Genomic DNA, 123034 nt, shown 5'->3' with positions numbered 1-123034 from the left:
CATAGACAGAAAGACACCCCAGGCTCATGGAGCTTAGCCGCCAACTCAGGCTCCGTGCCTCCTCACACAGCCATGTAACATGCCATCGAAGGCACTGACACCTAAAACATAGAACCACAGAGGTCTGCCTAATACTCCCTTTGTACATGAGGATAAACTGAGCCTCAGAGAGTGACAGCATTTGGCCAGGGTTGCTCAGTGACATGTGAAAAACCACAACTAGAAGGCTGCCCATCGGACTCAGACCTTGGGCGCTTCCCACCTTCCCACATACAGGTGACCTCCACAGGTTCAGAGCTTCCGCCACCCCGGTACGGGCCCAGGTGCACAAGCACACAGATCTTCCACATCACAAGACCTGGGGCTCAGGTCAAGGTCTGCTCCCACTCCGACGCCTTGGACTGTCTGTGGGAGACGTGTAGCTCGGGGAATAAGACACCGTATCCGCCCGAATGAAGCCACTGACACTGTCCCTCTTCGTGACAGCTGCTCACCCCTCTTTTGACTGAAAGGAGTGAGGCACAGAGGGGCTCACCCAGGCCCCAGCAAACCTCATACCTCGAGAATTACCACCAGTTGGGATTGTATTGGAACCCCAGGACCTCTCCCTGGCAGCATTCCCACATCTGTGACATCCCTGTGCAGAGCCAGGAGCATGACTCTCTGAGTCTTCTTGCCTGCTTAGCTGTATTTCCTTGCTGCAGGAAGGCTTGGAGTCACGGTCCTTTCCCAACATCCTGGATTCCGTGACCTTAAGTAGCACACCCCCCCCATCCCCAACATCTTCTAGTCCTATTCTATAAGACAGCCATATACGGCTGTTTACATTAGACATAAAATTAAACTAAATGTCACGCTAGCCCCATTTCAGTCGCTGGACAATTACATGTGGCTGGTAGCCACAGCCCTGGACAAGACAGAAACAGAACACTCATCAGCCCAGAAGTTCTGCGGGGCAGAGCGGGATTCTGGGCAGCGATGAGGACAGGGGCCTTGCGGTTGGGAGGTTCCCGAAGAAGTGAAAGGGGCCACGTGGGGAAACAGGCACTTTCCTGGGTGGCGCCGCGAGCGCTCTCCCAAGCCGGCTGGTGACTGAGGTCCCCACGGGCACGGCCGCCCACAAAATGCATCTCCCCAGTCCCCTCGCCATCCCAAAAGGCCTACTCCAGCGGAGCCTCTTGCAGGAGTCCAGGGACTGGGGGCTCAGGTGGTGCCGCCCAAGCTGACCACCTGGGGGCGGCGGAACCTCCACACCTCCGGGCGGACTCGGGGCGCGGGGGGCGCTTTCCCCGGGCCCCGTCCCGGTTATCCGGGGGCGCGGCCTCCGGCGGGGCTGGAGGGAGGAGGCCTCTCGCGGCCTCGGAAATCGGGGAGCGAACCGGAGCTGCCCCATCCGCGCGCGGGCAGCCAAGGGTGCAGGAGGCGGTGCCGCCCCGGCCGGCGGCACGTGACGTCGCGGCCGCAGGCGCCCGGCCCCGCCCCCGCCGCACCCCGGCCCCGCCCCCGCCGCGCCCGCGCCCCGGCCCGCGCCGCGCTCCGGCCCCGCCCCCGCCGCACCCCGGCCCCGCCCCCGCCGCGCCCCCGTCCGCGCGGCGCTCCGGGGGCGGGGCTGCAGGGGCCGGCCGTGGCCCGGCTGCCCGGCCCGCCCTCCTACCTGAGGGCCGGGGCCACCCCCGCGGCGCGCATGGGGCATGGAGGCGGCGGCCGGCGCCGGCCGCGGGGCGCCCCCGGGACCCCCGAGAGCCGCCGCCGTCCCATGTTTCGGCATTTCGGTGGACCAGGACGACATCCTCCCGGGCGCCCTGCGCCTCATCCGGGAGCTGCGGCCGCGCTGGAAGCCCGAACGAGTCCGGACCAAGGTAAGCCGAGCAGGCGGGCCGCCGGGGACGCGGCCCCGCGGGGCTGCAGCTGGGCTGCCCGCGCGTCTGGCCAGGCATCCCTTCGGGTGTGGGTCTCAGGGGTGCGCGCCGCTGCTGCACGCGAGGGGGTGCGCCGGCGGCGTGCCTGGGTCCTTCTTTCTCTGTCTCGGTCCCTGAGCACAGCCAGGCTCCCCGCTCTCTCGGCCCTGCACACGCACCCCTCCTCTCGGGGCCCGGGCGCGCCAGAGGGCCACCTGCCCACTGTCAGCGCGCCGCGCGTGCGGGCCCCACCCCCGGGCGCTGTGCGCGCGTGTCCCCCCTGCCCAGAAGCCGGTGCCCACCCGGCTCTGAAAGCTGCGGAGGCAGGAACTTTTAAGGGCGCCCCCCACACTCTCACGTCTCACATCAGTGCCCCCGCTGCAGCCCAGAGTGGGAGCGAAGTCTGCGGGCTCTGAGCTGCTCCTGCTGGTCCCAGGAGCCACCCTGTGGAACTCGAGCTAGCCCCCAGCCCCGCGCCCGGTGGAAAGCCTCTCTACTGCCTTGAGCTCTGGCTCAGCACCCCCTACACAGGGCACCTCCCTGTTCCGCTGGGCACAGGCGTAGGGACACAAACGCGGGCAGTCTCTCCCTGAGCAGCCCCAGGCTGACTCCCCAGCAGACCTCGGGAGAGGGTCCTCAGCTGCCCCAGCCTGTCCGGGAGCTGCCTGTGGGGGCTGCTGCCTTGAGTGGGCACCTGCGGCTTGTACTAGAGCAGCAGGGGGCTCCGCGCTGCTGGGGCTGCCGGTGGGGAGAGGGAGGTTCAGGACCTGGGAAGGCTTACAGACCCTTTCGGGAGAGGGGGAGGGGTAACCTTTTCACAGTAAAAGACCACCTTGGTGTAAAATTGTCAGGCCATCAAGCAGGCCTGAGGTTAATTCTAGCACTGGCCTAACATGTTGCCTTCCAGTCCCTCCATTCTCTGCGCCTCAGCTTCCCCACCTTTTCTTGCTTCAGATGTCCCCTAAGGCCCCTTCCACCCCTCTCACTCTGTACCCCATAAACTCCGTGGTTCACTCCCCCTTGTCACCCTGCTCAGAGAACCTGCTCTCCCAGCCCAGGATCTTCTGTCTGTCTCTCCTGGCCATAAGGAGCTGTGACCACCTGGCCCTGGGGCGGGTGCCAATCTCAGTACCCTCCTGTACTGCTGCCGCTGGGTGGGGCAAGAGGGATGGCAAGGGGCCCTCGGTCTGGCAGGCAGAGAGATAAGAGGTGAGTCAGGTCAGGCTGCCCCCATCCTGGGCAACTCCTTGCCCCCTCTGTGGCACTCTGGCCCATGGAGGTTTCTTTTAGGGCCTGATGGGACCTGGGGGTAGGGAGTGATGGGGCAGGCTTCTGCCCACTAAGTGGTGTGAAAATTCTTCAGCAGCCAAATCCCATCCACCAGAGGCAGACCCAGGAGAAGTGTGTCTGGGGTGAGCCCAAGCTCCTGTTTCTTTCTTGAACTCTCTGGTCTGTCTCAAGCGTTGGGAAAGGGTGGAGGGTTAAGAGCAGTGCTGAGCTCTTCACTAAATGAGAGGGCTAAAGGATGTGGGTGCTGTGTGATTGCGCTCAGCATTCAAACCAGCAGCACCTGCTGGAGCTGGGGCAGCACGGGGTGCCTTGCCTGCCCCACACGCCCCTGCACTGCCCTCTCCCCTGTGCCAGCGCTTCACTGACGGCATCACCAACAAGCTGGTGGCCTGCTACGTGGAGGAGGACATGCGGGACTGTGTGCTGGTCCGAGTCTATGGGGAGCGGACGGAGCTGCTGGTGGACCGTGAGAGCGAGGTCCGGAACTTCCAGCTGCTACGGGCTCACGGCTGTGCACCGAAACTCTACTGCACCTTCCAGAATGGTCTGTGCTATGAGTACATGAGGGGCGTGGCCCTGGGGCCAGAGCACATCCGTGAGCCCCGACTCTTCAGGTAAGGAGGGCACCCGGGGTACTGTTCATCTCCAGGATTCCACAGGCCCTGGGCTTTGAAGTCGTTGGCCAGCTTCCCTGGTGGAGCCGAGTCCGTGAAAGAGTCTTAAGATCTATGAACTCCTTGAAATTGCATGAAACGTGTGTGTGTGCCTTGCTCTGTGGAGAGCAGCTGTCGTTTTGTCTCGATATTCAGTGAGGTCTGCTAAAAAGATGTGTTCTTGGGGAGGCAAGTGAGAATTTTGCTGAACGTGAAACCAAAGGGGATCTGCTTCCTGGCCCATGCCTCAGTCCTCTGCCCACCCCACATCTGACCGGGAAACATCGCGTAGCCTTGGAAGTGAAACCTGAGCCAAATCCCCAGAGCGCTCAAGGTTTCCTGCTTCCCTCCTCCTGCCAAGAGCCCAGGGACTCCTGGAGAACAGGCCTTACCCGGGCTGAGTGTGGCTGTCCCCTCCCAGAAGGTGCCAGCCCTCTCCCCATACGAGCTCTTTCTGTTCTTCCTGACAGGGTGGGAGCCCAGGTTCGGAGACTGCTGAGGCTTCCTTCCAGAGATTCCTAAGCACCTATACCCCTTAGGGATCACCTCCTATTCAATGCCTGGATGTGTAGGACCCAGGAACTAGACTTAACCTGTGGATGCTTCTGTTGGGGGTCTGGAAGGGGGAGAACAAAAGAAGAGCCCTCTGATGCTCTCCTCTTACCATGCTGGGCAGGGAGGTTGGGCAGGATTCTCCTTCTTGCCACGCCCACGGGCAGGGCGCTCAGACCGCAGGGAGGCTTGAGGCAGGCTGAAATTTACCCCAGACACCCCCGATAGCAGCACAGGGGTCTGCTTGAGATCCGTGGGATCTGTCCTGTCTCCCCTAAGGGGAAGAAGCTTTTCAGCTCTCGAGGGGAAACAGGAAAGCCCACTTAGGGAGTAGACCAAGAAGCATCTTTGCTCCGTCATCTTGAGGTTACCCAGCTAACCCCAAGTTAGTTAGTGCCCCTGCCCCATTTGCAGCTAAGCCCTAGCAGGCCCTCTGGGGACGTGGAAGAAGGGACTCTGAGAGCACTGCCTTTCGGGCTGGTTGGGCCCCAGGATATTCACGTGCAGTTGCGTGTGTGGGGTGGGTAAGGATGGAATGTGCACCCCCGTGAGAGGGTTTTCTCAGGCTGCAGGTCCATACGCACCCAGCTGGAGACATGAGGTCAGAGTGGGCTGCAGCGGGGCGGACCCCATCCTGACTCCTCCCATAGTCCCCCCCCAGCTCCCCCTCAGCCTTGTGCCAAGAAGTTCACAGATCCTCCCCACCCCCGTTCTCCCACGGATACTGCCCGGCATCCTCCCGTGGAAACAGTTACCACTGTCAGGAATATTGCAGATGGATTTAGGTTTGATAAGAAGAAGAACTTTACACTTAGGGGAGAGTCAGAACTTGGGATAGAGGCAGGAAGCAGACGCTTCCTCCATGATTCCCAGGATGGACCATTGTCCTTTTGGTGAAGGTGGATCTCTGGGGGAAAGGCAGAGGGGAGGCGCAGGAGCTACTTCCCTGGCTGTCCCTGAACCTCACCTCCCAACCTCCGCATGATGCTTTCATGCTCTGCAGCATAAAAATGCTGTGTTAAGGTTACTTTCTTTGCTATTCCAGACAACAACCCTGTTGATATTCAGGAAAACGCTCTGTTTAGGCTCTTTGCTTTGGAATCTTCCCTGGAGTAGGGGAGCCCCGGGTTTCAGGTCTGCATCCCCACCTTGCCCAGGCTCTGGTGGGCTCACTCCTGCCCTAGGGCCTCTCTCTCGCCCCTGAGAGGACAGGCTTCCTCTCTCACCCACTTGGCTGCTACCACGCCTCCTGCCCCTCCACCCTTTAATGGTGAGAGCCTTGGGGGCTTCTCGGGGAGCCCCTGGTCTGTCCAGCTCTCCTGGTGGGTGATGGCTGCTCCTTGCCAGGACCTGGCAAGTGGAGGGGTTGTCCCTAGAACAACTTAGTAACAAGGTTTCAAACAGCCAATGCTCTTGTTGTCTTTCCCAGCGATTATTATTTGAGCAGCAGGCAGGGGCGAAGGAAGCTTGAATGTTGGAGGCTCGCAGCTGGGTGGGGGTGGGGCTGCAGGAGGGGGAGCTGGCAGGGGGCGGGGGAGCCCACGGGGGTGAGGGCCTCAGACGCTGGGCTCCTTATCAGGGCCTTCCCTCTCTGAGCAACCCGTCCTCTGTCCACTCCCGCCCTCTCTCAGCAACCTCCCCAGCTCTGCTTTCTCCCCTCCCACCACCCCCTGCTTCCCTCCTGGGACCTTGGATAGTGTCCACGGGAGAACTTGAAAATAGAACGCTGGTTTGTTTTGCGTCCTTGGCACCCAGCCGCCAGCATCGCCTCCTTGCTGCAGAGGAAGGGGCTGCCCAGGGCCGGCCTGCCTCCCTCCCCACCTTGGCCAGGCTGATAAGAGATGTGCATTGCTCCTCTGCTTGGCATCACCACCCTGATTCCTTGGGGCCGGGCATCTACCTCATTCTGATGGCATGGGTCTGAGTCTAGATGGGCGGGGTGGGGCGGTGGGAGGGGTTCCGCCCCCATGCCCAGGTGACCCCTCTGTCCTCGGGGTTTGCCGTGGTTACTCAACCTTGTGGTGGGGCAAGGTCCTTGACCTGTGGCCACAGCTCACTGCTTTGCCCTTTCGCTCCCTGATGCTGTCCCAGCTGCTGGGCTGAAGGCCTTATGTTTTTCACGTCCTGAAGGTCCCGAGACTTTCCTTCTGCAGGACCCAGAGCTCCTGACTTGTGATAGTCCCACACTGGCCCCACTCTCAGACTCTGCCCTCCCTCTTTTCTGCTGCAGGCTAATCGCCTTAGAAATGGCCAAGATCCACACCATCCATGCCAACGGCAGCCTGCCTAAGCCCACCCTCTGGCACAAGATACACAATTACTTCGCCCTCGTGAAGAACGAGATCAACCCCAGGTACGAGTATCTCAGAGAGCCCGAGGCTTCCGCTGTCGCTGCAGCCTTAGCATGGCCCCTGGCCCAGCCTGCTCGACAGAAGGTTTAGCTTCAGTCCCGATTCCTGGGCCTCTCTCTCCACGCAGAGTGCGGCCAGTCCGTGAAATCTCAGGAACTTGTTCCCACAGTTTTGTCCTTATGAGCTTATTTCTCCTTCAGTTTTTGGTTATGGCAGGTACTAGGGTTGAGGACAACGTTTCCCCATTTCACTTGAAGGATACTGAGCTCAGAGACGAGGCTTTTCCTGGGGTCCCAGGGCTAGTCCGAGGCAGGGCTCTTGTTTCTGCAGGACCCTTTCTCCCTGAGCTGGCTCCGAGCCCCGGGAAGGGATGGCCTGGCCCTCTTGAGAGAACAGTATGGGGCTCAGCTCACCAGCTGACAAGCCCTTGAGACATCAAGATTCCTGCTACTTGCCCGGACACCTCTTGCCCCCACACGGCTCCAGGACCCCACTCCCCCACCTTGTTCAAACTGACAGCTGCTGCTACCTCACTGCTCTTCCCAGGGAGGGCGTGCTCTGCCCCTCCTGACACTGCCTTTTCCCGGGTGAGATGGAGTTCCCTGGACCTTTCCTTATGCTGTCTGGCCAGCAACCTGAGATCCTTCTAGCCTTCAGATCCTTGATTCCCCAGCCTACCCTTGAATAGGTAGACTGAAGTCATCCCTGCCCCTGGAAAAGGCAATGGCACCCCACTCCAGTACTCTTGCCTGGAAAATCCCATGGACGGAGAAGCCTGGTGGGCTGCAGTCCATGGGGTCACTAGGAGTCAGACACGACTGAGCAACTTCACTTTCACTTTTCACTTTGTGCATTGGAGAAGGAAATGGCAACCCACTCCAGTGTTCTTGCCTGGAGATTCCCAGTGACAGGGGAGCCTGGTGGGCTGCCGTCTATGGGGTTGCACAGGGTTGGACACAACTGAAGCTACTTAGCAGCAGCAGCGGCATCCCTGCCCCCTCAAAAGGCCATAGTGCGTCTCTGATCTCTCCATGTTCCCCACTGAGGTTGAGCATCACTCTTTTCCAAATGTTCATAGGGGCAGGGTACAGAAGAGGTCTGATGGAAGGGTGTCATGTCCCCTCTGAGATAAGACAATAATTATCCATCCCGAGGATGCATCTCTGTCACACGCACGCACTCATGACCGTATCGGGGTCTTCCCTCTCACTGATTATTAAGCACCACTTGGGGACTGTTTGTCTCGGATGGCCCGTGTTCACACCTTCCACGTCAGTGTCTCTGGGACAAGAACCGCCTTCCCTCTAGGAAGGGACTAGGACTTGTTCTAGGACTTGAGCAGCACACAGAGAGCAAGACCCTCTGATCAGCCAGCCTCCCACTTTCACTTGGCAGATGGAAAAACTGAAGCCCAGAGGAGAGATGGGCTTGCCCACCTGATCAATGGCCGTTCAAGGACTGGAGCCCAGGCTCGATGTTCAGGCACGACTCTTGTTCCTGCCGCTTCTTTTGACTGTACTGTCACTGTGTAATCTTAAGAGGGTGACCTTGTTGAGAGGGGCGTGCTCTTTGAAGAAGAGCTGGCCGAATTCCTTTTCTCTCATCACACCTTTGACCTTGGGCAAATCAAGCTGCTTAAGTTGAGCCTCTTTAGGGGATGGACCCTGCCCTAAGCTGTCTAACCTGCCACAAGCAGGACAGCGACGAACAATCACTTGGATGAGACTTGGAAGCACTTGAGTTCCCGTCGTTGCCTAATAACCCTGACTTAGGGTTCATCTCACAAACACTGATTGGACTTTAAAACAATAAAAATACCTGAGGGAGAAGTGGCCCTGCCCTCAAGGAGCTTAGAAGTCATCCATGTAAATAGGACCCGCCTGTGCAGGGTATGTGAGCATGAGAGGGAGCATCAGGGACCGTCTTCTTGGCAGAGGTAGATGGCAGCGATGAGAAGGGAGGCCTCCGGCTGGAGGAGAGGCTTGTTTATGGATGATGAGTGGATGAGGTGGCTGGAGCCAGTCTTAGGAGGGACTGGGGGCAGGTTGTGGGAGATGGGACCGCAGAGGGGAGTTGGAGCTAGATTGTGAGGGGCCTTCATGGTGGGTAAAGGAGCCCAGATTAATTTAGCAGGCAGTGGAGAATCACTGTGAAAGTGTTAGACACCTTCATCTTGTAAGGAGCTCATTGTAAAGGGCAGACTTGGGTGGGAGTTGGGGGCTTTGAGGCAGGGAGGCCAGTGGGGGGAGTGTTGTAATCTGATGGGCAACATCTAAGCCTCGGGTCCCTAAGCTGGAGCATGAGGTCCCCCTGGGTTCTTGCATGTGTAGATTCTGAGCCTAACCCTGGAGGTTGATTGGGAGGTCTTACATGAGACCCTGGGAATCTGCATGTTGACAGGCTCCCTGGGTGTTCTGGGCGGGGGATCAGGGAGCTGCCTTCCGAGGAACATTGCCATGGCAGCTTCCCGGGGAGACGGAGGACAGGGGGACGAGGCAGGCCCGGCGGGATGGGCATGGTGGTCTGGTGCTAGGTGGGGGCCTGGAGGGGCCCAGTGTGGTGGGGACAGGGGCTGATCACTGCTCAGGGGGCATCAGGAGGCGGTGTGCATGGCTTGATTGGTACATACGTGTGAACACTTAGAAAGCCCTTTCTCCAGGGAGACAGTACCCCACCCCCCACACCAGCGCACCTGGATCTGAGAGCTCGGTGGACATCCCCAGGTTTCCCTGAGGGGGCCCCCAGCCCTGTCACCCGCTCCCACTGCCTCTGAGGGACAGAGGAGTCGGAGGAGCTGTCTGCTTGGGGGGTGGGAGTTTCTGTGACGCGGCAGTGGTTACTGCTCTGCCATCCGCTCAGCCTTGAGAGACGTCAGGGCTGAAGGCAGCAAAGCTGGCGCTCTTTCCGGAGCTCAGCGGAGGGAAGCAGGGCAGCGCACGGAGGAGGCAGGTCTGGGCTGCTCCCGCAGTATAACGAGCAGCGTGGCCTTGGGGTGGCCAGTGGAGGGTCAGACAGGGGTCAGGGCCTGGGCGGCCGGCATCGTGGATGGCAGAGACAGGCTTCTCAGGCTAAGACCTGGGCAAGCCAAAGGAAGCTCCTAATGCTTATCTTGGGATGGTCAGTTCAAGGCGGGAGGCGGGAAGGAATCTGGGAAGAAAAGGGAGCCTCTAAGGAAAGCCAAGATTGAAATGCACTTTGTGCAGGCCTGTCGACACAGAGACATTGCTGCGAGAGTGAGGGGCGGCCTCCCCAGCCCGGCCCCTAACGGACCCGCAGACTCAGAGTGGGCAGTGCAGAGCCTGAGGGCGCTGACACCCTCTCAGGGCAGAGGCTCGGCTTGGGTTTGGATTCTTGCACACGCCAAGGACTGCTCTCCTTAGGTGAGGGAGTAGAGTGTCCAGGTGTGTAAGACTCTGGAGGTGGGAGGAAGCCTCTGCCCTGAGCCTCTGTTTCCCCCTGGAGCTGGACTGGAGGCCTCAGATGCTCTTTAGCTCTGACCCTCTTAAAGCCTGGGGGAAGCCTCCTGCTCGTCCTTTTACAGGGCTGTGTGAAGGTGCCTCAGCCACTTGAATACTCTACATTCTGGCTTCTGGGCTGGGTGAGGGCCAGTGGGGCATCCTATGGGAGAGTCAACGAGGACACGTCTCATTCTCAGCCTCCTGCATGTATCCCAGCTGCCCTGGACAAGAAAGCAAATAGGAGTCACATGAATGGAGATAAAACCCCAGAACCACCAGTGGGTGGAGGGGAGGAGGCTAGGTGTTTAAGGGCTCTGCTAACTATTTAGTTTTGCAGTGTACACAGACCTGAGTGCTTTGCAGGACCAAAGTTCAGGACACTGGTGCCAGAGCACCCGCATCAGCCTCCCCATGGCCTCTGAGAGCCTCGTTGACTGACCCGTTCATTCATTCATCAACGTGTGTCTTTAGCAGAAGTGCTTCCCGTGGGCCGCAGGGTGGGGTGGGCTGAGGGACAGGTGGGTCGCGCATCCACAGGTATACATCTTCACTCCTACTCTGGACTTGCCCTCACACACGCAGGGGGCCGGGGCAGGGTCACACACCCACAGTTCAAGCAGGAAGAGGTGAGTTACTCAGGCGCAAGAGAAGTGTCTTTCTACCGAGAGGCCCTCGTTTTCCCTTGGCCTTGTAGACGTGGGGCTAAGAAGCATTTTTTTTGGCTTTCTTATGTGGACCCGAGTGGTCTCTGTGCAGTGGGAAGCTAGTCAAAATGGTCTCGGGTCCTTTCTGACCATGTCAGCAGCTGCCAGGGCAGGAGGGAGACACACCCAGACGTCCCTCTGCCTGCTCAAGAGGGCCTCAGTGCTCCAGCCACTTCCAGGGCTCCGTCCCTCGCCCACGGGAGGAGTTCTGGGCTCTTCTTTAAGAGAGCTACATCTCGCCCTCGGAACTGTTCTGAGGAGGTCTGTTGCATCTCTCCCCTGCCGCCCTTCTCCTTTCTGGGATAACTGAGTTTGGATGTTTGTTCTCTCCTCCCTGACGCCTCCTGAGCCTCTCCTATCTCCTGCTGCCTTTGAAGAAGCAGGACACTGTTCACTCAGGGACTTGTATGCTTCGCAAAGTGCTCCCGTGCCCATGTGTTAGACAGCTTCTCAGAGTAACCACAGAAAGTCAGAAGGACAGGAAAGCCTTAGTGCCCTTTTACACACGACTGAAGTGAGGGCTCGAAAGGCCGACCGCCTGTCCAGGGTCCCCGTGCAGTGAGAGGCGGGGTGGGGGCCGGGCCCGCCCGCCCTCAGCCCCTCACCGGCCGCCTTTCTTGCCGCCGTGCAGCCTGTCCGCGGACGTCCCTGAGGTCGGCGTGCTGGAGCGGGAGCTGGTCTGGCTGAAGGAGCACCTGCCTCCGCTGGACTCCCCGGTGGTGTTCTGTCACAACGACCTGCTCTGCAAAAACATCATCTACGACAGCAGCAAAGGTACTGTGTCCCGCCCGGGGCGGCGGGCTGCCGCGGCCCCGTCAGCAGCTGCAGGGCGACCCTCCGCAGGCTGGCACTGGGCAAGCAGAGGGAGACCGTCTGCTGTGGGTCTCAAGGTGATTAGTAGGAGAGAAGTGAGAAAGAAACAAATTCCTGGTTAGAAAACTTCACCGCAGAAGAACTCAAAATTACGGTTTGTGGAGCCATCCTCCCTGACAGTGAGGACGCCCCGGCTGCCCTGAGCCTTCACGGAGAGCAGCCTCCCTGAGTTCCTGACCACAGCTTCGCCCCCACAGAGGCCTTAGCCTTGTTTTCTGGTCCTCAGCTGAGGGCCCAGCTGGGTGAGAGGGGGAGCTGGAGCTGGGCAAATGGACAGACGGAAGGAAGCAGCTTAGAAGGTGGCCACTGAGACGCTGGGTTAGGCTGGGTTGCTGCAGAGCCCGTGAGCGTCAGCGGGGGCACTCCTGAGTCTGGAACAGCCTGACTAAACCCTGTGTCCAGCTCTGGGGCCAACCCTCCCTGCCTTTCCTCTACCTCACAGGTCATGTACGGTTCATTGACTATGAATATGCTGGCTACAACTACCAAGCTTTTGACATTGGCAACCATTTCAATGAGTTTGCAGGTGAGAAGGGTGTTGCTCTTCAGCCTATGTCCAAGACGTCCTTGAGATGGGGGGCCAGGTCTGGGGGAACTGCGGGAGGGGGTTCGGTTTATGGGGAAGGGAGGCTGGACACGCCTGTCCTCAAGATATCACAACTCAGCGGAGGGGCGGGCACAGCCTGCTTGAGGAGGCCCCAGGTCTCAAGGTAGGGTGGGGAGTGGGCGGGTCCGTATACACAGCGAGCCCCTGCTAGCCCGTGTGGCACTTTGGTACACATTCGGAAAACATGCCCTCTGTGGGATCCCTGAGGACGCTCAGCTTGACGGGTAAGATAGAAAGAGATCCCTTCCTCTGGGCAGACATAGCCCACCCGCTGCTCCAGCGAAGCTTGATGTCAGCTGCCAGTCACCCCCGTCTGGGCTGCTTTGGGCCCAGTGCAGCCCATGTAAATGGGGGCCCTGCAGGCAGAGAAGGCAGAAGCAGCAAGTAGCTATTGGCCTGGTGGCCCGATGAGATTAACTGTGGTGGAACTGGTTCAAAGCGTGTACCCCAACATGACTCCCCCAGTTCACTTTTTGGCTTTGTTGCTGACTAGCTGTATGACCCTTAAGGCAAGTTCCTTACATTCTCTGTGCCTCTGTAAGATGGAGAAGATAGCGCCTGCTTCATGGTTTTGATGCGTGACACACACACCAGCGTGGCACACACTAAGCCCCAAGCCTGCTGGCATCAGTCAGGGGAGCGCTCAAGGGAGGCTGGAGCAGCTTGGAAGAGGTTAGATGAGGGGTATGCCCCGGTGTAGGCTGTCCTTCCATAAAGGCAGGTGTGTACAATGGAATCGTTTGTGTAGAAGAAGCAGGGCAGGTTTTTCCAGCTTGGGGGCTTAATTGTTAAACAATTTGATGGGGCTAAAGAGGTGACTGGTGGTTGAAGGTGGGCACTGGGGTGGGAGGGACATCCCCAGGCTGGCAGTGTGGGGTGCTGGGGTGATGTGACCAGTCCCCGTGGCTTCGGAGAGGGAAGGCACCCGCTCCAGCCAACCGGGCCAATTCTTCCCCTTCTGGAATCCCAGGTGACCAGGGCTGTCAAGCTCTGTACCTGAGGGTGTGACTCCCCGGGGTGCCACCAGCAGCACCCAGAAACCCACAGGGTGGTGGGGCCTCAGCTGGACAGAGCAGCTGAACTGTGGGGTGTGGCCTGGAGCAGAGGCTGGCACCGCTGAGCACTGGGCCTGTGATTGCTCGGTTGCCAAACCCACCAGCCTTTCCAAAGGGGTAACTGTCAAGCATCTTAAGTCCTTCTCACCCACCACACAGAGCAGAGTCCAGCTGGACTTTCTCCAAGGGGCCAAGATCGTATCCTGCTTCCAAGTTGAGAATGAAGGCCAGGAACCTAGGATGGGGGGATGGGGAGAGCAGTGGAGGAGAGGCACCTCCTGGGTTCTTAGGAGCAGGGAGTGTACTGGGAGACCCTGCTAGGAAGGGGAGCTAAGAACCAGACTCTAACTGGCTTTGTGACCTTGAACAACTGTCTTCCCTCTGGGCCTTCGAGTGTAGGTCCGTGCCAGCAGCTTCTTTTCCAGCTGTACTCTTGGGGGCCCAGAAGACTGTGTGTTTCTCCAGGAACACAAGGAAGCTTGGGAAAGATAGGGAGAAAAGAGAGGGAGGAGGAGACAAGGGAAAGTAGCCCAGTCCTGGTCCTGTCTTTAACAAACCGCTTCTTCCTGTGCCGGCTCTGCAGTCAGCCTCTCTGCCACCGTGCCCGGGATGTGGCTGGTGTGTATTGGGCTGGCAGCTTGAGGACTCAAGAAAGGGCAGAACTAGAAGGCATTGAGGCTGCTTAGCTCAGGGCTCCCAAGCATGGCTGTGTGTCCACATCATCTGGAGAGCGGGACAGGGGGGGTCCCTGGCAGTCTGTATCTTTGCCAAGCACTCCAGGTGATGTTTTTAGGCAACTGGTTCAACACTGGTTGCCTAAAAAGGAGGCGGGGCTTCAGATATTGATACATTGCATCCAGTTCCTCTGCTTTATAAATAAGATTCAGGCCGCTGAAAAGGAAGGGCTTGTTCAAAGTTAACTGGAGGTTAGCGTCAGATCTGGGAGAAGGCACTGGCACCCCACTCCAGGACTCTTGCCTGGAAAATCCCATGGATGGAGGAGCCTGGTAGGCTGCAGTCCATGGAGTCACGAAGAGTCGGATACGACTGAACGACTTCACTTTCACTTTTCTCTTTCATGCATTGGAGAAGGAAATGGCAGCCCACTCCAGTGTTCTTGCCTGGAGAATCCCAGGGACGGGGGAGCCTGGTGGGCTGCCATCTATGGGGTCTCACAGAGTCGGACACGACTGAATCGACTTAGCAGCAGCAGCAGCAGCAGCAGCAGCAGTGTCAGATCTAAGACAACTAGACTCCTGATTCGGGGCTTTGGCCCAGCGCCTCCTATGTGCTGTGGTTTTGTGTAGGGTTCAGGGATGCAGTGGTGCTGTCTTAGGGGGACCCCCGTCACTTGCAGGACAGTGCCTTGCCCCTCAACAAATCTGCCTCCCTCTGTCCTTTCCTCCGGCTCAGCTGAAAGCAGTGCCCTCAGCTGGGATGGGGGTTGGCTGTCCATACATTAGAGTTTTTTGGTGGTCAAAGCAGCAGGTTTCTTTGGCACAGCCCCCCAGGGCAAAGGAGATGGAGGTTTTGAGGGCAGCGGGGAACACCTGCTGAGCTGGAGGAGACCCCCAGTGGGCCCGTCTCCCAGCAGCTTCTGAGCGGCCGCGTCGCCCTCAGGTGTGAACGAGGTCGATTACTCTCGGTACCCGGCGCGCGAGACCCAGCTGCTGTGGCTGCGCTACTACCTGCAGGCCCAGAAAGGGACAGCTGTGACCCCCAGAGAGGTGGAGAGGCTCTACGTGCAAGTCAACAAGTTTGCTCTGGTGAGTGCTGGGGGCAGGGAGGGAGGAGCCGGGAGGAGGACTCACCCTCAGCTCCTTGCCCTCACAGCCCTGTGATCGGAGGAAGCAGAGCCCAGGGTCAGGGCTGAGGTCCAGAGCATTCCAGCCTTGAGGCGGAGTCTGGGAAGAGCCATCTTGGACTTAATACTAAGATGCCCTGTTCTCTGCTTTCCACCCATTCATTCCATCAAGTCCAGGTTCTCTCTCCTTCCTGGAGAACTATTTCCAAGGAAGATCCCCGCTTCCTGTTTTAGCAGTTCTCTCATTTGGACAAGTTCTTTCTAGTGTCTAACCTTAGCCTTTCATGCTACAATTAAATGCATCCCTTTTTTTTTTTTTTTTTTTTTTTAGCCTTTGGAAAAAGTAGAGAGTGTCAGTTCTAAAAAATCCTCCTTGTTGACTGTCCCTGCTGACTTACTCAGAACTCTGTCAGCCTTTCCCATCAGGCTCTTTCTTCTGAAATTACTGTGCTGTCAGTTCTGTTTTGAGCACTGCTTACCCGAGGTACATGCTTCATCCGGTCTCCACTGATAGTGCCAAGGGGATTGCTAGCTAGCCTTTCTAATGTCAGTCATGCATGAGCAAGAAGACACATCAGCTGACCTGAGCTTCACAATGCATTATAGAGCGTAAATAAAATCTTTAATCTCATGTAATTTTGAATCGCCTATTCTATTTCCTTATTGGTATAAAAGTGATTCTTGTCAGGTTCTTCCTCCTCTTTAAAAATATTTATTTTATTGAAGCATAGTTGATTTACAATGTTATGTTAATTTCTGCTGTACAACCAAGTGACTCTTTTTAAGGTTCTTCGCCCATGCCTTCCTTTGGCTAAATTTTTAGTAACCATTCCTACTTGCTAATTGATCTAAGTCGAGACAAGAGAGGTACTGCAGAGCCAACCGCAGAGTGGGTGGAGAGGGAGATCATGGGAGCGGGCCCTGGCCTGGGCCACCCGGCAGCAGGGACCCCAGCGCTCTGGCTTCTGGAGCCTGGGGTGGCCTGGGCAGCAGATGGACCCCTGCTCGGTGGCCTGGCTCCTGTCTGTGTTTATTTCCTAGCCCACCCACCTCATGATAGGAGAGAGGGCAGTGTAGAGGTCTTCCTGTGACTCAATCTCTGATGCCCTTGTGGCCAGGGCACTGTGGACGGGGTGCCAGCCCCCCACTAGCAAGCAGGCCTGAGCTCTGCCTTTGGGATTTCTCTTCCTAGGGGTTTTCCTGGGTAGCGGGGAGGCCAGGGCTGGAGTTCAGGTCCAGCTGAAGCTGGGGAACAAGCTGAAGGTCTGTGTAAGCCTGAGGGCAGGGAGAACCTACCCTGCTTGCCTTCTGCTAGCACGAGTGGAGGCCCCGAGCGCCATGCACTGACCCCGGACTCCCCCCACCCGTGCGTTTCTGCCAGCGTGTTGGCTCTGTGTGTCTTCCACGGCGACTGTGTCCTTCCAGCTGTCAGGGTCCATGACAGGTTTGGGGGGCTCACCACACTGATCTTCTCTGACCTGTTTTCAGGCATCTCACTTCCTCTGGGCACTCTGGGCCCTCATCCAGAACCAGTTCTCCACCATCGACTTTGATTTCCTCAGGTGAGTGCGGGGAGCAAGCTGGGAGTTACTGGGGGAACAGGGGTGGGGGGTGGGGGGAGGAAGAGCCTTGAGCCCAGGGTGTGGGAGTGAAGGACACCCCGAACAGACCGCCCAGGATGCGTGCTTCTGCTCCGTTCACCGCCCCCATTCCTGCCAGCCCTCCCGAGGAGGGCTGCTGCTGCCTGGACGCCTGCAGAGTACATGTGCCCAGGACCCCTCTCTAAGGGGTCAGAAGCCTCTCACCCTGCCTCCTGCCGAGCTGCTTCCTCCTCCTCTGTTGTAGCCTGCTGTCTGCTCCACTGGCTGGCTCTTCCCCACACAGCCTGGCGCTGATGGAAATTGCTGGAAACTAGTCTAAGATCATGAGTGCAACCCTCATTTGATAGCAGAAGGGACAGAGGTCCAGAGGGTGGATGTCTGGCAAGGTCGTTCAGTGGCTGGTGCTCCATGCATGGGGTCCTGGACCCAAGTGCTCCTTTAAGGGCCCCTAGTGACCCATCAGGGGCTGTCCTGAGAGTGTAGTGAGTACTGACCACTCAGGTGGCCCTGACGTGTGAGATGTGGCCCCGAAGGACCAGGAATCATTTTGCCTTCCATTCTGGTCCAGTCTCTGTCTTTATCGTCCCTACCCACCCTCAGCTGAAAAGGAATCACAATGCTGGCTTCAAAGTGTTCCCCCAAATTAGAAAAATGCAAGTCGAACCCCCAGTCACCCCCGCCTCACACCCACTAGGATGGCTGCTTTTAAAATACACAGAAAATAACACGTGTTGGTGAGGACGTGGAGGCATGGGAACCCTGGGCTCTGCTGTTGGGACCGTGAAATGGTGTAACTTCTGTGCAGAAGAATACGGTCCTTCCTCCAAGAGTGAACGTAGAATTACTGTATGATCCAGCAGCCTTAACTGCTGGGTCTGTGTACTCAAAAGAAGTGAGAGCAGGGTCTCAAACAGATATTTGCAGAACCGTGTTCACAGTAGCATTATTCACAGTAACCAACAGGTGAAAGCAACCCCAAGGGTCCATTGATGGGTGAGGGGATAAGCAAAACGCGGTCTGTACACACAGGGAATGGTATTCAGCCTCTGAAGAGGAAGGAAATTATGCCACATAATACAACACAGATGAACCTTAGGAGCATTGTGCTAAGTGAAATAAGCCAGTCACAAGAAGACGAATGCTGTGTGATCCCACTTAGATGAGCTAACTAAATAGTCACATCCGTAGGGATGGAAGTAGAATGGTGGGTGCTGGGGGCTGGGCACTTGCTGTGTCGGGGAGAGTCCAGGTTTACAGAATGGCAAGTCCTGGAGCTCTGTTGCTCAACAAGGCAAACATACTAACTACACTGAGCTGTAAAGAATCAACAAACAAACATGTCTGGGGAGAAGCTGCTCCAGTCTGATCTAAGAAAAAAAAAATTATAGTTGAAGTCAAAACAAAATGAACAAAAAACCCCAACCTGGGCTGGGGTCCATTTATCCAGACCTAGATGGGCTGAGCTGGTGAGAAATTGTCCCCATGGTGTGAGTGCCCCCAACAGGGCTCACCTGGCCTCCCTTCTCACGCAAGTTCCCTTTCCTGTGTTCTGGCAGGTATGCAGTGATCCGATTCAACCAGTATTTCAAGGTGAAGCCTCAAGTGGCGGCCCTGGAGATGCCAAAGTGACCACCCTTCCCAGTCCTCCCCCGTCTGCCTGGCCAGACCTGCTCTCCAGGGCCCGGCTCTGCTCTGGGGTCTGCACCTTGGACAAGGTGGGCAAGGGGCCGGGGGGTGTCCCTGAAGAGCGCTCTGCCCCTGTCCCCAGCCCTGAGAGATGCTTCTGGTGACCGATTTTGTTTGGATGGGCTGGTAGAACCCAGCCCTGAGGGTCCTCTCCACCTCGCCAGACTTGGTAATGGGGAGTGCCTGAAGCCAGGCAGGGCTGGGACTGCAGCCACCCTGGGAGGCCCAGTCTTCCCACCCCGGCCATCCTGAGTCTGGGCTCAGACCTCAACCACCCTGGGAGGCCCAGCCTTCCCATCCCGGCCATCCTGAGTCTGGGCTCAGACCTCAACCACCCTGGGAGGCCCAGCCTTCCCATCCCGGCCATCCTGAGTCTGGGCTCAGACCTCAACCATCCTGGGAGGCCCAGCCTTCCCATCCTGGCCATCCTGAGTCTGGGCTGGGACTCAACCACCCTGGGAAGCCCAGCCTTCCCATCCCAGCCATCCTGGAGTCAGGGCTGCCCTGGGAAGCCCAGCCTTCCCATCCCAGCCATCCTGAGTCTGGGCTGGAACTCAACCACCCTGGGAAGCCCAGCCTTCCCATCCCAGCCATCCTGGAGTCAGGGCTGCCCTGGGAAGCCCAGCCTTCCCATCCCAGCTATCCTGAGTCTGGGCTGGGATCAATCACCTTGGGAAGCCCAGCCTTCCCATCCCAGGCCATCCTGAGTCTGGGCTCAGACCTCAACCACCCTGGGAGGCCCAGCCTTCCCACCCCGGCCATCCCGAGTCTGGGCTGCCTTCGTGTGTTTGACCTTCCTGGCCTGGGGAAAGGGGAGGGTGGAAGGGCTCCTTTCTACCTCCAGGGCCCCGAGCCTCCAGCCTGTCTACCCCCGCGTGCCCCATGTGGGAGGTGCTGGGTCCAGACGAGTATCCTGCCAACTCTGACCGATGGATGTATGGATGCTGGGGGAGGCGTCTAGAGTCAGGTTTGATGGCTCCCCCAGCAGCCACCTCCTCTGAGATCCCTCCCTTTCTCCAAAGCAGATCCAGCCAGATAAACCCTTCCCATCCTGAGGACACGTGCTTTTCCCCCAGTGCCCCTTCTGCCCCAGGCCTGTGCTCGGTCCCTCTGCCACCTGCCAGGAGGAAAGGGAGGGGATGAGCCGAAGGCTGGCTAGGGTTCACGCTGCCTCAGCTGGAGGGGCCGCAGCCCAGAGTGGGCGGCTGCACGGTGGCCAGCATCCTGTCCCCTCCCTCCTTGCCCTCCAGACCCTCACTTCCCGGGAACAGTCTTCTGTCCTGAGGTTGACCCACGGTCTTCCCCCTGGGGAGTGCCTAGTGGGAGTCGGAGGGCGGGGGCCACGGATGGCCAGGGCTCGCCCGGTGTGCAGGGGCCTGGGTGGGATCGGCTGTGAAGGTGCTTGGGAGCTGCTTCCCCAGCTCCCAGTGGCCTCTCCCTCCTCCTTCACTGCCTTTCGGGTCCTCCTGGCTCTGGCTGATAAAATGATTCATTTGTAAATGATCATCATTTCCTGCATTAAAATGGTCACGTATGGGCCAACCTGAGAGCCACTAGTGAGGATTTGACCTGGATCCCGTGATGTGCTCTGTGGTGGCGTGGAGGGGATGTGGCCCCTCCTCTCTGGGGTCCTTCGGGGTGCACTTCTGGCACCACGTGCCTGGTTCAGAATTGGTGGTCTCACAGCTCCACTGCTTTTGAAGTTGACCCTGAGGGGGCGGAGCCTAGAGGGAAGCAGGCGTGGATGCCTGCCCAAGTGATGGGCCAGAAGACCCCACACGCAAGTGCTCAGGACTTCCTTGGTGCTCGCTCGCCGCTAGCTGTTAAGAGTTGAGCGGGGAGTTGCTGAGAGCAGGCCAGGGTGACTTCTGGATCCACACTGTCGCCTCAGTAGGCCAGAGGGAGAGAGAACAGAAGCTCAGAGCTGGGTGGGCACCTCCGAGCAGCCCAGGCTGCACTCCGAGGGCCAGCCTTGAGGCCCCCAGAAGTGCCTGGTGCCCTTAGGAGTAGCACCTGCAGCAGCAGCGGCTGCCTGCCAGGGGGACTCTAGCTTGTGCTTGCAGAAGTACCCGTGAGCTGTGGCAACCTCTGGAGTCGAGCTGGCGCTGGAAGCTGGGGCCTTGTTCAAGGTCCTGACCCAGGATCTTGGTCCAGGTGGCCAGGCCCCTGGCGGGCAGCAGTGTCACACCTAGGAGGGATGTTAGTGGAGGACGTGGTGAAGCCCTGCCCCAGCAGAGGGCGGGTGCCAGGGCTGGGCACCTTGGACCTCTGGGGATCATCTCTGGGGCCAGGGGTCATGGGCACTGCCTTCCTGGGGACTGAATGGCAGTGCCAACCCTCCCTGTTCCCCTCAGATCATCCACCTCTGGAGCTGAGGGAGCCACTATGAAGGCAGCTTTGTTCTCAGACTCCTGGGGCCTTGGTGTCCACTTCCCAGGTGGCTCAGTGGTAAAGAATCCGCCTGCCAGTGCAGGAGATGCAGGAAATGTGGGTTTGATCCCTGGGTGGGGAAGATCCTCAGCAGGAAATGGCAACCCACTCCAGTGTTCTTGCCTGGGAAATCCCTTGGACAGAGGAGCCTGCAGTCCACAGGGTCACAAAGAGTTGGGTCCAATTGAGTGACTGAGCACAGTGCACCCTGATGGACTGGAATGGTGTGGTACAGTGGTGAGCAGGCAGTGGCTGGCACAGAGCCCCCAGTATCCTGTATCCCCCTGGCCTGGCCACCATCTGTACCAGAGTTCATCTGAGTCTCTATTCCACTTTCTCCTTGAGAAATGATTCTCATCCCTCCAGTTCCCTAGGGGGTGGGCTGGGTGATGGGAGGTTTGGGCACACCGCTCCCAAACAAAACCTGGAGTCTCACCGTGTCTCCTTGCGCTGCCACTGGCACTGACCAGCTCCCCTGTCCACAGGGCTTAGCACCAGGCCTTCCAGACTCTGGGGTGGCCTGGGATGCTCCCTCAGGCCCCTTCCTGACACCGAGCAGGTGTTCCGGGCAAAGCACTCCCGGGCACACGTTCATCTCTGCTCTGCCCCTTACCCTCCAGAGAGGCACCCAGGGGGCAGAGAACAAGGTGTGCCCCAGCTTCCTAAGAGTGTCCAGGCACTTCCCAGCCATCTGACCCTGTGCTGCCTCTCCTGGGGCCAGCAGGCGGGGCTTCAGGGCCCCAACCATAGGTTCCCGGGCATGGTTTTCCTGCCCTTAGAGGATGTGGGCGTGCGACTCTGTCCGTAGTCGGGAGCAGGACAGGACAAGGGTTGCTGGAGTGGGAGCTGGGTAGTATTGGCCTCAGGCTCCAGAGACCACGGGGGCCCTGGGAGTAGGGAAGTGAGGGGAGCTCAGGATTGGCTGCGGGTAAGGGTGAGCCTTGCTGGGCATGTGCTGACGACTGTCCAGTTTGGGTTGGAACAGTGAGGGGCAGTTGGTGGGGGACGGACAGTGAGGTGGAAATGAGCGACTCTCCCGTGTGGCCACTAGGGGGCGGGCGCCACAGTCAGCCTTCCCAAGGTCTGCCTGTCACTGCCCTGCTGGTGACCTGGGGCGGGAGGGCAGGAGAGAGGAGGCTCCAAGCTCTGGGAGTCTGGGCTGGGCAAAACCAGCGAAGGTTGGCAGCCAGGATGCTCCCTAGATCAAAAGACCGGGGCCCTAATTCTTGGCTTTGTGGCCCCGGAATCACCATATCTACCTTCTCTCACCACTAGCCATCTCTAACTTAGAAATCCGTTTTCCAGCATTCAAGAACTCTCCTGTTTGGGGAAGCTCACTACCACTTTTGGCCATCTTTGTCAACAAGTTTTTTATGTTAAGCCAAAAACGCAGGCCCTTGAGACTTTCATCAAAAGGCCAGGCTAGTGCTACCTTGGGGGCTGTGTCAAATACCTGTGTTGCCCAGCTGACAGCCTTAAAGAGAGCAATCTTGTTCTTTCCACCCTACCCTAACCTCCTCTTTTCTGGACCAAACATCCCCGGCCCTCCCAACCATTCCTTGAAAGTCACGTCCATCCACCAGGCTCCCTCCAACCCTCTGAATAGGATGCCTGCCTCTGGGCCCCTCCAGTGAGAGAATGGCCTTTTCTGTTGAAGGGCCTCAGGCTGCCACGACGCACCTGAGATGGGGAATGTGGTGCACACTGGCTCCTCACCTCCCTGGTCAGCACACACTTCTGTTAATCCAACCCAAGTCTAACTGACACAGCACTGTTCTGCTTTGCTGCCCCAATTTCATATTAATGGGATTAATATTTCAGCTACAGGAGTTGGTCTTTTCATCAGCTCTTCTTGCACTTGGAGCGTTTCAGTATCTAGCTCTTTTAGGGACTGTTACTTCCCTTACTGTGATACAGATATTTGGAATCCTCATTTCAAAGTGTAAGGTCACAGAGCCCTGAAGTACATAAATAGAGACCCTGCTTCGTTAATCAGTATCCTGGGGGGCTCATGGTGTCTACGTGAGCCCTTTTGTGGAATGAGAGTCCGTACTTTTATTAGGTTTTCAAAGGGCTCCTTCTCCGAGAGGAAAAGAGCCCTGGCTAAGGCACAGCATCCTTGTTTCTCAGATGAGGGTAATGAGGCATGCAGGGGAGACGACGTCCTCCCAGCACACACACAGGACCACACGGCCAGTTCTGGGGAGAGCTTCCTGAGTTCCTGCCTCTTACCACGGTGCTCCTAACACTGCGTTCTCTTCTTCGGACGTGAGGGGGCGCCGTGTTGAGGCTGGGCTCCCCTCCTTGAAGCAGAGGTGGCCATCGCGTGTCGGCTCTGGGGGGCATCTAGCCTGGCTTCCTTGGCCTGGGATGTCTCCTCCTCGGCTCCACGGGGCTGCCACCAGGGGCAGTGGTGCCGGGCTGGGGCTAACCCTAACCCTAACCCATCCAGGCAAGGGCCAGATTCTGAGACGGTCTGTCTTTATTATATCAACAAAACACAAAAAATCCCCCCAAGTGTAAACAGGAGAAATGTGCTGGTTAAGTTACTAATCATTATCTTATTATTAACAAAATAAAGCACTATCTATGTTTACAGTCATAAAAAAAAGAAACAGCTGGAGAAAAGCTGGGCGTGGGGCAGGAGCAGGGGGAAGACGGGGGAACAGACAGAAGCGCCACATCTGTCCCTGTGGGGTGTGGGTTCCCTCCCCACCCTGCCCAGGGCTCTTCCGGACCTTTGGAGTCAGGTGCCATCAGGATTTGATTTTCTTGGGGAAAGCCTCTGTGAAAGGGACCAGGACCCGGGCAAGCTCTTGGTGTGGCGTGGGGCAGGGGAGGGGGCGGCAGGCAGGGGGCAGGGGAAGAGGACGAAGCCCCCCAGAACACGGAGCCCGCCCACCTCCGGCTCCAGAGGGGCGTGGAGCCCCGCGGCCTCAAGAGCCCTCCCAGTTTCCTGCCGCTTACAGAAGGGGCACCGCCAGGGCTCTGCCCCGCTCCTGGCACTCAGGTTGGGACGGGGCTGAGGCAGCAGGACAGGGCCCTCTGGAGGCTAGTACGTCCCCAGCCTCGGGAGCTGGAAGTGGCTCCAGGGGTCAGGGAGGCAGTGACGGAGTGGGCAGGAGCAGGGGGGTGCCCGGGGACCCGGGGCAGACTGGGGCCTGCAGAGACCCAGTGGGTGCCAGAGGGGCAAGGGCGGGCACTGGGGAAGGGAGAGACCCAAACAGGCCCTGCAAAGAGGCAAGGACAGAAACGCAGTAAGGACGCACAGAGCCTGAGACGCCTAGACTGACGTGGAGAGGTAGCAATTCGGGGACAAAGAGAGGCACAGAGCCCCCCAGAGAAGCAAGAGCGGCACCAGGAGACACCCGCGGGAGCTCAGCGGCGGCCCCGGCACTCAATAAATACCTCATGCGATGCGAGAACAGACGAAAACACACGCACACACGCACACATGCGCACACACACGTGCACACGCAGCAGCCAGAGACACGAAAGGCTTGGCAGAAGGTAAAGACGGCAAGGACAGCCAGACCTTTGTGCACAAAGTGATCCTGGTGGTCCCAGGAGCCATCTGGGGTACTGTGGTGGTGATGCTGGGGTGCAGATTGGTCCCACGGTTGCTGGTCCAGCCAGAACAAGAATGGAAGTGAAAGACTGCGGCCCTAGAGGAACAGGTCTGTAGCTGCCATACCCCCAGGATGGGCAGACCTGCAGGAGGGGCGGTCACACAGTGCCCCCTGGCCACGAGCCCCAAGCGCCCCAGTGCAGCTCGGCGAGCCCAGCCCATCACCACCGAGGCCATCAGCACCTCAGTGTGCCCACAGTGGGTGTGCGGAGGGGTCATCTCCCATGGCGCAGGCATCTGCGCACGCACAGCTGTGCCCATCTTCCGGCAGGCCCGAGTCCAAGTACCAGTGGGTGGGGTGGCTGTGCCCAGGTCTCCGCAGGGAGGAGGGCCAGGCCCGGGCCGCCGGGATCAGTCCGTGAGCACCACCAGCTCCCCGTCGCTCTTCTCCTCGCCCTCCGAGTCCTCGTCCTCGCTGTACCGGTACACCTCACCGTCAGCCGCTGAGTGCCTGTCCTCTGCGCCCTCGCCCTCCTCCCTGAGGCTGCAGGTGTTGACGATGACCGGCATGTTCGGGTCCAGGCCGCGGGGCACACAGTGCTCCACCAGGGGCTGTGCCAGGGGCACACCTGCCACCCGCGGGTACAGGACTTCTGAGGGGCTCATCTGCACCTGGCTGGTCTGCTGGCTGCGGGCGGAGGACAGGCGCGGTTACAGGTGTTCCTGACTTCGACCCCAGGCCCACTCTCCTCTGGGCCTCCTCAGGGCACGTCCTCCTACTCCCACCCTTCTGGCTCCAAGACACACACACCTGCTCCCTGGCGCTTTTCTGATGGCAAATTTACAGACCTGCCCCCGCCCACCCCCAGCCCATGCAGCCCCAGGGCCACACGTTCAGATATTCCTAGAGGATTGTGTGTGAATTCAGTTTGGGAAAGCAGTATATTTCGTATGCCCCAGTGAGTTTCCTATTTAAAGGAATCCACTGGGATGCCTGCTTTGGTCAAGTCACGAATCCTCTGTATGATCTTTAGTACCCCTGAATTTTTCGAGTTTGTCAAAAATGGGATCCACAGGCACATTTCTCTAGACACCTGCTAGTCCCCAGTCACAAATCTATATCCTGAGCCACCAGGGACTCACCAGTCACAGTCATCCCTGCAGCCACACGCACACACACAGCCAAAAGACAGCCCACACTAACCCGTCGCTCACACACACATACACACACACACACACACAGCTCTCCTGGAAGCCCACACTAACCCCTGTCGCTCGCTCACACACACACACATGTACACACACACAGCTCCCCTGGAAGCCCACACTAACCCCTGTCGCTTGCTCACACACACACACACATACAAATGCACACAGATCCCCTGGAAGCCCACACTAACCCGTCGCTCACACACACACACACACACACACACACACAAATGCACAAAGATCCCCTAGAAGCCCACACTAACCCCTGTCGCTCACATACACACACACACACACACACACACACACACAAATGCACACAGATCCCCTGGAAGCTCACACTAACCCGTCGCTCACTCACACACACACACACGCACAGCTCCCCTGGAAACCCACACTAACCCCTGTCGCTCACTCTCACACACACACACACAAATGCACACAGATCCCCTGGAAACCCACACTAACCCATCGCTCACTCTCACACACACACACACGCACAGCTCCCCTGGAAGCCCACACTAATCCCTGTCGCTCACTCTCACACACATACACACACGCACAGCTCCCCTGGAAGCCCACACTAACCCCTGTCGCTCACATACACACACACACACACACACACACACACACACACACACACACACACACAAATGCACACAGATCCCCTGGAAGCCCACACTAACCCCTGTCGCTCACATACACACACACACACACACACACACACACACACACACACACACACACACACACACACACAAATGCACACAGATCCCCTGGAAGCCCACACTAACCCCAGTCGCTCACTCTCACACACAAACACACACACACGCACAGCTCCCCTGGAAGCCCACACTAACCCGTCACACTCTCTCTCACACACACACGCACGCATGCGCACGCGCGCGCAGCCGCGGACAGGCCGCTCACGGGGTCGCGTAGCTCTGGCGGGCATCCTGGCGCCGCGTCCTCATCAGAGCCTTGTACTCGCCCACCCGCAGCCGCTTGCCCTCCACGATGCAGGTGCGCTTGGGCCGCGGCTTGTACTTGTAGTCTGGGTACTTCTCCAGGTGCTGCCTGCTCAGTCTGGCCTGCTCCTCGTAGTAAGGCTGTTTCTCCTGGTTGCTCATGGACTTCCAGCGGGAGCCTGGCCCAGACCCAGGGCAGGCGGTCAGCGCTGGGCTCTGCTGACACGGCCCGCCCCCTGCGGGCACTAGAAGCCCCACGAAGGTTTTGGGTCCCAGATACATGTGCAATCATATATACACAGCAAAGGCCTGGCCCAGTGTGGGAGCTCCACGGATACTGAGCAAATGAATGAGGTTGGCAGGTGGAAGGATACCCAATTGCTAGCTTAAGACACAGCCCCCACCCACATATCAAACTACCTGGCACTCTGGGAAGCCTCTGGTCTGCATGATTTGCATAAGTAAAAGAGTAGCCCCCCAGGCCCTCAACAATAACCAGAGGCCTAAACTGGAGGAGCTGAGGCTTGAAAACAGCTGCTTTTTTGAACCCCACCTGCCCTGCCCTCCATTTCTCCTTGGCCCCCAAAGAGGATGTATACTTTCAAAACCCTTTCTACTGACAACCCAAGAATACGTCTCTCTTGCTTCCTGCCAGAGCCAGCTCCAAGGGTCTGGGCAAAGAGGAGGACAATGTTAGGGAGAGATAGGAGAGGGGGAGCTAGAGAATGTGCACACGTACACTCTCTCCCCCAAGTTCACGGGTGCAGAAGAGCCCCACCGTGGTACAAGACTCCAGGACCCCCCGGCCCTGCTTCCTGTCTGGTTCCCAAACAGCGGCAGACTCTGGTGGAGTTCACCATGGCTTGGGCCCTCACCCAGTGAGGCCCAGTTAGACCCAGCTGACTCCTGCAGCCATCCTCCTGGACTATGGCTCCGAGGGCCCATACCCTGGCCCCCAACCCCCAGCCTGAGACCCCACTGGCCCTCACCGAGAATCTTGCTGATGCTGGAGTTGTGCATGTCTGGGAAGGCTTGGAGGATCTTCCTTCTCTCGTCCTTGGCCCACACCATGAAGGCGTTCATGGGCCGCTTGATGTGACTGCTGTTCCGGGACTCAGGGAAGTGGCGGGAGCCTGGGGAGCAGGGGAGGAATCAGCCTGGATGGGGAGCCCGCCTGTGGCAAGGAGAGTCCCCCAGGGCAGCCAGCGTGGGGTAAGGAGAGTCCCCCAGGGCAGCCAGTGTGGGGTAAGGAGAGTCCCCCAGGGCAGCCAGCGTGGGGTAAGGAGAGTCCTCCAGGGCAGCCAGCGTGGGGTAAGGAGAGTCCCCCAGGGCAGCCAGCGTGGGGTAAGGAGAGTCCCCCAGGGCAGCCAGCGTGGGGTAAGGAGAGTCCTCCAGGGCAGTTAGCGTGGGGTAAGGAGAGTCCTCCAGGGCAGCCAGTGTAGGGTAAGGAGTGTCCTCCAGGGCAGTTAGTGTAGCGTAAGGAGAGTCCCCCAGGGCAGCCAGTGTGGGGTAAGGAGAGTCTTCCAGGGCAGCCAGTATGGGGTAAGGAGAGTCCTCCAGGGCAGACAGCGTGGAGTAAGGAGAGTCCTCCAGGGCAGCCAGTGTAGGGTAAGGAGAGTCCTCCAGGGCAGTTAGTGTAGGGTAAGGAGAATCCTCCAGGGCAGTTAATGTAGGGTAAGGAGAGTCCTCCAGGGCAGACAATGTAGGGTAAAGAGAGTCCCCCAGGGCAGCCAGCGTAGGGTAAGGAGAGTCCTCCAGGGCAGTTAGTGTGGGGTAAGGAGAGTCCCCCAGGGCAGCTAGTGTGGGGTAAGGAGAGTCCTCCAGGGCAGCTAGTGTGGGGTAAGGAGAGTCCTCCAGGGCAGTTAGTGTAGGGTAAGGAGAGTCCTCCAGGGCAGCTAGTGTGGGGTAAGGAGAGTCCTCCAGGGCAGCTAGTGTGGGGTAAGGAGAGTCCCCCAGGGCAGTTAGTGTAAGGTAAGGAGAGCCCCCCCAGGGCAGACAGCGTGGGGTAAGGAGAGTCCTCCAGGGCAGTTAGTGTGGGGTAAGGAGAGTCCTCCAGGGCAGCTAGTGTGGGGTAAGGAGTGTCCTCCAGGGCAGTTAGTGTAGGGTAAGGAGAGTCCTCCAGGGCAGTTAGTGTAGGGTAAGGAGAGTCCACCAGGGCAGCCAGCGTGGGGTAAGGAGAGTCCCCCAGGGCAGTTAGTGTAAGGTAAGGAGAGCCCCCCCAGGGCAGACAGCGTGGGGTAAGGAGAGTCCCCCAGGGCAGCCAGTGTGGGGTAAGGAGAGTCCTCCAGGGCAGCCAGAGTGGGGTAAGGAGTGTCCTCCAGGGCAGTTAGTGTAGCGTAAGGAGAGTCCCCCAGGGCAGCCAGCGTGGGGTAAGGAGAGTCCTCCAGGGCAGCCAGAGTGGGGTAAGGAGTGTCCTCCAGGGCAGTTAGTGTGGGGTAAGGAGAGTCCCCCAGGGTAGCCAGAGTGGGGTAAGGAGTGTCCTCCAGGGCAGTTAGTGTGGGGTAAGGAGAGTCCTCCAGGGCAGCCAGAGTGGGGTAAGGAGTGTCCTCCAGGGCAGTTAGTGTGGGGTAAGGAGAGTCCCCCAGGGTAGCCAGCATGGGGTAAGGAGAGTCCCCCAGGGCAGACAGCGTGGGGTAAGGAGTGTCCTCCAGGGCAGACAGTGTGGGGTAAGGAGAGTCCCCTAGGGCAGCCAGCGTGGGGTAAGGAGTGTCCTCCAGGGTAGACAGTGTGGGGTAAGGAGTGTCCTCCAGGGCAGCCAGTGTGGGGTAAGGAGAGTCCTCCAGGGCAGCTAGTGTGGGTAAGGAGTGTCCTCCAGGGCAGCCAGTGTGGGTAAGGAGAGTCCCCCAGGGCAGCCAGCATGGGGTAAGGAGAGTCCCCCAGGGCAGCCAGTGTGGGGTAAGGAGAGTCCTCCAGGGCTGGCAGAAGGACTTCCCTTCTGTCACCACCAGGGGTCACTGAAGCCTCCTGCAGCAGCCAGGGAAGACCGGCAGGGGCCTAGGGACAAGAGACAGACAAGGGAGGGACCCGTAAGGGGACTCCACAGACCGCCTAGGGGAGAAGGGGTTGCAGACAGACACCCCAGGTCTGCCCTGGCCCTGGTGGGGAGCAGGAACGGCCACAGATCCTCACCGTCCATGTCACAGCCCAGCATGGCTTCTTCCAGTGGGTGCACACAGCTGTCCTCCAGCCGCTCCTTGGCTGGAGATGTGTCCACGCTAATGAGGTCCTGGGGAGACAGGGAACTCATACATCAGCCCCCTCTGCACACCGCACTCCCTGCCCTGCTTTCCCTTCAGTAGCCTCGGCCTCTGTGTCCCCCTGGCTCCCCGGGTGCAGGGGAGGGGGCCCTACCTTACGGAAGGGGGCACTGGGGGAAGTGTCTAAGGCTCCGCTGTGGCCGTGCAGCAGCTGTCGGGCATCCTGGATGGCTTTGGTGACAGCGTCCCCTTCACCGAGGAAGCCTGGGGAGAGGGCGGGGAGAGGAGCAGAGGGGTGACTGAGCGAGGTCATGTCTTACGACCCCTGGGGTGATGCACCGTCCTCCCCTCTGCTGCCCTGCACACCCCCAAGGGCGCCATTGACGTGGAGTCCTGGTGCCCACAGACAGACGGGAGAAAGGCCTAGATCCCTGATGGTGGGGTTGCTGCCCAGTCAGATCCAGGGGGGGAGAGCAGGGAGGGTCTCTGGGACGCCGACTGCTGAAACTCAAGGGGGCTGAAAGGAGCGAGTCTAACCCCTGGTCATAGAAACTGTCACGGACCTGTTCAGATCCCACCCTCTTCACTCTCCCTTAGCACTGAAAGGCGTGGGGGGCTTACCCAAAGGCAGGCTAGGGGGATTGGCCTGCAGGTCCAGCGTGGGGGCCCCGTGGCTTGGGGGACGCGGTCCGCAGTTGCTCAGCTTCAGGTTGGGGGAGCTGGAGGAGTTAGGCAGCTCCGAAGCCTTGGGCTTGGCCGTGAGGTTCAGCGGTTGGGAGGGTTCCTGAGGGAGGCGCCGAGGGTCAGCAACTCAAGAGGGGCCAGGGGCACGTGGGCCAGAGCGGAGCGGAGGAGACAAGGAGGCGGGAAACGAGGGTAGAAGTAGGGGAACACAAAGGAGCCCCCATCCCCGAGGGAGCCGGGCCGGTGGGGGGCGGTACCTGCAGGGGGTGGTGGGCTGGCAAGGCCCCAGGCCTCTTCACCACTGGGGCGGGGGGGCTGTGCAGTAGCTGCAGCGGATACTCCACTATGGAAAAGGCGGCAAGGAGAAAAGTCCTGTGTGAGCACAGAACAGCAGACACCCTGCTTGACGAGGTCCCAGCAGCTCAAAGCGGGCGGAGGCTCGGAGAAGGCCCAGCTTGCTTCCAACCACTGCCTCCCAGCCCCAGAGTGCTGCCGAGGCCTCCTGTGCCCACCCCCAACCCCGTTTCTTCACCCTGTTCCTGCCCTTCCCAACTCACTGACTATGGAGTTCCCACCCAACAGCAAGATGAGCTCTACTCCGTCTACGGATTTTGTACCTACTACAGGCTGGGGGGCTTTCCCAGGTGGTGCTAGTGGTAAAGAGCCTGCCTGCCAGTGCAGGAGACTTAAGAGACGCAGGTTTGATCTCTGGATTGGGAAGATCCCCTGGAGGAGGGCATAGCAACCCACTCCAGTGTTCTTGCCTGGAATTCCATGGAGAGAGGAACCTGGTGGGCTACGGTCTATAGGGTCGCAAGAGCTGGACATGACTGAAGTGACTTAGCACACGTGCATGCACGTGCAGGCTACAAAAGCAGCTACCTGGTTTGTAGTCTGTCTTATGTGCATTAGCAAGAGAATCCCTAGTGTGTGGCAAATTAATAGGTACTCAGTTTACATCATCCCATTTTACAGATAAAGAAACTGAGACCAGGAAAAATGACACAGGTGCTCATACAGCTAATGAGTGGAGCACTGAGATCTGAACCCAGGTCTTACCCCTCTACAGGCACTAGCTCTCTTCTGCCTAGCTGGGCTCATTCTCCCTCAAGGAGGCCCAGCCTCACTGACGTGACAGTCGAGATGGAGAGATGAGCCATGGAGATAAGCCTCTGCCGACATGATCGGTGGTGATACGGGCTGTGTGCGTGGCGTGCCAGACAACTCTGTTCAGCTGGGGAGACCGGAGCAGGCCTCCCAGGGGGAGGGGAGGTGTCAGTGGGTGGGCAGGTGCAGTGGAGGCGGGCGGGTGCCAAAGCAGAAGGTGGCAAGTGAGGGTGGCATGCGTGGATCAGCGGGGCTCGTGGCCTGTGAAGGCTGAGCCTGGGAATTTGGACCCTGTTCTACGGGCCGTAGAACTAACGCTCGCAAGCTGGCAGCGCAGCTGGTGGCCACAGGGCTCCCTGCCCACTAGGATCTGGGAGCAGATGAAGCAGGTGGTAGCCTGGCCAGTGCAGGTCTCCCAAAATGTATTTCCTGTCTCCCTTTTCCACGAGGCTGTGGTCCCATCCCGGCACAGGCTCTGCCCTCCCCAGCCCTGCAGCTCAGCCCGTGAACACCTGGAGGTGCTGTGGTTTTGTGCAACCCGCCGTCCCCTTCACCCCGCTCCACCCCCAGTTCCCATGCCTTCACCCCAGAAAGCTGCCCTCAAAGCAGGGCCTGACTTTCCAGGCCTTTATGTTTTCCCTGCCTCCACCCTGAATCGGGGGGCTGACCCAGGAATTGTGCCTGCAGCCCAAAGGTCTTGGTGCTGGACCCACACTGGATTTCCTCTGCCGTCTCTCAGGCGGAACGGGAACATCACCCAAAGGGAGCTGACTTAAAACCTGCTCCCCCTCCTGGACCAGTGACGGGCAGCACCTCCGCCTGCCCCCAGGGCCGCTCATAAGGACTCCGTGCTCACATTTCCCTCACCGCCTCCATCCCACGCTGCCTTCATTCGGGCTGTCACCCCCATCTCAAGAATCCCCCCAACAGCCCCTGACCTGGTCTCAACTCCACCTGGTACCCACCCTGTTCCCCACCACCCACAGCCAGTGACAATGCAGCCTCTACTGAAACGTCCAGGCGCATCCCACATCCTACAGATAAATTCCAGAGTCTGTGCTCAGCCCTGCTGCCCTCCCCAGGCGTGTCCCACTTGCTGCCGTCTCACTCCGACACCCCACTGGGCTTCCGGCCCCAGGATCCAGGCCCTGGCCCTCCACCCTCCGTTCCCAGCTTCATGCTCATAAGTCTGCGCCCCCAGGACCCAAGTGAGCACCGCAAGAAGCCCTCCCAGGTACTCTGCTGTCTCCCTCCTGGGACCATAAATTCCTTGAGCTCAGAGTCCACATTTTATCACCTCATGGCTGCCCAGCAACTCGTCAGCACCGGACGCATGGTTGGTGCTCTATTCTGCGGTCACCAAGTCCCGTGACGGGGCAGAGCAAAGCAGGAGTGTGAATTCGGGAGATGTATAAGTGAGTTAACGTTCAAGTATTAATATTCTGGTACAGGAAGTGTCCCAGAACTGCGAGACTAGACCTAGATTGGCAACATCCTTAGTCTGGAAAGCACTTCATGGTTATGTGCTATTTCTTTTCATTCTCCCAGTGAAATTCAGAAAGAAGGGATTATTTTTCGACTAGACAGATCCCAAACTTAGACCCAGAAGTGACACTGCAAACCGATGGACGACTGCGATCCCTGGGCTCCTTCCCTGACCTCAGGCCGGCCCTCCCCGCCCGCACTCACCTGGCTTGCAGGGGATGGGCTGAATAGGCAGAGCCAGCTGGGAGTCGGGGGTAACGGGCAGAGGTTGGTGGCTTGGGGGGAAGGCTGGAATCATGACGTAAGGCATGTTGACCTGCTGAGGGCAAAGAAACACTGGGTAAGTCCCTGGGGGTCCCAACCAGTTACCCAGGTGTGGTCAGGCCTGGAAACAGAGGGTGGACCAGGGGAAGAGAGACATGGGCTGAGGGCAGTTTTCAAAAGGATCCATCTGACCCCACATCCACTCTGTGGGCCCCTGTCTGCTCCCTCAGATCCCCGCTGGGAGGAAGATATTCTGGGCCCTGCCCTTGAAACGGGGGACAAAAAACAAGGGAAGGGGCTAGAGCAAACATGAGCCCCCGTGCTTAGGGTCATGCTTCAGTGGTTCTGCTCAATCCACAGCCACTGTCTTTCCCTGTTCACAAAACCTGTGCACACTGGTGTCAGCCCCTCAGCCTCCAGCCCTCCCAGAGCCCAGCCCTCCCCCCTTTACCTGGATCTGCTGCTGAAGGAGGTTGATTTTGTGCTGCTGCTGAATCAGCTGTTGCTGCTGCTTAGCGATCTAGCAGAAGGAAAGAGGAGGCAATGGGAGTGTGGACATTAGGCTCCAGGATCCCATTTCCCATAAGCCTTTGCAGCCCCATCCATACACAGCCTGCCTTCCACACCAATGGACAGACAGGCAGGATAGCTGGACAGGATAAGAAGCCAGCCGGCCAGCCCTCAGGATTTACTCTCCCTTTGCAGAGCTCGCCCTTAGAGACCAGACAGGGAGGGTGGGCAGGAAGCAGCTGGTTGCTTTCGCTCAGAGCTCCCCCAGCAACCTCCACCCTGGTCCTCTTGCAAGGACTGATGAACCCCAGAGGCGGGAATCCCAGCCCCTTCCTGTGGCCCCCTCCCCACCCGCCCGCAGCCTCAGCCTGCACCAGCCAGGCCTGCCCCACGCTCCCTGCTGTGTCCTGAAGGTGCCTGCCCTGGGAAGCAGGGTCCCCCATGCTCTCCGCTGTGCCCTGAAGGTGCCCGCCCTGGGGAGCAGGGCCCACCATGCTCCCTACTGTGCTCTGAGGGTGCCCGCCCCACGCTCCCCGCTGTGCCCTGAGGGTGCCCACCCCAGGGAGCAGGGCCCACCATGCTCCCTGCTATGCTCTGAGGGTGCCCGCCCCGGGGAGCAGGGCCCACCTGCTCCTGCTGCTGCCGGGCCAGCTCCATCTGCTGCTGCTGCTTCTCCAGGAGCATCGCGGCCATGTTCTTCTGCTCTGAGTGCGCTGTCAGGAGCTGGTCCCGCAGGGCGGACAGCTGGTGGATCATGACCAGAAGCTGCAGCTCCTTCTCCGCCAGGCTCTCCTTGGTCCCTGCTCCACAGGGAAAGAGCCATTGTTGATAATTTTTGTCTGTTCATCTGTCCACCAGTTCATCTGTAGGACACTGAGCAATTGCTATCCCCCAAGGCCGTGCCAGGGACTGGACCACAGAGAAGACTGGAACATGATCCTTGCCCTGGAGCAGGCTCCTCATCTAGTCAGCTGACCACTGGTCGCTCTGGAAGTTCCCCACCATCAGCTGCTCTTCCAGGCCCTGGAAATGCTGATGGTGGGACGTCTCAGGCCTGGCGCACCCCTGGGGTGTCCTCAAGAACCCAGCGCCATAGGGCCAGGTAGATAACTGTCCTGCAGGAGAGTCCAGAGGGACACGGGTAGGCTTTGGAGTAAGAGAGATCTGGGTTCAAATTCCGCTATTAACCCATTCCCCCCCAGGAGCTGTTGGGCAAGCGACCAACTTCTTTGCATTTTATGGTTTTTTGAATCTATAAATAAGCACCGTGATTGTCACCTCACAGGGCTGCTGTGAGGGTAATGGGAACTGAATGTAAAGCTCAGTCGTGGATCTGGTACACGGCCCTCAGCTAGCGATGTCTAACTTGTCTCCAGTGCGGCTCATATCAGATACAGCAGTTACTCCTAAGTGCCAGGATACAGACCATTTGCATCAGAATTACTCAGGGAACCTTTGAAATATACAGATGCCTAGGTCCCTATCCTTTGTGAGTCTCGAATCTGGGGATCTGCATTATTTTAAAGTTTCCTCTCGGAAAATTAAACCACCACACTGGGAGTGAACCTAAGCAAACACACTTTATTGTACTGAGTGAGGTCCTGATGACCTAGAATTAATTTCCAGCAGTGAGAGGGAACATTCCATTTCATAGTGAGATATGGGAAGTGGCAATGACATGCCCCAGGTCACAAGGGTCCCAGGGGACTTGATTCCCACCAGGCCTCTGCTGCACGGAAATAGGTCCAGCGCTTGGGTGGAGAATGGTGCTGACCCCTAGGGCCAGGCAGCAGCCAGAGGGGCACAGGTCATGTGTGAGGGAGTCAAGAACCCCAGAAATTGCCCTGCAGGCCTAGAGAAGGGAAGGGGGTTCAGATGTCTCCCCCTTGCCCACCCACATGGGCCTTCACCTTTGACATCTTTGGTTTCCACAGAGCTCCTTCCCAGGAACTTCTCCTTCCAGCCACTGGACAGCAACTTCTCGATGGCCGGCACAACTGGAAAACACCAGAAGGCTGAGAAGCACCGTCCTAAGACCGCCCCACCAGGCCCCATCTCTAACTTGGGCAGAAGGCTGAGAAGCACCATCCTAAGACCGCCCCACCAGGCCCCCATCTCTAACTTGGGCAGACGTCTCACCTTCTTTTAAGTTTCTGTTGAAGTCCAGCTTCTCCTGGCTTCCAGAAGCAGCCTCGGAACCTCCTGGTCTCCTGGGTTCTGGGGACTCACTGTTCTCCAGGGAGCTGCTGTCCTGCGAGACACACTGAATGTCCCTGTCACCCTAAGACAAGAGGGACAGGAGGGGGGTGGCGCTGAGCACTCCAGGGATGTATGCCCTGGGGAACCCCAGAATCTACCCAGCTCCCAGCCTTCAGTAGGGCCCTCTCTCCCCACCTCCCGACCTTTGCTCTGACTCGGCTTAATCGATTTCGTGAAAAGAACAAAAGGTTTTAAGACAAGAGATCTGGGCTCACTGACTCACAATGTGCTTAATCCCATATGAGTTCCTGAACTTCTATGAACCTGACCTCCCTCTTCTGAAAATGGAAATACTTATACCTCCTTTTGACATAGGATTGTAGCTGGGATCAAAGGAGTTAAGGAATGTGAATGAGGTTTGCCATTGCAGAGGCAAAGGCCAAAAGTCAGCTATTAATTATTCCTCCCTTGCATGCACTACACTCCAGCCTGGCTGGTTACTTTGAGGGTCCCCACTCCCATTCTCTTTCAGACATTGCCCACTTTCTCCTCTTCTCATCTGAGTCTTCTCCATTCTTTAAGGCTCAGCTTAAAGTCTTATTCCTCCAGGAAGTCCTCCTTGATTCACTACCCCTACTTCCAGCCCCCTTTCGCCTACTCCTCCTGGCTGGATCCCTCCTCAGAGCCCTAAAACTCTCCTCATTTTCACTCATTTGCCTTTTTTTTTTTTTTTTAAATTTAAATTTATTTATTTTCTCATTTGCCTCTGATTACATATTTCCTTTTACATCTCTTAAATGGAATCATGGAATTGTTAAGAGCTGAAAGAATCATCACCACTCATATAGTTCAGCTCCTTCATTTTAAGGATGAGGAATCATATTGTCTTTAATAGTGATTTAAACTCTGGTTTGGGTAATAAGACTGATTTTCTCGAATCAGCAGTAGATTTGAAAGTAGTAGATGTCTACTACTAGACAAAGCTAGTAGATTAGCTTTAAGCCAGACTGTAAATGCGTGTATCTTACTTCTCAACTAGTCCTCAAGGGTAAGAACCAGTCACACAGAGGCGAGCAGTTAGTATCAGGTGAGTGAAGACAGATGTGAGTCCATGTCCTGCTCAGACAGGTAGCCTGACCCACCCACCCACCCGTCTGCCTGCCCCTTGCTAGGCTGGTGGTGCCTGGCCCATCCGCCGGGGGGATGGGCACACGCACAGGAGCCACAGAGGCAGGCTGGGGACTCTGACCCAGGAGCCCCTGGTGATGCCTGGCCCATCCACCAGGGGGATGGGCACACACATAGGAGCCACAGAGGCAGGCTGGGGACCCTGACCTAGGGGACCCAAGAGAGTGTTGGGCACCTGGGTTGGAGCTTGCGGGTCAGCACCATTCTGGGGGGTGCGGGCTGGGTCTCCAGGCTGCGATTCAGCTGCAGTCGCCGAGCCTTGGGGGTCCTCGTAACAGGGCTCCTTCTTCCCCTCTGCCTTGACAGTACAGTTCACCATGGTGCCCACTTCATCCAGGACCAGCTGGGCAGAGCCGGGGCTCCTCATAGACATCCTGAGGGAGGAGGGGCAGAGTCGGGACGAGGACCTGAGCCCCCAGGCAGTGACTGCTGCTCCAGCCCCAAACAGGTACACTCATACAAAAGACCAGCTCCACTTGGAACTCACTGTGACTGGAAAAGATTCTGGTCTGCCCCCAGCCCTGCCTTTTTCTTTTAATAGAAAGGCCTAGAGGAGACTGGGCCGCCTTCTGTTGTACCCTGCTTGTTGCAGCGTTGGGACTAGCGGGCTGATGGGTTCCACCAAGAAGGCTAGAAACTTAACTGGCTGTTTCCAAGCCCAGTAAAACCAAGATCATATATACAGTATGTGTCTGTGTATGTTTAAGTACGTATTTGTAATTATCAAAATTTAAAAATCAAGAGATAGCACATAAAAATCTGGGCTTGGACTCTCTTGAATTTAGCCTGGGGCAATAACTGGGATTGAGTAGCAGTTACTCTTTATGAAGAGGCCAGATTGTTTCCCTCTCCACCACTCACCAGGGGCTTCCCTGGTGGCTCACACAGTAAAGAATCCATCTGCAATGCAGGAGACATGGATTCAATCCCTGGGTTGGGAAGTTCCCCTGGAGAAGGGAATGGCAACCCACTCCAGTATTCTTGCCTGGAGAATCCCATGGACAGAGGAGCCTGGAGGGCTAAGGTCCATGGAGTTGTAAAGAGTCGGACACGACTGAGCGACTTTCATTTTCACACTCCCTCCTTCTCCCCTAAAGTGAAACCAAGTATTGACTACCCTATACACTTGTTCTTTGTTTTCCTTATAGAAGAGGCAAGATAAAAGTGAACTATTTGCAACTATTCCTTGAATCCATCTATCTATTTACCAAAAGTGAGGTGAGTTGAAGTGACCTAAGAGATGAGTAGCTTTCCGAGAAATATTTTCTTGTATCTGGTTGCTGCTGCTGCTGCTGCTGCTGCTAAGTCGCTTCAGTCGTGTCTGACTCTGTGTGACCCCATAGACGGCAGCCCAGTAGGCTCCTCTGTCCCTGGGATTCTCCAGGCAAGAACACTGGAGTGGGTTGCCATTTTCCCTCTCCAGCGCATGAAAGTGAAAAGTGAAAGTGAAGTCGCTCAGTCGAGCCCGACTCTTATCGACCCCGTGGACTGCAGCCTACCAGGCTCCTCCGTCCATGGGATTTTCCAGGCAAGAGTACTGGAGTGGGGTGCCATTGCTTCTACCCATTTCGCTTGTTCCTTACAGAACTGGTCTAATTGTAGAACAGTATTATACTTAAGAGATCTGGTTAGAGTCTCAATTAGAGTCTGGCCCCCTCTGGGCCTCTGCAATCCCCGGTGTAATGAAAGCAGAGACTGAATTTCCTACTTCTGTTGCTGACACCATGCCGTGTGGGATCACCAACTAGCTGAGCAGGATCCTGGGAGTCGTTTTCGGTGGTCACGCCAGGCTCAAGGCCAGAGCAGCAAATGCCCAGAGCTCACCTGCTCCCCCTCCAAAGTCACAGAGACAAGACCAGCTGGGACATACAGCAGGTTCCAAGAAGGCATGGGTCTTGCCTCAGCTACTCCAGGAGCTGCTGAGTAATCTTGGGCAAGTTACTTAACCTTTCCATACCTGTTTTCTCATCTGTAAAATGGACAGTGGGAAGTGATGAATTGATATTTACAAGGTGTTCAGAAGCGTGCTTGGTGCCTTTGTTAGAGCACAGCCGGTTGGAATGCAGCACAGGGAGGCAGGAGGCATAGCCTGAGGGCTAGTTTGAAAGGTGAAGTCATGGGTCAGGCACAAATCAGGATTTCTGTGGGTGAGGCCATGAATCTGTTTTAACAAGCCCTCCTGGTGATTCTGATACATAGTAGTTTGAAAAGCTGTGTTACTTTTTAAAAAATTTGTTTACCCGGGCATTACATTTTTAGGAGGGGAACCTAAGGCAAAAATTATATATAGTAAAACATCCCTCAAATTAAATTGCAGGTGCAGTATATTTGTATATTACATCACCTCTGTATAAAATGCTTCTTATAAGGAATGATGCGATGTGCTACATACGACAGATGTACACATGCACAGTATTTCACTTCAAATAACTGAAAGCATTCCAGTCGAATAAGATGTATCTGCTCGATCTGATGCCATCCTGCAGACCAGACCAGACCAGACTCTCTTGCCACTTTCAAAGGGCAAGGTGCCCTGGGGGCTTGGTGTGGGGCCCAGGAAGGGCAGGGTGAGGAGAAAGGAGAAGAGACCCCCGCGCGGCCCAGCAGGGCCCTGGGGTGCGTCTGGGTCCCGCCCCGCGCGGCCCGGCCAGCAGCCAGGAAGCCGGCGCTCGGCCCACCCGGGCGGGGAGGGGCGCGGGGGAGGGGCGCGATCCTGAAGCCGAGGGCCGCAATTACATAACAAACAACCCGGGGCTCAAGCTGTGAATTAATCAAACCGCTGAAAATAAAACCTTCCTCTCAGGAACTTCAGACAAAAGAAATGAAAACAACCAGGCTGGCTGGAAAATAAAAGACAGCAGCGCTGAAAGGGGGACAAAAGGAAATCAGACAATAGGGTGTTGGACAAAGGCAATAAAGCCAAAGGAAGTGTGACAGGCGAACAATGCGGGGCCGCGGGCTTCTGATCCCCGGCCGGCTCCGCGCCCCCCCGCGCCCCGCCCGGGCCGGGGTCTTGGGGGGTTCTCCTCCGGGCACCCTCAGGGTGCTGCCCCACGCGGCCCAGCTTCCCGGCGGCACCCGGGGGGCCCCAGTGCCCGCCGCCCCCCAGAGCTCGCTCCCGCTGTGGACCACCCTCCCCCTGCCCCCGCCGCGGAAGGCCGAGGCAGAGGAGGTGATGCTCGGTCCTAAGGAACCCCAGGGACCCCCGGGACCCCGGCCACCCCCTGCTGAGCACCTGAACCGCGGCGGGTCCCGGTGGAAACATGCAGAGTACAAACTACACCCTCGTTTTGGAAGGGCTAGGACGAAAACATAATGTAAAATAGCTCATTGGTTATTGATTACTCGTTCAAATATAAGTTTGGACACTTTGGGGTTAAATACAACACATCGTTAAAATTCGTCTCACCTGTTTCTTTGTGCACTTCTTACTGTAGCTAGGGAAAACGTGTGTAAGTGTAGCTCACCTTATGTTTCTGTTCGACCCTGCTGCACTAACAGCTCTTCCCTTTGACCTTGATGGCCTTTTCTACCCACTCTTAACTCCCAAGAGTACACCCAACTGGGTACTGGGATTATTTTTGTTTTGGGGGGGGGGTGCTCCCAACAGTCCGTCCCAGCTTCTGACACAGAGCCTGGTAACAAAGAAAATGGCTCTTGGCGACCAGTCAAGCTAGCTTGGAGGTGTCAGTCTGTTCACCAGGGCATGGTACTCCCCCTCCCCAACCCCCCATTACCTGCCAGATCCTGCTAGCAGCCCAGAAAAGGGCCCTTCATTTCCACAGGAGTCTGTCTCCACTGCAGGCACTGGCCCTGGCTCTCCATTGGTCCCCTCCATGGATTCATTGGTTTATGGAGAAGCAACAGCCCAGGGTTGATGCAGAGTGCAGCCTTTGGGGTTTAACAATCTGGATTCAAATCTCTGCCCTGCCACCAACTGACTTGTGTTACCGTGGGAATCTAACGAACTCTGAGCCTCCGCCTCCTAATCCATATAATGGGTTAATAATCCATCTCTCACAGGTGTCCATGGACATTAAATAATACAGGGTGAGCATCCATTAGGTGCCATATAGCCCAGGATGCTCCTAGAGCCAGGTGGTTGAGAGAGAAGGCTCTGGGGCAGACACACCTGAGTCCATTTGAATCCTAAATTTGCTTAATTGATTGCTGTGTAACCACGGGCACTTGACATAACCTCTCTAAATCTCAATTTCCTCCTCAGTGAAATGGGAACAAAACTCCCAACATGAAGAGATTGAAGTGAAAGCCGCTCAGTTGTGTCCGACCTTGCAACCCTGCAAGGGAAGGCAGAGCAGCAGTGCTGTTCTGTGTTGAAACCCCATGGACTGTAGTCCGTGGAATTGTCCAGGCCAGGACTCTGGAGTGGGTAGCCTTTCCCTTCTTCAGGGGATCTTCCCAACCCACAGATCGAACCTAGGTCTCCTGCATTGCAGGCAGATCCTTCACCAGCTGAGCCACCAGGGAAGACCAAAGCTAAAGAGATTATTAGCCTTCCATTAACACTCCAGACCCTATAAGATGTGCCTGTTTTACATTCTCTTGGCACCCTGAACTTGCGACTTCAAAGTACTTTTCACAGTTGGGAATGATACCTTCACCTGTTTTATTTCTGACTGGCCCACTAGCCTGAGAATCCATCCAACCCCACACTGTGAAAATAAGCTTAGTTTTGCTCATCAGTATAGCCGCAGTCTAGCACAGTGCCTGGTACATATAGGTGCTCAGTAAATATTTGTACAACACTCAGAGTATAATACAGCTCAGCAGCATAGGACAAGGCAGATCTGAATGCCTAAGTGACAACTACTATACTCATCATCATCAGATGGATGCTGCTGTCTGGGGCTAATTTCCCACACCCCCACCTCCCACAGCCAGTTATCCTCAGCTGCATCTTTCTTGCTGCTAAGCTCTTCCTGTGAATGACCCCAATCCCCTAGTAGCAAGGCAAGTCCACTTCCTTTTGTTCTTACCTTGGGACAGTAAGAAACATTTTCCAAACATTATGAATTTAAAGACCCCGTGGAGTCTTCCCTTAAGTCTTTTCCAGAGACTTAAAAAAAAAAAAAATTCCCTTATTACCCCTTCCCTACAAAGCATGCTCCATGCTTCAATCATATATACATGATTTTTCAGGAGGTTTTAAGGTCAGCGGTCACAGCCTCCCCTCTCCCCAGATGCCCAGAAGTCAGACTCTTCTGGTGCTCAGGAGATGTGGATTACTGGCCTCCCCCAGTTCCCACCCAGGTTCTGGTCAGAGGCCACCCTGGTAGGGCTCTCACTAGGGTAGAAGCGCTTCTGTGTTCCCAATCTCCTCCTTCTCGCCCAGTCTTACTCATATTTTATAAATGGAGAAACTGAGGCCCAGAAAGGTCAGGTTCACCTGGCTTGTTTGGGCATACTGATTTAGGAATACAGTCAGAGGACCTTCAACCAGCTGGGGCACGGAGCAGCATTCCTGCTCTGCCTTCCCTTCCCTTCCGGGGAACCTACCCCACAGGCCCTCCGCCACCTTCTCCTGGGTTTAACCTCACCTGAGCATCTTGAGAAGTGAAGGCCCCTAGGGGGAGAGGGCTCCGGCCAGCCCCACCCTGGATGCCGCAGAGTCTTGAGTCTCTGAGCTGACTCCAAATCCCGCGCCCAGGACAAGGCAGCGGATGCCTGCCCCCCACAGAGGGATGAGGGTGCAGAGCCCAGTTCTGGAGTCTGCAACCAGGCACACTCCAGGGGCTAAGCTCCTCTTTCTCCTGCCTACAGTCAACCCTCTCCCAGCCCCTCTGACCCCCTCCCACCCTAGGCACACAAAAACTAAGCCCCTTTCTACCCCCAAACAAATCACCAGCCACTTCCTCTCCCAATCAGACAACAACCAGCCCAGCCAGATTGGAATCAAAGGACTTTTTACTCTCAGACCTTCCTCCCTCCATAACAACAGCCCTCCCCTCCCCACATCTAGATACAGATAAAGATAGAGATAAATTCCAGTCATCGGAGCATGACGGGTGACTCAGACCCAGGGCTACAGGAAGGCAGACCCTCCTAGGAGGGTCAGTGACGACACTTCCCCGCTGGGCACACACCTGACCCTCTACTGAGACCCCCGCCCCTGCGTGGGTGGTGCAGAGGGCACTGCCAGGGAGGAAGCATGTGGCCGGGAGTGGCAGGGCCAGGGGAACAGGTCCCAGAGGAACATCACTTCCTTTCAGGGCCCCTGAGAGTTGAGAGCCCTGGGCAGCCCTGAACAATGGCCCGAGGCGTGGGTGCCCAGCACGGTGCCCAGTGCCACATCCTGCCATTCTTCTCCCAGGCCGCACCCTGCCACCCTTCCTGGCTACGCCCGATCCTATCTCTGCTGTTTACTCAGAGCTGGGGGCTGGGCTGGCCACAGGCTTGAAACAAAGCTTTCCTGCGAGGCTCTCCCTCTCTTCGGCCTCTGTGGGCCCTGGGGGTCAACAGGTCCATGGTGTGGCCCTGTCTAGCCCAGACCAGGTGGAGACAATGGCCTATACCCCCCGTCCCTGGGCTGTTTCTGAGCTGACCAAGGTAATACATCACCTAGCAGAGCAGCCAAGACTAGACTGAGGCGCGCCGAGCCCCCGGGAGCCCCTGTCCTAGCCTGTAAGAGGAGTCAGCCCCCTACATCACCGGCACAGAAATCCAGCTCCAGACGGAGCTTTGGCATCTGCCAAGATTCAGCTGACCCCCAAAGGACTTAAAAGGCTGGGAGAAATGGGCGGTGCCGTTCCCACCCAGAGCCTCCTCTGAGTCTCTTCAGAGACAGAAGAGGCAGCGTGAAAGGGCCGCTGAGATTCCCAGGAGGAAGGGGCTGCCCCACCGACCTGGGTAAAGCCAAGGAAGTAGACAGTGTTTCCTGGAGGCCCTCATCTGGGGCCCTCCTGCTTCGGGACCTGAGGCTGTCTCCAGCCCCTCCCGAGCCCCATCAGCAGCTGGGCCACAGGGCTGGGGCAGCTGCAGCGCTGACCTCCGCTCCCAGCACCAGATCCAGGCCCCCCGCCTGGATGAGGGCGCGCGCGTCTGCTCCTTCGCACAAGCAGGGTCCCGTCCAGGGCCCGCGTGCAGTCCGGGCCGACCAGCCTCAGCAGAGACCTGTCTTGTGGGGTAGCCCCAAGTGTTAACCATGGGGAGAGGAGGAAAAAGAGCAAGCCGTGCCAGAACACCACCCGGCTGAGGGCACTGGGCAAGCCCTCACCTCTCCTTCTCCTGACCCACCCAAGGCCCAGTGGAGGCATCTGAACTCAGCCAGCACTAATGCCCAGATCCATGTCTTCTCATCTGCTGGCTGTGCCCTGGCTCCCTCTAACCCAGGTAACGGGATCCGGTCCCGCAAAGATCAAGCCGCCACTGTCTTTGCCACTTACAAGATTCCAGTTGTTTCTTGAGTCATGGCCAAGGAAGAATTAACCAAAAAAATCCCAAAGTCACTTTGGAAACTTGAGGGGAAGATTCAGTCTCTCAAAACTTTAGTTTCTTCACACGTAAAACAGAGATTCCAATAACTACTTTGTAATTAGAAGGTAATCATAAGCTTAGAGAATCTGGTACAGAATATATGTCCAGGGAAGTGTTGACAGGATACCATCTTGACCCAGAAAGTTGGCATACAAATAATCAGAAAATACACGTGGCCTCATCCTCTCCTCCCTGGGATGTACCTCCTTGTAAAAAACTGAAAGTTGCTCAGTCTCCTTGCAACCCTGTGGACAATATAACCCAACAGGCTCCTCTGTCCATGGGATTCTCCAGGCAAGAGTACTGAAGCGGGTTGCCATTTCCTTCTCCAGGGGATCTTCCCGACCCAGGGATCGAACCAGAGTCTCCTGCATTGCAGGCTGATTCTTTACCATTTGAGCCACCAGGGAAGCCCCTCTACCTCCCTAAGGCTCCATAAAAAGATATAATTTGAGAAAAGGTTCGGGGGCTTCCAGAGGGATTTGCACACCCCGCTTCTCGGCTTGGGCAGACAACGGAGGGACAGAGTGGCTGGCGGCACTGCAGTCGGCGGCCGGGGCCCGTGAGCTGCACTGGGATGCACTGGTCTCACCTTTGGGCTCCCTGCTCAGGTCTGTGGCTTTCCCCACCCCAGGGTTTCTGGGTGGGACCCCACCTGCGCCTTGAGAAAACCTAATCGCCATCATCTCCCCAAAGACAAGCTCATCATCGGAAACCCCAACTGAGCAGCCAGCGTTCATTCTTCCAGTGAACAAAGTGTTCCGTTCTATTTCTCTGCAAAGGCCATGTTTCCTCTCCCATTATCTACCCCATCGGCCCACCGGCAGCCAACACTGCTGCGGAAGATTTCTCCTGTCTGTCATGTTCATGGTCCCCTTTATATTTGTGAATTGTTGCTTTTTCTTGGCTTTGGCTCCTTCTCAAAAGGGCAGGGGAGCAAGGGGAGGAGAACAGCTTCAAGTGTCCGATTTAATGCTCATCAAGCAATCTCCAAAGCAGCCAGCCTGCACCCCAGTCCGCCTGGGACCCCAACTTCGAGCACCAGCACCCTTTGGAAACTGAGCAGGACCATTTCAACTAAGAAAAGAGAGAAATCTGGCAAAGTGGTGGGATGAGATAGGAATCTTGACATCTGGAGCCCGAGGTGGTAATAACAATAGTGGGGACATTCACATTCAAAGTATTTAACAACTGAATGATGGGCCCTAACCTGTGAGATGGGACTCCTGGGACAGTCAGATGAGTTGGCGGGTGCCCCCCACACATAACTGGTTGCCACTCCAATGTGCACCCCTCTGATCATAGTTAACATTTCCTAAGTATTTACTATGTGCTGAGTATTATTTTAGTCACTTTTATTTATAGCAATTTATTTCATTTTCACAATAACCATCTGAGATAGTTGGTATTATGATCTCCATTTTACAGATGGAGAAACTGAGGCACAGAGGTGGTTTGGGTCCAGGAGGTCTAGCATCAGAATCTTCCTCTCAACCAGACAACAGGAATCAGGCACACAATAAGCCAGGGGCCATCAGTAGGCATTAATTAGCTCTTTTAATACTTTCCTGAGCCCTGTGAAATAGTTACTATTATCATCTCTGTTTTAACTACTGAGGACACAAAGCCTTAAGGAGGCTGCCAAAGGTCATGGCCAATGAGTGGTGAGCAAAACACTGGCCCAGAGACTGGCTGTCGAGCACTTTCTTTAAAGCGCTGGATTATGCTGGTTTCTCTCCCACGTGTTCGAGGTCCTAAGAGCCATGGGAAATCACCCACTGGAGGCTGAGTCGCCCACCCCTCGACCCTAACCTCTGCAGGGCCACCGCTGCTCTCATGACGGGGGTCAAGGGGTCCAGGCAGGTCCCAGCTCAGCTGAAGTGAGAAAAGTCAAAGGCAAATGCCACATGCAGACATCAAATGATTCAAAACCAGGGTCCTAATGTCATGAGTTCAGGGCGGCAGCGGAGGGCGCAGAGATGCCCCCGTCCCTGACCTCCCCCAGCGATCACCTCGCCGGGGTCCTGACCTTCCTTCCTTGCCCTCTGTCCCCACACCTCCACACCTTAGCGTCCCACCATCAGCCTGAGCAGAGCTGTATGCTTCACAGACCACTCAACACATGTGCCAAATGAAGAGCGGCCATCATCTTATTATCAATCTTTTTTCTGACTATAAAAGGAATATGTACTCAATGTACAATAGATAATCTGAAAAATTTAGAATAACATAAAGACAAAAAAATTAAAGTCGCCCACTTCACATTAATCCAGAGGTGGCAGCAGCTGATAACGCTTGGGCATATTTCCATTAAATCTTTTTCCTGTGTCTAGTTTTCTTTTTCATCATTAAGCTCATAAAGAAGTTTTACACTATTCCCCTCCATATACATGTAATATCAGAGGAAGCTTTCCTGTTACTAAAAACTGGAAATTATTTAAAATTCTTCAGGGAATTCCATGGTAGTCCAGTGGTTAGGACTCTGCGCTTTCACTGTGAGGGCCTGCCTTGGATCCCTGGTTGGGGAACTAAAATCCCACAAGCCATGCAGTGTGGCAAAACAGAAAGAAAATTCGTTATGAAGTCACTTGTAATTGTTGCACATCTCTGCAGTGGCTGTACCGTAATTTACCCAATGCCCAGGGTTAAAACAATCCAACTCTTTAAATCTCAATATCACTGAAAGCCCCTTCTCCCCCTGAAGGTCATTCACCCTCCAGACACTTTTGATGGGCCAAGGCTGTTCTGCTCCTGTGACAGAAGGCAGGGAAAGGGCCCTGACAATCGCCAGGAAGAGCAAGGTAGGAGAAGGGCCTCACCTGCTTCCTCTTTTTCTTTACTTTTCTTTTTTTCCTGAAGTCTAGTTGACTTGCAATGTTGTGTTAGCTCCCGGTGTTCAGCAACGTGATTCAGTTACACATATACATTCTTTTCCAGATTCTTTTCCCTTATAGGTTATTACAAAATACTGAGAAGAGTTCTCTGTGGTACACAGTAGGTTCTTACTGGCTTTATTTTATATACAGTTGAGTGTATCCGTTAATCCCAACCTCCTAATCTATAAACCCTCCCGTCGTCTGCCTCCTCTTGAGGAGCAGAAGTACAGGATGGAGGCTGTGACACAGACCCAGAAACATGGGCCCGGGCCTAGCTGCTCTGCAATGCGGAGGACCTGTCTTAGTGCTTCCTGGGGCCTGACTTCCCCTTCAAAAGATGGAGAATCACAGTGAGATGCCATGTCACACCCATTATGATGGCTACTAGTTTAAAAAAAAAGAAAAAAAAAAATGTTGGCAAGGATGCAGACAATTTCCGGTGGGAATGTAAAATTTTACAGCTGCTAGGGAAAACAGTACGGTGGTTTCCTAAGAGCTGAAGCATAGAATAACCATACGATGCAGCAATTCTCCTTCTGGGTGTATAACCAAAGGATGTGAGGCAGGGCCGCGAAGGGACGCTGCTCACCCGTGCTTTTACAACACTGTTCACGACAGCCAAAAGGTGGGAACAACCCAAGTGTCTGTGGAAGAGTGAATGGATACAATAAAACGTGGCATAGATAAGAACAGAATATCATCATCCTTAAAAAGGAGATCTGACACATGCTACAATGTGGAGGAAACTTGAAAATGTTAAATGTAATAAGCCTAAGTGAAATACAAAACGACTAATATTTCTTGATTCTGCTTGTATGAGGTAGTTACAATAGTAAATTTATAGAGACAGAAAGTAAAATAGACGTTATTAGGGGCTGGGGAGAGGGGCTAAGGGGGAGTTATTATTTAACAAGTACAGAGTTTTAGTTTGGGGGAGGCAAACTTCTGGAGATAGACAGCAGGGGCAGTTGCACAATGCAAATGTACTTAATGCTTCCAAACTATGCAATTAAAAACTATTAAAACGGTCAATTTCATTAATATGTAAGTTACCACACACACAAAAAAAGATGGAGAACATGAAACTGCTAATAATTTACAGTTTCATGGCACCTTTAATCTTGCAGACAGGCATAAAACAGACTCACGGACTGGGGACTCAGGTCTGGCCAGGTATCGGGGCTGTGCAGCCTGGAGACCAGCTGCCTCGGAGAGCCCCTTGCGCGCAAAGCCATCATTAACATCATTAATTGAAGTGTCCATAAGGGCCAGAGCCAGACAGATTGGGACCTGCCCCACCAGTTAGCAGGCTTTCCCTTCAGTGCCTCCCTCGCCTCTAGGTACAATTAAAGGCTTTTCCCTGCCACTCAGAGACAGGTGTATTAAGAATTCCTCAGTGGGCTGCCGTCTATGGGATCACACAGAGTCGGACACGACTCAAGTGACTTAGCAGCAGCAGTGGGGAGGGGAAGGGTCTCGGGGCAGGAAGGCGGGGATGGAGGAAGAGATTTTGCTCACTTCCTTTAAGTCAGCTCCTTGCTTTCCTGGAAATCCTTTCCTCAATTGTCCTTCTTGGGGTGGCAGTCTCAAGGAAAGTGCTGGGTGACGCCTGGCTTCCAGAACAGCTCTCCCCATCCCCGACTTGCTGAGCAGCCCTGGGCAGTCTACTCTACAGCTCTCGACCTCCTTGAGGTCCATCTAGGGAGGACACAGGGACAATAACTCAAACACATGCTTTCAAATAGGTCTGAGCTAACAGAGGGGGTGACTGGGGTGGGGGCCGCCTGGGGAGAGGAGGGAATGGAGAAGCCTTCCCAGTGTTCAGAGTCACCACTTACGTCAGAGACGCTGGCTTCTGTGGGCCACCTTGATCTTCCTTCTCCTCTTTAGTGAATCACAGGCGGGGACCAAAGTCCCATCCAGCCAGGAGGGTCATTTGATAGTTTCATTCTCTATTACTGGTGCCTTTACAGGTAAAAAAACTAGCCCAGCTCCCACTTACCCAAGAACACATCACAGGGCTTCCAATGTCTCTAAGCGCTGCCAGGGCCCCAGGGCCTGAGTGAGAGGGTAGGCCCTGCTGATGGCCGTCCACCGCAGGGGAACCTTAGGGACTGTCTGTGGAGACTGGGAAGAGCCACTGGCACCTGTCTGTCTTTGTCCAGCGAAGAAGGGAGATGAGCGTCCCCACCCAGCCCTTAGAGCTGCTTTCCTTCCCTTCCCCCACAGCCCGCGCCCTGACCCGGGGTGAGGGTCAGTGACGGGGTCACTAGAGGTGCCCAGCTCAAAACCTGCCCTCGCTTAGGAAGGAATTTAACCCTCTCCCTGCTGGCTCATGACTAGTCACCCTAACAGATCTACCTGCTCGGAGGGGAAAAGTCACTGCAGAGAGGATCACACAGACCCACGTGATAACTCTGAGTGCACGGTGGAAGTGAACCCTGGATTTGGAGGCCAGAGGTCTGAGCTGGAGCCCCAGCTCTGCCACAAAAATCAAGGTACAATCCTAGGTAAGTCCTAATTTTCTGAGCCTCAGTTTTCCTATCTATAAATTGGCAGTCAACATACACATTGTGTGGCTTGGAGCCTCAGCATAGTGATTTTCTAAATGTCAAAATGCTTCACACACTTGATGGTTTAGAAACCCCCCTACAACTGTTAGGGGTTTGGACACCTGGAACTCACTGTGGGGCCTGGGACACACCACCCAAACTTGCAAGGTCTCAGTTTTTCCATTTGCTCATGGGATAAATGATTATTTCTTCTCTCAGAGATAAAACTTTAAGTCGGGGAGGGCTCCAAGGTCTTTGATGCTGCAGAAATACAGGTGCAGCTAAGGCCCTGGTTCCCACCTTCAGGCCGCAGCCCGCATCAGCAGAAAGACAGTGGCAGCCCCTGCCACGTTTCTGAGTGAGCACCAGCTAAGCACCTCACAGGCATTTTTGGTAGCAACAAAACCCGTTTTATAATTGAGGCACCTGAAGCTAAAGGGTGGAAGCCAAATCCCACAGAAGGTCCACCTGCCTCCAATCCAAAACCACAGCACAAGGACTCTGGAGAAAAGGCAGCTTCCCCGCAGGTGCACCCAAACCAATCAGCCCTGTCTGCTGCAGGGTGCTGGGGGACAGCCTCCACTTCCTGCTGGGTTCCTGCAGGAGCTCTGGAGTGCCCAGAGTCCAAAGGTTAGTTAAAGGCGGTCTGTTACTATGAATTATAAAAATTCACCAGCAGTTGGTTGGGTCTGGTGAATGCAGTGGCTTCATGCTTTCAAGCGATTCAGACTTACAAGCGAATTTCACCAGTTTTGCAAAAGTCCATTCTACTTGGTGTGGAACTGTCACCCTTAGTGACCCGATCAAGGGACAACACCGGGTAAAGGACAAGAGGCCGCACACGCTGAGCCAAACTATCATTTATGCTCCACCTGGCGACACCCTGCCTGCAGGTGGTGGGTGAGAAAGTTCACCGTCTTTTCTGGGCTGCCCTCCAGCGCCGGCACAGTGAGGTCCACACGCTGGGGTCCACACCCGAGCCCACCTCCACCCCACACCCTACCCCTGCTCCAAGGTCCGGGATCACCTGGGTTAGCAGCTCTTGCCCTTGTTTCTTTGGGCTACAGGAGTGTATGGGTCACTCCTGTAGCAGAACAATCACAGCAATAGTAACAGCAGCAAATGCCTGGATAAGAACTCCACCCCCACCACCCCCCATAGCAGACAGTGTCTGAATTTTCCAGGTAACCCTTTTTATTCAATCTTCTAAGTACCAGGTATGATTGTCAGCAGCAATTTATAATCCTGAAGCTGAAGCACAGATTGGCTAAGTAACTTGGCCAGGGTCACGTGGCACATCTGTACACATCTGAAGGAAGAATTTGATGGGGGGCTGAGAGAGGTGTCACAGCTGACGGAGTCTGTTCACCACACTCTCCCTTTCCCAAATCGCATGTAAGCCATGCTCATGACCCAAGGGAGGAGCTGCCCCCACATCCAGACAGTCTGCAGGAGAGCTGCACCATCATCCCAACACCACCACCATGATGGCCATGATACTAACATCAGCTCCCACTAACTGGAATCTAGTATACTCCAGACACTGTAATATATAACATCACTTCATTGAATCCTTTTAAACTTGGGAGGTAGGTATTATTCTTTTCCCACTTTGTAGGTGAAAAAACTAAGCTCAAAGAAAGTTCTAGTATTTACCAGAAATCTTCCAGCTCAGAAGAAGCAGAGATAGGATGCAAAGAGGGATCTGTCTAACTCCACCTTGCACCCAGCCTCTGAAACCAAGCCCACAGAGACAAAAATGTCTTCAAGAGTCCTGATACGGAACTTCTCCGGTTGCCCGGTGGCTAAGACTCCGAGCTCCCAATGCAGGGGGCCCAAGTTCGATATCTGGTCAGGAAGCTAGATCCCACATGCCACAACTAAGACCCAGAGTAGCCACATAAATAAATAAATAAAAATTTAAAACAAATATTAAAAAAGAAAAGAAAAAGAGTTCTGGGGCCCTGGCCCACTCAGCTAAAAGCTCTGTTCTCACAACGCAGCTGGTTCCAATGCTCCTGTCTTACCTCCTGAGACAGATTACTGCTTCCTGGTGGGTAGGGTTTGGTCTCCTCCCCACCCCCACCCAGTGCCTTCACATGATGAGGTATGGAGTAAAGCTTATGCAGGTCAAGAAGCAACAGTTAGAACCGGACAAGGAACAACATACTGGTTCCAAATTGGGAAAGGAGTATGTCAAGGCTGTATATTGTCATCCTGCTTTATTAACTTATATGCAGAGTACATCATGCGAAATGCCAGACTGATGAAGCACAAACTGGAATCAAGATTGCCAGGAGGAATATCAATAACCTCTGATATGCAGATAACACCACCCTTATGGCAGAAAGTGAAGAAGAACTAAAGAGCCTCTTGATGAAAGTGAAAGAGGAGAGTGAAAAAGCTGGCTTAAAACTCAACATTCAGAAAACTAAGATCATGGCATCCGGTCCCATCACTTCATGGCAAATAGATGGGGAAACAATGGAAACAGTGACAGACTTTATTTTCTTGGGCTCCAAAATCACTGCAGATGGTGACTGCAGCCATGAAATTAAAAGATGCTTGCTTCTTAGAAGGAAAGCTATGGGCAACCTAGGGAACATATTAAAAAGCAGAGACATTTCTTTGCCAACAAAGGTCTAGTCAAAGCTATGGTTTTTCCAGTAGTCATGTATGGATGTGAGTTGGGCCATAAAGAAAGCCAAGAGCCGAAGAATTGATGCTTTTGAATTGTGGTGTTGGAGAAGACTCTTGAGAGTCCTTTGGACTGCAAGGAGATCAAACCAGTCCATCCTAAAGGAAATCAGTTCTGAATATTCATTGGAAGGACTGATGCTGAAGTGGAAGCTCCAATACTTTGGCGACCTGATGTGAAGAACTGACTCATTTGAAAAGACCCTGATGGTGGGAAAGGTTGAAGGTGAGAGGAGAAGGGGACGACAGAGGATGAGATGGTTGGATGGCATCAGTGACTCGATGGACATGAGTTTGAGCAAACTCTGGGAGTTGGTGATGGACAGGGAAGCCACAAGACTGAGCGACTGAACTGAATTGAAAACTTATCCATACTCTGAATATCTTAGTTGTTAAAAAATATATCAAACCATTGCCTTTAAAAAAGACATCTAGAGATTAACGTTCATCAAGCCTGAACAAAATGAGTTTGCTCATTTATGGAGAAATGGCACATCTCAGAAAGTTGGCTGCACTCACTCACCCGTGGGACTGAAGCCTGGGTGAGTGTGGTCATGAGACCAGGAGAAGGAACATCCCCTCCGCAGGCTGCCAGGCTCGGTCCCGATCCTGGGAGCCCAGAGCCCTCTGGGGGAAGGAGAGTTGTCTCTGTTACCAGGTGGTTCAGCACAATTTGAAAGCAGCAAAAATGTCTTTGAATGGAAAGAAAAAGCACAGGGTTCTGCTGGAATTTTGTTGCAGAACAGAGAGAGGTTTCGGCTTCAATGAATGAGCCACCCATTCTGACGTTCTCTGCTTCCTCACTGTCAACCAAGTCTCGGCTCCTTGGCCTGCATTCAAGATTCCCTCTGACCTTGAAGATCTCTTCCAAACTGCTCTCTAAGCTCACCCCCCACCCTGTTTCTACCCCAGCAGGGTTCCTCAACCTCTTGGCTGGTAGCTTAGTCGCCGTTGTTCCACAGCACCTGGCACGGAGGCGCCTTACTAACATCTGTCTTAGCAGGGGATGGGGGTTGCTGGTGGAGCCCCAAGTCTTGTGCTCGGCCCAGAGCGTGTGTTCCACAACTAACAAACCTATCCATGCTGGATCAGACCTGAGTTCACGCTTTCACGGACCCCTGGCAAGAGCCTTGAGCTAGCAGGAGAAAAGGATGTCAACCCACAGAAGACAGGACAGGGAATCTGCTTCAGGACCGAGTGGCCGTCAGCTGTGTGAGGATAATAAGATAACAGTGAATCCTCACAGCTGGAAACCAGGCCAGTTCTCTCACTGCCCAGCATCTCTCTCCCCCACTACCCAACGCATTACGTTCTCACCCTTGGCTCTTTCCGGAGTCCCACAAAAGCTTCTTATCCTTCCAATGAGTCTGCCTTTCAACAACCATCTGATGGCAGCAAGCTTGGAGACATGCTTGGGATGCAAGAAATGGCTACTTGAGAGATTCGCTCTTCCGGAAGCAGACGAGGCTCCTCCCAGGCATGAAGCAGAGGCCGGGGATCAGGCAGCACTGTACCTGACCCCGAGAAGCCCCCCGCCAACCAAAGCTCTCTGCCCTTTGGCACTTCGGCCACCTGGGGGATGCGGACCCCTTGAAGAATGGCTAATGTGGCTGCTTCTAGTCAAAGCCAAACAGTTGGGAACAGAATGAAGGGAAATCACAGAAAGAATGAAACCGACTTACATGAGGAACGGATGGAGAAAGGGGGCTTGCTTCCAGGAACAGGGACTGGTGAGGAATCCAGGGAAGCGCGGAGGCCAGCCTGGAGGAGGGGGCGCCGCAGGTGCTGCTCCTGGCCTCTCCATGGTCTTCCGGGACGCCACACGACAACCTGCACACACACGGGCCCTGCGCCCGCAGAGCGCTATCTACTGCCCCGATCTCGCGGCCGCTGAGCTAAATTCCACCAGCTCAGCTCTTTTGCAGAAAGGGGGTTGCTTTGCTTGTGCACCATTCTTTCCACAAGGGTGGTCATCTTGCCCGCTGCCCCTCTTCCGGGGTCTTCTCTCACACAGCCGCTCTTCTTTCTCTGTAGGAGTGTTCCCAGGCCCTGCCGTCTCAAGAAACTACAGTGACTCTGCTCTCATCACTGTCCTGACCCCATTTCACAGAAAGCAATCAGCAACCCAAGACCCAGTGGGCCGAGGTGGGAGGGGGCTCCTTCCACTTACAGGAGCCATTTGCGGTCCCGTGGGGAGGCCGTGCAACTCAGAAGGGCATCTCTCCACATGGGGCTGGGCTCAGACTGGCCCTGCGCTAAAGCTGCCGCCAGCACAGGCTGAGGCCCTGCATGGTCGGTCCTGAAATTAGCGACCCGGGTGTTTTTCCTGTTGAGCCTCTTGCTAAGGCCCTGCAAGTCTCCCCTCAACACTGGAGAACAGAACGTGCTTGGCTGCAAACCTGGCCATCATAAATTGCTAGTAACAGACTCTCAATCTGAAAAACAACATCATAGAAGGCCTGGCCCTTCTTTTCTGCTCCTCTCATCCGCACCACAGAGGAGGCAATGGAACCCCACTCCAGTACTCCTGCCTGGAAAATCCCATGGACAGAGGAGCCTGGTAGACTGCAGTCCATGGGGTCGCTGAGGGTCGGACACGACTGAGGGACTTCACTTTCACTTTTCCCTTTCATGCATTGGAGAAGGAAATGGCAACCCACTCCAGTGTTCTTGCCTGGAGAATCCCAGGGACGGGGGAGCCTGGTGGGCTGCCATCTATGGGGTTGCACAGAATCGGACATGACTGAAGCAACTTAGCAGCAGCAGCAGCAGCATCCACACCACTATTTCCGCAAGACCAAGAAGAGAAAGAGATGCCTCCTCTGGCCACAGGGGAGAAAGCTGCTCCCCAGAGGCTCACTTTCACCTGTCTTCAGGCACAAAAGCTGGGGCCGAGGAGTCTGAACAGGAAACGTCCATTTTCCAAGGTCCCTCCTCATCGCTAAGCTCAATTTATCCTCAGATTCATTGAGCACTTGCTAAGTGCCGAACTCTGTGCACCTAACACGAAGGCGCAGAGTCCCACTCACAGGTGGGGGTCACTGGGGACCACCTCCTGTGCTCACCCCGGGGAGGGCGATCGACAGCAGGCTGCCGTGAAGCTGGCTGTCTGTCCCTCCCCGCAAGCGTTCCCTGCCCTCTGCAAAGGGGCTGGGAGAACAGAGCAGGAGTGAGGCTGGACAAGAGCAAAGAGCCAGGGGCGGACATCTTTGAAAAGAGCAACAGTAAGAGGCAAATGTGAATGTGGCTAGGTATACATTATAGAAATCGTGTTCAGTGTACTGGTTATATGCAAATTATATGTAAATATGTACACAGCCCTCAGAAGAATCCAAGTGTCGCCTCTACTTTTTCTGCCTGTCTCTTACTCAAGCTGTTTCCAGGGTTACCTAGGAAGCTACTATCTGACCACCTGGCCAGGGTACTGCAGAGTACTTTCCCAGTCCATCTTCCCGCCTTCCCCTTCGTATCAACGTCTCTCCTTGACCTCACCTCTCCAGGAAGGCTACTTGAGAAACGCTGAGTACAGAGGAGAGAGACAAAACGGAGCATGGCCAAGGTAGCAAATGAAAGGAGGGGAGGAGGATGGTGGCCTCTGCCAAGGCAACTATCCTTCCAGATCTGGGCCCAGGACGGGCTCCCTGCAGCTGTCAAGAGGCCCTCAGACCCCAGGCATTCCCTGATGCCCTTAGCCCTTTCCCATCACCAGTTCCCCCAAACCAGGGGCAGCAGGCCAGGGGCTCCTGCAAACACCCCACCATGGTTCCCACGTGCGTTGCCACGTGGCACACTGGCCCCGTGGACCAGCCTCATCTCTTCAGACCCACAGTCAGTGTCGAACTAAGAGGCCCCACCACCCTGCCTGTACATCTCAGTCTCCCAATGCACAAGCGAGGGATGAGGCACCCTCCGCCCTTCCTAACTGACAAGGTTTCACGAGGCATCCTTGAGATGAGCCACATGGCAGGACCTGTGCGTGGAAGGCACCACCAAGAACAGATGCAGAATTGTGACTAAGTGTCTAACCCCACAACCGGATTTTGAAACTGCAACAAAAATCACCAGGGTAGCTGTCTTCATCCTCATCTGACTCTACTGCTACAGCAACACAGTTTTTCCCAGGAAGGGTACAAGTGGTCCTTCCCGAGTTGCTGATGGGAAAAGCGAGGTTCCTAGCGGTGGCGTGACAGGCCCGAGGACACAGTCTAGAGCAGGCCTTGGTCTCCTCTGGGGTCCACAGGCCTTCAGCGCCCACTGGCCCCACAAGCACTCGCAGAGCAACGGCTAGAGGAACCTGGAGGGCCTGTGGGAGCTGCGGGAAAGGCAGGACGAGGAACCCACTGCTGCCTAGGGGGCAGCACCTGGGCCGGACTATGGGAGGTCAGCACTGCACTCGGTCCAGCAGGCCCAGCTAGCGCCCTGGGAAGGCTGCGGCTGATCCTTCTGGCCCTGGGTGTCAGGCCTGACCCAGAAAGTGGGCAGCCTGACCCGTTACCAGCTGGAAAATCAAGGAAGGAAGTAAACAGAGCACCGTTTCCCCCCTACAGATATAGAAACCTAGGCACAGGAAGGGTGATGGCACTGGCAAGACCAAGCAGAGAGCAGCCCCAACAGCTCCCATGAGGCAAATCCTGGGCAACTGCTGTGTCTCAGCACTTCCTTCCAATGGCTACAATGACTGCCAAAAAGGACAACCCACTGCCTCAGTTTATGGGTAAGGAAAATGCAGCTCAGAGAATTTAGGTAAACGGCCCAACCTCAAGATTCAAAAACCAAAAGCTTCCAGTCCAGAACTTTCTGACTCTAAGACTCCACGGTGTTTTTACCAAACCATCCTGCTTCTCTATAAGTTGAAGAGCATTCCAGAGTGACACTGAGTGGTTCATAAGGTATTGGCGTGGGAGGAGAAAGAAAGATACTGGACCCTGGAGCAGGCTATGGATGAGCTCAAACCCCTTCACCCACGGCCAGGGCCCTCTGGAGCCTGGCCTGGCCTCCAGTGTTGAGGCTCACAGACCCTAATGCAGGTGCGAACAGGCGCCTTCACACCTCAGGGCTGCAGCTCACAGGGTGCCCATGCCTGAAAGGCTTACATTCTTGAGCAGAAAACACCCAGACCTCACTCCAAGCCCAGTTCAAATGTTGCCCCTCCTTGGACTTCCCTGGTGGCACAGTGGCTAAGAATCCACCTGCCAGTGCAGGGAACACAGGTTCGATCCCTGCTTGCGAAGATTCCACATGCCGCGAGGCCACTGGGCCGGTGCAGTGCAGCCACCAAGCTGGAGCTACAGCGCCTGTGCTCTGCTCTGCAGCAAGAGAAGCACCCTCAGCAAGAAGCCCGCGCACCACAGAAAAAAGAGCAGCCTTGCTCGCTGCAGCTAGAGAAAGCCTGCGCAGAGCAACGAAGCCCCAGCGCAGTCAAAACGGAAGAAATTAATGAGTTAAATGAGGCTGCTCCTCCTTTATGAATCACTCCCTAAAGATCCTAGAAGAGCCGATTGCTCCTCCAGGGCATTCCAGAGCCCTTGGACACCCCTGGCCTCTAGTACTTGACTGGACTGCAATTATTCTTTTACCTGTCTGCAGTGGTTCCTGTCACCCTATGTTACAGATGAGGAAACTGAGACTCTGAGAGCTTTTGTTACTTGCCCAAGGCCACACAGGCCGTCTGGCTCCAGAATGCTCCTGTCCGCGAGGGCGCTGCTATTCTTCCTTGCCTCCCCCATCCTTAGTGCAGTGCCTGGCCCCTGGCATTGTCCAGTAAAGGTTTGGTTCATTAAAGATATGGAGGGACGGGGTGTTGCTGCTCCCAGCCACCTCCACTCCGAAGCCCACCTGCAGCCCTGGGGAAGCCCCCAGGATGCCCTACTTGTCACTCCACCTTCCACCACTCCTGACCTTGGCTGCCCTTCTCCTGAAAAGCTCCAGGGCCTTTGCCTCGCTCCTGTCCACTTCTTCCTGCAGTGCCCCAGCCGCTGCAAGGGTCTTTCTGTCTTTCCAACGGGAAACTGAGACTCACAGAGGCCTCACGGACAGTGGATCTATTCAGAGTCACGTGTCTTGCCCCCAGGGTAGCGCCCGATAGGGACTGGTTTTACCTCTGCCTCAAGCGAAAAATTTTAAAAAAGCAAGCCCCAGGATAGGGGAGTCTGGAGGTCAGCAGCGGCCCTCCCCTCAGCCCAGCACCCTCTGGCTGACCTGGCCACTGGTCTGGGGCGGGCCTGCGGGGAGCGGCTGCTCCCCGGGCCAGGGCGGAGGAAACAAGCAGCCTTTGTGTCTGCAGCCTCCTGAGACACCTGTTCCCCCTCCTGCCCGCCTGCGGCCGCCCTCCCTCAGGGCCAGCCAGTGTGCAGCCTTGTTTACCCCTCGGCCCTGGCAGCCAGAGTGGCCTGCTCCCAGCATGGGGCTGGGCGGCCCTGCCAGCACCTGCCCGGCCCTGCCGCCGGCCAAGCACAATCACCCCGCTGTTGACACAGTTGCTGATTTTCGGGAGGGACGGGAGGGCAGAAGCAGCAAAGGCATTTAGCGCCCGCCTGCTAATTTGCAGTTGGCCCGAGCAATCCTGTACCCCATCCCTCGTCCAGCTCCCCCCACTCCTTGACCCCCGGCTGCCTAGGAGAGATTTGGGCTTCCCGTCCCTAGGTCACTTGGGTTTCCCACCACAGGCAGCCCCGCACATCTCATGCATATCAGTGCACTCCAAAACCCACCCTGCCCATGCTGCCACACACAATCCATAGCCAAACAAGGCTGCCAGGAGCCCCCAGCTACCCTGTCTTTGAGCGCTCACCAATTGCCCTCCCCTGCAAAGTCCTTGGATCAAATGCTCCAGGTCCTTGGTGAGGGACAGGATATCTGAAATACCCTTGGAGACCCCAGTGGGGCCCTGGGAGATGTGGGGAGACCTGCCCTTACAACCTTCTCCCTGACTTGCTCTCGACAAGCTGTCTCCTCACCTTCCAGGTCACTATGCTTCCCCTTAAAAGAAAGAAAGAAAGAAAGTGAAGACCCTCGGTCATGTCCAACTCTTTGCGACGCCATGGACTGTAGCCCACCAGGCTTCTCCGTCCATGGGATTATCCAGGCAGGAATACTGGAGTGGGTTGCCATTTCCTTCTTCAGGGGATCTTCCCGACCCAGAGATCGAACCCGGGTCTCCCTTATTGCAGGCAGACGCTTTACCCTCCCCTTGAAAGAAAGAAAGAAAGTGAAGACACTCAGTCGTGTCCAACTCTTTGCAACGCCATGGACTGTAGCCCACCAGGCTCCTCCGTCCATGGGATTATCCAGGCAAGAATACTGGAGTGGGTTGCCATTTCCTTCTTCAGGGGATCTTCCCGACCCAGAGATGGAACCCGGGTCTCCCTCATTGCAGGCAAATGCTTTACCCTCTGAGCCACCAGGGAGCCTTCCCTGACTGCCCAGATCTGGCTGTGGTGCCCTCCTGGATGCTTGGACGCTCTGCAGCCCTCCCCCGGCACCTCCCAACCTTCACTTCATCAGTCAGTACCTAACCTTTACCTTCCTCAAAACTGTGAGGGCCTCACTGGTCTCTCAGCCCGTGTGCAGGGCACAGCTTTGAGGCCGCTGCCCTCCCGCCTGCTGGACGGATGCATGATGGGGCAGCGCCCTTGGGCCAACCCCACCTCCACCCCAGGTTCCCACTTGGACAGTCACCTCTTGGGTTGATAGGGCCTGGTGGCCAGTTGAAAGAGCTTCAGGAACTACCTGTTAACTTGCCACCAGCACATGAATTTAGATGGGTAAATCTGATTAGCCAGTCATCTCCTAAGAGATCAAAGAGCAGGGTCTTGAAGGACAAGGGATGAATGGGTCTGATGATGGGAGAGGGAATGGGGAAGGCAGGGACACAAAGACTCAGCGGGCCAAAGGCCAGGGAAGGCACCTGGGGGAGAGGTTACTGTTGGGGGGGCAGGGACTTTCCCTCTGCCCACTTCCCTGCCGTATCTGAGAGCCTCGACTCAGGACTCGGGAAATTCGCTTCACCCTTTGGTGAACTGTCTGAACAGGATGCTGACCCCACAGGAGGGCGGCAGGAGTCAGACTCTCCAGACCCCTAAAACTGCCGGGTACACACACACCCATGCTCACGTACAGCACTTTCCTCAATTCTGGTTCCCCAAACTCCAAGTCAATCAACACCCAGAGAGAGGAAACAAATATCTAAATATCATCTCCAAATTGCCAGTCTCAAGTTGAGGAGTATGGATCTCAGGGCAGGGAGATCTGGTAGCAGAGAAAGGAGCTTACCTTGTGAAAACCACAGGTGGCTGATGCTCTACATGCATCAGTTCCAAAAGGGCCAGCATGCATAGCTGTGCAGGGTGTGCGCTGCACAACTCCAAGAGCCCCGCTCACCCAGACGTGAGAGTCAGGTTCATCCCTGACTTCCTCAGACACCAAAGAGAAAAATCTCCCCTGCCACCTACCTCTACCCCAAGCAAGATGCCCTTTCTCTGTTCTCTGCCCTGTTTCTTGGCTTGGGGACCTGGGACAGCTGAGCCCTTCACCCCCACTAAGGGGAGAAGCCTTGATCTCCTGGCATCACCAGCCCAAATGAGGGGACCCCACTGAACTCCCCAACCCTAGTCTTCTGGTGGAGAGGTGGGGCTACACTCCCCGCCCCCCCTCCAAAAATGACACAGGAGGAGACTGCGTCCCTGCAGACAGGAGAATGGTGGGTGATCGCCTCCCTGGTAGGCTAGAACTGAGCCCCCAGTGTTGGGGTCGGGGGAGGGGAGGCCTCGCTCTGGCTCCTGAGCACTGGCCCTGCCGGACTCTCTCTCCCCTTGCCTCCCTGACACCGGTCTAATGTCCCCACTGCCTTCCAGGGGCTGTTAGAGGTACTGCCTGGTTCCGCAGGGCTAGCAGACACGGGCTTAACACGCGCTTACACGCTCTTTCACATACCCTCCCTCTCCACCAGCTACGGACAGGGGAGCCAAGCAAGTCAGAGAAATGGCAGGTGCTGGAGGGCCCCTCCCTTTTGCTTTCAGCAGCTCCCCACTCACTCCCCACTGGCCCCAGACCGCCTGGTTGTACCTGGAAACAAGCGTCCTTCCAGCCCCTCCCCACTAGCCTTTTATTCGTGCTTCCTTCCCCACCCCACCCCACCCTACCTTTCAAGGGATGGGCCTGGAACCAGAGCCTCGCAGGAATGGGTGAATGACTTCAGGCTCCTTCCTTGGGCTGGGGTGAGGGTGCTGAAGCAAGGCTGGGTCAGAGCGGCACACCCGGGGTGCACGGGCCAGCCTGTGTGGCCAGGTAGGACTTGATTCTTTTGAGTCAGCAGGAGGGCAGCTTTAGCCAGAGCTCACTCCCTTTCCTGCCTCCTCCCAGGTGCCAGAAGTAGGAGGCCTACGGGCCAGCCACTGGGCAGCCCACCCCAGCCCACAGCCCACCGGGGAGGGGAGGGGAGGGGAGGGGGCTGGGGCGCGCGGGGCGGGGCCTGCTCAGCGGTCATCCCGAAAGGGTATCAGCCCAGTGTTACAGGCCTCTTATACTTCCAACTATTGCTTCTCCTACCATTCTCTTTCAGCAGAATATTCTACTATTGGTCAAGCCTTGATTTCCAGTCTTCCAGAGAAGAAACACGGACCACTTTTTCTGTTTCACCGTCTGGCAATTCTACATATATTTTAAATTCTTTCCGTTCTGATAACACCTATTGTTGTACTACCTTTGGAAACTACAGAAATATAGGAATAAGAAAATATAAGCCACAATTAAAACAGAAGTAAAAAAAAACCAAAAACAAAACAGAAGTCAAGAAAGGATGGAGGTCTGGGGTGGGCTACTCCCAGCTACTGGCGCTTGGCTCGCTGTGCGCTTTGACTCTGACTGGTCACTGACCCTCGTCTTGGCCTTATAAGGAAATCCCCCAACCCTGGCTGCTCCTTCAAAAGGCTGCACCTGGATCCCCAGGGCACCCACCTCATGCCCACTCAGCGCAGGCCCTGAGGCTGGAGTGGGGCACCTTCAGCCCTGCCAAAGAGCAAGCAGGACCGAACCCTGAGGCCCCTGCCCCTCCGTGGGAGAGGACGGGACCAGGCCCTCTGGCTCCCACCCCTTCCTGTTGCACAGACGGCACATTCCATTCCGAGTCAAGCGAGGGGCGGGCCTAGCAGAGGTGAGGCCGGGGAGATCAGTCTGGCCTCCTCTGGGGTGGGGCCCCCAGAGAGCTCCAGGTCTGGCAGGGATTACAGACCCAAGCCACCAGAGAAGGGAGCCTGAGTGGGCGTGCCCTATCTGTGGCTCCTTTGCGTTCCCCTCTCTTCAAGCCAAAGCACTGACACTCTACCTCTGACATGTCCCCAGAAGACACAGAGGGACAAGACGGGGAGTAACGCTAAACCATCCCCCCTCAACCAGGCCGCGATCGCCTGGGCTGCTCATGTATGGGGCTTCATGCCAAGGCCATTTAAATGCTAAGGCCACTGATGATGGGACAGGAGTCTGCTGCGTGTGTCAAGAGAACTGAATTAAGATTTGATGGCATGTGTCAGGCTTCCCAGAGGGACCAAGTGGGCCTAGGCAGTGATGCTATTTAAGAAAAAAACCTGGCAGCTAGAGATACTGTCTTCACTTCTTCCTCTCCTCTATGGCCCCAACATCCCTCCCCCATAAAAATACTCCTGGCTGGTATCGTCAGCCTTTGGATGAGATCCCAGCCCCTGCTGCTCCTCTAGCTGGTCCTCCTGTGCGCACCTGAGATGCTGGGCCCCACACGGCATATCCTGGGCTGTGCCCAGGCCTTGGATTCACCCCCTGATGACCCTGGGAGCAGGCAGGGGATACTCTGGCCACTTCACTCTGGACAGAGATGTGTTCCTAGGGGAACCACAAGGGCCTTCACCATCACGAGGCCTGAGCAGGGTCAGTCTCAGGGCTCTCTGGCTAGGCCCGTGGATGCAACAGGTCCTAGAGCTGAACCGAATGTCCCATCCACCCCATTCTACCCCTCTTAGGAGGGAACTACCATATCACTGCTGCTTAGAGGAAGTATTTGAATTTTTAGAAGGAAGAGTCACTCTTGATCAGAGAGGCTGGCAGAGGTAAACGTGGTGCTACTCAGCTGGTTTGTAACAAATCTCCTGTAACAAATCTCATCCCAAGGAGCTGGAAGGCAGGCCAAGGAAAGGGCAGTCAAAACAGGGGTAGCCCAGGGCATGCTTTCCTGCTGGGGAGTGGGGAGACAGGCCGATGACAGGGTATGTGAAAGCGATCTTCCATGTGTCCTGGCCCCCTGAGTGGTGACAAGCACCGTGACAGCCTTCCTGGCTCACATACCTGAGTTCCAGGAAGAGAGGACTAGCCGAGGGTGAGGATCGCAGCGAGTTCAGGCAGGAGTGAGCCCTCTTAAGCAAACACAGAACACAAAAATAATTCCCATTCAAAGCACAATTTACTGTGGGCCTGGCCAGGCCTTCCCAGCACAGAGCCCTTTTCAAACACTCAGCTTCACCCCTGAGTAAGGCTGGGGAAGGGGGCGTGTGGGCACAGTTACATTTGAATTCCCCTTTTTCCAGTTGCCTCAGCTTCCTAGTGAGGGAGCTGCCCAATAAGGGCCAGACTCAAAGCAGCCCCAGAAAGCAGAAAACCCACACAGAATCAGGTGTTAACCCTCAAGGACGGGACACCTAGATGCTCTGGAGGAGCAGGCCTTGCTCAAACGAATACTTGTCTGACAACAGCAAACCCAGACCCTTACCATTCATGGACCACCTACAGACTCAAACAGACGTGAGCCTCCCAAACTCTAACAGGGAAGTATTGCTGTCATCCCATTTCATAGATGGGGAAATGGAGGTTCAGAGACGTTATGTGATGAACAGCTCTCCTGGCTCTAAATTCTTCTTACCGTATATATCATGTTGCCCTGAGGCTGCTAAGTAATACAATAGCAAAATGTTCAAATGTTCAGGATGGGGCCCTCCCTACTAGGAGGAAAGATGAGAATAAGGATGTAGATGAAACCCAAGATATTTCCAAAGCCAAGGCAGCACTGGAAATTGTCAGCATTACGGATCCCAGCATTCCTGATTACCAAATCTGAGCTGGAGGTGGAATGCCCTCTCAAAGCAAGAGCAGAGCATTGTGTTAGGCAATGGTGTGCTAATGAGACTCACTGGCTCTACCTCCAGAATGACCCCCACCAGGCCGCCTTATCCAAGTCACCTCGACTCAGAAACAGTCTGCTAGCCAGCCTCTCTTCTTCAGTTCCTGCTCCTCTTCAAACTACTCTTTACTTAGTAACCGAAGTGATACCTTTTTTCCACATTTCCCCCCACTTGTAAAAGTAATTTGTGACCATTGTAGAAGGCTGGAAAAATTAACAGAAGATAAAGGAGAAAATACAATTCACCCATATGTCTGGTGTCCAGAATTAACCTCTGCAAACATTAAGGTAGTCATCTAGTCTTCTACGTATGTGTGTGATGTACATACCATTATCTTTAAAAATTTGTACTAAAATATACAGTTTTAGATTTTTTTTTTATTATATACCTCTTCCAGGCTTACGCTATACTTTTTTAACTATGCTCTCTGGTTTTGAGTATTTTTTTGGCATAGTGGACACATACAGATGGTACTATTGATACACTCAGAAAGGACAAAAGAGTCTACAGAGAAAACACCATCTTTCCTTCATCCCACCCCTCAGCCACCATTTCCCTCTCCTGGGGCAACTCTGACTACCAAGTAACCTTTTTTTATGTTCCAAATAATCTTTTAAAATCATAAATCAGAATGTCACTCCTCTCCTGAAAACGCTTCAATGGCTTCAATGATGAGACCATTTCAGACCTGGTCCTGAAATGCAGGCTCCGCACCAGGCCCCGGGTGACCAGCCCCGGCCCGCCTGGCTTCTCTGGGCCCCGGGTGACCAGCCCCGGCCCTCCTGGCTTCTCTGGGCTCCCTCTCCAGCTGCACTGCTGCTGCAAACCCTGTTCTGGCTGCAGGGGTCTTTCTGTTGCTGCTCCCTCTGCCTGAGTCCCCTTCCTTCAGGTCTTTGTGCAGCGAGCTCCTTCTCATCCTTTAGGCCTGGACGGAGCGAGTCTTTCCCCAGGTCAGCTTTTACTGGCCTCCCCACCCAGGACCTCTGCTGACAGTCCCCACACATACACTGTCTATCACACCACCGTGTTGTATTTCTGAACATCACACAGGATCTAATACTGCTTTGGCTACTTATTTCAAGAGATTTATTGCCTCCCTCCAGAAAGAAGGCTCTCAGAAGGCAGGCACACTACCTGTCTTGTTCAACCCTGAAGCCCTGATGCCTAGCACAGGCCTGGCATACAATAGGAACTCAACACATTTCTTTTAAAGGGATGAATGAGGAGACTAAAATGCTGGTTCTCATCATTGAGAGCCCACTTGCAGGATCTCCAAGGACCAACTTCCTGGCCATCTTCTCCCAGGACTGGGGAGGGGGTTAGGGGGTCAGAGAAAGAAGAGAGAGGAACCTATTGTCCAAGGTAGGGTGGGTGGGCAGCAGCTGCCTTCCTCTTCCTGTTGCCCAGCTCCCCCTTACTTGTGCGGTGCATTTGCAGGGTCCAGAATCAGACAAGGAGCTTATGACAAACCCAGATTCCTAGTAACCACTCCAACTGCAAGTGGAAAATTGAAGGTGGAATCTTTGCCCCTTATTTATCCCAAATCCTACATCCAGTCTGCCCAGGCAGCTGGGATATTCCAAGTTCCCAAGTGAGCCCCAGCAGCAGGCAACACAGATGGCACCTTGGGAGCAGAGCTCCCCCAGGAACAGCCTCAGCCCATCCCACTTGACTCTTCCCTGGGGCCTCAGACACCTGGGCTCCGCTCTCCAGAAATTCACCCGGCCCCAGAGACAGATATGGGCATCCAATCCTGAGCCAGGAGCCCAGGCCAGAGCACTCTTGGGGATGCTCCCTTCCTGGGGCCTGATTTCCACTGAGAGAACACTGCCTCGAGCCAAGATTGATTTTTAAGAATGAGGAAAAGGAGGGAATAAAATGCCTTTCACAAAAATTGTGAAGGGATGGAGGAGGGGAAGAAGAGAGGAAGGAGAAAAAGAAAGAAAAAAGCAAAAAGACTTCACAAGATACAAGGAGTGTTGTTGTTCAATCACTATGTTGTGTCTGACTCTTTGTGACTCCATGGACTGTGGCCCTTCAGGCTCCTCTGTCATGGGATTTCCCAGGCAAGAATACTGGAGTGGGTTGCCATTTCCTTCTCCAGGGGATCTTTCCAGGGACTGATCCTGCATCTCCTGCACTGGCAGGCAACTTCTTTATCAACCAGCCGCTAGGGAAGCTCACACAAGGAGTAGGGAGGTGCTAAAATCAGAAAAGGGTGGGAAGAAGTGTGAGGTTTTTTCCTTCCCAGAAATGGACAATAATTATAATTGATTAAATGAGCACAATCAGTCCGCCGCTGCTGCCGCCGCTGTCGCTCCAGTCGTGTCCGACTCTGTGCGACCCCATAGATGGCAGTCCACCAGGCTCCCTCGTCCCTGGGATTCTCCAGGCAAGAACACTGGAGTGGGTTGCCATTTCCTTCTCCAATGCATGAAAGTGAAAAGTGAAAGTGAAGTCGCTCGGTCATGTCCAACCCTCAGCGACCCCATGGACTGCAGCCTACCAGGCTCCTCCATCCATGGGATTTTCCAGGCAGGAGTACTGGAGTGGGGTGACATTGCCTTCTCCATGTACAAAGTCAGTTGAGTAATAATGGCAATAATAATAAGTCACATTTCTCCAGCACTTACCATGTGCCAGGTACTATTGTATGAGCTTCACTAAGACAGCCCCAAGAAGTAGGTACTGTCCATATTAAACCTATTTTACAAATGAGCAAACAGATACAGGTTAAACTTCTCAAGATCATGTCTCCAGTAGCAGTATCTGGGATCCAAGTCTATAGCCCTGTCTCTTAATCACTAAGCTAGGCTTTCAATGCTCCAACTACCCTCTTGGAGTTCATACCTTCCAAACCTGTATCCTTTTACCTGATCATTAGACCCCAGTTTCAAAGATGTGTGCATAACTGCCCATTTTGCATGGGGGGGAAATCTGGAAACGTTAAGGGACTTGACCAAGCACACGCTGTCCATAGGTGGGGAATTATACCCCAGCATCTCCAGCCCCACTTCCCAAGGGAGCACAGTAGAAAGCAGGGTCTCTGGAAACTCCGCCCAGAGCACCAGCATCTTCTCTGGCTGTCTTTCGCCAGATCCTTTCACCAGCGCCAAGGCTCCCTGCCCGGAAATTCCCACAGAGTCAAAGCAAACTTCCCAGGAAAACTCTTGGGCTTCCTCCTAGCTCCTGTCACGGAGGAGGCTGCCAAGAGCGCCGTTGGAGTCCTTGCAGCTGCCGTCGGCCCTCCAGGGCGGGAAGCCGCGGCTTGTGCGCTCGGGGTCCTCCCAGAAAGGTCTAGGGCTGAAGTTCAAAATTCACTTCCCGCCCTGGGCCCGCTCTCGGCTCTGACCTGGACTCTCCGGCAACCCCCACGTGTCTTGCCCTCCCCAGCTCCGGTTAAGTAATGGGGCACCTCCAGCCCGAAGACCAGGCGGGCAGATGGGAGAGTCCCGCGGGCGATCCCCGCGCGTCTGGGGACTCGAGCAGCCGGCGCGCACACGTGCGTGTGTGAGTGTGTGTGCATGTGTGTGACTCGAAGCAGCCGGCGCGCACACGTGTGTGTGTGTGTGTGTGTTTACGTACAGAACGCGCGGGGTGGGAAAACAATGGCGAGCCGCTGGGAACAGAGCGTCTAGACCCCCTTCCCACCCGCCGCCCCCAGGCACGATTTGCTTTTGCAGAGAAATGGGGATGAAAAGATTCTCCTTCCACATGCAGAGGCGGGAGGTTGGGGGTGGTAAGAAGGCTAGGGTGGGAGGGGAAAGGGGGGTGAAACTGGAGCAGCCGGAGCAGAAAACAAACAGGATGCAGAGCCCAGCTGGTCCGCTGGGAAACAAACCTGGACGGGTGAGAGAGGCCTGCGTGGCCGGCCCCCCGCACCCAACATAAGCAGGACAGGGGCAGATCTGCGCTGCGGGGCGGGCACCGGAGCCCCAAGCCGGGCGCTCACTGGTAGCCCCGGCTTCTCGCTAGGAAATCCTCGAACTGGACGTACAAGTGAGAAAAACCCAGTGCCCCTGAGCAGTGAGTGAGAAGCCGGGGGTGGGGGGGCACCCCAAGCCCGGCTCGTGTGGTGCGCACAGACAGACACACAGCCACCCACGGCCTTTCCAGGCTTCCAGCCCTCTCCACACCAGCCCAAGTCTGTCCGCGGGTATCCGCCAGTGCCCGCGTAGTGCGGGGTAGGTGGGGACCCGTTCCTTTGTGAAAAACTTTGCCGAGGATGGAAACTCGCAGAGAAAAGACCCAGCGTGTGCTCAGAAACGTCGGGTCGCGAGTGTCAAAACTTCGGAGGGCGGGCGAGAGAGACGCGACGGCGCGCTCCGGGCACGGAGGGGCGCACTTACGACTCAGCCGGGCGCCGGGCTCGCGGCTCGGCGCTCCCGCTCCTCCTCCGTCCGGGTCCTCGAGGCCGGCAGCCCGGGCTTCCAGTTCACATGCCCCCGCGGCGCGGCGGCCGGGAGCGCCGGGCCGGGGCGGCCGCGCTGGGAGGAGGCACGCCCCCCGCCGTCGGCCGGGCAGTCGGCCGGGACTCGCGGCCACCCCGGGTCCGCGCCCTGCCGCGCGCCGCCGTTGCGGGCGGAGAGCTCGGTTCCGGCCGGGCGGCGCCCTCGGCCGGGCCAGGCCGCTCCCTGCACTCTGCCCTCTGGCCCCGGCGCGCGGCCGGCTCCCGGCCTTCCGCGGTCCTGCGCTCGGACTCGCGGGCTTCGGCGCCGGCCCGCCCGGCTCTCCCGCTCCGCGATCCTCGCCTCGGCTCGGTCCCCAGTCACGGCTTCGGAGGCTGGTCGCGGCGCCCCAGGCTCAGACCCGGGCTCACCGCTCGCGGGCCGGGCTTCCAAGACCCGCACTTAACACAGTTCAGTTCCAAGCCGGGACTGGGAGCGGGGCGCTCGCTGCCGGTTGCTTGCTGCTGCGAGCCGACTCCACAGCCTCAGAGGAGAAAGAGGGAGGGAGACCGAGAGCGGGCTGGGGTTGGAGGAGGAGGAAGGGTGGGGAGATGGAGGAGGAGGGAGGGACAGAGAGTTCCCTCCTCCTCCCTGCGGCCAGGTCCCTCCAGGCAGCAACAGCTGGAAACCTCTGCTGCCCAGGGAAGAGCGAGGGTTCCTGGGCGGCGCACGCGGGTGGAGGTGGGTGAAGGGATGGAGAGAATGGAAGAAAGAGGTGGATTCCTCTCATTCTCACTGCCCAGGTATGAGGTCATTCCAGGGGATCTTCGCTCCTTAGAGCAAGACCCAAGAAGTTGTCGATCCAACTCCCAGCCTTCCAACCCCTCCAGACAGATAATCTGGACTTCAAAACCCTGTTTCAGAACCTCCCTTAGGAATATGATCCCACCTGCAGCTGGACGGCTTCCTAATGTGGCAGACCACTCCCCAGCCCTGTCATTTTGCACTCTCTCAAGTCCTTTTATTTTTTCCCTGACCTGTTTGATATTGTGGGGGAGGGGAGGATGGATTAATTTGAATCAGTGTACTTATTAAATGCCTGTGCCTGACCCAACTGAGTGCAAGGGACACCAGGATGAATGAGAAAGTGCCCTGTCCTTTCTGGAGGAGACAGAGGAGTGAGCATATGGTTACAGTGCTGTGGAAAGGTGCTCAGCCAGGCACGTGGAGCACGGGGCCACCGAGAGTGCTAGGGCCTGGGACAGACCAGGCTTCCTGGGGGAGGTGCCATCTGAACTGGATCTTGGAAAACAGCAGATTAAAGGTGTGGCCATCTTGGATCTGCAAATAACACTCACGGTGCAGGTGGCCGGGATCTCAGCTGATGGTCAACCGGGCTCTAAGACTTTCTGAGGTTTTGGATTTCATCATTCCTCACCACCTTCCTTGGCTAACTTCTCTTATTCATCTTTTATGTCTCAGCCCAGATATCTACTTTCCCAGAGCCTCTCTTGGTGGCCAATCTGGCTCAGAAAGCGCCCCCTGACCCCAGTCACAGATAGTATGGTGACTGTTCATTTGTCTGACTCCCCTGTAAGTGCTGCAGGGGCAGGAATGTGTCTCTCGGGCTCACTGTTAGACTCCTGTGTTTAGCCAGGTCCTGGCAAAGAGCAGCCCCGTGATAAATATTCATTGATCAGTTGGTTGATTGAAAGGAAATAGGAGGTCAGTGAGGAATTCTAAGCAGGCCTCTACTGAGATCAGTCCAACTGAAGGCAGGGAGGCCAGTGACCAGTGGCGGTAACCAGGTAAAAATAATGTGGGCCTGAGTTAGGTATGGGTGAGGAGAGTGGAAAGGAAGAAATGGGTGGGGTTGAGGAGGTGAGAAAAGTCAAAATTCATTCTTCAGGGACTGGCGTTTGGATGAAGCCAACTGCGGGTGAAGCCATTTCAGAGACTATGGAAGCCTCTCAGGTGCCACCAAGCTTTTCCTCCTCCCAGCCAACATGCCAGGGTTTCCCACGTATCAGGCTGTCTTCTCTGGCTGCTGATCAGCTTCAGTGGGTAACTTCATTATGGATCCCTCCTTGTAGGGATCCTTAGTTTTGGCAAATGAGATGGGAAGAAAGGAGAGCTTAGGAAGTGGGCTTTCCTCTCTCCAGTACCCCCACCCACGATATCTCACATCACTGGTGTCCACTCTTCCCAATCACCGACACTTGAATTGGAATCGTCATCGTATCTGCCTACTGTGTCTTAGGCATGGTACTATTTTCACGTACGCTATCTGTTTGTACCTCATGCCAGTTCCGTGAGGGTGGTATCACTATCCCCATTTAGGTAAGAAAAAATGAAGCTCAAGGTCATAGCCAGAAAGTGATGGGAGGAAGTAATCTGACTTTGAAGATTCTAGGACTTTCTATGCCTACTGCACTATTTCCTGACAATACCAGACTTACACATTTAACCCCATGTGACCACTCCCTCCTTAAAACACTCACTCCAAGATCCCACACTCTTCTGAGCTCACTGGTCGCCCTTTCTCAGCCTCCTCTGTTTACATTTCTCCTGCCACTGTTGTCTCCAGGTGGGAGTGTCTAAGGGCTCGCCTGCATCCTGCATCCCGATTTTCTTTCTCTCTACTTTCTCTCCCTAGATGAAATTTTAACTGTTTCCATGACTTTAAGTACCAATGAGGCACTGATGATTCTCCCAATTTTTTATTTAAATCTCTAGGACTGCCTAATGTACTCTGGATTCATGTATTCAACCACATGCTTGTCATTTCTACCCAAGAACTCACAGACATCCTAAACTTAACATGTTCAAAATTGAGCCTTTAACCACTCCCCTAAGACTGTTTATACCCTGTACCATCTTTCCTATCTCAGTAAATGGTACCCAGCACTTACTCAGTGGCTTGAGCCTACAACTTAGGAGTCATCTTTGATTCCCTCTGTCTGATCTAATCTGATTACTGGGTACTGTTGATCTGTCTCCAAAAGTATATCCCAATCCATCTACTTCTCTATCTCCACTGTCCCCACCCTAGCCCAGGCCACTGTGGTAGTCTCTCAGCTAGACTACCACAAACTCACTGCTTCTGAGAACTGAGAAACCGAGAATTCTTATAGGCCACAGAACTTAAATAAGGCTGCTTACAATGACATGACTTTAATATTTGTTCCAGAAATTTCTTGCCTGGGAAGATAAGACTGCAAACCAGTAAATAACTTCATTATTTGCTTCAGGAGCTTGCTAAAAATCAATTTATCTGAACAATAGACTGCTCAGACAGCCCCCTTCTCAGGACAATAGTTTGTTTAACCTAGCAAACCACTAGCTTATCAAACAATTGTTTATTTTTAAAGACTCTCCCCTTGCTGTGTGCTCCAGTCCTGAATTGTTATCTTGCAAAATTTGCCCAATCCCAGTCAGATCTCCTTATTAAAGGATCAGTCTTAAAACCAGACCTCAAACCCTATAAATATCTCTTTACCTGGAAAGTGCCTCCCCAAACTCTGTCCTTCCCAGAGGGGCTCCTTTTCATTCTCTGGTCTCAACACAAATGTCCCTTCCTCCATCTTTCCTCCTCCCCCACCTACAATCATCTCCCACCTTTATTCCTTTAGACCCCATTTGCCTCCTTCATATCACAACAAGTGATGCTTATTTTATTAGTTTTCTGTTTTCTTGCGTTCTTCTGTCTACCCTTAGACTGTAGGCTCTGTGAGAAAAGAAACTTGTCTGCTGTACTTTCCATTTAATTTCCAGAGCCTATAGGAGATGCTTAAAAAATATTTGCTGAAGGAGTATAAATATTCCCTATTTATGGAGAAGTCATAAAGGGATTAGATTCACAGATTGGTGTGAATTACTCTCCTCACTGTTGTAGGAGCAGGGCCTGGAGAGAAGCTCCAGGAGAGGAAGTGAGCTGAGAGCACGAAAAGCCCTGGCTCACTGCTTTGCCTGAAGCCCCTCCTGCTTCCGGCAGACCACCGCGACCTCCCCAGTGCCACTTTCTCTGTGAAGCCTTGAGGAGGGAGCTTGTGTCTTGGGCCAGGTCAGGTAGGCCCAGGCTAGCAGAGCTAGTTTGGGCACCAGCTCTTCCTCCCGCTGACCAAGGAAGTGCTTGTCTCGATCCCTATAGTCAGACACTGGAGTCAGGAGTAAGTCAGGAGTGCCCGGGTGGTGCGTGGGTGGGCCTCAGCTTTCATAGAGGCACTCCCTTCCGGCTGACGCTGGTGGGCCTCTACTTAGTTCTGAGTTCTTCCAGAGAGTCATCCTCAGGCTTAATTACTATGGAAGCTAATCAAGAAGATAACAAATGGATTCATAGAATGTTTCATTTGCCTATCAGAATCTGAGAATATAAGGTCTGGAAGGAATCAGCCTTCTAGAACCATCTCCTCCAGCTCCTCTCTTTGTGCAAAGAAAGGAGAGGTATCTTGCCCAACTCTGGTACCTTATACGCATAATCTCCTTTAATCTCTCAACAGCTCTGTGAAGATGGGAACAGTTGCATTTTACAGATGAGGAAAATGATACTCAGAGATGGGAAGGGAAAGGGAAGTTTCCGAGACCACATAGTGAAGGGGCAAGAGGTGACATTTGAACCCAGGTTTCTGGCCCTCAAATCCATGCTTTTTCTTCTGTAACCACCCTGCTCCACTTCTCATGGGGTCCTTAGACTCCAAACCATATAAACTAACACTTGAGTATTATTTAACAGCCTAGATTCTAGCTTAGACCCCAGAAGTAGAAACAACTCTGCTTCTTATGTGAAAGTCAACCTCCTGTCACCCAACAGGAGGACTTTCTCCCATGTAAGGATAGACCCATATCACTCTCAACCCGCCACTGTCACTTGGCACACGAGCATATGCATGCAAAGACAGGGAGCCCACTCAGTGCATGTGCTCTTGAGTGTGCTAATGCTGACTTGGGTCCTTTTTATACACAAACACACGCACACTTACACTCGTGTGTGCTTCTAAAACTTCTTTGCTCCATTCGTCATAGTAGTGTAGCTACTATGGGGACTCACGCAGGGGGGAGAGAGCTGGCGTAGTCATTCTCACCTTCCGAGCTAGCACGCATTCTCTCTGTAAGTCTAATCACTAGTCATGCTAAAAGTTGGGGATAAAACCAAGTCGCACGTCTCACTGGACGACTGGAATGGGTGCACTGCCAAGACAGCCACCTCCCTCTGAGACGGCACCTGCCAGACACACAGACACACGCACACGCACACGCGGGGCATATGCACAACGGCCGCTTTTTTCCTTTTCTCTTTCTGTTCTTTCTTATCCCTTCCCATAGAGGGGGGTCACTGGGTCCCACCTCAAAAGGCACTTGATTGAGGGACAGAGGTGAAGAGGGTGTTTGTTTCCTAGAAGCCGGGATGATTCAGAAAAGCCCGCGGCAGCCTCCTCCCTGCATCCCCACCCCCACCACCTGGCTTGCCCTGCCCCACCCCCACCACCTAACTTTTTTCCGCTCTTTCCTGTCTTGAGGAGACCTAGATCCTCATCCTGGGAGGGACTGGCAACAATTAACAAAGGCACCATGGAGTAAAGACAATTAACAATCCAGAAAAGAGGGGAAAGAGAGGCTTTGTTCTGGTCTCCATGGCAACGGCAGGGGGGCAGGGGGAGGGGGGAGGAGGAGAAGGGCCATCCAGAGAGGCTGAGACTTTCACTTTCCTTTCATCCCTCCCATCTCCCGCCCCCTTGGGTTTCTGCCAGGGAGACTGAGGGGCTTTGGAAAGGAACAGGGCTGGGACGGGCCATCTTGGCAGGCCAGAGATCTGATGGGAGTGACTGAGGCTCATGCCCCAGCTGAGGACTCGCTGAGGAGCCGAGGCCAGAGCCACAGCCTTGGGCCTGAAGCAAAGGCATCCTCCCTTCCTCCGCCTTCTCTGAAGGGCTTATCTTGTGCTAAGAACAGTACCCAAAGTCTCTGCCCCAGCTCGTGGCCAAGAAGAGCTTGGATGGCCTGTGCTTCCTTCTTCATCAGAACGCAGTGGGAAGTGGGGGTGAGGGGCAGGACCCGCTGCCACAACTTGCAGGGCCCACTGCAAAATGACACGTGGTGCCTTTGTTTCAAATGATTAAGAATTCAAGATGGTGACAGCAGAGCGTTCAATCAAGCCCAGGGCCCTTCTGAGCACAAGGCCCTGCACAGCCACACAAGCCGAAGGCCCAGGAAGCTGTCCCTGTCAGAAGGCTGCCTGGGGCCTGGGCGCCGGCCTGCTCGGTGCCTGTGTGTGCCTGCGTGTGGGAGACGGAGAGAGCACTTGGGAGCAAGTCTTTCCTTCCTGAATTTCTATTTCCTCAACTATTAACAAGGAAATTGCATTAGGTGATCTGTGGGTCAGGGCTTCCTCCTCTCCAGGAGGAGGATGTTCTAGTCTTTTCTCGCTGCACGCAGTCCTGAGCTCCACCTCAGAGAGTAACCAAGAACAGAACACTCATTCCTAAGAGTGAGGTGCTCCAGTGCCCAGCTCTCCCTGGCTTTCCTGCTTGGAAAAGGCAGAAGAAAATGACTTACAAGTGCCAAAACCTGGCTGGCGATCATGCTGTGGGTTTGCAGGGAATTAGAAGGCACCGTCGATCTCACAAGGTGTTTGTAGCCAGAGCAGAAGTGTCTTGGCAGGAGAAGCCAGGCGCACCAGCCCAGCCTCGTGGGTGGGCCTCTCTGTTGGCCACCAGACAGTCGCTGCCAGGTCGTTTCTTGCTCCCAGCTGCCCTAAAGTCATGAGAGAAAATGGGTCAGACTGCAGAGGCTTATCCTTCTGGGACTCAGCTTTGCTGCCCTGTGGATCCAAGAGAAATGAAGAATATTAATCAGAAATCCAAAAAAAAAAAAAAAATTAGCTCCATCAAGGGCCCCAAACTAGGCAAAAGGTTGAAGAATCTGCTCTCTGCTTGTATCTCTCTGCCTAGAGGGTATCCTCCCAGGAACAACTTGTAGGGATGCTGTTTTGGGCCCTTCCCCCAAATTCATATATCCTAACCCCTAATACTTCAGAATGTGACTATATTTGGAGACATGGTCTTTACAGAGGCAATTAAATTAAAATGAAGTAATTAGGGTGAGCTCGAATCCAACAGAACTGTAGTCTTGATCAGAAGGGAACATTTGCCTGCAGACGCACATGGAGGAAAGACGCCGGGAGAAGACAGGCGTCCCCAGCCAGGGAGAGTGGGCCGAGGCGGATTCTCCCTTTGCGCCCTCATGAGGAGCCCACCCTGCCAACACTGTGATCGTGGACCTCTGGGCTCTGCTGCTTAAGCCATCCAGTTTGTGGCACTTTGTTAGGCAGCTCTAGCAAATTACTCCAGATGCTATGTAGTGCTGTGAATGCTAATTACTGTGTTGGGAGGTCTGCCCAGCCTTGAGATGCCTGGACTCAGAAGAATGAGTCTGCACGAGGGGAAGGGTTTTGCCCTTGCAGTACAGCCTTATTTTAACTTGAAACAAAATTGATCTATTACTCTCTTCCCTCAGAGCCTAGTCTTTTAAATTTTTTATTTCTTTTGGTATTGGTTTAACACGTTTTATTGTTTTAATCCCTTTAGTCTTTTATTTTGGTGAGTTTAATGATTTTACTTATCTCAGTCATTTTTTAATCCCATTTTTTCTTTCTTCTAGCTATTTTATACTATGTCTTTTATCTCATCTTATCTTCTAGATTTTTTGTTATTATATTTTTATTTTCCATCTGTTATTTCTAACCCTTTGCCTTATCGTGGCTTTGTTCCATCTTTTAATTTCTTTTTAGCTCATTTTTTTTTTTTTTTTTAGTTCATATTGTCATTTTGCCTGCCTGCTGCTTTTTTTTTTTAAACGACTCTTACTATCTTTTTATTTCTTCTTAGTTTACTTTATCTTTCTATTGACTGTTGTATTATCTTCCATATTTTACTGTTTTTGATTCTCTCAGCTTATTAAATGCTGGATCTGAAAACATAAGGCCCCAGGGGAGAGCTGGGAGGCTGACCCAGCCCCCAAGCTGAGGCTGGAGGCTCTACCTCCTTGAGCTGATCCCTCCCAGCAACTCCCAGAAGATGTCCCATTTGCTCCAAGGCTGGCCCCTCCCATCTACAAGAATTAATCTGTGTAATATAGAAGAACTTGGGATAAAATCCTCCCAGGAACACATCAAGTTTGCTTGTAGTAACAGCACATTAAAACTGCTGGAAGAGCCTAATGTTCTCCTATCATGCCATCAGCCTGCTCCATGTGCACCGTGTCAGCCAACACTTGACATCGCTAGATGTTAGACCAGAGTTATAAAAAACCACATTATTTATAAAGATGGCTATGCTGGGTAGGAAATTTTGCTTTGTGAAGGAATTCCAGCATACTTTCTCATGTTTAAATTTGATAAGAAATCAAATATTCTGGATCCTTGCAACAACAGTCCTTGGGAAGGAGGCACAGTGGAAGGTCTTCTGAATACTTACCTCCTAGCTGCCTCTCATGCATTCATGTATTTGATAAATATTGAGAACCTACTGTGTGCATGAACTGTGCTAGGCAATGATGACAAAGTGAAGAGCAAAAAGAGCTAGGCTCCTTGTTGTCATAAGTTTATAATCTAATAAAAGTATCTTTATCTATGACTAATCTGATTTGCCCTCCTTCCATGCAGGATTACTGAAGGTTTTTGTGACAGGGACTGCTAGTTGTCCCACAACATCTGTTTTTCTCTTCAAGAGTAATACAAGTTTTAGCTGAAAAACTGACCACCAATCAAACAACTGCATTTCCTAGCCTCTCTTGCAGCTAAACACGGCCACGTGCCTAGGTTCTACCCTATAGGACGTAAGCAGAAGTGATAATACAACTTCCTGGTTCTGCCCTATAAGACTTACACAAAATGTTAATAATACATGCAACTCCCTGGTCATGTTTTTAACAAGAAAGGATGTATTCTGTCCATTCTTTCTCCCTTTTCCTGGCTAGAATGTGCATATGGTGGCAGGAACTGTATTAAGTATTTCAGGCCATGACTTGGGGCATTAAAAAAGGATACTCTGATACTACAGAGCCCCCAGGAAGCTCTATGCAACGTAGGTTTGAACAATTACAGGAGACACTAATAAACTGATATGTCAGGTAAGCCACTGTGACATTGGCTTTGTTACAGCAGCTGAATCAGTTCTCTTTAGTATGTACATCTCCCCCCAGACTTTCCCTTCTTTTGAGGTGAGCCCAGAATGATGTTCTTCTGAGCAGTTTCAGAGAAGAGTTAGATATATCCCTGCTGGGTTGCTCCTGTAGGTAAGAAAGAGAACCCTTCCTTGTCACCAGGTGCATGAAGGTGGATGAGCTGCTGCATTTCATGACTATACAAGCCTCCTGGCTGCATCTTCTTCTCTTGAATCTGGAAAAGTAAGCCAGGTCTTAGCGCTTGTTCCCACTTTAAAAATCTTTTTCATGACAAAATGATTTATGCAAACAGAAGAACCTACTCTGTTAAAAACAATCTTTGATCAGAAGAATCTACACCAATGACTATACTGATCCCACCCCTCCAACCAGCAATGTGATTTCTCTCCAGATTTTCTACTGTTGGCATAGAAGTCCAAGTTGGCCCTTAAAATGTTTACTTTTGTGCTCCCTAGTCACATTTTCAGTTACTTCCTCAGCTGTTGAAACTCCCTGCCATCAGCCCAGCCCCTCTGCAGACAGAGGCTGCTGTGAAAGCCTACAGATTCTCCCAGCACTGAAAGTTCAGTAAAATCCTAACACTGTGAATTTAGTCTTGCTTCTACTCAATCAGACGACAGTAACCCCTTATAATTGTTTGCTTGGGCTACTGTAACAAGATGCCATAGACTGGGTGGCCTAAACAACAGAAATTCATTTCTCACAGTTTTGGAAACCTGAAGTCCAAGATCTAGGTGCCAGATGATTGAATTCCTGATGAAAACTCTCTCCCTGGCTTGAAAGCTGTTGAATTCTTCCTCTATCTGAACTTGGTAAAGAGAGAGCACCCTCATCTCCTCTTATAAGAACACTAATTCCCATCATGGGGGCCCTACCCTCATGATCTCATCATTCTAGACCTAATTACCTTCCAAAGGTCTCCTATCAGGATGCCATCACACTGAGCAGTTAGGGCTTCACCTTGGATTGGAGGAAGTCACAAACATTCAGTCCATAATACCCCTCATGCCCATTCCCGTCTATCTTCAGCCCTTACAATAAACAAATTGAGTCATAATCCTGCATAATTCTAAACCAACAAAGGATAATAGTTACATCCTTCCAAAACATTCCTTGAAGTTGCCTCCTGATAGGTTGTTCTCTATAGATAAGTATCTAAGGTAGCTCTCCCAACACAGAGCTGGACAGGGTTCTCAGTAAAAACTCCTACTACTTTTTTTTTCCCCTTCCAGTATTTTTGAGATACAATTGACTTACAGCCCTTGTAAGTTTAAGACGTACAGGATGATGATTTGGCTTACATATGTCATGAAATGATTGCCACAAAGTTCAGTGAACATCCAACATCTCGTTTAGGTACAAAATTAAAGAAACAGAAAAAATATATGTATTTTTTCTTGTGATGAGAAGTTTTAGGACTTACTCTTAATAATTTCATATGTAACATACAGCAATGCCGGATGCATTTATCATGCTGTACATTACATCCGTCATATTTATGGATCTTACAAGTGAAAGTTCATACCTTTTGACTACTTTCATTCAGTTCTCCCTCCAGCCACCCCTGCCTTTGTGTGTGTATGTGTGCCTAGTCGCTTGGTTGCGTCTGACTCTTGAGACCCCCTGTAGACTGTAGCCCGCCAGGCTCCTCTGCCTACGGGAGTCTCCAGGCAAGAACTCTGGAGTGGACTGCCATTTCCTTCTCCAGGGGATCTTCCCGACCCAGGGATCGAACCCAGGTCTCCTGCATTGCAGGCAGACTCTACCAACAAGCTACAAGGGAAGCCTTGGTAGCCACAAATCTGACCTCTTTTCTTATGAATTTGCTTACTTAAAAATTTTTTTTTATTGGAATATAGTTGATTTACAATGTTGTCTTGGTTTCAGATGTACAGCAAAGTACTCATATACATATATTCACTGTATTTTTAGATTATTTTCTCATATAGGCTGTTAAAGGATATTTGGTCAAGTTCCCTGTGCTATGATACCTCCGTCCATGGGATTTTTTCAGGCAAGAATACTGGAGTGGGTTGCCATTTTCTCCTCCAGGGGATCTTTCTGACCCAGGGATGGAACATGTAGATTCTGGATCCCCTGCACTGCAGGCAGATCCTTTACTACTGAGCCATCGAGGAAGTTCCTGTACAGTGGGTTCTTATTAGTTTCCTATTTTATATATAGTAGTGTGCATACGTGGAGAAGGCAATGGCACCCCACTCCAGTGCTCTTGCCTGGAAAATCCCATGGATGGAGGAGCCTGGTAGGCCGCAATCCATGGGGTTGCGAAGAGTCGGACACGACTGAGCGACTTCACTTTCACCTTTCATTTGCACGCATTGGAGAAGGAAATGGCAACCCACTCCAGTGTTCTTGCCTGGAGGATCCCAGGGACGGCGGAGCCTGGTGGGCTGCCGTCTATGGGGTCGCACAGAGCCGGACACGACTGAAGCAACTAAGCAGCAGCAGCAGCGTGCGTATGTGCGTGCACGCTCAGTCACTTCAGTCGTATCCAACTCTTTTCGACCCTATGGACTATAGCCCATCCGGCTCCTCTGTCCATGAGATTCTCCAGGCAAGAATACTGGAGTGGGTTGCCATGCCCTCCTCCAGGGGATTTTCCCTACCCAGGGATCAAACCTATGTCTCCCACGTCTCCTGATTGGCAGGTGTGTTCTTTACCACTAGTGCCACCTGGGAAGCCCAGTAATGTACATATGTCAACCTCCCAGTTTATCCTCTGCCCCTGCTTTTTTTTTTTTAAGTTTAATTGACCTTCAGTACGATGTTAGTTCTGTGACATAACATAGTGAGTTAGCATTTCTATACATTTCAAAATGATCACCACAATAAGTCTAGTTATGATACGTCACTATACAAAGATAGGGTATAGTTACGCAACATATTCCCCACACCGTACATAGCAATCTATATATATGTGCATGTGTGTGTGTTGTTAAGTCGCTAATCTCTTAAATTCAAACGCATTCAACAAATCTGCATTTTTACTCCTCCCACACTCATCACATTGAATGTTTTTGACATCATTTTTTATATCTTTTTGTTTTGTGTATACCTTAACTACTTATTGCTGATTTGACTGCTTTTGTCTTTTAACCTTTCTACTAGCTTTATACATGGCTGATTTACTCCATTTACTGTATATTAGCCTCTACCAATGAGATGTTCCATTTGTAATTTTCATGTTTCTTGACCACTCCCTTCTGGCCTGCAGAATTTCTGCTAAAAAGTCATCTGGTAGTCACCCTTGTATGTAACTTGTTGCTTTTCTCTTGCCACATTTAATATTCTCGTTTATCTTTTTTTTTCATTTTAATTATGGTGTGTCTTGGTGTGGTCCTCTGATCCTATTTGAGACACTGTGTGTCTTCCTGGACCTGGATATCTGTTTCTTTTCCCAAATTAGGAAAGTTTTCAGCTATTATGTCTTCAAATATGCTCTCTGAGACTTTCTCTCTCTCTTCTCTTTCTGGGAACCCTGTAATGTGAATGTTAGTTTGCATGATGTTGTTTCAGAGGTGTCTTAAACTCTCATTTCTTTTTATTCTTTTTTCTTTTTTGTCTTCAGCTTCAATGATTTCCACTACTGTGTCTTCCAGCTTGTTGATCTGTTCCTCTGTATCATTTAATCTACTGTTGTTTCCTTCTAGTGTATTTTTAAAAAATATTTGTTTATTTACTTGGTTGCATCGGGTCTTAGCTGTGGCATGCAGGATGAGCTCAGTAGCTGAGGTGCTGGCTTAGATGCCCTCTGGTATGTGGGATTTTAGTTCCCAGACCAGGGATGGAACCTATGTCCCTTGCATTAGAAGGCAGACTCTTAACCATGGGACCACCAGGGAACTCTTGTGTTTTTAATTTCAGTTGTTGTATTCTTCATCTCTGTTTGGTTCTTTTTATATTTTCTGTTAAAAACTTCTAACTTCTCACTCTGTTCATCTTCATCCATTCTCTCCCAAGTTCTTTGAACATCTTTGTGATATCATTACCTCGAACTCTCCATTGAGTAGATTGCTATTTCCACAACACTTAGTTCTTCTGGGGTTTTATCTTGTTCTTTCATTTGGAAAATATTCCTCTGTCACCTCTAATTTGCTATTTTTATTTCTGTGTATCTGGTAGATTGGTTACATTTCTCAGCCTTGGAGAAATGGCCTTTTGAAGATCCACATGTCCCAGCAGTGCTTCTTTCCCTTATGGTCACCAGAGCTGTATGTCCTACGGGTACCCCGTGTTCGTGCTGCATAGGTCTTCCTGTGGTGTCTGGCTGACTGCTATTGGCCGTTTGATAAGCATGGCTGGACCCTGGTCTTGTTGGTTTCCAGGCCCTTTTTGTGCAGAGCCTGCAGGCCATGTTTGGCAGGGCCAGGTCACGGGGCTGTTAGCTGCAGGGCCTGAAGGACCCGGGGCTGGTGCTAGACCACTGGCGCATAGAGCTCGGCTCTGCGGTGGAAGGTTGCGAGTGCTGAGGGTCCCGGATCTAGTGTCAATCTGCTGGTAGGCAGGGCCAGTTGCTGACCTGGCTGACTGCGGGGTCTGGGGTGTTGGCCTGCTGGTGACGGTGAGTGGGGCCGGACCCTGGGGCAGCTGGCTGAGGGTCCAAGGTGTCTGGCCTGCTGGTGAGTGGGGCTGGAGTCTAGAGGGTCCTGGAGTTGGTGCTGGCCTGCTTATGGGTGGGCTGCATCCTGGTTTGGGAAGCTGCAGAGCTGTCATAGTTCTAGGGCTGGTTTCTGCAGCTGGTGGGTAGAGCCAGGGTCCATGGGATCCCAGGGCTGGTGGCTTTCCACTGAAGAGTGAGGCTGGGTCCTGGGGTCTCTGACTGTAGGACCTTAGGGATCCCAGGACTAGTGCCCATGAACTGGTATTTGGGGCTGGGCCCTGGGCCCTCTGGGGCCCTCTCAGTGCTGCTACAGGCTCAGGGGGTCTTAAGGCATTAGGTCTGTTGGTAGGTGGGGCTGTGAGTCTGCCCAGGTATTTGCATGGCCTAAAACATCCCAGTACTGGGGCCCATAGGGTGGTGGGCAGGGCTGAGTCCCAGCCCTAGTAGGCTAGAGGGAGGATTCCAAAGTGGCGCTTTATAAGAGCCAGTGTCCTCATGGTGGAATGAACTCCCCAAATGGCTATTGCCAGTGTCTTTGTCCTCAGGTTGAGCTCCTCTTCATAGATATTATACTATTACATCCTAAAATAAAACATAATAGGAGTTTAGGGCCAAGATGGTGGCATAGAAAGGCCTTGAGCTCACCTCCTGCCACGAGGCACACCAAAATTACCACCATTTTCAGAGAAACTATTGTTGAGAAGAACTGGAAGACTAGCAGAAAACAGTTTCTGCAACTAAAGAGATAAAGAAAAACTACAACATGATGGGTAGGAGAGCAGAGATGTGGTATCATCAAGACCCACACCCACACAGTTTCCTCCTGCGTCTCCAGGAGGCTTTGCAAGATCAGCAGGTGGTTCTGATCAGTTCCTTTCAATCACTGCTTCTGACCTGGGTCCCAGAGCAGGTGAGATTTTGTGTGTGCCTTTTATGAGTGAAGTTTTCATTTTCCACAGTCCCCTGGCTATCCCCCCAAATGAGTCCCATTCGCTTTCAATGCCAAACAGTCTGGGGGCTCATCCTCCTGGTGCAGGAAACCCCAAGACTGGGGAGCCTGATGTGGGGCTCAGATCACTCATTCCTCAGGAAGAACCTCTGCAGTTGTGATCATCCTCCTGTATGTGACCCTGGGGTGTGGGTCTTGATGATACCACATCTCTGCTCTCCTACCCATCATGTTGTAGTTTTTCTTTATTTCTTTAGTTGCAGAAACTGTTTTCTGCTAGTCTTCCAGTTCTTCTCAACAATAGTTTCTCTGAAAATGGTGGTAATTTTGGTGTGCCTCGTGGCAGGAGGTGAGCTCAAGGCCTTTCTATGCCACCATCTTGGCCCTAAACTCCTATTATGTTTTATTTTAGGATGTAATAGTATAATATCTATGAAGAGGAGATTTATAAAATAATTTCATTTCTAAGAATTAGGTTCTGTGTGGAAAATAAGACAAAAGTGAATTGGCCATTTCATCCTCAATGTCACTAAGCTTCCAAACCCTTAAAATTGTAGTCAGTCTGTGAGGGTATCTGTGGGAGTAAGTCTCCAAGATGGATTCCTAATGATCCCCATCTCTAGGCCTGCATGCCCTTGTCCTATTGTAATTCCTTTCCACCGAGTGTGAGCTGAGCTGGACTTAGTGACTCATTTCTGATGGACAGATTAAGGAAGAAGTGACAACATATAATTTGGAGATCATGTCATAACAGATTGGCATTTGGGTCATTCACTCTGGGAGAAGTCACTTGCCACGTCAAGCAGCATTTTGGAAAGGCCCATGTGGTGAGGAACCATGCCTCTTGCCAGCAGGCATGTGAAGGGACTTAGAAGCCAACCCTTCAGCCCAGTCAAGTCTTCAGAGACTACAGCTCAGGCTGATAACTTCTGAAGAGGTCTCCTAAGAGAATCTGAGCCAGAATCACTCAGCTAAGCCACCTGGATTCCTAAAATTCAGAAACTGTGTGAGGTAACACTGTTCGTTATTTTGAGATGCAAAGTTTGGGGGTGATTTTTTATGCAGCAATAGGTAAGGAGATAATAGATAAGATGTCAATACTAGTAAGATAATGCCACAGCTTCTACATATATTTACCTTCTCTGGAGGGGATCAGCCACCTGCAAAAAAGGAAGTCAGAATGTAAACGAGACTCTGAGAGAATATTTATCCTCTGGAAAGCATAATTGAATCATCTGATTCAATCATGATTGAATACATAATTTTTATTCTCCCAAACCTCCTGTCATGACTAGACAGAAAATTAGCTAATTAATTGATGACTGCTTATTGAGATCTGCATTGCATTCTATTTGCCTTATTTAAAACAAATATTTAGTAGATTCACAAAACTTCTTCTGAAGCAAAGAAGAGTTATTTTGCCTGGTGAATCCATTTAGTCTTGTCTGGGCTTCCAGTTGGCTGGGCACTAAGGGCTCCCATAGAATAGAGACTTAACCCCAAGGGTCATAGCAAAACATCTGAAGTTCATTACCAGGACTATGAAGGCACGGGAAGGGAATGTGGAGGATGCACACAGGACCCTAAACAGAATCCGTACCATGGATGGGCTCACTGAGGACATAAATCAACGGCGGTATCAGGAGAAGTCTGAAGTTCATTACCAGGACTATGAAGGCACAGGAAGGGAATGTGGAGGATGCACACAGGACCCTAAACAGAATCCGTACCATGGATGGGCTCATTGAGGATATAAATCAACGGCGGTATCAGGAGAAGCCTTGCTATAAGAGATAGAGAGAGAGCTATGAAACTTGACAGTGAATCTACAACATGGGAATGGCTCACAAGAACAACTTATTGACGTGAAAGAATCGGACAGATCCATGGCAGAGCGCCTGAAGCCTTCGGATAGGAGGCCCAGGATGGAAACCCTTATTCATTTGACTCCACCTGTTTTCTTTCTCTAACCCCCTTTTATACCTTTCTTAAAATAAACTCATTTACATATATTTGTTCAGTTGCTTAGTCATGTCCACCTCTTTGTGACCCCATGGACTGCAGCACAGCAGGCTTCCCTGTTCTTTACCATCTCCAGGAGCTTGATCAAACTCATGTCCATTGAGTTGGTGATGCCGTCCAACCATCTCGTCCTCAATTATCCCCTTTTCCTCCTGCCTTCGTGTCTTGTCTGAAGTCTTTACTGACCAACCTCCACCCTTATCTTCATATAAGCCATCCATGGCACCCTGAGAACACCTCTGTTACAGCATTTAGCACTGTTTTGTAATTGTCTGATTACTTGTTATCTCCATCATTAGGCTGGGAGATTTTTGAACCTAGAGACGGACTTATTCAACTTTGTTCTTAGAACAGAACAGTCTCTGACTCATAGTACAAGATCAACAAATATATTTGACATGAATAAGATATTTGGTTTTTACTTACAAGGAGTGATATGATTATTTTTTAAACTTATTTCTGTATTTATGGCTGCACTGGGCCTTTGGTGCTGCGTGCGGGCTTTCTCTAGGCGCAGTGCAGAGGCGTCTCATTACAGTGGCGACTATTGTTGCACAGCATGGGTTCTAGGCACACTGGCCCAGTAGTCGTGGTGCGTGGGCTTAGTTGCCCCTCAGCATGTGGAATCTTCCAGGACCAGAGATCAAACCTGTGTCCTTTGCTTTGGGAGGCAGATGCTTAACCACTGGACCACCAGGAAGTCCTGAATAAGAATATATTTATGGGGATTTCCCTGGTGGTCCAGCGGTTACGACTGCATCTTCCAGTGCAGGAGGCACAGGTTCAATTCCTGGTTGAAGAACTAGGATCCCACATGCCTTGCAGCCAAAAACTAAAGCAATATTATAATAAATTCAATAAAGGCTTAAAAAATTTTAAAAAGAATATGTTAATGAAGGAATGAATAAGCAAATGAATAAATGAGTTGGCCTTGGAAGAAAACTAAGTGGCCTGAGGAAAATTACTGCCCCCTCAGATTTCTGTTCACCAATAAAATTGAAGGGGCTGGACAAGTTTATGACTAAAATCCCTTTCCATTCAGACATATTATGACTGAAGATGGGAGTGGGAACTTATGCCCTTCTATGACCTTCAAAAAGCAATGTTGGAAAGAAAATAATAAAGATAAGAGTTGAAATTAGTGAAATAAGAAACAGACCAACAATAAAGAAAATCAATGAAAGCAAAGCCTGATTCTTTGAAAAGATCAATATAATTGATAAACTCCTAGCTAGATTGATTAAAAAAAAAAAGAGGAAAGACATACACTTAAAAAAAAGGGAAGACACACAAAAATATCAACATCAGGATGAAAGGGAGGCCTCATCACTTCAAGTTCTATAGATATTAAAAGGATAAAAGTGAGTATAATTAACGACTTTTTAGAATAAATTTGGCAAGTTACATAAAATGAACAAATTACTTGAAATACACATTAGGAAAACTGGCCCAAGAAGATATAGAAAATCTGAGTAGCCCTCTATCTATTAAAGACTTGAGTTCATAATTTTTTAAGAAACTGACAAAATTCTATCAGTTACTTAAGGGTGAAATAATACAAATACTACATTAATTGTTTCAGAAAACAGAGGGAAAAGAAACATTTCCCAACTCATTTTATGAGTCCAGAATTACCCTGATGCCACAATAAAAGATATTACAAGTAAAGAACTGCAGAGTACTATCCCTTGCACATAGACACAAAGCCTTAACAAAGTTTTTGCAAATAGAACCCAGCAATATAAAAAAGGATAACACGCAGGACCAAGTGGGATAGTCCAGGTGTACAGGGCATAAATAGTGTAAAAGAAGAAATAAAACTGACTTTATTCACAATTAAAATGATGTGTGTATAGAAAACTAACGGATTTACCAAAAATTGTTAGAACTAATAAGCCAATTGATCAGAGTTGCAGAATACAAGATCAGAATATAAAAATAAGTCATATTTCTATATACTTGTAACAAACTATTGGAATATAAAATGAAAAGATACCACTTACAGTAGCATCAACAAAAACATAATACCTAGAGATCAGTTTAATGAAAGTTGTCTAAGACATTTACATGGAAAACTGCAAACATTGCTGAGAGAAGTTAAAGATCTAAATGACGAGATACACAATTGTCATGTGTGGGGAGACTCAATATTGTAAAAACATTAATGCTCCCAGATCAACCTATAGATTCTACACAATCCCAATCAAAATCACTGCTATGGACTGAATGTGTCCCCCCTCTCCAAATTCATGTGTTGAAACCCTAAACCCAGTGTGTTTGCATTAGGAGGTGAGGCCTTTGGGAGGTGATTAGGTCATGAGGGCAGAGCCTTCACAAAAGGGTTTAGTGCCCTTATGAGAAATTCCCAGAGAGAACCCTTGTCCCTTCTGCTATGTCAGGACACAATGAGAAGATGGCACCTATGAACCAGGAAGCAGGCTCTCACCAGACGCTGAATCTGCTAGTCTGCTGATCTTGGACTGAGAAATAAATTCCTGTTGTTTAAGCCTATGGTAATCTGTTATAGCAGGCCAAGGCACTAAGATAACCATGCAGTAATTTTTGCAGAAATTGACAAGCTTATCCTAAAATTTACATGGAGGGACTACCCTGGTGGTCCAGCGGTTAGGAATCGCCTGCCAATGTGGCGGACACAAGTTCAATCCCTACTCTGGGAAGATTCCACATGTTGTGGCACGACTAAGACCATGCATCTCAACTACTGAAGACCGGGTGCCCTGGAGTCCACAGGAGAAGCCAGCAAATGAGATGCGCGCAGTGCAGTGAAGAGTAGCCCCTGCTTGCCACAACCAGGGGAAGCCTGAGTGCAGCAACAGAGACCCATCAGAGCCAAAAACAAGGAAACAAAAATTTTACAAAACAATGAAATGAGAACCTGACTTTAAAATTTACACGGAAATTCAAAGGACCTGGAATATTCAAAACTATCTTGAAACAAAGAGCAAAGTAGGATATATTACTTGACTTCAAGACATACTCTAAAGCCATAGTAATGAAGTCGATGTGGTATTGGTGTAAAGACGGACATATAGATAGTTCATAAATACATCTGCACATATTTCCTCCATTGATTTTGACAAAAGGGCCACAGTAATTTAAAGAGGAAAGGGTATCTTTTCAACAAATGAAGCTAGACCAACTTTCTGTTGTTGTGTTAGTCGCTCAGTCATATCCAACTCTTTACAACCCCACGTATAGACTGTGGCCCACCAGGCTCCTCTGTCCATTGAATTCCCCAGGTGCCATTTCCTGCTCTGGCGGAACTTCCCGAACCAGGAATCAAACTCTGGTCTCCTGCATCACAGACAAATGGTTTACTGTCTGAGTCACCAGGGACGCCCAGAACAACTGTATAGTCTCGTGGAAAAAAATATACCTTGACCACAACCTGATACCACATACAAAATAAACTAGAATAGACCCTAGACCTAAACATAAAAGGGATAATAACAAAAATTCTAAAATAAAACATAAAAGAAAATCTTTGTGACCTTAGAGTTATTAAAGATTTCTAAGAACATAAAAAAAAAAAGAGTAAATTTGACTCCACTGAAATTAGAAACCTCTGCTTTTCCAAGGACACTTTTGGAAAACAAACAAGGAAGTCACAGGCCAAAAAAGGAAGTAAATGCTATTGAAAAAAGTATTTACAATACATATATCTGACAAAGGTCTTGTATTCAGAATATGTAAAGAACTCATATGTTTCAATAAAGCAAACAACCCAATTTTTAAAAAATGAACAAAATATTTGAACAATCACTTCACTGAGGAAAATCTATGAATGGCCAATAAGGCATATTCAACATCATTAGTCATCAAGGAAATGAAAATAAAAAATGCAATGAGATTTTATTATACTCCTATTGGAATGACTAAGAGAAAAAAGATGAACAATGCAGTGTGAGCAAGGATGCAGAGCAACTGGAACATTCATATTGTTGATGGGCACATAAATGGAAAAGATTTTGACAGTTTCTCATAAAATTAACATACACTCACCATATGACCCTACCGGATATATACCCAATTCACTACTAGATAAATACCCAAGAGAAATGAAAATATATACCCACAGAGACTTTTATACTAATGTTGAAGGAAATTTTATTTATAACAGCCCCAAAGTGGAAATAACCCAGATGTCCATGAACAAGCATAAATAAATAAACTGTGGTGAAGTCACACAATGAAATACTACTCAGCAATGAAAAGAGAAAGTACAGGTTCGTGCAACAACTGGGAGATGCCAGGCACAAGAGACATGCTTCATAGTTCTGTTTATATGAAAATCTTGAATTTGCAAAGCTAGTCTATGGTGACAGAAAACAAGTCAGTTGTTCCCTGGGGCCAGTGGTTGGAGGGAACCTTTTGGGGACAACGGAAGTGTTCTATATCTTAATTGTGGCGGTGGTCGCATAGGTTTGAAAATTTGTCAAAGCACTTAAAAATGGTATGTTTTACTTTCAGTAAATTATACCTCAATAAAATTAATTTAAAAAGAAAAAAAGAAATGTTGGCCAAATCCTATGTTGAAGGAGCAGAGTTTGAGGCTGATCTCAGTCTCCATCTTCCCATTCCCTTCAGCGTATTGCCAACATCTTTACCCAAAGCCATCCCACAACGGTGACTCCTTTCTTTGGGAAAGATCTCTTTCCCAGCAGGTCCTCCCCACCTGTCACCTCCAGCCAGGCCTTTGCTCATCCACCTCCACAGTCCAGAACCTCCTGTACCCCCGACCAGCTGGCTTTAAGGATAAGTGGTGTGTTTCTTCCCAGGTAAGGGCTTGAGGCCAAAGCTGAGCAGTCTTAGCAAATTATGTTCAGCTGAGGCAGAGTTGGCCCTTGACTAAACACGTCAGCCTCACCAGCTCTTCCGGGTCTTGGCAAGGGCAAGACATTGCACACAGAGTCTCTGGCACCTCTGCCTCCAGACCTCAACACTTCTTATCCTGTGGACCGTAAGGGCCAGGCTCTCTGGCCTGTGTATGAAGTTCCTGGCCTAGGCTTCTCGGTCTCTTCCCCACCTGAGTCTCATCCTCCTTTCAGATCCTAGCGCTCTCTGTCCCAGGTCCTCTCCTGTTCCTGAGACATCATTCTACCTAGGGAATCCCAAATAGAAGTGTTTAAAACAATCCAGGTTGACAGTGATTGTGTCTTAGGGCAGCACTGGTGATCTGTTGGGATCACTTGCGAAAGAACAGCCTGAGCTGTTCCTCCCCACCAGGCGAATGACTCTCTGGAAGACTGGATAACCTTGCTGCTCACAATATTCATGGACCCTGCCCTCCCCTGGGGAGATATATATACAAACCATTTGGGGACATAGGAAACAATCCTAGCTAAACGTGTAAAAAGGTGCCAGGAGGGTTGGGAAGCTTGACTAGGGCTCCTGCCCTGCATTTGTTTCTAGAGTCTTCTTTATACCCCTGTTTCAGGGAAAGGCTAAAGCATGGAATTCAGGTAGGCAGTGGGGACCACAGACCTCCTGGCCAGAGACTGTAGGGATTTGGGCAGTAGCATTCTTAAGGGAGTTATGGCTCTCTGCCCCCAGCCCCGCATTTCCCCCTACTTTTGGACGGCCGAGAGCATACAATTACCCTGGTCATGGGAATGGCTGGACCCGTCCGACTTGAAGACAATGACTTGGCCAGAGCACGTGGGCGAGCCCAGGAGACTGGCTCGGGTCTGCGGCTTCCTGGGAGGAAGTGAGCCATTGTTTCGGGGGCTGTGTGGGCCCGCTGGAACTCTGCACAATGCAGGGATCAGTGGGTGCCAGGTTCAGCCCACCAACAATCGGGAACTTGTTTATTGCTTTAATGACCCCACAGTGGATCCACCTGGAAACAGATCTGCTAATGAGCGGAGACAGAGCTGGCACAGCCCCAAGGGAAGCCTGTCGGGCCAGCTCCCCTGGAGGCACGGAAGGTGTGTGGTCTGAGACTGGGAGAGCTGGGAAGTAGAGACCTGGGTTCTGTCTGGGAAAACCACAGGGAGAGCTCATGCTTTTCCTCCCCATCTGCCTCCTGCTGTGGGGTCATGAGAAGGCAGGGTGGGGGGAGGGCTGCGGCGTTGAGACTGGGAGGCCTAATTGGGCTTCCCACTCTAACCTCTGATCCAAAATGCTGGTGGCCTTGACCAAGCTAAGCTCTCTGGACCTCAGTGTCCCATCTTTCAGGAAGGGATACCAGAATTCTTCCTGCTGTGTCTCTACTTCCCAGAGTTTTTGGGAGGATAATGTCAGATCCAACACAGCAACTGCTTTGAACTCCTTGGAAGAAAAAACCCTTTTAGACATCAAGGCTTTATACTGTTTGCTTCTTTCCCCTGTGGTCTGGGACCCAGTTTTCCTAGGTTGTTTGTCAGACACCTGCCAGAGACTGAGACAAAATTAAACTGTCCCTGCATCAAGGACATCTGGGAGCCATGGGTGAGCAGCGTAAGAAGGGGTAATGGTGTGCTGGAGACAGCCCGTGGCAGCTCACCAAGACAGCCAAGTGTTCAAAGTTCAGGAGTATTAAATCCATTCAGTGCAGTTCAATAGCTCAGTCGTGTCTGACTCTTTGATACCCCATGGACTGCAGCATGCCAGCCTTCCCTGTCCATCACCAACCCCCAGAGTTTATTCAAACTCATGTTCATCGAGTTGGTGATGCCATCCCACCATCTCATCCTCTGTCATCCCCTTCTCCTCCTGCCTTCAATCTTTCCCAGCATCAGGGTCTTTTCAGAGGAGTCAGTTCTTCACATCAGGTGACCAAAGTATTAGAGCTTTAGCTTTAGTCCTTCCAATGAATATTCTGGACTGATCTCCTTTAGGATGGACTGCTTTGATTTCCTTGCAGTCCAAGGGACTCTCAAGAGTCTTCTCCAACACCGCAGTTCAAAAGCATCAATTCTTTGCTCTCAGCTTTCTTTATAGTCCAACTCTCATATCCATATATGACTACTGGAAAAACCGTAGCTTTGACTAGAGGGACCTTTGTTGGCCGAGTAATGTCTCTGCTTTTTAATATGTTGTCTAGGTTGGTCATAGCTTTTCTTCCAAGGAGCAAGCGCCTTTTAATTTCATGGCTGCAGTCACCATCTGCAGTGATTTTGGAGCCCAAGAAAATAAAGTCTGTCACTGTTTCCATTGTTTCCCCATCTATTTGCCCATGAAGTGATGGGACCGGATGCCATGATCTTAGTTTCTGAATATTGTTTTAAGCCAACTTTTTCACTCTCCTTTTTCACTTTCATCAAGAGATTCTTTAGTTCTTCACTTTCTGCCATAAGGCTGATGTCATCTGCATATCTGAGTTTGTTGATATTTCTCCAGGCAATCTTGATTTCAGTTTGTGCTTCATCCAGCCCAGCATTTCTCATGGTGTACTCTGGATATAAGTTAAATGAACAGGGCGACAATATACAGCCTTGAGATATTCCTTTCCCAGTTTGGAACCAGTCCTTTGTTCCATGTCCAGTTCTGTTGCTTCTTGACCTGCATACAGATTTCTCAGGAGAGTGAATCCATTGGTAGCTTGCAATTAGCTGCTGTAGTGGTTTTCGTACTGCAGAAATCTCTACAGATCAGGTTTTTTTTTTGTTTTGTTTTTTTCTTTTTAAGAACTGGTTTCTCAAGACAGGGTCTATGGAAGGCTCAGTCAGTGCTATTCTGACCCCACTGCACTCCCCATCCACGTCTCACCAAGCAGATATGGCCTGTTTGCCTTCTGGACAGAGGCCCCTGGAGACTGGAACCCTGAGCAGTTAATGTGCCCCTTCCAGGCAGTGGTGGGGCAGGAGTGGCCACTGAGGTGTAGGTTATTGGACTCACTGCTGGAGCTAGGAGAAGAGTTGTCTCTTCTGTACCATACTGAGCTCTGAGGGTCTGGGAGCCAAACCAAAACTCCAGCTGGGTGCTAAGGACAACTTCTGCTCCAGGTGTTTCTTTGGCCTATTCAAACACATAAGGATTAGGGATGAGGTTGGGAAACCACATGAGTTGAACATATCAGGCATCTACGAGAAGACTTATATGAGGATAACTCAGAGATCTCATTAATTATTTGAGGAAGACTTCCCTGGTGGTACAGTGGATAAAAATCCAGCTGGTAACGTAGGGGACAAGAGTTTGATCCTGGGTGCAGGAAGATTACATGTGCTGCAGCGTAACCAAGCCCGTGTGGCACAGTTGCTGAGCTGGAGCTCTAACGCGGCTGTGAGCCACGGCTGCTGAACTGGTGCTGCGCCCTGCTGCGGTCTGCACCACCGGAGCCTGTGTGCCTCGGGACCATGCTCCACGGCAGGAGGAGCCACCATGATGAGAAGCCCGTGCACTGCAGTTAGAGCAAGCCTGCACATCGAAACGATCAGATCAGATCAGATCAGTCGCTCAGTCGTGTCCGACTCTTTGTGACCCCATGAATCACAGCACGCCAGGCCTCCCTGTCCATCATCAACTCCCGGAGTTCACTCAGACTCACATCCATTGAGTCAGTGATGCCATCCAGCCGTCTCATCCACTGCCGTCCCCTTCTCCTCTTGCCCCCAATCCCTCCCAGCATCAGAGTCTTTTCCAATGAGGCAACTCTTCGCATGAGGTGGCCAAAGTACTGGAGTTTCAGCTTTAGCATCATTTCTTCCAAAGAAATCCCAGGGCTGATCTCCTTCAGAATGGACTGGCTGGATCTCCTTGCAGTCCAAGGGACTCTCAAGAGTCTTCTCCAACACCACAGTTCAAAAGCATCAATTCTTCAGCACTCAGCCTTCTTCACAGTCCAACTCTCACATCCATACATGACCACAGGAAAAACCAGAGCCTTGACTAGATGGACCTTTGTTGGCAAAGTAATATCTCTGCTTTTCAATATGCTGTCTAGGTTGGTCATAACTTTCCTTCCAAGGAGTAAGTGTCTTTTAATTTCATGGCTGCAGTCACCATGTGTAGTGATTTTGGAGCCCAAAAAAATAAAGTCTGACACTGTTTCCACTGTTTCCCCATCTATTTCCCATCAAGTGATGGGACCGGATGCCATGAGCTTCGTTTTCTGAATGTTGAGCTTTAAGCCAACTTTTTCACTCTCTCCTTTCACTTTCATCAAGAGGCTTTTTAGTTCCTCTTCCCTTTCTGCCATAAGGGTGGTGTCATCTGCATATCTGAGGTTATTGATATTTCTCCCGGCAATCTTGATTCCAGCTTGTGCTTCCTCCAGTCCAGCGTTTCTCATGATGTACTCTGCATATAAGTTAAATAAACAGGGTGACAATATACAGCCTTGATGAACTCCTTTTCCTATTTGGAACCAGAAGACCCATCCAAAAAATTTATTGGGGGAATTGTTTGTTTGCTTGACTTTGGGATTTTTTTTAAAATTTACTTTTAATCAGAGTATAATTGCTTTGCAATACTGTGTTGGTTTCTGCTATGCAACCACGTGAATCAGCCATAAGTATACAAATGTCCCCTCCCACTTGAAGCCTTCCCAACCCCCCTTGACCCATCCCAGCCCTCAGGCTATCACAGGGTACTGAGCTGAACTTCCTGTGTTATACAGCAGCTTTCCGTAAGCGCTCTGTTTTACATATGGTGACGTATATGTTTCAACGCTCCTTTCTCAGTTGGTCCCACCCTCTTCTTCCCCAACTGTGTCCAAAGTCTGTTCTCTATGTCTGTGTCTCTATTCCTGCCCTGCAAATGGGTTCATCAATAACATTTTTCCATATTCCATATATAGGCATTAATATATGAAATTTGTTTTCTCTTTCTGACTTACTTCACCATGTATAACAGGCTCTAGGTTCATCCACCTCACTAGAACGATCTCAAATTCGTTTCTTTTTATGGCTGAGTAATATTCCTTTGTGTATATGTACCATACCTTCTTTATCCACTCATCTGTTGATGGAATCTAGGTTTCTTCCATATTCTGTCTATTGTGAACAGTGCTGTCATGAACAGTGGGTTACATCTGTCTTTTTCAATTGTGGCTTTCTCAGGCTGTATGCCTGGTGGTGGGATTGATGGGTGATATGGTAGCTTTATTCCTAGTTTTTTATGGAATCTCCATACGCCTCCAGAGTAGCTGTATCAATTTACATTCTCACCACCAGTACGGTGGGTTCTCTTTTCTCCACACCCTCTCCAGCATGTGTTGTTTGTAGGTTTCCCACACCCTCTCCAGCATCTGTTGTTTGTAGGTTTCCCACACCCTCTCCAGCATGTGTTGTTTGTAGGTTTTGATGATGGCCATTCTGACTGGTGAGCGGTGACACCTGATTGTAGTTTTGATTTGCATTTCTCTAATAAGGAGTGATGTTGAGCATCTTTTCATGTGTTTGTTGGCCATCTGTATGTCTTTTTTGGAGAAATGTCTGTTTAGATCTTCCTCCCACTTTTTGATTGAGTTTGTTGTTTTTCTGGTACTGAGCTGAATGACCTGCTCGTATATTTTAGACATTAATCCTTTGTCAGTTGCTTCATTTCCAATTATTTTTTCCCATTCTGAGGGTTGTCTTTTCATCTTGTTTATAGTTTCCTTTGCTGAGCAAAAACCTTTAAGTTTGATTAAGTCTCACTTGTTGATTTTGTTTTTATTTCCATTACTCTAGGAGGTGGATCAAAGAGGATATCACTGTGGTTTATGTCAAAGAGTGTTTTGTCTCTGTTTTCCTCTAAGAGTTTTATAATTTCTGGCCTTACATTTAGGTCTTTAATTTATTTTGAGCTTATTTTTGTGTGTGGTGTTAGGAAGAATTCTAAGTTGATTCTTTTACACGTAGCTGTCCAGTTTTCCCCACACCACTTATTGAAGCGTCTGTCTTTTTTCCATTGTATATTCTTGCCTCCTTTGTCAAAGATAAGGTCCCTGTAAGTGCATGGGTTTATCTCTGGGTTTTCTATCTTTCTATCTTGTTCCATTGATCTATATTTCTATTTTTGTGCCACTGTTATACTGTCTTGATTACTGTAGCTTTGTAGGAGAGTCTGAAGTCAGGAAGGTTGATTCCTCCAGTTCCGTTTTTCTTCCTCAAGATTGCCTTGGCTACTTGGGATCTTTTTTGTTTCCATACAAATTGTGAAATTTTTTGTTCTAGTTCTGTGAAAAATGCCACTAGTAATTTGATAGGGATTGCACTGAATCTGTAGATTGTTTTGGGTAGTATGGTCATTTTCATAATATTGATTCTTCCAGTCAAAAAACATGACATATCTCTCCATCTGTGCCAGCTTTCTTTCTCTAGTTTGTGTCTGACAGTTTTCTGTACACAGGTCCTTTTTCTCCTTAGGTAGGTTGATTCCTAGGTATTTTATTCTTTTTATTGCAATGGTGAATGGGACTGTTTCCCTAATTTCTCTGTCTTATTTTTCATTGTTAGTGTATAGGAATGCCAGGGATTTCGGTGTATTAATTTTATATCCTGAAACTTTACTAAATTCATTGATTAGCTCTGATAATTTTCTGGTGGTATCTTAGGGTTTTTTATGTATTGTATCAAACAGTGAGAGACACCTCTTTTCCAATCTGAATTCCTTTCTTTTTCTTCTCTGACTGCTGTGGCTAGGACTTCCAAAACTACATTGAATAATAGTGGTGAAAGAGGTCACCCTCGTCTTGATCCTGGTCTGAGAGGAAATGCTTTCAGTTTTTCATCACTGAGAATAATGTTTGCTGTGGGTTTGTCATATATGGCCTTTATTATGTTGAGATAGGTTCCTTCTATGTCCATTTTCTGGAGAGTTCCTATCGTAATTCAGTGTTGAATTTTGTCAAAAGCTTTTTCTGCAGCTATTGAGATTATCATGTTGTTTTTATCTTTCAATTTGTTTATATGGTGTATCACATTGATTGATCTGCATATATTGAAGAATCCTTGCATCCCTGGGATAAACCCCACTTGATCATGGTGTATGATCCTTTTAATGTGTTTTTGAGTTCTGTTTGCTAGTATTTTGTTCAGAATTTTTACATCTATGTTCATCAGTGATACTGGCCCATAATTTTATTTTTTGTGGCATCTTTGTTTGGTTTGGGTCTCAGGGTGATGGTGGCTTTGTAGAATGAGTTTGGGAGTAGTCCTACTGCTGCAATTTCTGAAAGAGTTTGAGAAGGATAGGTGTTAGTTCATTGCTAAACCTTTGACAGAATTCACCTGGGAAGTTATCTGGCCCTGGGCTTTTGTTTGTTGGAAAATATTTGATTGCGTTTTTGATTTGGGTGGTTATGATTGGTCACGATTTCTGTTTCTTCCTGGTTCAGTTTTGGAAGGTTGTACTCTTCTAAGAACTTGTCCATTATTCCAGGTTCCATTTTATTGGCTCTAGTTCCTCGTGGTAGTCTCCTGTGAGCCTTTGTATCTCTGTGTTGTCTCTTATAACTTCTCCTTTTTCATTTCTAATTTTATTAATTTGAGTCTTCTCCTTTTTTTTCTTGATGAGTCTGGCTAGTGGTTTGTTAATTTTGTTTATTTTCTCAAATATTCAGCTTTTCATTTTATTGGTCTTTGCTATTGTTTCCTTCATTTCTTTTTCATTCTGACCTTGATGATTTCTTTCCTTCTACTAAATTTGAGGATTTTTTATTATTTTTTTTTAATTTGCTTTAGGTGTAAGGTTAGTTTTTTTATATAATGTTTTCCTTGTTTCTTGCAGTAGGCTTGTATTGCTATAAACTTCCATCTTAGAACTGCTTTTGTAGCATCCCATAGGTTTTGGGTCATTGTGTTTTGTTGTCATTTGTTTCTAAGTATTTTTTAATTTTCATTTTGATGTCTTCAGTGACATCTTGTTTATTTAGAAGCTTATTGTTTAGTCTCTGTGTTTGTGCTTTTTACATTTTTTTCCCTGTAGTTCGTGTCTAGTCTCAGAGCATTGTGGTCAGGAAAGATGTGATTTCAATTTTCTTAAATTTACTGAGGCTTGATTTGTGACCCAAGATGTGATCTATCCTGGAGACTGTTCCATATGGAGTTGAGAAAGTTTATTCTGCTGTTTTGAGGTGGAATGTCCTGAAGATATCAATTAGGTCCACCTGGTCTGATATGTGATTTAAGGCTTGTGTTTCCTTATTAATTTTCTGTGTGGATGATCTGTCCATCGGTGTAAATGGGATGTTAAAGTCCCTACTACTGTTGTGTGGCTGTCAATTTCCCTTCTATGGTTGTTAGCACTTGCCTTATGCACTGAGGTCGGCTTCTTAGGTGGCACTAGTGGTAAAGAACCCTCCTGGCAATGTAGGAGGCATGAGAGATGCAGGTTTGATTCCTGGGTTAGGCAGATATCCTGAAGGAGGGCATGGCAACCCACTCCAGTATTCTTGGCTGGAGAATCTCACAGATAGAGGAACCTAGAGGGCTGCAGTCCACAGGGTCACAGAGTCAGACAAGAATGAAGCAACTAGCATGCACACAAGCACGTTGGGTGCATAAATGTTTAGAATTGTTATATCTTCTTCTTGGATTGAGCCCTTGATCATTAAGTAGTGTCTTTTTTTATCCCTTGTAACAGTTTTTATCTTAAAGTCTATTTTATCTGATATGAGTATTGCTATTCCCACTTTCTTTTGATTCCTGTTTGATGGAATATCTTTTTCCATCCCCTGATGCTCAGTGTGTATATGTTCTAAGGTCTGAAATTGGTCTATTTTCAATATTTTGAAACTTTACTATCATTACTCTAAATTTTTTTTCAGATAGGTCGCCTTTTACTCTTCATTTATTTAGTCTTGTAGCTTTTTATTTGCTCCTTAATCTGTAACATATTTTTCTGTTGTTTCATTTTTTATTTTTGGATGGTTGAGACTGTGTTCCTGTCTTACTAGTTGTTTGGCCTGAGGTTTCCAGCAGTGGAGTGTGCAGGCAGTTGGGTAGAGCTGAGTCTTGGCGTTGAGATGTGGACACCTGTGATACTTCACTCTGATTAATATTCCCTGGGGCCTGATGTTTTTTGTTATTTCAGCATTTTGGACCCAGTGATCTGGCCACAGGGACTCAGGCCTGATCTCTGGTCTGTGAACTGGGATTCAAGCTATGAGGTGACAGAAAAAAAAATTTTTTAAGGAAAAAAGGAGAGAAAAGAAAAAAAATACAGAATAATAACAAAGAATAAAAAAGATAATAAATTTAGAATAGTAACAGATATATTAGAAAAAATAAGAGTATATTTGACACAACTGCTGGAGAATAAAAATGGACTCCAATTGCAAAGAGAGAGAAGAAAAAAATGTATATTTATGTAGATAGGTAGAAATTTTAAAAAAAAAGGGAGAAGGCAGTGGCACCCCACTCCAGTACTCTTGCCTGGAAAATCCCATGGACAGAGGAGCCTGGTAGGCTGCAGTCCATGAGGTCACTAAGAGTTGGACATGACTGAGCGACTTCACTTTCACTTTTCACTTTCATGCACTGGAGAAGGAAATGGCAACCCACTCCAGTGTTCTTGCCTGGAGAATCCCAGGGACGGGGGAGCCTGGTGGGCTGCCGTCTATGGGGTCGCACAGAGTCAGACACGACTGAAGCGACTTAGCAGAGCAGCAGCAGCAGCAGAAATAAAAAAAATAAAAGCAAGAGGGAGCAGAATAATAACAAAAGTAAAAAATAAAATGAATTTAGAAAACTAACAGAAATGGTAGAAAAAACAATAGGTATGAAACAACCACTGGAGGGCAAAACCAAACTTCACTGGCAAACAGTAAACAAAACAAAACAAATTACACCCTCCCACCCCCTCCAAAAGCCCAAAACAACCAACATCAAAAAAGGCAGAAAAAAACATTGACTGTGAAGGACAGGGTTTAGGTGGTGTCTGTGTATGGGGAAGGTTGCGATTTAGGCAGGGGTGGGGTATTGATTCAAGACACATGTCTCCAGAAAAGGCCTTAGGTGGGGGTAGGGAGTGGCCCAGGCTCCACCCAACCAAGGGCGCCTCTGCCGTGTCTCTTGCTTCAGGGTGCAAAGGATCATGCCAGGGTCCCCAGGAGGCTCCCTGGGACCAGAAAGTTTCTCTGCTCCTCCACACGCAGAGTGACCCTCCCCTGTCAGCCCTGCTCGGTCTCACCCCCATCCTCACCCACAGGACACAACTGGGCAGAGGGTGTCCTGGGAGGGGGCCCTGGAGGACAGAGGGGGTCCCAGAGGGCAGAGATGGGTCCCTGAAGGGTGGAGGGCTTCCCCTAGAGGGCAGAGGTGGCCCCTGGAAAGAGGAGGGAACTGGAGGGCAGAGGAGCGTCCTGGAGGTTGGAGGGCCCAGTCCAGCGGGCAGAAGGGCCCCCGGGAGGGGTGAAGGTGGCCCCAAAGAACAGGATTCTGGAGAGAGGAGCAAAACAGAGAGTGGAAGGAGACCCTGGAGTGTGGAGGGGGCCTTCAGATGGCGGAGGGCTTGGCCTGAAGGGTTGAGGAGGCCCTGGGGGCAGAGGGGGTCCCCAGGGGCAGGAGGCTTGGCCTGGGGCCTCAGGAGACTCCCCAGGGCCAAGTGGGCCAGTGAACACCAGGCCTGTCCCTGCTCCCGGAACCCCACAGGACCTCCCACAACCAGCCCGCCTTTTTCCACCGCCTCAGGAGCTCCCCCTCCTAGGCTGATTGGGCGCCGAGGACGAGGGGACCCTGAAAGCGGAGGAGGTCCTGACGGGCAGAGGGCTTGGCCCAGGGCCTCGGGGAGCTCCTCAGGACCTAGCGGGCGGGGGAACACCAGGCACACCCTCACACCCCAAAGGATGCTCCCTTACCGGCCTGGCGTTTTTTCCTACCCCCTCCCTCTCACGCTCGCAGGGCCTGTGGTGGGGGAGGGGTCCCTGAAGAGTGGAGGGCGCCTTGGAGGGCAGAGGGCTCAGCCAGGAGGGTAGAGAGAGCCCCAGAGGGCAGCGGGGGCCCCAGCAGACTTCCTGGGGCCAAGTGTAAGTGGAGCCTCAGAGGCTTTCTCTGATGGATCCTCTGATCCTCTAATGGATCCTCCAACCTCCAAGAGTTCCTCCCACCCCACTGAGCAACCTGCTGCTCTGGGTCCCCAAAGTGCTCCCACTCCCCCAGACCGGGGGTCTGCACAGGTCCCTTCCCCCAGCCTCCCCTCCCGGGTATCTGGAGGCTTCCCGGGCTCCTCCCCCCAGCCTGTCTGCTGCGGTCCCCCACTAGCACCTGGTGAGTGTTTTAGCATGGGGATATGTGGACTCCATGTCTTCCCTCTCCGCATCCTGGCTCCTCCTGGGGATTTGTTTTTAATGCAAGAGGTTTCTTTATAAACTGAAAATGGGTGATGATCATAGGTCATCTGACACGGCAGGCAGTGGCAGATAAAGTTATGACGCTGAAGGAAGAAGCGGCCAGTGACCTGGATGAGTCAAGGGCACACTCTGGGCCTGGAAGCCAGGACACCCAGGTCTCCTTCTGGCACACGTCTCCCTTTGGGCCTCCACTTTCACATCTGTCTTCTGCAGTACATCTTTCACAGGTAAAGGCATGTATTCAGAGTCCATGAGGTTCTGGGCTTAAATCTCGGCTCTGGCCTCTTACTAGCTGTGTGACCCAGGGAAGATTGACATCTCTGAGCCCATGAGAGTTACCCAGAGTTACTGGAAGAATTAAGTGGCATGATTTGTGTGACCTCATGGATAGACCCTGTCACACGGTGGGAATGCAGGAATGAACAATAGCTGTGGTCAGTCCTTCATCCTGAGGGGCTGTGTGCTTGTGCCCTGTCACGTCAGTCGTGTTTGACTCTTTGCTACGCTATGGATGGCAGCCCGCCAGGCTCCTCTGTCCACAGGATTCTCCAGGCAAGAATACTGGGGTGGGTTGCTATGACCTTCATCAGAGGATCTTCCCAAGCCAGGGATCCAACCCGCGTCTCTTATGTCTCCGGCATCGACAGGTGGGTTCTTTACCTTTAGAGCCACTTTGAGGGGTTACCAGTCTCTAAAGATGACATGGAGTAGGGGTGGAGGCCCAGGAAAGACTTGACACTTAAAAGAAGCAGGAGACCCTGAATCCCCTGTCTGGTAAAGCTCTGTGTCTCCTACCGGGAGATTTCAACCTAGCAAGTGAAAGTCACAACCTTCCAGGGGGGATCCCTATATTGCTACCAGGAAATTGCATAACTGATCTGAGGCAGAGAGGGAACTCGAATTCTGGTGTTGACTTGAGCAAGTCACTTAGCTGTTCTTGTTCCCAGTTCTCTCCTTTAGAACATGGAGCGCCTCTCTGCCGGTCTCATCACTCCAGACAAATGAGGTCATGCTGATGAGCAGAATGAAATCAGCGAAAATATTTTAGAGTGCTCTATGAAGTGTACTATTGTCACAAATAATAATATACTTAATCTCCATGACCAAGAACATCCCTAGGAAATTTATTTGTGGGTAGAAGAATTTTTTCTTTTTCCATTGTTTTCCAGGGAGGATTTTTTTTTTTCTTCTTCGCAGTAGGAACCTCTGCCCCTCAGGTTCAGAGTGGATCTGAAGTAGTTCATGGTCCTGTCTTCCACCCTCTCACTTGTCTCTCCACTGGGGAATCTAAATATGGTTTTAGGGAAACTCATACCTCCTGCCCTGGTTTTCTTTCCAGGGCATGCCTGGCAAGGCTTTCTGAACTTGGGCTTGGAGGCCGCTGCTGGGATGCGCTTGAACAGTTCTTCTCTCTGACCCTGGGCTGTGGTCCCTAGGAGGACTGAGCAGGGTAGGAGGCCCAGGGCTGAGATGGCCAGAAAGACAAAAGGGGTGGCAGTGACAAGGAGAGTGAGAAATGCAGTCAAGTCTGGGGTAGGGGCACAGCTGAGTCCCCCAAGGAGAGAAAATGAGGAAACAGGCCAGCCGCTGGCCCTGGTTTCTCAGTGCATGCCCAGGGCAGGACTCCAAGCCCAAGGCAGGTCAGCTTCAGCTTTGCAGAGCTGCAGGTGGGGCAGGCAGGTAACAGCGCAAGCTCCTCTGGAAGTGGGATAAATACTCTTCAGCTGCAACAATAAAGACCAGTTATGACCTAATCGCCCAGTCCATTCCAAGAGCGTGGGGGTGGGTCTCTTCCTCTTGTCCTTCCAGGTTTAATGATCTGAAAAGGCTTTGGACTTTGAGAGACTCAGAAGAGAAAGAAGGTCTGCAAATAATTAAGCCGAGGAATAGGCTTCACAAAAGAGGTGTCTGTGGGTATGGGGTTGGGGGCAGGGTGGGAAGAGGACAATGCAGGAGGGAAGATGCTCCCGCTTGGTGCATCTGTGTGGGTTGGGTGTGGGGTGGGGACAGAGGCTGGAGAAGGGGAAACGAGGCGGATGAGGCCAACAAGAGCCCCAGGGCCAGGAAGAAAATGAGAGTGGAGTCTTACTTCTCTGCCTGGTAAGGCAGGTACTTGGGGATAGCTGCTGTCTGTGGAGCCCTCGTACCCAGGCAGTTCATGGCTCCTTTTCAAACACTTCAGTTGTTGGCAGGGTCCTTGAAAGGACTGAAAGAACTCAGACAGCACTAAACTAGCCAGCCTGATTACTGCCTCACTACTTCAGGCCATGTTGTGAGGAGCATCTGCAGTTGTCTCCTCCTCACCCCAATTTATCACCATCGGGGTAGCCTCCTCTCTCTCTCTGACACTATCCTGGCCAAGTTCTCCATGCATGTTCAACAAAGCCTCTCGCCTCTTCTTGGCAATTGGCCTGGTACCATCTCACACAACTTGCCCAGATCCACATTCTATATGACATAGGTCACTGTATGACATACATGTACAGCCCAGCAGTGGCAGAGATCAATTTCACACAGAACTGAAAGCTATGACGGAATCACTGCACACAAGTTACATGCTCCTGCTGGGACTTGGGCTGGGCCCACTGGTTTTCCTTAGAGGAGTTCTGGGGTTGCAATTCACTTGGCCTGGGTCTTGGTTTCTAATAGAGGTAACTATAAGGGCCATAATGGGATTTTTATATCTCCTCCACCATGTTTGCCCCTAGATTTCTGAGAAACCCCTTTAGAATCACAGTCCATTAGCACCTGAAGGAACAGTAGAAGTCTCCAAATCCATTTTACAGATAAGGAAGCTGTTCTTTCCTAACCCAAAGCTGTCTGGACTCTCACTTGCTTTCTAATGGACTTTTCACAGTGGCTTTTGTGAGTTAGGGATACTGTGATAGCTTTACGTATGCCCCTATGTCATATGGTTTATTAGTGTGATGATGGCATCTCATCCTGGATTAAACTGTATCCCCAAGCAGCCCAGTGGGCAGTCGGGACACAAGTTGCCTTTGCACGTGAGACCCACTCCCTACTCAAGAGTTAAGGCTCCACTGTGTTTTAAAATTATCTTGGTATATTTATGTATTAGAGTTCTTTCCTATTTTAAAAATGCTTTCCCATTGTGCTTTGGCTCACTGGGGCAATGTTGTTCTCCTGGTTGTACTTTTCAATCAAAAATAAGAAAAAAAATCCACATTTTTCTATTTCTTTATATATCTCGGCTTTTTCAGGAAAATAAATATTTGTTGAATTGAAGTGGAAAAATTTTTTGAGAAAAATGTTTTTGTACCTTGTGTGTTTTGCTGTTATTGTTCTTAAATAAGTGCTTTCGGTGACAGGGCTTTTGTTCTGAGAAAGGGCTTTTTATGTTGGGGTTGAGAGGAGTGTTGTGCATGCGCAGGGCTATTAGAAGTTTCAAAGTGGGGGAGTCTTAAATCATCCAAGTCAGCAGTGGCCCTTGTTCTCTCCCACTTTGTTTCTGCCTAAATCATCCCTTCCCTCCTATCACCAATGCCATCAACCACTTGGCTTTCCAGTCTTTATGTGGTTGTACAGTAGGGAAGACGGTGATGCAGTGTTAGTCCGCTGAGGTCCCAGGACCACTGGAAGCTCCCAGAACCCACCTGATCCAGAGCGGGGCTTGGCGGCTCAGCAACATCCCCCCTTGGGGTTTGCGTGCCTGGCCACTGAGGTCGCTCCTTTGCCCATCCCCAGGGATATTTCCAATACCCACAATTCACCTGGCTCTCTCAAGAATCATTTCACCCAGTGAGCCTCACTCAGGCGGAGTGAGGCCCTCGGGGCAAGGACGCAATGTGGGTAAACAGCAATGCCAGCCACCTCTGGCAGAGCTTTTCCCCTCTTTTGATTCATCTTTCCTCTTGTCAAGTGCGCGCTGAGTAGGGCCACAGGCTCAGCACTTTGCTGGGTCCCTGGGGATGCGATGGTGAAGGAGACACAGGGCAGGCCCTTCAAAGTTCAGCATCTGGCAGGGCACAGACACTGAGACGTTTGGTCACACCTGATGGATGATAAATGTTCAGATAGGGAAATCTCTGAATGCTAAGGGGGCACTCAGAAGGGACACCTGATTCAGGTGGCTGGACTGTCTTAAAAGATTTATAGATTTTCATCAATTGAAGAGGAAGGGAAAAAGCATTCTAGGAGAAAGAACAATGTGTGAAACAGAATGACTGAAAAGAAACTTGAGTTCAGTCAGACAGGAGGGATGGATGAGGGAAGTGCTGGCAGGAAATGAAAGCAGGTAGGGGTCATTTGGCCTTCCCTGGTGGCTCAGCTGCTAAAGAGTCCACCTGCAACGCGGGAGGCCTGGATTCGGTCCCTGGGTTGGGAAGATCCCCTGGAGCAGGGAAAGGCTACCCACTCCAGTACTCTGGCCTGGAGAATTCCATGGGGTCACAGAGTTGGAAACGACTGAGCGACTTTCACTTTCATTTTCTTTCAGGGTTCATTCATTTATGCCAAGCACTATTTGTGACTGGCTCCCTGCTCTCATGGGGCTTCTATTCTAGTGGGGGAGACAGACAGTAAAAATCAAGCAAACAAACCTAACCGAGCGATAAACGGCAAGCAGAGAGTCACTGCAGGAAGGCGTGGGAATGAGCGACAGAGGCACGACTCTGGCTTGGGCAGCCAGAAGAGCCTTTCTAACCAGAGCTGAATAAGAAAGTTGGCCTTGTGAAAAGAAGGCATCCCGGGCAGCAGAAACAGCTTCCAAAGGAGGCTGCGGTCAGCAGAGCTGTCTGCAGACATGAGAGCAGGGGAATCGCATTAAATGATCCCTTCACTCCTACCTCTCTAGCTGCTTGAAATAGTTATTGCTCATAACAGATTACCCCCAATCTTAGGGATGTAAAACAATGAGCACATTATCTTACATACTGTCTTAGGACCAGGATTCTGGAAGCAACTTAGCTGGGTGCTTCTGGCTCAGGTCTCTTTCTCACCCGTGGGCCTCCTCCTAGGGCTGCTCACAGCAGCTTGCTTTGCACAGATGAGTAATCCGAGACAGAGATAGAGACAGAGAGAAAGATAGCACACCCAAAACAAAGGCCATAGTCTTTGATAAGCTATCTCGGAAGTGGCATGCCATCACTTTTATGCTAGTGGTGCAGTGTGCAAGAAACTACACAAAGGTGTGACCGTCAGGAAACCAGGATCACTGGGGGCCATCGTGGAGGCTGGCTACCTCTGCCCTCTGGCCACTAGTGTTCACATCCCTCCCACACACAAAAGGCACTCACCCCACCCCTCAAGGGTGTCCCTGGTGGCTAGACGGTAAAGAATCTGTGTGCAATGCAGGAGACTCAGGTTCACTCCCTGGGTGGGGAGGATCCCCTGGAGAAGGGAATGACAACCCACTCCAATGTTCTTGCCTGGAGAATCCCATGGACAGAGGAACCTTGTGGGCTACAGTCCATGGGGTCGCAAAGAGTCGGACATGACTGAGTGATGACACTTCATTTCACCCCTCAAGACCCTAGACCCACCCCATTACAGCATCGGTTGTACTCCATCATCTAAATCAAGTCACAGTGCTGATAAGGCGCCTCAGGTGCAGTTCCTTCAGTACAGCTCCCATGAAATGTTCCTCTTGACCAGTTAAACAAAGAGATGACCACCACCCTTCCCCCAACGTTACACCCAGTAAAAATGGGGGAAAGGCATAAAATAGTTATTCAAAAAGGGAGAAAGTAGTCCACAGCAATTCTGAAATCCAGCAAGACTAATTCTTCATGGCTCATGGCTTTCCCCTCTGAGCACTTGGTTCTGACTTCTGTGTCATCCTTCCTTTTTCATGAAAGCTAGCATGTATTTGCCGGAGAAGGTAATGGCACCCTACCCCAGTAGTTTTGCCTGGAAAATCCCATGGATGGAGGAGCCTGGTAGGCCGCAGTCCATGGGGTCACTGAGGGTCAGACACAACTAAGCGACTTCACTTTCACTTTTCCCTTTCATGCACTGGAGAAGGAAACGGCAACCCACTCCAATGTTCTTACCTGGAGAATCCCAGGGATGGGGGAGCCTGGTGGGCTGCCGTCTATGGGGTCACACAGAGTTGGACACGACTGAAGAGACTTAGCAGCAGCAGCATGTATTTGCAGCTGAATAGTTTTCTCAGCCTGCTTCCTACCAGTAGAATTTTAGGAGTTCAAAGACCTCTTTTCATTTCATCTTGTCTCTATCAGTTCGGTTCAGTTCAGTTCAGTCGCTCAGTCGTGTCCGACTCTTTGCGACCTCATGAACCACAGCACACCAGGTCTCCCTGTCCATCATCAACTCCCAGAGTTCACTCAAACTCATGTCCATTGAGTCAGTGATGCCATCCAACCATCTCATCCTCTGTCGTCCCCTTCTCCTCCTGCCCTCAATCTTTCCCAGTATCAGGCTCTTTTCAAATGAGTCAGTTCTTCGCATCAGGTGCCCAAAGTATTGGAGTTTCAGCTTCAGCATCAGTCCTTCCAACAAATGTTCAGGACTGATTTCCTTTAGGATGGACTGGTTGGATATCCTTGCAGTCCAAGGGACTCTCAAGAGTCTTCTCCAACACCACAGTTCAAAAGCATCAATTCTTTGGTGCTCAGCTTTCTTTATAGTCCAACTCTCACATCCATACACGACTACTGGAAAAACCATAGTTTTGACTAGACGGACCTTTGTTGGCCAAGTAATGTCTCTGCTTTTTAATATGCTGTCTAGTTTGGTCACAGCTTTTCTTCCGAGGAGCAAGCGTCTTTTAATTTCAAGGCTGGAGTCACCATCTGCAGTGATTTTGGAACCCAAGAAAATTGTCTCTATAGTATATGAAAATACCTAGGGGAAGAAAAGAGAGCCAGAGCCTAAACTACAAAAATGTTCAGTAAATGGTAGTGATTATTATTAAAGGAAAGAATCTAGCTGAGTGTGATATGCAGAATAATGACCCCCTAAAGATGTTCACATTCTAATCCCTGGAAACTCTGAATATGTTACTTAAGTGGCAAAAGGGACTTTGTAGATGTAATTAAATTAAAAATACTAAAATGGGAAGATAATCTTGGATTATTCAGGTAGGTCCAAAGTAATCTAAAACATTCTTCTAAGTGAAAGAGTGAAACAAGATTGTGTAAACAGTTTATTTATTTGGCTGCATCAGGTCCTAGCTGTAGCGTGCAGAATCTTCAGTTGCAGCCTGTGAACTCTTGGTTGCAGCATATGGGATCTAATTCCCTGACCAGGGGTCAGATCAGGTCCCCCTGCATTGGAAGTGTGGAGTCTTAGCCCCTGCACTGCTAGGGAAGTTTGAAGCAAGATTTTTGAAGGAGATGTGATGATAGAGGTTGAGTGTATGCTTGCTAAGTTGCTTTAGTTGTGTCCAACTCTTTGAGACTCCATAGACTGCAGCCCACTAGGCTCCTCTGTCCATGGGATTCTCTAGGCAAGAATATTGGGCTGGGTTGCCCTTTCCCTCCTCCAGGGGATCTTCCCAGCCCAGGGACTGAACCCAGGTCTCCCACATTGCAGGTGGACTCTTTACCATCTGAGCCACCAGGGATGCCCAGTTCAGAGGTTAAGGTGATACAATCCCTGGCATCAAAGAGGCCACAAGCCAAAGAATGCAGATGGCCTCTGAAAGCTGGAAAAGGCAAGGAAATGGGTTTTCCTCTAGAGCCTCTAGAAAGAGCAACTCTTTCTAGCACCTTGATTTTAGCCTAGGGAGAGCTGTTTTGAATTTTTGATCTCCAGAACTATAAGATAATAGATGTATGATGTTAGAAGCCACTAGGTTTGCAGTAATCTGTTACAGTTCATTTCAGTTCAGTCACTCAGTTGTGTCCGACTCTTTGCGACCCCATGAACTTCAGCACACCAGGCCTCCCGTCCATCACCAACTCCCAGAGTTCACCCAAACTCATGTCCATTGAGTCAGTGATGCCATCCAACCATCTCATCCTCTGTCATCCCCTTCTCCTCCCGCCCTCAATCTTTCCCAGCATTAGGGGCTTTTCAAATGAGTCAGCTCATCACATCAGGTGGCCAAAGTATTGGAGTTTCAGCTTCAACATCAGTCCTTCCAATGAATAGTCAGGACTGATTTCCTTTAGGATAGACTGGTTTGATCTCCTTGCAGTCCAAGGGACTCTCAAGAGTCTTCTCCAACACCACAGTTCAAAAGCATCAATTCTTTGGTGCTCAGCTTTCTTTATAGTCCAACTCTCACATCCGTACATGACTACTGGAAAAACCATAGATGGACCTTTGTTGGCAAAATAATGTCTCTGCTTTTTATTATGCTCTCTCGGTTGGTCATAGCTTTTCTTCCAAGGACCAAGTGTCTTTTAATTTCATGGCTGCAGTCCCATCTGCAGTGATTTTGGAGCCCCAAAAATGAAGTCAGCCACTGTTTCAACTGTTTCCCTATCTATTTGCCATGAAGTGATAGGACCGGATGCCATGATCTTAGTTTTCTGAATGTTGAGGTTTAAGCCAACTTTTTCACTCTCCTCTTTCACTTTCATCAAGAGTCTCTTTAGTTCTTCTTCACTTTCTGCCATAAGGGTGGTGTCATCTGCATATCTGAGGTTATTGATATAATCTGTTACAGTAGCAACAAGAAATTAATTTAGTGGGTATTGGCACCATTAAGATATGAAGGGGTAGGAGAAGATTTGGGGACAAGAAAAATTTATGTTTTGAATATGTAAAGTTTATAGAGCCCAAGTGCAGATGTAAAATAAATAGCTGGGTATTTGAGGCTGCAGCTTAGGAGGGACATCTGGGCTGGGGAAAGAGACCTGGGGTTTCAGGAGATTTGGAAGCCATAAAATTGAATGAAGGATGAGAGTGAGAAGAATAGAAGATGGAGGATTCTTGGAAGGCAGGCCAAGAAAGAAAAGCAGAGGCACTCTTGAACGAGAGAGGAGTGATTGGCAAGGATTAACCAAGGGATTGACATCCCCTCACAAAGGTGGGAAAGGAATAACATAGGAAGACTCTGTTTCACTGCTTACTCCCTGGGGTTTGCTCTCTATTTTCTGCCTTGCCTGAATCCCCAGTTTGTCTGGGCAGCCTCGGGAGGTGGGGTCTCATCACTCCCAGGAGCCCCGAGGGGAGCGCTGAGGGAGCACAGACGGGAGCGTGCCTCCAGAGCAGCTGCGCCATCAGCCGGGAGCGGAGCAGCGACCTGGCCCCTGTCTCAGGAGAATGTGTGGGGTCCTCAGGGGACAGAGGGCAGCAGGACGGCAGGTCAGAGCTGTCTTTTTCACTTCTTTGGCATTCAGCCCGGGGGCCTAGACTTATCCTGTGCTGAGTAAACAGTATCGGGCCGTTCACCTGGGGGTTGATGAGGCAAGTGTGGGCCCCTAAGCAGAGCTGCAAGGTCCAGGTCATGCTGGGAAGATGCAGGACCGAGCTGACTCATCTCCTCGGCTCAGCGGTAAAGGCCGAGGGGCTCCTTTAAGCGTCCTTCCTTTGAAAACATTCATAAATAAATGTATCACTTAGGAATGCTCTTCAATAACAAGAAACAGAAAAGCTAACTTACAAGGGCTTAAACAAATTGGGATTTATTTTCCTTACTGGAGGTTGTCAGTAGCTGGCATTGGTTTGCTGCTGCTGCTGCTGCTGCTGCTACTAAGTCGCTTCAGTCGTGTCCGACTCTGTGCGACCCCATAGACAGCAGCCCACCAGGCTCTCCTGTCCCTTGGATTCTCCAGGCAAGAACACTGGAGTGGGTTGCCATTTCCTTCTCCAATGCACAAAGTGAAAAGTGAAAGTGAAGTCGCTCAGTCGTGTCTGACTCCTAGTGACCCCATGGACTGCAGCCTACCAGGCTCCTCTGTCCATGGGATTTTCCAGGCAAGAGTACTGGAGTGGGGTGCCATTGCCTTCTCCGGGCATTGGTTTAGGGCACTATAATATTAGGGATAACAGTCTTGTATTTTTCTTGACCTTTTCCTCAGAGTCGCAATAGTTTTGCCATAGCTCCAAGTATTACATCCCTGTTCAGGGTGGACAACAGAGGGGAAGAGTTATAACTATCCTATTTATTAAAAACAAAGGTTTCCCAAAACCCAAACAGGTTTTTGCTATCTCTAATGGGCCAGGACATTGTCAAAAGTCACTTACAGCTACCGACGATAAAAAAGGTGGTTTTAGTTTTTCCAGCCTCTGGAGTGAAGACTCGGAGAAGGCAATGGCAACCCACTCCAGTATTCTTGCCTGGAGAATCCCAGGAACAGAGGAGCCTGGTAGGCTGCCGTCTATGGGGTCGCACAGAGTTGGACACGACTGAAGTGACTTAGCAGCAGCAGCAGCAGCAGCAGAGTGAAGACTGGCCTGGGAATGAGATTTGGAGTGGGTATGGGATAAGCTACTCAAATTGCGTCTTTTTTAAATTAATTAATTAATTAATTTAAAGTAAATTTTTGGCCGCTCTGGGTCTTCCTTGCTGTGCGTGGGCTTCCTCCAGTTGCAGCGAGCGTGGGCTATGCTCTAGTTGAGGTGTGCGGGCATTGTGGTGGCTCCTCTTGCCGGGGAGCTCCGGCTCTAGGGTGTGAGGGCTTCAGTAGCTGTGGCGCATGGGCTTGTCTGCCCTGCGGCATGTGGAATCTTTCCAGAGCAGGGATGGAACCTGTGTCCCTTGTATCGGCAGGTGGATTCTCAACCACTGGACCACCAGGGAAGTCCTCAAATTGCCTCTTTCTAAAGGAGGTCTTTTGATCCTTTTGAGGGCAGCTGGGGTATAATGGGCCTCTTGCCCTGTCAAGGACCCCCTCACCCACCACAACAGGCAGACTCTGGATGATGTATCAAGGCACCTGGCACCATGGCCCACTAACATCTCCCTCTGTGGGGGTTCCTGTCTCACAGAGCCACACCATCTGAAGAAGAGGGTGAAGTCTGTCTTAACTTTCAAGTAATGAAACTTAGCACAGCTTTTGTTTGTTATTGTTTTTGACCACGCCGCATTGCATGCAGGAATTTAGTTCCCTGACCAGGGATTCAACCTGTGCCCCCTGCGATAAGAAGCAGGACTCTTAACCACAGGACCACCAGGGAAGTCCCAGGACTATTTTTTTGGTCACAGATACATAGTCAGTTAACTCAGAGAGGAAGTAGTCAAACCAGTTGTCTGGGATGGCCACTAGTTCTCATCTTTCAACCAGCCGCTGGGCCCTGATGAGGTAGCTGGTGTCCAGGTCTGAGGGTACCTGAGGGCCTCGTGCCAGGCGGCTCTGCCCTCTCCTCCTCTCCTCATCTCTGGCTCTGCTGCCACCTCATCCCACCTGACAGCTACACCTTAGTTTGAGCTACCTTCTCATTTATCTCTCTCGCTTGCAGATGCAGTATCTCTGAAACGGACAATGTCGACAGCCTGATCACCCACCTACTGTCTGCTCCACTGTGGCAGGCTGGCAGGGAGAGCCAGATCCTAACCACAGTCCCAGGCTGGGTGCACACACACTGCTGGGAATAGTCCCCAGATTAGTGCAGTGTTATCAGATGTGGCGGGAGAGTGTGGAGGAGACGGCTCTGCCTGCTCCCGCTGGGAAAGAGGATTCGGGAAAAACCCAGATGGACCTTCATACGTGACTTGGACTTGGTGCTCAGTGGGTGCTTGCCCATGTGAACAAGAAGGCACTCGCCCATTCTCAAGCATGCCTGGGGGTCTCCTGCTTGAGTGGGTAAGTTACTGCTTGTGCTGAGCTAAAGGGCACACGCTGCAGAAGCTGCCGAACCTGGACCTGCTAGGTGACAGCCCGCAGCCTGCCTGGGGGTGCACCCAGAGCAGGAGCTTCACCCAGCGAGGAAGTGCAGTTCCTGTGCTTAATGGACAAGCACTCACCTCAACCCTATTTCCTGAATGCAAACAACCTGAGAAGGGGTGATGAGGGGTGCAGGGCAGGGGCAGGCTGATACAGACAGAATTTCAAAAGGTCTGGCTTAGACTCCCTGCTGTGCTGGTAAGGGTGTGGATGAAGCTGTTGGTAGGAATACAAACTGGCCTAGAGGTTTGGAGGGGACAGTTTGACGTTATCTACCAAATTTTAAATGGGTATGCCCATGTGCCACAGATATATTTCCACACATTTGTTAACAAAGTTACTCTGAGTCTGGAGCAGAATTTGAGGGAGTTGGCGGACATACATTTTTCAAATTCATACCCTTTTATTTTTGCATTTCTTGATAATGAGCAACTACTACCTTTCTATTAATAATTATAAACATAGTAAGTGCTACTATCATCTCCTTGGTTCAGAGGTGTTATCAGTATAGCTATTATTATCACCCTGGAAGGAATTCTGGCCTGAGGGCTTCTGAATTCCACAGGTAGAAATTTTTGAGTCAGGACGGGTCACTGGGGACAAGATGCATCTGGTAAGGAGACTTGGGGGTCCAATTGGAGAGGGCAGAGCACCCAGTCTTCTTTGCTTGGGCTGCCTCACAGCTCTCAGCTGGGACCTGGGGCCCCAGCACCCAGTTTATTAAATTGAAGAAATAGAAAAGAAAATATATTAACAGCAGTTCATGAAAAAATAAAGTACATTCTTAAAAGAAATAAAAAGGTTATTAAAATGGTGTAGAAAGAAGTGTGCAGCTAAATGATGAAAGGAACTAAAAATAACTCCCAACTTGGCCCGCAGATCTCCAGTAAGTGTCAGGCCTGAGGCTGCTGAGTGGACAATGGGAACCCCGGAGGTTCCCAAAGGCACTGACCCAGAGGGTGGGCTGAGGTTGCAGGTCTGCCCTCCGCTGCTCTGTCTTCCGTGAGGACATGGGTGGCACCCTAGGACTGCTCACAGCTGAGCTGGAGGCTGGTGGGACCATCCAGATAAAACCTGCGTGAAGGACTGGGCCCCTCAGAAAGACACTGGGATGTGGAGAAATGCATGACATAAACCAGTTATGAGCAGGCACATTCTCTGAGCGTTCCCAGCCTCATTCTCGGCCCTCCTCTGCTCCCCAGGGCTGCCTTCACCTTCCTGCAGTGGGAGGATACCTTATTGTTGGAACCCCAAAGCACTCTCAGGCCTGCTTTTCCCAGGTCTCCCTCTTGGGGTAGCTAACAGAATGTGCACCCCTTCAAGACAAAAGAGCTAGTCTAGGACCTGGACCGGCTCTGAGTAAAGGGTTTAACCAGCCTCTCCCCATTTCCTACATTTCCCAGAGTTGGATTCTTCAGTGTGGCCTAACCCCTTGAGAAGACTTCAGCATTCTCCCTGGGGGGCCTAAATTTATCAGCCTGGCTGTTCAAGGGCATCTCTGCCAGGTGGGGAGAATATAGTGCCCAGCTCTCCTTCTGGTAGCTTCTCTCTGGGCCCCCCTGTAGCCATAGCTGAAAAGGGCCACATCTTCACTCATCCCTGAGTTACAGGAACAATGCCTTCCACAACCCTATAGAAAAGAAATATAGGCACCTTGGGAAAAGATTAAACACATATTGCTGCATCCTCAGCTCATGAAAGGATGACAAGTACCTGTATGTGGAGACGGTGAAAGATATTTATGCTGGCTTATTGAATTCCAGGGTTTGGTTTCCCAGAGCAAAGAAATATCAGCCCAGAAAAAGATCTCCACCACTTAGAATGGTTTCCTGCTTTGAGACCAGGGGTTTTCCAAGGCTTCAAAAGTCCTATGACCAATTCTTTGTTAAGTCTTGTGTTTGAATTTTGAGGGCTCCTCACCACCTAGAAATCTGAAGGAAAGAAATTTTCTTTGGTACAGAGCAATCTGGCTTCAGGGGAGGGAAGGGATAAATTATCTCTGCTTGCTCTTCCAACCCCCAGGGGTCTTTTCCCTATCACTAAAAAAATAGCACAATAAGAATAAAAATGAGAAGATAAGATGAGATCAAAGAATGTGATGTAAAATTATAAAGGACAAAATAGAGATGAGGAATGATCAAGATAAGTAAAACAGAGATAGAGGACTAACAGATTAAAAGAATAAAAAAGAAATGAGCTTTAAAATTACATACAAAATATAATCAGCAATTTATAAGATTAGGAGCTGTTATAAAAACAAAGAAGGTTTATGGTGTTCAACAGATCAAGGCAATCAGGGATGTACAGTCAGCAGGAGTCTTCCTTGTCTCTCACACAGAGTCAGGGTTTGAACCACATTTAGCCACTGACAACCCTTCTAAATTACATCAATATCACTGGAACTTTGCCGTGATTTTTGCTGATATCTGTAGGGTAGTATCCTCTTTATTTTTCTGCCAGGGTTTCCCAAAGCAAATTTTATTTGAAACTAGTAAAGTATAGGTTCACAATGCCCAAGTCTCCATTCTAAAATTCAAAAAGCCCTAAAAACCAAGAATTTGCCTTCTCTTATCTGGAGACATAACCTGATCTGGCCAGAATTCACTCAGTGGCAAAACCCAACTGAAAGGAAGTGAAGCTATCTCTATGAGGAATATTCATGTATTGCCTTGCAGAAACATTGATATGTTTGATTACTGGGGAATGCTGGTGCTTGCATGGAGGGTTGTATAATATAGATTGTTTGTACCTTATTGTCTTTCTGAAATTCTGAAACACATCTGGCCCCAAGGTTTCAGGTAAGAGATTGTGGACCAGAATCGAAATCCTCCACCAGAAGATAGAAGAATGGATGCATAAACAGTGGTGTGTTTACACAGTGGAATATTACACAGCAATGACAATGACTTACCTACACTACGTACTGGTTGATAGAATAAAGCCGGACACAAAAACATATCTGTTGAAAGGCTCAAGACCATGTTGCTTTTCTTTATTCACTTCAGGTAAGGAATTCGCCTGCAATCCTTGGGTTTGATCTTTGGGTCAGGAAGATCCTCTGGTGGAGGAAATGGCAACCTACTCCAGTATTCTTGCCTGGAAAATCCCATGGACAGAGGAGCCTCGTAGGTTACAGTCCATGGGGGTTGGAAAGAGTCAGACATGCCGGAGCACGCGCGCGTACACACACACACACACACACACACACACACACACACACACACACACACACAGAAGTCGCTTAGTCCTGTCCGACTCTTTGCGACCCCATGGATTGTAGCCCACCAGGCTCCTCGGTCCATGAGATTTTCCAGGCATGAATACTGGAGTGGGTTGCCGTTATGATTCAAATGCAAGACATACAACCAGGTAGGATTTCTTGCAGCAAATACAGGCCAGGACCCTGATTACCTCTTCACCTCGGTTGACCTCCATGGGTAATGCACACCATTGTCCCCCCACGCTTTCAGTCCTGCCACCAGCGCTGAGCTCCCTCCCTTTCTACCTTTCTCTCTCAGCCTTTATCTCCAGTGCCTCTTTGCTTTCCCTGGGGTGGAGTAGCTCATGGATGGTGGCAATCTTGTCTTTTCATGCTTTTGTCCTGACTCCATCTGGGGTCCCTCCCCACCCTCTTCCCTGGCCATTCACATAATTCACATAGGTATTTTATCTTCCTTCATTTCCTCTCCTCCTTGGCTTGACAGGGCTGCTGATCCCCACGCAGCCTGCTCTCTTCCTGTCCTTGTGTCTCCACTGTCTGATCCTTGGGATCGGCTGGGTTTAGGCTTTTGTTTGGGCCGCAGGGCTTTCTCTCTGCCTCTGCCTCTCTTTCCCACCACCCTCCCTTCCTTCCCCCTCATCTTGATGTCTTTTGTGGGACGTGCACTTTTATCTTCTTTTGATTTGCTCTCTCCTCTTTGTAGAGGGAGAATGAAAGGCTCGGCTAATTGTAGCAGGAGGGCAGGGACGCCGTGTTCCCCTTCCCAGCGTCTTCCCCACCAGGCTGAGCAGGAAGGGAAATGAGGGCAATTCAGACTCTCACCTGCTCCCCGGTCAGCTCCAGATCTCTCTCCCACGTGGGCTTTTCTTCCGCAGTTTTCTAAGTGGAAATGAAACAGTCCTGGAGCCCCTCAGCACCACCTCCACTAAGACTCCCTGGACCCACCACTCTCTCATGTATGTATCACTGCACTCTGGCGTGTGCCAGCCATCACGGAAAGTGCCGGGCACAGAGTGGTGAACCAGACGGATGTATACTTCCTGTTTTCACAAGTCACAGGCGTTAAGTGGGTCGAGGATATGATAAGGGAATTATAGTAATGTCTCCAACAGAGGACCTGAGCTGAGAATGGGGGTAGTGATCATCACTGATGAAGCAGTGCTAAGCTGGGAACTGACTTGGAGGAGTTCGGTGAGAGAGGGGGGGAAAACAGGTCCTAAATAGAGGCAGCATTCAGTCCAATGGGGAGAAAGCATGCTGATTTAAATTTATTATATGAATTTATAGAGCATAAACTGCTGAGGGGCTGGAGATAGAGTCTTGTAAGCAGCCTGGAGTTTATCCTAAGGATGCAGGGAAGTCATGGAAGTGTTTTGAATGAGGATGTTGGACAGATGATATCTGTGTTTGGGGTGTATGCAGAATAGAATACAGTGAGACTGGAAGAAGGATTAGGATGTATATTCACTTCCTACCACTTCAGTAAGTTGCCACAAATCTGGTGGCTTAAAACACAACTGTATTATCTTACAGTTCTGGAGGTCAGAAGTCTAGTCAGACTCACTGGGCTAAAGTTAAGATGTTGGGTAGGATGTTTCCTTCTGGAGGTTTAAGAGCAGTCCATTTTCTTTTCTTTTTCAGCTTCCAGAGGGTGCATCCTTTGGGTTCTGGTCCCTTCTTCCATATTCAAGGAGTTTCATGCCAGTCTCTGCCTCCATTGTCAGGTCCCCTCTCCATGCCCGACCTTCACGCCTTTCTCTTATAAGGACCCTTGTGAATACTTTGGGGCCACTCAGATAATCCCATCTCAAGATCCTAATTTATTCACATTTGCAAAGTCCCTTTTGTCATGTAAGGTGGCATTTTTTCGGGTTCTGAGGATTAGGACATGGATGTCTTTTGGGGCCCTTCTTCTGCCCATCATAGGAGGCTATGGTGGAATTTCAGGCAGGACATAATGATAGCTTAAATTGAGTAGGAGCAATGGAGATGGAGCCAAGAAGACTGATTTGAGATAACTTTAGGAGGTATACTAATTGTTGACTAATTTGATGTGGGAGATGAAGGAGGATGAGCAGGGATCACTTCTCACTTTTGGATTCCAGGAACTGACCAGATAGGGATATCTGGGATATACAAGATAGAGAAAACAAGAGAAATCCCAGATGTGGGGGATGGAAAAAACAGGGTGAGATGAGTGTCCGCTACCGCTGAGACATCTAAGAAGGAAGAGCCAGAGGGCAGGTGGGCATGTATTTGAAGGCCAGAAGAAGGGTCTGAAGAGGGTGATATAAGTTAGACTGAGGTGACTCTACTTTAGTAGAGTAGACCTGAAAAACCCAGCATTCACGGCACGGGAATAATACAAGGAACCATAGAAGGACATTCAGAGTAAATAGCCAGAGACATAAGGAGACAACCAGGAGAGTTGTCTTGTTGCAGAAGACAAGTATCACAGTTTTAAAACATGTCCACTAATTCATTGATACAATAGGAGGTCAGACTATGTCACCCCAAAATATGCCATTTAGGCATAAAGAATGTTGTTCAGTCACTAAGTCGTGTCTGATTCTTTGTGACCACATGAAATGCAGCACATCAGGCTTCCCTGTCCTTCACTATCTCCTGGAGTTTGTTCAAACTCATGTCTATTGAGTCAGTGATGCCATCTAACTGTCTAATGCTCCATTGCCCACTTCTCCTGCCCTCAGCCTTTCCCAGCATCAGGGTCTTTTCCAGTAAGGTGGCTCTTTGCTTCAGGTGGCCAAAGTATTAGAGCTTCAGCTTCATCATCAGTCCATTTAATGAATATTCTTGCTGTCCAAGGGACTCACAAGAGTCTTCCCCAGCACCAGGCATAAAGATTATGTTGAACTAAAGACAACTGATAAACAGCAAACACCAGGGAAAAAAAATTCTCTGTCCTCCCCAGTTCAGTTCAGTTCAGTTGCTCAGTCGTGTCCGACTCTTTCCGACCCCATGAATTGCAGCACGCCAGGCCTCCCTGTCCATCACCAACTCCCGGAGTTTACCCAGACTCATGTCCATCGAGTCGGTGATGCCACTCAGCCATCTCATTCTCTGTCGTCCCCTTCTCCTCCTGCCCCCAATCCCTCCCAGCATCAGAGTCTTTTCCAATGAGTCAACTCTTCGCATAAGGTGGCCAAAGTACTGGAGTTTCAGCTTTAGCATCATTCCTTCCAAAGAAATCCCAGGGTGATCTCCTTCAGAATGGACTGGTTGGCTCTCCTTGCAGGCCAAGGGACTCTCAAGAGTCTTCTCCAGCACCACAGTTCAAAAGCATCAATTCTTCAGTGCTCAGCCTTCTTCACAGTCCAACTCTCACATCCATACATGACTACTGGAAAAACCATAGCCTTGACTAGACAGACCTTTCTTGGCAAAGTAATGTCTCTGCTTTTCAATATGCTGTCTAGGTTGGTCATAACTTTCCTTCCAAGGAGTAAGCGTCTTTTAGTTTCATGGCTGCAATCACCATCTGCAGTGATTTTGGAGCCCCCAAAAATAAAGTCTGACACTGTTTCCCCATCTATTTGCCATGAAGTGATGGGACCAGATGCCATGATCTTAATTTTCTGAATGTTGAGCTTTAAGCCAACTTTTTCACTCTCCTCTTGCACTTTCATCTGAGATTATTGATATTTCTCCTGGCAATCTTGATTCCAGCCTGTGCTTCTTCCAGCCCAGCGTTTCTCATGATGTACTCTGCATATAAGTTAAATAAGCAGGGTGACAATATACAGCCTTGACGTACTCCTTTTCCTATTTGGAACCAGTCTGTTGTTCCATGTCCAGTTCTAACTGTTGCTTCCTGACCTGCATATAGGTTTCTCAAGAGGCAGGTCAGGTGGTCTGGTATTCCCATTACTTTAAGAATTTTCCAATTTATTGTGATCCACACAGTCAAAGGCTTTGGCATAGTCAATAAAGCAGAAATAGATGTTTTTCTGGAACTGTCTTGCTTTTTCCTTGACCCAGCGGATGTTGGCAATTTGATCTCTGGTTCCTCTGCCTTTTCTAAAACCAGCTTGAACATCAGGAAGTTCACGGTTCACGTATTGCTGAAGCCTGGCTTGGAGAATTTTGAGCATTACTTTACTAGTGTGTGAGATGAGTGCAATTGTGTGGTAGTCTGAGCATTCCTTGGCATTGCCTTTCTTTGGGATTGGAATGAAAACTGACCTTTTCCAGTCCTGTGGCCACTGCTGAGTTTTCCAAATTTGCTGGCATATTGAGTGCAGCACTTTCACAGCATCATCTTTCACCATTTGAAATAGCTCCACTGGAATTCCATCACCTCCACTAGCTTTGTTCGTAGTGATGCTTTCTAAGGCCCACTTGACTTCACATTCCAGGATGTCTGGCTCTAGGTGAGTGATCACACCATTGTGATTATCTGGGTCATGAAGATCTTTTTTGTACAGTTCTTCTGTGTATTCCTGCCACCTCTTCCTAATATCTTCTGCTTCTGTTAGGTCCATACCATTCCTGTCCTTTATCGACCCCATCTTTGCATGAAATGTTCCCTTGGTATCTCTAATTTTCTTTTCTTTCTTTTTTTGTCATTAATACAGTTTATTTCTTCCAATATTATAAGCATGTGAAAAGTGACAGAGATCTCTAGTCTTTCCCATTCTGTTGTTTCCCTCTTTCTTTGCATTGCTCGCTGAGGAAGGCTTTCTTATCTCTCCTTGCTCTTCTTTGGAACTCTGCATTCAGCTGCTTATATCTTTCCTTTTCTCCTTTGCTTTTCACTTCTCTTCTTTTCACAGCTATTTGTAAGGCCTCCCCAGACAGCCATTTTGCTTTTTTGCATTTCTTTTCCATGGGGATGGTCTTGATCCCTGTCTCCTGTACAATGTCATGAACCTCTATCCATAGTTCATCAGGCAGTCTATCTATCAGATCTAGTCCCTTAAATCTATTTCTCACTTCCACTGTGTAATCATAAGGGATTTGATTTAGGTCATACCTGAAGGGTCTAGTGGTTTTCCCTACTTTCTTCAATTTACATCTGAATTTGGCAATAAGGAGTTCATGATCTGAGCCACAGTCAGCTCCCGGTCTTGTTTTTGCTGACTGTATAGAGCTTCTCCATCTTTGGCTGCAAAGAATATAATCAATCTGATTTTGGTGTTGACCATCTGGTGATGTCCATGTGTAGAGTCTTCTCTTGTGTTGTTGGAAGAGGGTGTTTGCTATGACCAGTGCATTTTCTTGGCAAAACTCTATTAGCCTTTGCCTTGCTTCATTCCGTATTCCAAGGCCAAATTTGCCTGTTACTCCAGGTGTTTCTTGACTTCCTACTTTTGCATTCCAGTCCCCTATAAACAAAAGGACATCTTTTTTGGGTGTTAGTTCTAAAAGGTCTTGTAGGTCTTCATAGAACCATTCAACTTCAGCTTCTTCAGCATTACTGGTTGGGGCATAGACTTGGATTACTGTGATATTGAATGGTTTGCCTTGGAAATGAACAGAGATCATTCTGTCATTTTTGAGATTGCATCCAAGTAGTGCATTTCGGACTCTTTTGTTGACCGTGATGGCTACTCCATTTCTTC

The 123034-nt window shown here is 51.5% G+C and overlaps 2 protein-coding genes across 4 annotated transcripts; one reads left to right on the top strand and one right to left on the bottom strand.

Moving 5' to 3' along the window:
• The first annotated feature begins 1654 nt into the window (after positions 1-1654).
• Positions 1655-20088, top strand: ETNK2 (ethanolamine kinase 2). Its single transcript, XM_027564195.1, has 8 exons — positions 1655-1859; positions 3543-3802; positions 6624-6746; positions 11538-11680; positions 12222-12305; positions 15062-15207; positions 16734-16807; positions 18403-20088. The coding sequence occupies exons 1-8, from the start codon at positions 1692-1694 to the stop codon at positions 18473-18475; spliced, it is 1071 nt and encodes a 356-aa protein (XP_027419996.1). The 5' UTR covers positions 1655-1691; the 3' UTR covers positions 18476-20088.
• Positions 20089-23426: 3338 nt separating this feature from the next.
• Positions 23427-69532, bottom strand: SOX13 (SRY-box 13). Of its 3 annotated transcripts, none has more exons than XM_027564192.1 (14): positions 69447-69530; positions 37514-37712; positions 36091-36232; positions 35862-35948; positions 34579-34751; positions 33893-33961; positions 33382-33496; positions 30843-30928; positions 30523-30685; positions 30056-30165; positions 29834-29930; positions 27694-27837; positions 26667-26883; positions 23427-25218 (listed from the first exon to the last, which is right to left on the bottom strand). In XM_027564192.1, exons 2-14 carry the CDS (start codon positions 37709-37711, stop codon positions 24942-24944), a joined length of 1878 nt encoding a protein of 625 aa, XP_027419993.1. In that variant the 5' UTR covers position 37712; positions 69447-69530; the 3' UTR covers positions 23427-24941. The 3 variants fall into 3 exon arrangements, with proteins under 3 accessions (XP_027419993.1, XP_027419994.1, XP_027419995.1); XM_027564193.1 differs by having other exon boundaries at positions 33382-33493; XM_027564194.1 differs by having other exon boundaries at positions 24942-25218; positions 36091-36202; positions 69447-69532.
• Between the last annotated feature and the right edge of the window lie 53502 nt (positions 69533-123034).

Source organism: Bos indicus x Bos taurus, chromosome 16 (assembly GCF_003369695.1).
Source record: "Bos indicus x Bos taurus breed Angus x Brahman F1 hybrid chromosome 16, Bos_hybrid_MaternalHap_v2.0, whole genome shotgun sequence".
NCBI classification, from domain to species: domain Eukaryota; kingdom Metazoa; phylum Chordata; class Mammalia; order Artiodactyla; family Bovidae; genus Bos; species Bos indicus x Bos taurus.
Note: the sequence above shows the minus strand (reverse complement) of the source record. Positions and strands in the feature narration are given on the sequence as shown.

Coding starts and splice junctions, on each gene's coding strand:
- SOX13 (XM_027564192.1), bottom strand. CDS start 37,711: ATGTCTATGAGGAGCCCCGGCTCTGCCCAGCTGGTCCTGGATGAAGTG. Junction 33,962..34,578: donor CCCGGCAGCAGCAGGAGCAG/GTGGGCCCTGCT, acceptor TCCTTCTGCTAG/ATCGCTAAGCAGCAGCAACA. Junction 27,838..29,833: donor GCTGGGCTGTGACATGGACG/GTGAGGATCTGT, acceptor CCTGCTCCCCAG/GCTCCCGCCACTTCCCTGAG.
- ETNK2 (XM_027564195.1), top strand. CDS start 1,692: ATGGAGGCGGCGGCCGGCGCCGGCCGCGGGGCGCCCCCGGGACCCCCG. Junction 3,803..6,623: donor CGTGAGCCCCGACTCTTCAG/GTAAGGAGGGCA, acceptor TTTCTGCTGCAG/GCTAATCGCCTTAGAAATGG. Junction 12,306..15,061: donor CCATTTCAATGAGTTTGCAG/GTGAGAAGGGTG, acceptor CGTCGCCCTCAG/GTGTGAACGAGGTCGATTAC.